Source organism: Scardinius erythrophthalmus, assembly GCF_964197995.2.
Source record: "Scardinius erythrophthalmus genome assembly, chromosome: 18".
Taxonomy (NCBI): domain Eukaryota; kingdom Metazoa; phylum Chordata; class Actinopteri; order Cypriniformes; family Leuciscidae; genus Scardinius; species Scardinius erythrophthalmus.
The window spans coordinates 32,253,767-32,358,827 of NC_138238.1; the positions used below are offsets into that span (position 1 = coordinate 32,253,767).

General features: G+C 37.4%; 3 protein-coding genes across 10 annotated transcripts; all 3 read left to right on the forward strand.

Moving 5' to 3' along the window:
* The first annotated feature begins 255 nt into the window (after positions 1-255).
* adam8b (ADAM metallopeptidase domain 8b) lies at positions 256-20,703 on the forward strand. Its single transcript, XM_081392523.1, has 23 exons — positions 256-419; positions 774-856; positions 1,003-1,109; positions 1,224-1,302; positions 1,754-1,830; positions 1,969-2,152; positions 2,240-2,302; positions 2,928-2,999; positions 3,607-3,776; positions 4,222-4,303; positions 4,468-4,601; positions 5,790-5,967; positions 6,120-6,209; positions 11,556-11,751; positions 13,910-14,012; positions 14,139-14,307; positions 14,402-14,482; positions 14,588-14,672; positions 14,784-14,895; positions 15,483-15,651; positions 16,359-16,394; positions 19,640-19,714; positions 20,096-20,703. Exons 1-23 carry the CDS (start codon positions 368-370, stop codon positions 20,150-20,152), a joined length of 2,454 nt encoding a protein of 817 aa, XP_081248649.1. The 5' UTR covers positions 256-367; the 3' UTR covers positions 20,153-20,703.
* A 3,660-nt stretch (positions 20,704-24,363) lies between these two features.
* On the forward strand, positions 24,364-77,521 carry exoc6 (exocyst complex component 6). Of its 8 annotated transcripts, none has more exons than XM_081393077.1 (23): positions 24,378-24,523; positions 37,750-37,921; positions 39,951-39,998; positions 40,129-40,219; positions 40,692-40,737; positions 42,738-42,942; positions 43,878-44,009; positions 45,021-45,089; positions 48,030-48,113; positions 48,195-48,241; positions 48,358-48,478; positions 52,747-52,818; positions 52,972-53,069; positions 53,173-53,278; positions 53,424-53,533; positions 59,135-59,246; positions 59,332-59,466; positions 61,251-61,430; positions 62,049-62,078; positions 65,009-65,150; positions 68,670-68,743; positions 73,354-73,466; positions 75,912-77,521. In XM_081393077.1, exons 1-23 carry the CDS (start codon positions 24,393-24,395, stop codon positions 76,042-76,044), a joined length of 2,451 nt encoding a protein of 816 aa, XP_081249203.1. In that variant the 5' UTR covers positions 24,378-24,392; the 3' UTR covers positions 76,045-77,521. The 8 variants fall into 8 exon arrangements, with proteins under 8 accessions (XP_081249205.1, XP_081249209.1, XP_081249203.1 ...); XM_081393081.1 differs by having other exon boundaries at positions 73,354-73,470; positions 75,912-77,516; XM_081393078.1 differs by lacking the exon at positions 24,378-24,523 and adding an exon at positions 25,777-25,975.
* A 5,603-nt stretch (positions 77,522-83,124) lies between these two features.
* Positions 83,125-86,739, forward strand: cyp26a1 (cytochrome P450, family 26, subfamily A, polypeptide 1). Its single transcript, XM_081393721.1, has 7 exons — positions 83,125-83,692; positions 83,842-84,066; positions 84,410-84,691; positions 84,770-84,925; positions 85,030-85,164; positions 85,263-85,415; positions 85,532-86,739. Exons 1-7 carry the CDS (start codon positions 83,504-83,506, stop codon positions 85,868-85,870), a joined length of 1,479 nt encoding a protein of 492 aa, XP_081249847.1. The 5' UTR covers positions 83,125-83,503; the 3' UTR covers positions 85,871-86,739.
* The last annotated feature ends 18,322 nt before the right edge of the window (positions 86,740-105,061 follow it).

Consider the following 105,061-nt stretch of genomic DNA (forward strand, 5'->3'; position numbering starts at 1 on the left):
TGGTCCACCAAGATCAGCGTCGAGAAAAGTATGATTTACCACGTGACAACGTTGTCAGGGATCTATTTCAGCAGCAGTATGGACAATAATCTACACCTCCATAATGACACTGAGAAATTGTTCATTGACATAGAATTAAAATAAGCATTTAAATTAGTCAAATTAAAATAATTATTATTTTGACCATTCATGACGTCTCTTAGCCCCGCCCCTTTCCAAACATCTGTGTCGTGCTAATGGCCATTCTACGTATTTATTCTGGTCCGTCCTGATAAAGTAAAAGTGCATTACACTTGGGCGGATCTAAAGTTTATCTTTTAGCATGTATTTCGCCTGACATGTCCCATTTCCATAACGCGCAGTAACCATGGAGTGTTTTACCTTCACAGCTCATGTGCTTTGCTGTCTTTGTCTTTGGGGTACGTAAGTTACGTGATATTCTTTTAATTAAGTAGAAATCTGTTTTACTTCTTAATTCATGTAATTATAAAGCATATTTGCGCGGAAATATTTAACCGGGCGTTTTAGTCTATTTTAATAATTTATTAATGTAAAGGTAATTTACATTCATGCGAATGGGATACTTATAGTAATATAGTGATGTAGGAACTTTTCTGTCCTTTAAGTTGATTTTAAAGAGTTTATTATCTTTATTCTGGTTGTTAGCAAATCCGTTAATATTTTAGTATTTTTATTAGAAACTCTCAACTTATTATTTATTTAACGTCATTTATCAAGGTAAAACATTGAAATATATTTTGATTCTTCATCAGGATGTGTTGCAGAGAGTATCCATACTTTACCTCACGTAGAGCAGTTTGATGTGGTGAGACCTAAAAGACTGAGCCTCAGTAAGGTACATTCGTTTACCACCGGGATCTTACAGTTACAGCAGCAAGAAATGCCTAAAAAAACAACAACCTGTTTAGTTATTAGATTTTTGGAAAAGCAACAGTGGAGTTGTGCTGTTTATGTGTGGATTAACATGTCAATCCTATGCAGGTACAGTCTGATAAAAGTCCACAAAGCCATGAAATGTATCCTGATAGACTTACATACAAATTATTCTTTGGAGGGGAAAATCACATGATTCATTTGGAAAAGAACAGGTGAGTGTTGCTTTTGGGTGTATTATATTTCACTTGAAGTTTCTCTCGAAGATGTCTGTACTTTTCATTTTGATGTTTAATAGTCGGCCTAAACATATGTTTATTGTGGTTTAGGCAACTCATTGGACATAATTATACTGAAATATACTATCAAGATGATGGATTGATTGTGAGCAGCAATCCAAATTTAAAGGTAACTTATTGTAATTGAACAATACCAGAACAGAATACTTTTCATACTATTTATGCAGTATACTGTAGTATTTTCTAGATCCATACTGTAAATAGACTACTACCTTTACCAACATCTGCACTCAACTCCATTTCCCACGTGCTAAAAGAATTGGAATTAATTATGTATAGGATTTTAAACATATCTGAATTTCTAAGATGATGATCAGAAATCGCTTGAAGAACTAAACATGCGAGGTCATGTTACAGCAATGTTGCAAAATTTTGTTCACATGCTATTTAAAATAGCATATACATTGCATAGTGTGTAGTTCCTGCTAGTATTCTATTCTAAACATGTATTAAAGTCACATATAGGATTGGTTAAAGTGCCCTGATATAAGCTTTAGATATACATATAAATATAAATAATATATAATTATATACATATAATTTTGTATCATTTGTATCAGGAAAATTGCTATTATCATGGCCATATTCAGGATTTGGAAGATTCCTCTGTCAGTGTGACAGTCTGTTCTGGTATCAGGTATCATGCACAATGCCATACTCATTACATCATGTTCATTACTAGATGCTTTTCATACATTTCCTAATGGATAAGCAGTAGTATTAGATGCCATGTTTGTATGCTCTTGAACAGCAGCATTCTGTCCTCTGTCCATAGAGGTTTTGTTAGGGTGAAAAAGCAAGTATACCTGATTGAACCCCTGACCAACCACACTGATGGAGATCATGCGCTCTATAAGCACCAACATCTGAGGTGGAAGAGAAGCTCTTGTGGTGAACCAAACACCGCCATTTATGACCATGAACCACCAGTGGCTGTCCCCTTAAAATCCAGCAGACAGGTAATAACATCTAGCACAATTCTAGCAAATGTTCTGCGTATGAAAGAAATTATATATAGATTCTAAAACATTGATATATCCTCTTAGAAAGTGAAGCGTTTTCACACTCCAAGATTTGTGGAATTGTTTCTTGTGGTCGATAACACTGAGGTAAGAATTTTACCTTTAATATTTCAGTTTTTAAGCATATATCAACTGTTATGAGTTTTTCAATGACTGATGGTGGTGCAAATATCCAGGCAATAAAATCTTGCTGATATTTAAAAAATGCTGAAATGAAATAAACACCTTTTTTTTACAATTTACTCAAAAAAAAAAAAAGTATAAGCTAAAGCCATTCATTTAAAAATGGTCAAATATTGTCTGTTTGATTGGCCCAGATATAATATATTAGTGAATCACTAATATTTATGCCATATAGATTTTGACATATTTCATACTGAAGTCAGTAGTGCTAGTCACGATACTTCAAGCAAAAGCTGAAAGTAAATTTTCCAAAAAAAGGCAAACAAATGATTGCTATTTTTAGCGCTTGTTAACTCATGATTTCTGTTCTGTGCGTCTGTGCGCACCAGTCTTGCACTTCTATCTACTCCTCAACCAGACCACCTAGAGACTTCGGGTTTTCGGCATTATGTTAAGGAAGGTCTAATCTCGGGAACGCACAAAAAACATCCAGGAAAAGATTTACTATCTCTTAGTGTTGTGATCCCATGAGGTGAGAAAATTGCGCTAAAACACTCACCGAGTTTTTATTACTTGTTTACTCTTATAGTACAAAGCCTATGATTCTAACATGGACATTATCAGAGCCAGGATGCTGGAGGTTGCAAATCACGTTGACAAGGTATATATTCATATATTTTATTCTAATATATATTCAAACCTACAAATATTTATTTTTTTATTTACAATATTTGAAAATCAGCTAAAAGTGTTTTTTCAACTTTCTGTATTGTGTAATGCTGCTGTTACAAAGTCACTCCAAAGAGAGTTATTTATTCTCTATATCAGTAAGCACTATTTCTGAATTTCCTGAAACGCCTCAATTGTAATCTTGAGTTTATTTCTGGAAATGTACAAGTCACAATATTCCTTATTTAAATAATTCCCACCCAAGGCATTCGCAAAAAAAGAGCCTGGTTGAGTTTCGTTAGTAGTGTGTTGAAACTCGCTGTTTAGGTAAGGGGCGTGACATTTCCCAAACACACTCAAAGAGATTGACCAATCATAACACACTGGTTCAGCCGTCCAATCAGAGCATATTGCGCTTTTCGGAATGAGGGGCTTTACAAATACGGGAACTAAACAGAGCGTTACTGACAGCCCGGGAAGAGAGGAGCTGCAACAATATGAAAAATAATGTGTTTTTTGAATATTTTGAAAAAGGGCATAATGGTCCCCTTTAATAAATGTCATAAAGAAATATAATTAGCACTTTATTCTTTTCTCAGTTGTATCGACCCCTTAATATCCGGGTTATGCTAGTGGGACTTGAGGTTTGGAAAACACGGGACCAGTTTGTAGTCAGTGTGAGTTCTGATGACACTCTTAGTCGGTTTATTAAGTGGAGAAAGAGCAATCTGCTTAAAAGGGTCAGGCATGACAACGCTCAGTTTGTGACGTGAGTATATGATCTAATTAACCATTTACTCAGCCGGATGACTAAGAACTTCACTACACTATAGCACAGCAGAACCTATAGCGTACTTTAAATATAACACTTACAATAAGGTTTCATTTGTTATCATTAGTTGATGACATTACATATCATGAATTAGCAATTAACAGTACTTCTAAATCATTTATTAATCATATGTAATGTTAATTTCAACATTTACAGATACATTAATATAATTATCTATTATTTGTATCTGTTAACATTAGTTAATACAATGTGAACTAACCTGAACAATTGTATTATTAAGTAATATTATTAACAAAGATTTATAAATGCTGTAAAAAATATATTGCTTAGCTCATGTTAGCTAATGCATTAACTAATGTTAAGAAACAAGATCATAATGTAAAGTGCTACTGTTTTAGTTGTTGGTTTTCTTTTCTTCCAGTGGAATTGATTTTTTGGGTGACACAGTTGGTCTGGCAAACAAATTTGCAATGTGTGCGGAAAGCTCAGCGGGAGTCAATCAGGTATTCATGATCTGAGTTAGTAAAGATTTTCTGGTAGTGAATTACTTTCTATATTTGACAAAAAAAAAATTATTTAAAGACTTATAAAGAAGACTATATAAAGACTATAAAGATATTATAATTACATATTATTCCTTAAATGGCTATATGCTGTTATTTTTCAGGATCATAATCTAAACTCACTGGGCTTGGCATCTACAATTGCCCATGAGATGGGTCATAACATGGGCATGTCTCACGATGTAGACAACTGCATGTGTGGTTCATCAATGTTCTGTATCATGACAGAGCGTGTGGGGTAAGCAGTGTGTGTGTAACAGATATTCAATGTACTGTTTATTTTTGCTTTATTTAGAAGTCAGATCTGTTTGTCTAGTAACTGCCTGCCATCTGTATACCTACCAAACACTCACTACATAAGCAACTACTGATCAATGCCTAAGATCAAGAATGCCCTTGCAACCACTCATAACATCTTAGCAACCACATAAAAGCAAACAAGCGACAACCTACTATGCCCAAGCAACCACTCGGCAAACCTTTGTGAAAAAGAAGTACGCTTTATAACACTTTTGAAAAAACGACTTATTATGGAAGTAATATAATATACTGATATATTTAGAATATACTTAAGTGTGAATTAAATGTAATATTTTACAATTTGAAGGTTATTTACAGTTAAATTAAAATCTTTAAGTGTTCTGCTGACAAGCAATTATGGTAAACCTAAATATACTTTAATGTAATTTCTTTTGAAACTTGTATGTCATGCATTTAAATATATTTGTAATTCCACATTTGTAATGGTGAAGTTTAGAACAGTTAAAGCACCATATTAACTTTAAATGTAACAGCAAACAACAAATTACTGTTTAATTTATAATCAAGTATTTTATACTGTATGTGTGTTAGTCAACGCGTAAAAAATAAGTGTACTTTTTTTCTTTTGGGGAGCTGCTGTAATAAGTGAATTTCCCCAGTGGGATTAATAAAGTTTACCTATCCTATCCTTAAAGCATGACAAAAGATTATTATTTAAAACACAATGATTTAAAATGTACTCTAAAGTAAAATATTTAATTTGACAATTACGAAGTACGCCTTTTAAAAGTGTACTTAAGTGTGTTAAGATACTTCATGAAAACGTGAAACGTCGTGTACTTCCTTTAAATACACTTAAGTGGCCTTTTATTTAATTAATATTATATTATATGCTAGTAAATAAAAAAAAACTTTTACACTACAACACTGTACACTATAAGCGCACATTCAGTACAGTTAAGCATACTTTTTACAAGGGTAGTACATGTACAAGTGCAAGAAACTCTTTAAACCTTTAAGTTTCACTATGCTGAAAACACAATGTGAGGCTTCTGTTGGAGATAGACTGTAGTAAAAAACAACAATGTATGTGGACTGCTCTGCCTTGTAGCAGTTTAAAATGTGCACTGTTTGAAAATGACATATTCTGAAATTGTCTATCTAGCACGCAGTTTCCGGAGATGTTTAGTGACTGTAGTCTAGAACAGCTGAGTGTGTTTCTTGACAACGCCAACCCCAGCTGCCTGCTGGACATCCCCAGCTCAGACAAACTCTACAGTGGGCCTGTCTGTGGTAATGCTTTCCTGGACCCTGGAGAGGAGTGTGACTGTGGAACAGTGGAGGTATTGCGCACACATCCTGTGTCTGTAGTGACTCAGTCAACCCTGGCTTTGAAATGATCCTTCTTAAATGACATCATTAATGCATTAATGTAGGTTCACGTTTTACCCACATCTGATATCTCATTGATGACTGTGATTTACCGTCTTCTAAGGAATGTGAAAATCCATGCTGTGATCCCAAGACCTGCCGACTCACTGAAGGCTCACATTGTGCTTACGGAGATTGCTGTGAGAATTGCCAGGTAATGTCCACAAGTGACTTTGTGTCTTTAATTTCACTGTAAAGCATTTTGGATAAAATGACTGGGATGAAGTAAGCTTGTGTGAGTAATGGAAGAAAATTATTCTGTGCTACATCTAGAAAAGTTCTTCAAGCCCTTTTTATTACAAAATATCACTATGAACTTACACTATAGAATGTCTTTATTAAAGGAATTATATGCACCTATGAAATTAGTCATGACTCTGATGAGACTGAAACCCACAACCTTTGAACTGCATCATTCTATACTCTAGAATGCTATCCATTGAGTCTCAGCAGAACAAAAGCCAGGTTCAAAACTGGCCTTCTTTCCTAGAGTAAACCAAGAGAGAAAAGTATTTGGTAGAGAAGCACTGTTGGGATTTAAACCCAGCATCCATAAATCAGACTTGTGTGCTGTCTTTGACTTGTCATATAGTGTGTGGGAGGCATAATAGAGTTTGCAAATGTCACACAAGCTTTTGTTCTAGATGTTTTTTTGTTTTTTTTTGGTGTGGGAGAAGGGGACAAAATGCATTTACCAAACTGCCAGAAGTTTAACTCCATAGCCTTTGAAGGGCCTCATTGAACATTCATAGAGCCCACCTAAAACCCCCTTCATAGGTACCAATGAACCTAGAATCTCATGTTTACAAGACACACACTCCAACCAACTGAGCAATGGCACCAACTGTTGCAAAAAAGGGTGACTCAGAAAAGCAAAGATCCAGTAAAGAGGTAAAGGTGTTGTTGAACAGTCGCCAGAGAGCTTAAAAGAGTTTGCAAATGTCAAACAAAACTCTTTACTAGATGTATTTTGGGTGGTGTAAGCGTGGTAAAATGCACTTACATTTTTTTCAAAGTGACTCGAATGGACAACCTATGAATAGCCGCGTTTCCACTGTCGGGCCAGGGCCGGGCCGTGCTAGTGTGTGCCAGGGCCAGTCGCGTTTCCACTGTCACTTCCGGGGCTTGATCGGGGCTTACTCGGGGCCAACGGCCAGGATTTCTGGCCTGTCGAATACCTTGGGCCAAAGCGGGCCAGCTCGGGCTAGAGGAGTGGTTACCAACAGAGGAGGAGTTTACCGTTGGGAGACGGCAGCGCCGGATGATTCTGTCAGCATTAAAGACTTAAAAATAAAATAATTTAAATCGCGTTCATGTTTGAATGCCTTCTGTTTGTGATGCAAAAGACTATGCGCGCTAGCCGTTACCATAGTAAACATAGTAAACGCTTGAAGATACGCATAGTAAAAAAAACAACAGCGAACGCTTGAAGAAATCAGACCAATATTAAAGGCTATCACAGTCATGTTTTTATTTTATCTGTCATAGCCTACGTCTCGTCTCTTTAAACCGGACTATCAAAAAATAAAGTAACTTTTTTTTTCGGGAGCTTCCTGTTTCTCTGACTGAAAATATCTGTATGGGAGTCGAGAGAGTGCTAAAGCTCCTCAGGTCGTATGGCGTATATTTGTAGAAATTATCATTTTTTCTAAATGTGATGTAAATATGTCCTGTAACTAAGTTACCAGATAGGCTAAAGAAACAGACGCGGCTGAAAAAGTAAGTGTGTCCTCTTTCTTTTGTGAAATAGACCTAACGGTAATTTATTTCTGAGTGACTAATGTGCAATTTTTACATAAATTAATTCATTATGATCAATGTATCACTTTTTATTGTAAACCTGTGGTAAAACATCGATGCTTGGGTTTTAAATATTCAAGTAGCTGCTAAACAAACAAACAAAAAAAAGCTAGCAAACGGCCGCTTTTATCGTGTTTGTTTTCAACGCTGTTTCCAGTGATTTCTGATTAGTTTTCTGATAAAACTTCCATTTGTTGGTGAAATGATGGGTTAGTGTGACGTTGTCCCAGAGAGGCGTGTTACGGGCGTGTTTTAGTGAAGCGCTGTGGAGCTTCTGGCCCGACAGTGGAAACGCATGCCCGGTGCTATTGGCCTGAGGCCATTAGCCCGGCACGGCCCGTTTAAAGCCCTGGCCCGGCCCTGGCCCGACAGTGGAAACGCGGCTAATGGCCTCTTTTTACAATCTAGGGAGCCAATGTGCTATACACAACTAAACACATAGCAAACCCACTCTAAACAGAAACAAACCCAGACAATCCCTTACATTTCCCCCACCATCAAGAAGGTCCAACGGATGAGGGCGGGAGGGGGCCTAGAAGGTGCTGGGCAAGCACAGGGGACAAATACAGGAGCCAGGGCGGAGCAAACGATAGGAGGAACCAGGACGGAGATGATGGTGGGAAGAGCCAGTGTGGAATCCCCAGGACGAAAGCCCAAGCCAGAGTCAAGGGAGGGAGGAGCCACGGTGGAGTACTGGCAGACGGAAACAGGGCAACGATCGTTCGCTACGAAGCCGATGGTGATGGAGACCCAGGGGTAGCCGAAGAGCCCGGTAACACTGACGGCCCTGGAGACCAAGGCAGAGTCGTGGAGACAAGTGACTGAGGTGAAGCCAGGCTGCCGGAGGACTGTGGTGGAGCCAGTGCACCTGAGGACTGAGGTGAAGCCAAAAGGAAGGTTGAGCCTGACGGAGCTGAAGGGGTGAAGGGGTGAAGGGACAAAGCACAGCTGAAGGCTCAAAAGTCTGTGACAAAGGCAGAGTGAAGACTGATCAAGGCGGAGTCGTAGGGATGAGGAAGCCCGGTGGAGCCGTAGGGACGATGATCCCAAGCGGAGCCGTAGGGGTTAGGAGCAACGGTTGAGCCAACTGGTTGACTGGCAGAGGTGGAGTGAAGGGGATGGAGGTTCTACAGTCGGGTCAACAGTCCAGGGCTGAGCTGGCGAACAAACAGTACAAGGCGGATCCACGATGCTCGCATCAGGCAAAGTAGGAGGAGACGAAGGGCTGGAGTAAGACAGTGAGGACAGGGCTGAAGGACTGGGCAGTACAGGCAGGGGTTCAACAGTCTGGACACACACATTTCTCAGGAATGGCATCCTTGGCCAAAGCAGAATGGACAGACTTCTCAGAGACGGACTTCTTGGCTGATACAATACGGATAGACGTGGAACAGGCAGACATTTCAGGAATGGCTCTCTTGGCCGACCAGGAACATAATAAAAGAGCTGGATCTAATAACATGCCGTGAACGTTTAATGCAAACAAACTCAAAATACACTTCTCAGGAAAACTAGATGCAAAAACACGGGAACAGAACAACCAAACTAATATTGACGAGATCACACAAAGAACAGAAGAAACACACAGCCTAAATAGACAGACAAACCAATCAATGAAATCCACAGGTGTAACTATGTATCATAGGCAAGATCATTGAAAAAGTTGTCTTCAATCAGCTGAACAAATTCTTGAGCTTGAATGGATACTTTGACGATTTTCAATCTGGTTTCCGACCGCACCACAGCACAGAGACAGCGCTCATAAAGATAATAAACGATATTCGCTTAAATACTGATTCAGGCAAATTATCAGTGCTGGTACTACTCGACCTCAGTGCTGCATTTGACACTGTCGATCATAACATACTTCTTGACAGGCTGGAAAACTGGGTGGGGCTTTCTGGGATAGTCCTAAAATGGTTCAGGTCATACTTAGATGGGAGAGGTTGTTATGTGAGTATAGCAGATCATAAGTCTGAGTGGACATCCATGACATGCGGAGTCCCTCAAGGCTCAATTCTTGCGCCACTCCTGTTCAACCTGTATATGCTCCCAATGAGCCAAATAATGAGAAAGAACCAAATTGCTTACCACAGCAGACGACACACAGATTTACTTAGCCCTATCGCCTAACGATTACAGCCCCATTGACTCCCTGTGCCAATGCATCGATGAAGTCAACAGTTGGATGTGTCAAAACTTTCTTCAGTTAAACAAAGACAAAACTGAAGTCATTGCGTTTGGAAACAAAGATGAAGTTCTCAAGGTGAATGCATACCTTCACTCTAGGGGTCAAACAACTAAAAATCAAGTCAGGAATCTTGGTGTGACAATAGAGTCAGACCTTAGTTTCAGTAGTCATGTCAAAGCAATAACTAAATCAGCATACTATCATCTGAAAAATATTGCAAGAATTAGATGCTTTGTTTCCAGACAAGACTTAGAGAAACTTGTGCATGCTTTCATCACCAGCAGGGTGGATTATTGTAATGGACTCCTCACTGGCCTTCCCAAAAAGACCATAAGACAGTTGCAGCTCATACAGAACGCAGCCGCCAGGATTCTGAGCAGAACTAGAAAATATGAACATATCACACCAGTCCTCAGGTCTTTACACTGGCACCCAGTTAGATTTAGGATTGATTTTAAAGTATTATTACTGGTATATAAATCATTCAATGGCCTAGGACCTCAATACATTGCAGATATGCTCACTGAATATAAACCCAACAGATCACTCAGATCACTAGGATCATATCAGCTAGAAATACCAAGGGTTCACTCTAAGCATGGCGAGTCCGCTTTTAGCTACTATGCCAGCCGCAGCTGGAACCAGCTTCCAGAGCAGATCAGACGTGCTCCTACAATAGTCACTTTCAAATCCAGACTCAAAACATCTCAATCTGTTTAGCTATGCATTTAATGAATGAGCACTGTGCCGCTGTTCGTCCCACTGTACTGTCCTGTATTTTATTTTTTATTTTTCTAAACTGTTTTAATTATTCTTATTTCTTTTTATTATTTTAATTTCTTCTATGTAAAGCACTTTGAATTGCCATTGTGTATGAAATGTGCTATATAAATAAACCTGCCTTGCCTTGCCTTGCCTAACTGATAATCAAAACAATGAATAATCACCAAGTTAACCAACTGAAAAGGAAACGGATCTAAACACATAGCAAACCCACCCTAAATGAAACAAACCCAGAGTATTGATTCTTCGATCGCTGAATTTAATGCAAAATGAAGCAAACTCAAAGCAATATTAAGTAACAAAAATCCATAAATCAGAGTTAAAGCAAATTAATCAATACGTGTAAAGTGTCTTGCAGTAAATTTGGAATTCGGAGCACCAGGACATCTGGTTAAATACAAGTGTTTTAAAAGGAAAGGCGAATTCCAGCCCGTTTGAGTGAGGTACAGGGTAATATTTAATATTTTCGATTATCTTTTATTGTAACTATTATTGTATTATTCTAACTTGTGCACTTTCAAAATGAGTGAGAGAGCAACGACTGCGCAAGTAATCCAATGCCTTTTTTATATTTTTTGTCAAGCGTGTGGGATGAAATGAAAATTTCTAGAAGTTAATGATATGTGTTGTGTTAACATTAACTCTAGACAATGTGATAGTAGGCTGTGGTTCAAAATTAATGTTATTTACAATTATTGTTATTTCTTTTCTCTCTTTCCATGCTAGATAAAAGATGCTGAAAGCTTGTGTCGAGCTGCTGTAAATGAGTGTGACGTTCCAGAGTATTGCACAGGGCTCTCAGAGCAGTGCCCAGAGAATGATTTTAAGATGAATGGCATACCTTGCAGCACTGGCAAGGGTTACTGCTACAATGGCCAATGCCCCACTCACCTCCAGCACTGCCAAAAACTTTGGGGAACAAGTAAGCATCCTAAACTTCTCCAACATCTATGTCATCTTTTAATAGACATTCCCTAGCACAGGGTTAGTGAACTAGGAAAATGCTGCTTACAGTTCACAGTAAATGCAGTAAATGCTGCTTCTCACAAACTCATGTGCATTGCGAGTTTAACATGCATTTGTGCACTAGGTTCATTTTATTTACTGTCACATTTGCATAATTGCCAACATTTTTGTGGACAGAAGTTTACAGCATTTCATCAATATTCTGCCAAAATAAAAGCTTGATAATTTAACGTTAAAAGCTCAAGGCTTTGAACTTTTAAAACTGAAGAAATTGAGAAATAAGTATTTGTATTGTAACTTGTAGTGTTTGTTGGTTCTTGTAAAGCGTAAACCCAAGTATGAATAGAAATTTCAAGAAAATGTCACAATTAATTACAAATAAATGGCAAGTAACACATTGGGCCCTATCTTGCACCCAGCGCAATTGACTTTGTACACCGACGCATGTATCATTCCTATTTTGCACCCGCGCAAAGCGCGCTTTTCCCTCCACAGAAGCACGTCGCTAAACTAGGGAATGAGCTTGCGCTCCCTGGGCGGTTCAGCGCAAAAAAGGAGGCGTGTTCCAGCGCAAACGTTCCTTCATGCTATTTTGCAGGTTTTGAAAACAATTGTGCCACTAACCAGGAAAAAATAGTTTAAAGTCAGTGGCGCGTTGCGCATGTTATTCATATGCTATTTTAAGGGCGCATGCTTGGCCATAATCAATGTAGCGTGTGCACAACGCGCACTTTGATTTCTCATCACACAGAAGCAGCAGTTTTCATTTTTGCAAATCATACATTATTACGATAGATAGATAGATAGATAGATAGATAGATAGATAGATAGATAGATAGATAGATAGATAGATAGATAGATAGATAGATAGATAGATAGATAGATAGATAGATAGATAGATAGACAATTTATTATAAAAGCATACATCTAGCTTACACATTTACCCAAATTATCATACGCCTTTTTAACCGAAGTTAATTTGGGTGGATTTCTCCATCCCCAACGTCCCTGACGAGAGCGTTGCTGTCCTTGGCTGTGAACCACTCCTGGCGGGCGCCTGGCAAATCCGCCGTTATAATAGGAATCCGCTTAGAACAAGCGCGCCTGCTCTCAAAGGGAATGTGAGATGACGCTCTGATTGGTTTATTTCACGTTATGCCCAAACCACACCTATGAATAATGAAGCTCTTCAGACCAACCCCTTTTAGATTTGCGCCTGGCGCAAGAGTCATTTACCCCGCCGGGAAAATAGCAACAGCGCCAAGACCCGCCCACAAAGTTACTTGCGCTTTGTGCTTTGACACTTGCGTTTCAGATCGTTAAAATAGGGCCCATTGAATTAAACATTGCATTTTAAAGGACAAAGACTGAAATAGTATTTTCTTGTAAAATGCACTTCATCGATCTTTATTTTATTCAGTACTTTGAAGAATAATTTTTAACACTGCAATTATGACATGTTTGATATGATGCAAATGTCATGTATGATATGTACTGTATGAAATGTCATATCGCAGCTCAAATCGCAATATATGACAAAATATTTACAATACTAATTTGTGGCCAAGTTGTGCAGCCCTATATATAATAAAAAAAAAACACTTGCTAAAAAGATTAGATATTATGTCTCCATGTCATATGACCATTCACCGACATCAGAAAACCGTGAACATGTAAATGTGTTGTAAAATTATTGAAGTAAAAACTTCTAGTAATTTTAATAACCTGCCCTAAAGTAACCTAGGCCTAGTAAGTACTTTGTTCAGAAGCACAATCAGGGTTCAAATCTGGGTTGTAGGGTTGGGAGCTTGGGAGATTCCCTGATATGATTGTAAAGCACTTTGGGTGTACAGTAGTACATATGAAAGCACTATATAAATGCCTCATTCATTTATTCATTCATTCATTCATTCAAAGTACTGTGCGCTGCACCACTGCTTCTTATTATCATAGCAAAATAAATGCTTTTACAGTCTGAATTGAATGTGACAATAGAAAGTTTGACTATAGTGAGCTGATTCTTTTACCAAATCTCCGAAAAGGACCAGTTATTCATTCTTCAAAACTAAAAGAATTGATATTTGCTTGAATGTTTTGTCTGATTCTTTCACTAGGTTCCAAAGTGGCTTCTGATGCATGCTTTTTTCGAAACACATTTGGAAAAAATGATTCTCACTGTGGAAAAACCAAAGATGGCTACAGAGCCTGTACAAAAGAGTATGTGATCTTTTATAATTTTCTATGTAAAATAGCTCACAAAATGACTTTTCCAGCATCAGTATTTGTAGCACCTGGTGTAGACCAAGCTAGATTTTGACATGATTAAATTTTTTCCTTATATAGAAGCATGCTTTGTGGAAAGATATTTTGTGATGGAGGAAACGAATATCCTGTTACCGGTCAGAAAGCTGTCATAATAACATTAAGGGGCATGTGCAACATAGCTGGGGACCAATCAGAGGAGGATGCCCTCAGCATGGTTCCAACTGGCACAAAATGTGAACATAATAAGGTAAGCTTGTAAAATTTTTATTTGTACTATCACAGCAGGTATTTCTGTCTTGTAGGAACAAATTCTATGAAATCACTCGGTTATGTTTCAACAGGTTTGCTATGATTATATGTGCCAAGACCTGAATGTTTACGGCAGTAATGAACACTGCTCACTGAAATGCAGTGGTAGAGGGGTGAGATAAAATCTCCATTTCATTGAAACCAACAAGAAAATGCCATATTTATGATTCATAATATAAAAAGCCATGCTTAGAGTGTTATTGTCTCTTATTTTACAGATATGTAATCATAAAAATAAATGCCACTGTGAGCCTGGTTGGGCACCTCCTTTCTGTGAAGTCAAATATTCTGAATTGCCATCCGGTAATCACACTCAAACTCACTCTTTTTTTCTGAAAAATTCATAAGTGCGTTTAAATGACCTGCAGTAATGTACCATTTTTACAAATTTTACTCTTGTTTGCAATTTCTTAGGACAAGGAAAGATCATTGGCATCTCAGTAGCAGTTGCAATTTCTCTGCTTCTACTAGTATGTGGAGTAGTGCTTTATCGTAAAAAAAGAAAAAGGAACATCAGCCACAAAACGTGAGATGTTTAATTTGACAATGTATCATGCTCATGGTCTTAAATGAACTCAAATTAACTTTTTTCCCCAACCATTCGTATTTTTTAGTGGTCATAAAACCGTTCTGTTTGAAAAAAAAATGCCATCAGGTGACAGTAGTGGAGAAAAAAAAACTTCAGTGAAACTAGGCTCAGTCAAGGAGCCATTACTCTTCAAGCCTAAATGACAAGCGGTTTTGATAATAAATGGTTGGATGGATTTTTTTTTGACCCTATGGCAGTGGGTATCATTTAGCTGTTTTTCTCTGAATATTTTAGACATCATCAAATGTGTGATAAAATAAGTATTGACTCATCATGATTATGTTCCTCAAAATGTGTTGCGCCAGAGTTCTTAAAAAACTCAGAAAGTAACTGGTGTCAGATAACATGCAAGTTGCTGATTACAAGATTACTGAGTGTATCTTTAAAACATGTTATGTTAGTGTTACATCCAGCTGATTTCCTGGAAGTGCCTTGGAAATGCATTGGTCAGAATGTGTGGCTTGCTGTGAGTTTATGTAATTATAATCTGTCTGTTTATTTTACGTCTCTCTGTTTGTTTACAGAAAAGCTCCATCTTCAGGGCAGTTGAGCCTTCTTATTGAGAACAACAGTGCCAAGAAGGACCACCCTCAGATCAGCCAGCCCATATTCATGGGGACCACCGTATCTCAACCCTGCACCCCTCTAACTGCTAGAGTGGGTCCGGCCCGTCCGGCCCGTCCTGCCCCCCTAGTTAGTACAACCTTCATTATTATGCTGCCCATTCATTATCATCTTAAAGTCAAAAAATCTATTCTCACTTCATGAAATGTAGAAGTTTTCCCCCCATTTAAGACATTTGAATGTGAAATTAATTTAGAACTGGAGTTAGGAGGTAGGGTCAAATTAGTAATGTTACCATACTTAATGGCTATTTGCATAATGTCTTGCATAAAGTGAGCCACATTGCAGCATATTCTGGTCAGGAACCACCCATCTAGTTGAAAATACACCTTCTGGCCAACATGTAATGCACCCAGTCACAGTTTTTACATGCCATTTAGGGCTGGGTAAATCTAAAATTATACATACAAGAATAATAGTCTGCTGAAAAAAACTCCCAAAATCAAAAATTGTGTAAATTGTGAATGGACTTAGTTTTAAAGTTTTAACTAGTAGGCTACTGATTAAATCTTGAACAAGTTGAATATAAGTTCTGCTCATGGATATCTAGTTAATCACTACTTAATCAAACATAACTCAAGTATTGTTCAAAGATTTGAGTCCACGATTTTTACAGCAATGCTTTCCAGTTTTATACAACAGGCATATGGACAGACTAAAGGGTTACATTTTTGTAGTTTCACATATCATGCCTTTCCGGGACAGGAAAGAGTCAAGCAGTCTTTTTGCTTTTCTCTAGAAAGATAAAAATAAATTTGTTCTCCTTCTGCTTGTAGCCTCCAGAAAAACCACAGCAGACTGCAGTTAAACAGGTAAGATGAACTGTTGATAGCAGAAATTCACCTTTCTGCTCTGTTGATAACTGTTGATAACTAACTGTTGATAGCAGAAGTTCTTGTGTAAAATATAAAATATATATAATTATTATATATTTTTAATTAATACATATTTTTTATATCTTAATTTTTAAGTTATAAAATTTTAAATTTACCCCAAAATAAAAATCCTGTCAACTGTAAGACTTTATGTCTTCTGTTGAACATGAAAGGAAATGGAATATTCCCATTTAAATCTACTGTATAAAAAAATTGATTGAAAATTGATTGATAATTTGGGTAAATACAATTTACCCAAATTGTATTTTATGATTAGAAATGCATTTTCTTGCAGATTTTGTAAATTATTTTTGCATTTTCCTGTTTACAGCATATATTTAGCATATATTTAAAACTATATTTTAAATATAGAAATCTCCAAAATCATCACATGCACTATAAATGTATCATGAAAGTAGTATAGTGCAGTTACAGTAGATTAGTACTTATTAAACACATTGTTAACATAGCAACATGCTATTTCCAAACTGTTGTAATCAGGGGTGTAAAATACTTGAGTGATTTTACTTCATTACTTAAGTATTATTGCAGGGAATTTGTACTTTACTCAAGTAAAATTGAAACTGAATACTTGTACTCTTGCACAATTACTTTTCAGAAGAATAATGGATACTACTTTTTACTCCTTTCATTTAGTCTTTCAAAGTAAAGTCCATTCAGCCCTGTCTGTAGCTATGTTTCCATCACCCTGTAATGCGCATTTTGAAGTATCGCATCAGAAATGAGTGATGGAAACGCCAAATTTCGGGGGGGGAAATCCCTTAATACACTCACTTGAGGTGGCTTTTGACTTGAGTTAATGCGGATAATGGGAGATGACTAATTGGCTGTGTCCGCTGTTGGTGTTTTATTGACTGTTGGTTACTAGGTTAATTAATACCACCGTCGTCCTGAACAACTTGATGGAAACACACCTAATTTGCATTTGTTTTTGTTTTTTTGCAAACTTCGCTTCACGTTTGGATGAAAACCCAGCTAATGTTACACCTGTTTTGGTAACTAGGTTTGAGTTTGGATCTTTTTGCACTATTCCCAGTTCAGTTTCCTTTGTCTTTGTTCATCAGTTGCCATGGTTTTTGATTTGCCCTCAGGTGTCACACCTGTGTCTAGTTAATTATCTTGTTTAGTCCCTAGTATGTCCCTGTTTATTTATAGCCTTGTGTTTTCTTCCGCCTTTGTCAGGTCTCGCCAGTTTTATGTGGTTGTTCTGTTCATCGTGTTTTGTTTCTTGAGCTCCTAAAAACGGTTAACCTGAATTTGTGTTTAGTAAAGATACTGCTTACAAATTGACCCAGTTCTTTTATTTTCCACCTTTTTGCAACCCCTTGCTGACAGAAGATCTGACCTAACAAATTTAGTGTAATGTGAATGTAGTTGCAGTTCAGAGCCTCCTCTCAAAGAGGGATCAGTCCCACAAGGTGTACGCACAGAGGTTTCTAGATCTGGTCCCCTTTGTGCAGCACAACAACATCAGCCTCTGCGTGTTTTTGGGAGATGGCCATAGAGGGACATTCCACCATTTCGTAGAGTGGGTGTTACATCAGTGTGGATTCCCCTACACAAAAGAGAGTGAGGAAGACCCAGCCCCACTTGTGCCCATCGCACATGACGCATCAGCAGCGGACTACACAACTGAGATCACTGCAGACTCAGACCCCGAGCTTGCCACGGATAAGTGAACGTCGTCTTGTGGTGCCATCTCAAAGAGGCACAAAATCTCTTTCTCGGACCTTTACCTTGACTGTTCCCTGCTGGTGGAATGATCTGCCTAACTCAGCCAGAGCTGCTAAGTCCGTAGCCATTTTCAAGAAACGGCTGAAGACGCATCTTTTTCGGCAACAATTGATCCCCTAATACTAACACTTTCTCTTCTATTCTATATCTATTTAATAAAAAAAGTACATGTACTGCGTTAGATTAAACTGGGAAGGGTCAGAGCACTTGCATATTGTTGTCCTATTGTTAGTTTAACTGCTTCTATTGTTCTAATTTGTAAGTCGCTTTGGATATAAGCGTCTGCTAATTGAATAAATGTAAGTGTAAATGGGTAAAGAGCCGAAACCCTGTGAGGAGCTGAAGTCAGAGCCCACCGTAAACCAAGAGCTTAAGAAAGCCTAGTCTGACAAGGTTTGTGAGCTGTGGTCATTTCCATAAAGGAGCATACTGCAGAGGCCATGTTCATCCCAGAGCCCGAGCCAAACTCACTGCCTGCTCTGTCATGGCCAAGGAGGCCGTCTTGTAACCCTCTGCCTGTGCTATTCAGTTCTTCGGCCCTGTCTCCACTGGCTTCCTTTAGCCCTTTGAAACTCCTTCGCTGGCTTCTATCAGAAGCTTGGATCCACCTTAGGTTTCCTGTTCGCCAGCTCCACCCTGGCATGTCATCCCTCTGGCTCCACCTCAAACCTCCAAGCCTGTCACTCCACCTCAATCCGTCGACCAGTCGGCTCCGCCTGGGACCACTGTCCTTACGGGCTCCTTGGGGCTTCCTCGGTGCTCCGGCTTTGTCTTGGTCAGTCGTCACTCTGTCTTTGCCATGAACTTCTGGGCCTTTGTCTACGCCTCTGCCCTCCAGCTCTTCGGTTTCGTCGGGCTCCTCCATCCCTATGGCTCCACCTCAGTCACACCGACTCTGCCTCAGTCCCCCGGCACCCTGGCTCCACTTCAGCTTCTCGTCACCCCGACTCTGCTTTTGTCTCCAGGTGTCACCCGGTCTCTTCTGCTTTGCCGTTGTATTTATAGCCTTGTGTTTTGTTTAGTCTTTGTCAGATATTTTTGTTTAATGTGGTTGTTCTGTTCATCATGTTCTGTTTCTTGAGATCCCGAGAGAAGCATTAGTTTGTGTTCATTAAAGATATTGCTTGCAAATAAATCAAGCTCTTTTATTTTCCACCTTTTTGCAACCCCTTTCCTGCATTCTGACATTGTTCAGACAAATGCATAGTCTTATCAATTACCACTGAAAAGAATGGACTCATTCCCCAGTTTGTATAAGCTTGTATTTTCGGTTTGATAATGTGACTTTTAATTGTGCAAAATTGACACATTATCCACTTTATGTAAAATTTCAGTTAGGATATAGGATTTGTAACATATGTATAATGTTTGTGTTGTACAATTGTTTATACGTTTTCTCAGCTCGAAAATCCTCTGTGTAATTGTAGGGAATCAAGCCGACTGCACCTCCTGTTCCACCATTTAAACCATCTTTAGCAACAGGATCCTGGAGAAAAGATCAAGTTAGTTACTTGCATTTACTCTGAAAGTGATTGTATTGTACACTCAGTTTGTCCTGTAATGTTAATATAAGCTACACTAAAAATAAAGGTTCTTTACTGGCATCTATGGTTCCATTAAAGAACCTTTAACACCCTGAATCTTTCCATTCCACAAAAAGGTTCTTTGTATTGGAAAAAGGTTCTTTAGATTATTAAAATGTTCTTCATACTAAGAAAAAAAAAATATTTCAAGAACTCGTCAATGAAAGGTTCTTTGGGGAACCAAAATTGGTTATTCTATGGTATCACTGTGAAAACTCCCTTTTGGGATCTTTATTTTTAAGAGTGTAAAAGAATTCTTGCATTTACCTATTAGTAAACTGTAGACCTTTTACATTGCAGGTCACAGGTGATACAGTGAAGGTTGTGTTGAGACCACCCACTATTCCAAGAAGATGACCAGACGTGAAATCATCATGTGACTCATTTAAACAAATTGCAGTCCTTCTTGTTCACTTTTATAGTGTGGGGGTGGCTGAATCACAAAGTGCTTTTTTAAACCATGCTTTAAAAAACACACATACACTGTTGTGCTTGGCCTTGAGTAAGAGCTGTTTTTTGTCTGTTAAAGTAGTATTTATGATGGTATATTTATGTAATACATGTGTGGTTGGAGAAATGATCAACAGGCCAAAATGTTTTATACAGTAATTAATTTAATTGAGCATTTACAGACTGTTTTCACATGTATGTTTTTAATTCTGAATAAAAGTTATTTAACATATCCTGATCTGCCTTAAACTCAACTAAAGTATGAAACCAAAACAAGAAATATGTTTCTACTGGTTTGGTCACTTGGGAACCTATAAGTTTCAAAAATTAATCAGACAAAACTTTGAACTAATATGGTGTTGTGTTTCTGGTGTGCCACATGTTATAGGCTACATTCCCTCTAGTTTGATTTGATTTTGTACACATTTAAATAAAAAAACTCTTTTTCAAAAAAGTCTATTTTTTGGCGTATTTTTTCTTGGCAAAATTGCAACAAAAAAAAAGGGTAATAATCATTGTTGAAAAGTTAGAAAAAACACACACACACACACACACACACACACAATGAACACCCATAATGCCCTCACAACCTTCTCTACAACTCCTGACCAGCCCAGATAATATTGTACATGACTGATCCTGTATTTAGTGCAAGAATGTTTCCCTAACCTTTGAGATACGGGCTGTACACTGAATCATGAGTGCCTTTTTGATTCTTTGTGAAATGTGATTCATTGTGATTCATAGGCGCAGTTGTTTAATTTTCCTGTGGGTGAAAATGGAAATACTGTACATCCCGTGCTCCTTTGGAAAGGATAAGTGATACACTTGCCTGTGCTTGTGCTTAGATGCTTGTTATCTGAGTAAAAGCAAACATTTTTAAAGTTCATAAAACAGAAGTGAACAATACTTAAAGAAAAACATGGTATTATTTGTGGTTGTTAACTGTGCTGTTATCACAACTCTATCCTCATGTGATGTGATTCAGCTATTCTCTAATTAACAAAGTCACTTTTTATGTCAGCACTCAGCACTGAATTATAATTATCAATACAAACACAGAAGATTTCATTATGACCAGTGACTCAAAAAAAAAAAAAGTTCTTCTGAACTTCTATTCATCAAAGAATCCTGAAAATGTTTTTTATCGTGTTTACACAAAAATATGAAGCAGCAAAACTGTTTTCAACATTGATAATAATAAGAAATGTTTCTTGAGCAGCAAATCAGCATATTGGAAATATTTCTGAAGGATCATGTGTCACTGAAGACTGAAGTAATAATGATTTTGCATCACAGGCTGAATCCGAAATCGCCCCCTATACCCTCAAATAGGGCATTATTTGAGGGGACAGCCATTTGTAGTGGTGTCGGAAACCGTAATGGACATTATCGAGTGCACTCATTCAATCCCACATTGCACCGCAATATCGAGTGTACAGCCGATGTACGCTCAGCGGCTGTCCGAATTCACTCACTTGTTTTCAAGTGAGCCGTGGAGGCCGTATCCAGATCAGATGGAGGACCTGCGCCTAGACCCGACCACAACACATGATGTAGTCAGCTGAATCTGGGCCGTATCCAGATCAGATGGAGGACCTGCGCCTAGACACGACCACAACACATGATGTAGTCAGCTGAATCTGGGCCGTATCCAGATCAGATGGAGGACCTGTGCCTAGACACAACCACAACACATGATGTAGTCAGCCGGATCCGGGCCGTATCCAGATCAGATGGAGGACCTGCGCCTAGACACGACCACAAAACATGATGTAGTCAGCCGGATCCGGGCCGTATCCAGATCAGATGGAGGACCTGCGCCTAGACACGACCACAACACATGATGTAGTCAGCTAAATCTGGGCTGTATCCAGATCAGATGGAGGACCTGCGCCTAGACACGACCACAACACATGATGTAGTCAGCCGGATCCGGGCCGTATCCAGATCAGATGGAGGACCTGCGCCTAGACATGACCACAACACATGATGTAGTCAGCCGGATCCGGGCCGTATCCAGATCAGATGGAGGACCTGCGCCTAGACACGACCACAACACATGATGTAGTCAGCCGGATCCGGGCCGTATCCAGATCAGATGGAGGACCTGCGCCTAGACACGACCACAACACATGATGTAGTCAGCCGGATCCGGGCCGTATCCAGATCAGATGGAGGACCTGCGCCTAGACACGACCACAACACATGATGTAGTCAGCCGGATCCGGGCCGTATCCAGATCAGATGGAGGACCTGCGCCTAGACATGACCACAACACATGATGTAGTCAGCCGGATCCGGGCCGTATCCAGATCAGATGGAGGACCTGCGCCTATCCTAACTGGATAGTATTCAGAATGTTCCTGTAATGCTGCCTGAATCATAATCATTCACTGTTCGTTCGTTGGCCAGAGGAGAACTGGCCCCCCCGACTGGTTTTGTCCCAAGGTTTTTTTTATCCATTCTGTCATCTGATGGAGTTTTGGCTCCTTGCCACTGGCGCCTTTTTTTCCTTTGGCTTTTGGCTTGCTTAGTTGGGGACATTTAACTTAATATTCAACAATATTATTGATCTGCCTGCATTGACACCTTAATATGAGACCTGAACTGAGCTGGACGATGACATCACAGACTTCTCCAGAGCGGCTATATAAATATATATAAATGAACTAAAATTACAACAAAAACGAACCATCACTGAATTTACTTAAGCTGGACTGTGACGCTATTTTCTTCTAGAAACAAACTTTGTTGCATTATTTTCCTTTTATCTATGTAAAGCTGCTTTGAAACAATCTGTATTATAAAAAGCGCTAAATAAATAAAGGTGACTTGACTTGACTTGTTCTCTACGATTACCTCGTGTTACTCTCCTTCGATCTCTAGTGTCTCCCTCGTGTTCTCCAGCATCTCCTTGGATCCTTCGCCAAGTTATAGTTGTTATTTAGCAATGGGGTAGGATTAATGGATGTAGAATATGGTCATGTAGAAGAAGGCATTAATATCTGCTTTATGCACAGCCAATATGCTAGTAATATGCAAGCTAATAAGCAAAGTTAATAGTGAGAATTGGTCCCCCAAACTAAAGTGTTACCCATTTAAAAATGTTATATATTAAATGTTAAATACTAACCATAATACAGAACCAGATAAGCCCATTAGAAACAATGTGCCTATTATTTAGGACAGGGTGACGAACAACAATTTACAGATTGCTTTTAGGCAGTGTGACTCTCCCCAGCCTGACCTTAAAAAATAAATTAAAAAAAAGGTTAATCTAGTTGTTTCCCAAGTTAGGTCACACACTTTTCTTGTTGTTGTGAAGCAGTGAGGAAACCATTTGTTGAGACATCATCAGCAAACAGAACAGTGTTTTGTAATCTGTGTAATTTGTAAGATGATGTAAAATTAACAACCGTACATTTAATCAAACACTGCTGTAATGCCGTAAATTATTTCATTATTTCTCTTTTCACTTTCAAGAGCAGAATCTGTGCTACTGGTCAAAAGTTTGGAATCATTACGATTTTTAAATGTTTTTTTAAAGTCTCTTATGCTCACCAAGGCTGCATTTATTTGATCAAAAATGCAATAAAAACAGTAATATTGTGAAATATTATTACAATTTAAAAAAATAACTGTTTTCTATGTGAATATATTTGAAATGTTATTTATTCCTCTAATTTGCTGAATAATGCAGTAAAAGAAATGCAGTCTTAGTGAGCATAAGATACTTTTTTTCATAAAAAAAAAAAAATCCAAACTTTTGAATGGTAGGTAAAGTAAATATATGCTGCACGATTTGAGTTTATTTTTACAAATAGTTTTAATACATTTATTTATATATAAATGAACTTGTCATAAACATTTGTAAAGCATTTTTACAATATTACATTCCTTTTCTGTGTCTTTTATGACTTTATGTACCATAAAATAAAGATCCCAGTCCAGCAGTGTGAAAAAATCTTGAAGCACAATTGGGAAATATTTAACAGCACAGCACTTAAGCCTGTTTTGTTGGATTCAAAGTACTAGGGATCACAAGGTCTGTCCCTTTTCCTTAGTTGCAGTTTTCTGCTGACTGTATTATGTGTATGTCCTGCCGGAGCACGGCTCTCCCAACACAACACACAGACTAACAGACATGTACGGCAGCAGCAGCAGTCTCAAGTCTCCCACAAGTCCCCAAGAAGAGGACAAAGGAGAAGGAAAGGTCTATGGGAATGTTTTTGCGGAACTGGAATCAGTAGACCTGCCCCTAGGAACGAGTTTAAGGTAAAGAGTGTTTTTTATGGATGCATTGCGTTACCATATGGAACGTTTATGATTTAACATTAATAGTGTTTTTTATGGATGCATTTTCAAATTGGGGAAACCAAATTGTGAAGGTTTAAAGGGATAGTTTACCCAAAAATGAAAATTAGCTCATGATTTACTCACCCTGAAGCCATCCTAGGTGTATATGACATTCTCCTTTCAGACGAATACAATCAGAGTTATATTAAAAAATGTCCAGGCTCTCCCAAGCTTTATAATGGCGGTGAATGGCCGTATTTTTTTTTTTTCATCAGTCCATCAAAGTTCATCCATCCATGATAAAAGTGCTCCACACAGCTCTGGAGGGTTAATAAAGGCCTCCTGAAGAAGCGATGCATTCGTGTATGAAAAATATCCATGTTTAAAACTTTATCGACTAAAATAACAAGCTTCCAGCAGACGGCCGTACGCATCGATTTCCATAAAAAATAACTAAGTAATGCAATTAGTTACTTTTTCTGAAGGAAATAGCACAGCAGTACTTTTAAAAGTAACTTTACCCAACACTAATGATGAGGCCTTAGCCAGTATGTTGATAAGGGAAATAAACAGAACCATTTGCTAATAGAGTTGTCGTAGCACAAAATGTAAAATTATTCAAAGAGGCAATGGTGTTCTGACAATTTAGTTGAATAACTGAATAAAGAATAACAGACACAGCAGAATCCCAGTAAAAGCGTACATTTATTCTACAGACCATTACTCCCGTATTCAATGTCACATGATCCTTCAGATATCATTCTAATATGCTGATTTGCTGCTCAAGAAATTTCTTATTATTATCAATGTTGATTTATTTGTTTATTTTTGCTTCAAATGTTTAGTTGAATTTTTTTTTTTAAATAATGATATTTTCATCAAGCAAGGATGAGGTCTAATTTTATCTTTTCATTTCAAAATATATATATTTTTCCCCCACAAATATAAAACCATCAATGTATCCACAAATCCCACATTAACAAAAATACACACAAAATTTTTGAATTTTGATTTCATACTTTAATGCCATATAACATTTTCCACAGACACTAAATTATACCAATTAAACTCAATCTTTTTGACTGACTAAATCTTACAAAAGTTGATATTCAGATGAAATGACAAAATTAATCCATTCATAAACTGTGTTGAGATTAGACTTTGTGACGTCTACGGTCAAGAGAAAAGATAGTTGCACACATTTTTATAAGGTTCCACTATTTTAGCTTGACCCTGCCAGACTGGCGCAGACTGGCTCCCCCTGTCGGCGGACTCTGTTACTGCATCTCTATCGGCATTGTCACATATGAACACTGTGACGATTAGAGCCAACATGGCGGAGAGCGAGAGCTTGGAGACTATCACCGAACATGAACGAATATTACAGGAGATCGAGAGCACGGACACGGCGTGTGTGGGGCCGACGCTACGGTGAGAGATGTGCATCATCTGCTCTTATTTAAGGTTCAGATGGTGATGTGATGTTTTCTCATGTCTAATGGATGGAAAGCAGGCCTTTGTTTGCTAAAGATGCAGCTCAGCAGGACTTTGCCATTGCTGATAAAGCTATCATCAAATAAAGTGATAACCGATTCGATATGATTTTGTGTTTTTCCACATGAATGATTTGAATGTTCGCTGTATGCTGTCCTGACACTAATTCAAACACACACACACACACACACGTTCAATGACACAGGCTGTTGACCGCCGTTTTCCTGTCATTCAGCTAGTAATGAAGATGTTATGTGTGAAATATTTGTCATAATGTACCATGACATGTCTATCTGTCTATCTATCTGGTGTTGTTGTGATTTAATAATATAAGATGTAAACATCTGAGGTGAAGCAGCACAGGCCCAGTGACGGTCTCGCTGCATTATGGATATGATGGAGCTGTTGACAGGTGGAAAGCTTGAAGCAAAATAGCTTTAGTTTTTCCAAATGGACAGCTGTCAGATTAAATACTCCAGTATACACTCTATTTCCTTTTTCCAAACACATTTCAAGTACGGAAGAATGAAAGCTGACGAAACATGGGTGGGTGTGGCGTTAGCAAATGAGTCTGGGTTGAGCTGGATATTAATATTCTGCTCTTAGCTCAGCTGTAGCTGGATCATTTCAGTAGAAATCATGATGTCACTCACAGTTTGATGATTTCTGCACAGTTGGATTTCATCATGAGATATTCAGCTTGACTATTTCAGTAGAAATCATGATTTCATGATGATGCTTTTTTTATTCCAGTAGACATTTGCTACATGCTGTCATGACATCTTTGGTTTCATGATTTCTCATGAAGTCTTGATTTCAGAAGCATTCAGCTACATCCCATAACGAGTTCTTTAGAGTTAAAATGATTTCTGATAAAATCTTGATTTTGTTTGCACTCAGATGTATCCCATTATGACATCTTTGGCTTTATGATTAAAAAAATAAAATAATAATAATTATGTTGGTAGCATTCAGCTATTTCCCATCATGAAGTGCTTAACTGTATCCTGTCATGACATTTTTGGCTTCATAATTTTTGATAATATCATGATTTCGGTAGCGCTCAGCTGGATCCCATCATGTCATCTTTGGCTTTATGATTTAAAAAACAACAACATGATTTCAGTAGCGCTCAGCTGCATTTCGTCATGACATCTTTGGCTTTATGATTTCTTATGAAATCATGATTTCTAATGAAATCATGATGTCAGTAGTGCTCAGCTGTGTTTCGTCTTGTCTTTGTCTTTATGATTTCTGATAAAATCATGATTTCTGTAGTGTTCAGCTGGATTCCATCATGACATAAGGCTTTATGAATTCTCAAAAAAAGTATTTCTTTATCGCTCAGCTGTTACCATTAATGAGATTTCTGATAAAATCATGATTTCGGTAGCACTTCAGTTGCTAAATCATGAATGATGACATCTGTGACTTTTTATTTCATTAGCCTAATATTTGTGATGTTGTGAATCATGATCTTGACATGACTTATTGTTAGTTTTTTTATTCCAGTGGAGCATGGCTGTATCCCATCATGAGATTGTTAGCTTTAGTCGTTATGATTTTTGATGCAAGTTTGGCTACATCACACCATGCATTTATGAAATTATAGATTTCAGTAGCACTCCGCTGCATCTCATTGTGAGGCCTTTGGCTTGATCATTACAGTAGAAATTTTGATTTCAGCAGAATTCAGCTGACCTTATTACACTATGACTGGAAGCTCTTATCTATATCTGAATATGAATGTGAATATTGTCAAAAAACTCAGTAGCCCTTTTGGCCATAACTTAAACTTCTGGAAGCCAGAATTCACTTTGCAATTTGTTGTGGCAACAGAAGGTAGATGGCTCATATTACACAGTTGTGACGATAGTGAGAGATTCATTCATTTGAATGTTAACCAAACCAGCTGTTGAAAAAGGCCTCCAGAATGCAGATCTTCAGGACATGCAAATTTGTCACCATTCCAGCTTGTTTATCATGTCCTGAGGCCACACGTTCTGTACTGACATTCACACTGATCATTACCAGTACGACAGCTGTATTTTCTCATTCCACAGATCTTATCAAGTCTTTGAAGGAAAGCTTCACCTGCTGTTAATAATTTCACCTTGCAAGCTCAAAGGTGTGCAGGGAAAGTGCTTTATCGTGATGTGCTTTTCCACTTGGTTGCAATTGTTTGGCAGTCAGTTTGATTAAAAAAAGGGGATTTTGGAGCAACTGATTTTCATATTAGATTAAAATGAATTTCATGACTAAAAAGGTCAAGTGCCGACCATAACTATCAAGTAAAAAGTTGTGTAAAGACATGTCATGTAAGTGATAATGTACATCCGTCCTGATCACCCTGTCAGGGTTTATTCTGAAATAACAACCGACTGAATGTACATTATCCCGCTTATTACACGGCTACTTGCCACATAAGTAAATAAAAACATGTCTCGAGACTTCGGCTTCAGCTCTTTGTATTAAACTATGCATAAATACATCATGATGCTGTTATGTTCATAATAATTGTTTATGTAATTTATGAAGTTATATTTTATTTATGAACATAAGTTTAAACGTTATGCACTTTTTTACAGACAGTTATTTCATTGAATAAACAAACAATTCAATGCAGTGCATTGCTATTTTGCTCATTGCGCCCTCTTGTGGCCTCAGGAGACAAACCAACAGCGCTTTTTTTTCCGCAAACTGAAATTATTCTATTTAAATTTTAATATAATTTGAATATTAACCATAAGTATACAATTCGAATTTAGATTTTCAGCCATGTTGACAGCCCTAATATACACTTACTATATGTATATGGATTAAGGTTTGTCGTAAAAGTTTTGGTTACATTGACGGATGGATAGAAACCTAGGTTTCATTTAAAATATCATAATCTGTGTTTTGAAGATTAATCAAAGTCTTGTGGATTTGAAATTTGGATTGACATGAGGGTGACTAAATGTATACAGAATTAAAAAATTTGGGTAAACTAGCCTATTCCTTTAACCCAAATATTTGTTTGCTGCCATAATCAAGCAGCTTTCTCCATACTTTTCCATTACTTCAGCCATTTAATTTAGATATTATCTATAGAAACCTGTAATAAATGTCACTTATGTGTTTTTATGACCACATGTGCTGTGTTCTCTGTCTAAAACCTGGGTGTGGTAAACCATTTAGTCTTAAAGCAACACCAAAGATTATTTTGTACCTTAAAATAATGTTTCCAAAATGGCTTCAGTGGTTCATCAACTCGTAACAGGGTGAACGGCACTTCTGCATTCGCTTTGCGACCCTCTATCGCCTATAACCGCACTATGCAAGTTTGCGAGATCGGGTAATGGATCTGTAGTTCGAATGAGACATAAGAAACTACAAATTTGACTTGCTTTACGGCAAGCGTTACAATAGCAAAAGCAAGCAATGTCATTATTTTGTTTTTCTTCGCTTCTGATGTCGCAATACATCATACATTACCTTCATAAAATCATGCAACATACTCTTAACTTGTCTGTGGACATCTATTTCCAAAGCCAGTGCTGTATAAACAAATAGCATGCGTGCGACGGTAGGCTGCGGTAGGCTAAATTATTTACGAGAGCAGTAATGGACAATTCCGCTTCCAACCTGTAGGGGGACCAAAGAGGAAAAGTGCTTTGATGTTGCTTTAAACGAGAGCACTGTTCACGTTTACATGATGTTTCAGAATGATGCTTTTTGCAAAAAACCTGGAATAACCTTATTTCCTAAGCCTATATTGTTAAATGTAAACACAGTGAATGACACTCATTCAAGCTTGTGTTACAATAGGGTTTAGTTTGGTTTCATTAACTACCCTCTGGCAGATGTATAATGTTCTATGTTTTGTGTTTGAGCCGTAAGTGAAGAGGCTTGACTTTTACTCGCTCTGTGTTTGTGTTTCCTTCAGTACCTCCTGGCAGTTGTCCGGAACTTGCCGCTCTTTGGTCTGTTGAATTCAATAACAGGAAGGAGGAAACTCATTGTGACCATGGTCCTGCTGATAGTAGTTCTGTGTGCGTGTGTGCAGATTCGCAGAAAGGATATCCCATTACGGGGTGCAATATGACCTTCTGAAAGGCAGTGGAAGAGGGTACCGATTTTAGAAAGCTTTGCGTGTTTTCAGTAGAAAATCGCCCTCAGCATTTTCCATCTGGGTGGCAGGCGACAAGGTAACCGCACAGGGCAGGGGATGCATGTAAAAATAAAAAATAGGGCAAACTGTTTTGTAAAGCTGAATACATCTTAGTTGGTCTACGCCTTACAATTCAAGCATCGTTTTCATTTCAGCGTTTGGGCCAGTAATTCCATTTAGTTAGGGTTGTCAAATGTTTGCTTGCTATGCTGTCGAAATACTTATATTTTATATATAATAGGGATGTAAGGGTACATCCTGAACTGTCACAGGACGCATACAGTCAGATGTCTGTATTCGTTGTCTGACTGTAGAGTTGTCAATAGTACCGACTCTGGTACCAAGTGACGCTCTTCACCAAGTGCTTACACCAAGTGGGAGCATTTAAAAGCAGACGTCTATCAACAGATCCCTAATATATCCGCTGATGGACGGATCCGCTGTTAGATGCTTAGATGCTTAGAAGCATTCGATGAAGAGCGTCAAAGACAACATGTTTTTGAAGCGTTGATCATTGTAACCAAACAGAGACATGTTGAGCGTGTCGACACAATGGCCAATCAGAGGTGTTTAAGAATCCGTTCAACAGAGCTCAAAATGCTAGAGGGAAATGCTGGGTTTGTCACGTTTTTTTAAAGGTGCACTAAGTAACTTTTTTACCTTAACCAAACAGCTTCGGAGTCATTGGAATAGTTATATGACTTTTTTCGGGTTGAATGGTGGTCGTCTCGCATCCCCCAAGCACCTGTGAGCGGAAAAACCACCCTTGCAACTTTGGGCCGGCGGGACGCCCAAAGTTACACGCCTAGCCGGGAAGTCTAGGAAAGCTTTGTCGGAGGACGAAAGAAAGAGGAAACGGCAGACTGACCGAGCAAGGAGTCAGACCTGAGTAAATATCGTTCTTGTTGATGGACTGGTAGACATCTTCAGAGGTTATCTGTCACCCGTTCTACCATCCACATCTTTACTTGATAAACAAAAGTAGGATAAGAATGAGCATCAAACTGAAATAACCCGCATACGGGTGTTCGAGGTGCACATACAACACAGACTGCCGACGACAGTTCAACAGGGCGCGCGCAGCTCTTAAAGGGGCCACACCTTATTTCCACTCATTACAGCTTCCATCCTATTGAACAGGTACCGGTATACAGGGAGGAGGGGATCAGGCCGTGAGTGCAGAGACGGCTCTGCGCGAGTGCTATTTACGACAGTAACATTAAGTACAAGTACTCCACAGCGACTCTAGGGGTCGCTGTTTGACAAAAACGGAAAGCTGCATAGTGTGCCTTTAAATTTCAGTGCTGACTCTACAGTCAGACAACGAATACAGTCAATCAGGCGATCCACACTCCAATCCAGAAGAAGCGCAAACGGTAATATAACGCTGTGTGCTAACCGCCACAACAGGAAAAAGAGCAGAAGACAAAGTGATGTGCTGTGTTCAAAATCACCCGCTATACCCTCATTCACTATTCCCTACCTACATTACTCCACTAATATAGTCCACTTGAAAGAGTGAATGAAAATAACTGAGAATGCCGGAAGGGCTGTCGCTTTTGCATAGTTTGTGCTAGATGTTTAATAATGAATTGAAACGTAGCAAACTGGCAGTTCTAGTAGTAATGAAAAGATTGATCAATTAAAAAGGAATTTATACCTGTATGATATTACGCTGGAGTTACAGCGTAGTTTGTTTGGTCAGTTTGGAAAATGGATGTATGATTGATTCGGCTGCGACCCCATATCCTGGCGAGACCCGGGAATTCATTCAGCGCTCGACTCTCACAGTTCATTATGGGTATTCTATATAGCCGATGGGCGTACATCAGTTGTACAATTGTTATAGGCTCTATATACGATCGCTTCCGTGTCTTGTCTCAGCCCGCCCAGTTACATCGCATGCTGCGTCGGAAGTCGTTTTTGCATTCGGTGGAGATAATGGTGAATTACACTCGCTGTTTACAAGAACTTCCAGAGGTTAACGTGAATGATGTTAACAATATTGTGAGGCTGTTAGCTGTCACACCTTAGAGTAAGAAAGAGAAGGGCTTTAAATTGAGCTACATCGACAACTTTGAGGGTGAGTATTCTCTCATATCATGCGAATTCTGACTAGCGAATCGGTTTCTAAAATCGTTGTCTCCGTTTCTGAGAAAATTAATTTTATGCAAGTTTTGCCACTAGTACATAGAACACTCTATGCGTAAGTAAAGACGCTGGCTGAGATTCTCCCGGAAATACGTCAGCAGCGTTCGTGCATAGAGCGTATTGCGGTGCATTGGGATTGAACGAGTGCACTCAATAACATCCACTATAGTTTCGGACACCACTACAAATGGCTGTCTCCTCAAATAGTGCCCTAAGGGTATATGGGGTGATTTCGGACACAGCCATGATCTATGCACCAACCCAAAACAAGAGTTCAGATGGCACGCAAGAGCTTGCTAGTAGCCTATACGCTGAGGTTCGATTCATTTTTGTGACGCGCTCCACAAACTTCATCGAAAGGAAACCGGAACGGCAGAAAGCCGGCATCCTGTTTGTTTTCTTCATTTTACAAAAGCACAATGTTTTGTTTTTACTTAGTTTTTTTCAGTTTCGAATGACGACTTAATCTTATCTGTATAACCATAAATGGAGTATTTTAAGTCATTTGAGATTGTGCCGATTTGTGTCGTCCAGTGATTTAAATATGTGATTTTCTCTGCTTGCAGTGCGTCAGTCACGCTTGCCAGGAAAGTGAATGAGAACAAACACACAGCTTTACTGAATCATATGTCATCAATTAGTTAATCGAACACGGGTGCGCACCAAAAGTGCTAGTGTGAAAGCACCCTATGTCATTCCCAATACTTCATGGGATTGTTGTTTTTTCCCTCATTAATCCATGAAGTACACAGTCTTTTATCTTTGTCTTTTTATCCCATTTTCAAATACTTTTTACCTAAAATTAAAGTTTATGTTAAAAGTCACCTCGTATCTGGTTGGTTTGGTTCATAACTTATAACGCTTTAACAAAGACTATTTTTAAATCTCAATGGGAAAAATGAATGGAAAAAGTTCTTAGTGGACGGGCTCTAATGCACTCTATTGACCAGTTTGAGCTGCATGAGCTGAAGCCGAAACAGTGAATGAACACCAGTAAACTAAAAGTAGGCCTACTTTACAGAAGGTTCATTGAGAACCAAACGCATCTTATATGAGATTAATCGGATATATGTACACAACCTAAACTTAATCTTAAAGAATTCAAATTGTTGAATATATTGTTCTCAACACAAAGATAGTTTTCATATTTTTGTTGGCAAATGTAAATGTGTGTGTTTGTACAGTATATGGAGTACAGCTGACTAAAAATGAATGAATATGACAACTTAATTTAAAAGGCTAATTTCATTAAACAACAAACATTGACAAAAACAGGAAATAAACACAATCTGTTTGGTTTAAATTCTTTGCCCCCTTGTGGACCACTGAAAAAACAAATCTGGTGTTCACTCAGCATATCCTCTATTCAAATAGATTATATAGATTTTTGGAAATATTTTGTGAACATGAAACTGGTTTCTCATCCCTGCTAGTAGCCACTCAGAACATCCGAGCAATTGCATCACATTGTGGTAAAATTCACTCAGAACTAGCAACATTGTGTAGTTGTGCCATTTTAAAGGTTGTTTAAACAGTCCATTCACAGTCTAGACGTTGAGCCTGTGTTGCCAATGGCAACCTGGATTTCATCCGAACCTTCTTCTTGGCATCAGATAGATAGAGCCAGCTGGCGGTTCTACTAGCCGTGAGCCGTCCAAGACTTAGCTAATTTGTTATTATGAATATCTTTATTTTTGTCTGTAGTTTTGGTTGAGATCATTTAATGCAGTTTGTTTCATATGACCCCATGCTAATTGCTGCCACTGTTCAGATGCGTCACTTCCAGTATGTCTCATGAAATAGTTTCAAAGCAAGTTCTACCTCTGACACAAACAAACCTGTGAACAGAGGAAGCACCTGCTTCTCCAGGCTGAGACTCACATCAGAGTCATAGAGAGACAAACCATTAGCTTGTCTGAATGGATCTTTGAACAAATGTTCAGTTTATTATTCTCATCATGATTCATAATGTTTTGTAATGAGTTCCTTTGTATTTTCAGCTACGGCAGTCACCTCTATAAAACAAGGAAGCAAATGAATAGCAGAACTTTGTTAGCCTCACACCATGTCACCACACTTTGTTCTTCTTATTTATCTTGTATTTTAAAGTGCCCCCATTTAGCTTTTTCGGATATTACCTGTCATGTCCTTTGTACTATAGCTCTTTATGAATGTAAAAGGTCTGCAAAGTTTAAAAAAATCAGAGAACTGCCTAATTCCAGTCTCACTTCCTGCACAAACCTATAGGTTTGCAACAAGTTTGCACAATACCAGCTAGGGCTGCTCGTTAATGGCAAATTATTTTTGGTATTGAAATATTGAAATCACATTTATTTAACACGATTATTGGTAGGCTATATGATCAAAGTCTCAGTGAAATTTCAAAATTATCAATACTTCAGCACAAATTAATACTGGGTTAACTAATGTAAGAAAAAGGTCCTCAGAATAATTACATTAGACAAGGTAACAGTCAGCAATACAATAAGAACAAAGAAAGTAATTACAAATAAATACAACAGAATGAAATGACATTAACAGGTATTAGGCTGTTGTCACTTTAAGAGCGAATGCACAGATTCAATATAATGTTACACACAACTGTGTACGCTTATTTAAGATTCAACCCATATTTCTACTCGCTTATACAAAGCCCATTTGCTTATCCGCATTCGGCTCCGTCTCAGAGCGTTCGCACAGAAAGCCGCCTGGGGAACAGTAGCAGTTTCCATCACAGATTTGCGTAAAACTATTGCGAAATGAACTATTGAGTTTTCCATTAAGCGCTGTTATGCGACTAAAGCATAATTTTTCATATTATTAAAGTCATAGGCCTACTAAAAATCATGGCAACGAATGTTAGTAGGTCTAAGTATATCGCAGACACTGCACTAGCCATTATTTTTAATCGAAGGAGACATAGGTGTGTTATTCAAGTGTTAATGACAAGGAAAGCACCTTATACTTGGGAGTGGCAAGGTATGAGGTGTTTCTCCTTCCTATCTGTTCGAGGTCTTGATAAATTGTGGCATTTCTTTGTTTTTTAGAATCCAGTAGAAAGAAAGATCGACTTTTACGTCGGCCAGGTGACCTGTAAATGCGGGGGAAACTTTTTTGCGATATATAATAGTTTTTACGAAATTGACGTGTTTCCGTTGGGCCTATTTTCAATTCGCAATTTCCGTTTGCGCAATTTGAAGGGTAATGGAAAAGGAGCTAGTGTCTCTTTTGTGGCTTAATGCGCTTTTAATATCAAACACGTTCCATAGTTTAGCAGCAGGAGACTGCATTTTACAACACTCACTTATTTGGCTGGGCTTTTAGGGAGGAACGAAAGCGCACCACTTTGAAGTTTCTTTGAAACAATGTGTATTGTGAAAAGCGCTATACTAATAAATGTGAATTAAAAATTAAATTGAATGGGCGTTTGATAAAGACAAGAAAACTAATGTATTTTATTTTATGCACACATGATAGGGATATAATTTTGTTGCTTAATTCAGTTATCCATTTAAACTGTCAAAAATTGACCGCAATGAGTTTGTGATATGGTGTATTATATGCTCCGAAGTATAAATATCACGTTCCCTTTCTGAATGTTGTTGGGACTGTCATATTGTTGGGTCTATTTAATGCATGGCAGTATATTAATTAATTTTAGTGTTTTAAGGTCATCTTAAACATTACATGTGCACATCACTTCTGTCACTTGTGATTAGTTACTGTGTCATGTTCAGTGCTGGTTTGTTTATGCATCGTTCCCTTGTTGCACACAGGGTGGCGCACTTGCAGAACTATTCATGCATCCACCATCCAGCCCAATCTCTAAAGGCAGCTACTTTTTCTCATGTATAAAGTATATGTTAAAATAAAAATAAAAAAACATTTAAATGGTGTTTAAAAAAAATGATTTATTGTAAAGACAAAATTAAAAGAATGTGTTATTTTAGGATGATTTAAATACTATTATAGTTTATATGTATATTTAAAATTATTTTTTAATTTTATGTTTTCCATTTTTAATTTTAGTTCAAGTTTTAGTAATTTTGTTGTCATTTTTTTATTAGTTTTTTTAGGTCTATAACTTTTATTGTTTTAGTTTATTTTAGTACATCAAGTTTAACTAAAAGAGAATGAGATGTTGCATTGGCAATTATCTAAAATAAATTAATTGTTGTTTTATTTTATATAACATTTATTTTATTTCAGGTAACAAATGTTTTTTTTTTATAGTTTTTTTTTTTAGTTAACTGTAATAAACCTGCAATGTATCAAAGGAATTTGTTAAAATATTTTCTTTAACATATTTAATTAATATCTTATATAGATAGAAGATCTGATCTCATTTTTTCTCTCTCTCAGATTTTTCATGGGTCCTCTAATAATGTGTTACAGCCCCCTTTGGGTTATGAATCATGGTAATACCATGGCATTTTATGCCACTTTTGTCACACAATCAATTATATTGTGTGAATATAATTATGCACGCAAATTATACCACACAATCAATCACTAATGGGTAATAAGTCCCAAAAAGGAGAGAACATTTTGAATGTGCATTTTGAACATTCTGTTTTGCTTTGAAACAAATAAATGGTCTGTTCACTGTCTCACATTAATTGTAAATGAGAATTCATGCAGCACTGCAATGTCAGATCCCTTCACACTTCCCGTCTGTGTCAGGAAGTGAGAAGACCCTGAATCATCTTGGAATATTCTGTTCTTCTTCGCTGAGAGAGACGGCTCTCTAGGCCATCTGGAGCAGTGAGGAGGGCAAAACACTCTGTGATCTCACAGCACACTGAAGAAGCGGCCCATCTGTTGGCCTCACTTCGCCAGCTCTCCCTGCTGTACACACACTACCACAGCTACTGATACACACATGCTCTGAGACTGAGAACACCACCTGCAGAGTACTGAAGAAGAAGTGTGTGTTATCTGAAGGGGAAACACAAGATATGGACATCAGCGCCATGTGTGTTTCTCCCCTTTAATCACATTAAAATAATAGGTGTTTTACATTTTCTGAAATGTGTGCTGCCATTATCTTTAAAATCCTCGTCAGGCATGGATATTTTTACCGTTTGATCAGGTCTGAGAACTGTGAGTGATTGGTTGTATGATTTTCTTGGTGTCATGTTTTGATGTTATTTTATGTTTCTATGTATTTTAGAGTTATTTACTATCTATGGACAGCACTTTGGTCCATTTTAATGGTTATGAAAGTGCTTTATAAATAAAAGTTGAGTTGAGAAGTTGAGTGCTTCTCCATGAAAAACTGTAAAAGTGTATTCATGTTGATGACACATCTCTCTTCATTCATGAAGAATTCTGGGACACTTCGGTGTATCTTTAATGAAGATTTCTTTGTTGTTTGAAATAGTTTAATTTGATGTTTGTTTTATAGATCCGTTTACGATGATCAGCCCAACGCACACAAAAGGTTTATGGAGAAACTTGATGCCAGAATACGCAACCATGACCGAGAGATTGAGAAAATGTGCAACTTCCATCATCAGGGATTCGTGGACGCCATCACAGAACTGCTGAAAGTCCGAGCGGATGCTGAGAAACTGATGGTTGGTGGAAATCATGATCAAAATTATTTCAGGGATTAGAAATTATAAGCTATTCATTATTATTGAGAAATAATACATTTTCCCCTGCTATATATTGTGACAGTACCATGGTATTATAATAGTTTCAGATGGTAAAATCATGGTACTGGAAAATATACCATTATACTAAACAGAGCTGGTGATAGCTAGAATAACCACAACTATTTAAATAGATTTTTCTGGCATGTGAATGTTGCTCTAATTTTAAATCCTGTTGAAAAGCTTTTTATTAAGTTTCATTGAATCAGTTCAAAATGCTTTGTTAGTCCTTGTGGCCTTGTGGCATTTTAATTGCTTATTATTACTTTGTATTTTTAAAGTGGTACATATACACCACCGTTCAAAAGTTTGGGGTCGGTAAGAATTTTTAAACGTTTTTTAAATAAGTCTCTAATGCTTAACAAGGATGCATTTTCTTTCATGAAAGATACAGTGAATATTTAGAAATAATACAATTTTAAATAAATGTATTTGAGGATATTTAGTATCATTACTCCAGTCTTGAGTGTCACATGATCCTTCAGAAATCATTCTAATATGTTAATTCACTGCGATTCTTTGATGAATATAGAGATCAAAAGAATAGCTTTTATTTGAAATAGAAATCTTTTGTAAAATTATAAATGTCTTTACTGTCACTTTTTAATCAATTTAACTTGTCTTTGCTGAATAAGACTAAAAATATATTTTTTAAAAGTCTTACTGACTCCAAACTGTTGAACGGTAGTGTACTAAAGAAAATAATAGGCTAATAAATGAAATATTATTCCTTATGTTCATTTAGTGAAAAACAGTGTAAAAAAAACAAACAATGATTTTTACTGACATAAGGCAATTATTTTGCAATATTGTTTGTGCATAATGTTGTTATAAAGTACTTTTGGGTATTTTGCCCATAGAGAGGGGTATTTCATTTCAAATCCATGTTTAGACCGTATTAGCCTTTAAAATGGCTGTTGCATAACAGAACATGTATTCTTCTACAGTAGAGTATACAGTAGACAATTATGTTGCCTTGAAATTGTATTAAGAAAGGTTAAGCACCATTCTCCAGAACAAAGTTTGTTGCACAATTGAATTTTTATATTTATTGTGCTGTTTTTTGTTGGTTTCCACAATCTCTCAGTGGATGCAGCATAGTGTCTAGCTTTCATCCACGACGGATCGGGCATTGCGCGTTCATGAGGTTCAGCAGCGCGCTCCAGACCTCGCACTGGAATCGCACGCCAATTCTCTTTAGCTCCCTTTCCACTTCCCAGAGTGAAATATGGTGACCAAACGGCACAGGAGTGGCTCACCAATCCTCGTAATTAGACCCAAATTATATAAAGCATATTCAGATAACAAGAGAGCACATACGGCATCAATGAGGTCGTTGGCTCCCTTTGTCCGCGAATAAAAGAGATTTTAAATAAACTCAAAAAGCGGTTCCTTATTACGATGACCTAATGAGACTTAATATGTGGGAAAGTCTGCGGCCGTGCGGTCCCTGCACCTGGGGCACTATACTGGCGCAGTGGTGTGGAGGTCTTCACATTTGATGTTAATCAGCCACCCAGCGTTTGTGTTCAGCCGAAAAAAAGAAGAAGAAAAAAATGAATGTTTAATTACCAGAAAATGCTATCCGCATTTTGTCCCGGACAATGAATGGCACATAGAGCTCATTGAAGTTACCAACAAGGGACCAATGGTCAATTGGGTCATTGATTTGAATTGTTTGACAGAGCCAGAGGAACAACCAAAGTTCAAAAATCCCAAGTAAAATTGAGAAGTTTGTCACAGAATCTGTTAGAAAGGGCTGTCAGAAGTGATTACCGGCCATAAAAGCTCCCTACCGACCAAAAGTTCAAGTTCCCGCTGCACATTTAATTTGAATTTGCATGGCTTTGTTCTTGACTCCTCATGAAGTATGATCTGATTACAAGGGTGAGCAGTTACAACAGGGAATTGTGGGCTTATTTGTCTAACAAAAGTGATATTATGTTTTAAGGGCCAAGTGAGTGACACCAATCGAAGACTTCAAGACGCCGGACGGGAGGTATGGCACAGTCTGGCTTTGTTAGCATGTCTGCCGTTAGAAAAGAATGTCGATTATCAGACAATAGAGCAGAGAGAACTGTCTCGTTAATTGAGAGGGCTTCACACTCTTTGACCTTCCCTTATGTAAGGTGACGGCCCAAACGGAGGAGGTCATCCGCTGCCGGGTTCAGCAGAGGAACATGGCCACCACGGTGGAAAAGCTGCAGCTCTGCATTCCCGGTGAGACGGCGCGTTCGCGTAACCGAAAGGCGCTCGTTAAAATCTCGCCGTATGGCTTGCGAACACTAGAGATTTCATCAAAAGACGAGTAAAAACAATCAAGAAACTGTAAATGTGAATGTTCCCAGGTTTCTTATTACAGTAACGAGTCCAGGTCCTCATTAAACAGTGCTCTGTGTTTATGTCTTATTGTCTCTCCGACTTGAACATTTATAGAATAAACTGTTAGGACCGACAGAAAGAGAATTTGATGCTCTGTTGTTACAGTGGTTTTATCAAACTAACCTGTTGGATGATGCTGTAGATAAATTAAGTTAGGTTGTGGTTTCTTTAGTCCGTTTCTTTCGAAAAGCAATAAAAGAAACTTAGGAAGTGGTTTCAATTCACTGAATGAACAAAATGTTTCAGTATGATTTCTTTTAATACAGTGTCTTTTCCTCTATATTATCCTCTTTTATTTACATTTCTACAGTCCTGGAAATGTACAGCAAATTGAAGGAGCAGCTTGAATCAAAAAGGTAACATGTTACTAATTAATTTTTATCTTTATTGCAAATCAGTCAGAGTCATTAATGGTGATGAAGTAGGTTTGAAACTCTTCAAAATGGAGTTTAGCAAAAGGTGCTGAACCTTCAGACAGTGTTTTTCACCCACCTCATGATGTCCAACTAAATATATGAGCTTTTAAGTTTGAGGTTTGCCGTTTAAAACTATTATTTGAATGATTTGATGTTCTAGCATTAATATTTATACTATATAATTATTCTCATGACCATTAAATATCTGTCATAATAACTGAATGAATAGTCAAAACTACAATTAGTGTAAAATTTTAGAAAAATACATAATTAGAAATAGGGTGAAAGTCATGTGATGGTAGCACCTAAAGCATTGAAATAATATGTGATTTGGCTATTAAAATAACTAAAAAATGATTTCTATAATGAATTGAGCAGACATTTAAACTTCATTCATTATTTAAGGTGATCTACTTTTCATGTTGTGTATATAATAAAAAACGTTATACATTTATGTAAAATAGTAATTGACCTAAGATTATCTAATAGTTTTCATTTCATAGAACATGATATTTGTACTTTTGCTTTAAAAAGTAAAGGAGTGTGTGGAAAGTGCCAGTGTTCTCATGAAAAAAAAAAAAAATCAATTGAACTATTATAATTCTGCTAAGAATGCATTCAAACCCCTTTCATGAGGAAGTGTTCGATCTTTTTTCCTGGAAAGAAGGGATGAATGTAAGGTCACATTGAACTTGAAAATAATGACCCTTTTTGTCCATTAATGTCTACTAAGTCAGTCATAACACATCATGAATAAATAAACTATTCAAACGCAAAGATAATTGACCTTGTGTGTGCCCTTCTTCACAGCACTGTCCTGTACCGGCAGGCCCATGACAGGCATCCTCCAAATTGAGGCAATTAGCGCACTGTTTTTTTCCATTAATCTGTGTGTCGCCACTGCGCGCTAATGACTAGGCTGGGACATGGTCTAATCAGGCAGGGATTCTTTCGCAGTTCACATGTAACACTCGCTGGGAAGGGCGCCACTTTGGCCTTCCACACGGACGCACGCGCACTTCAGAGCGGTGAGGTCAGGGAGCATTCAGAGGCACCGGCTGTACAAGTTAATAAACGTATTAATACGTTGAATATGGACAGGCACATTCATACATTGTGCAAAATTGTTAAATTTGAGTCCATGTTGCATATATTCTGAAAACATAAATAGTTTGGTGTAGATATAGATGGAAAAATACCTCCTAGATGGAATATTTGGCCTCCATGCTTAAAGGTGCTCTAAGCGATGTCACGCGTTTTTTAGGCCAATTTTTTTTTTGTCACATACAGCAAACATCTCCTCACTATCCGCTAGCTGCCTGTCCCCTGAACACACTGTAAAAAATGAGGTCTCTGCAGACAGCCCACGCACAAATGGCAACAAAAACAAACTGGACTAACCCGCACCACGAAACATAACAAACCGTTCTAGCCAATAACCGACAAGAAGGATTTGGGGGTGGGGTTTGGGGGGTTAGTGTGCGGATGAGGAGGAGGGAGGGTCTGGCTAGCCTCTGTTTTGTTTGACAATACTTCGAACGTCAACAAGAAGTGACGTCACCCAACATCACTTAGAGCACCTTTAATTAATAAAAGTAAAAAATAAAGAAATGCATGTGGAGAGCACAAGCTTTTAATAAAATTCTTTAGCATTTATAATCTTTTTTTCTGCAGCTATTTGATGCGACAGCTTCAGTTATTGGTCTAGTCTTCCCAAAGTGTTGTTGTGCAATGCTGATAAACGCCCACCTGTGATACTCAGACACTTTATATTAATACAGCAAAGTTGCAAAATGGCTTAATAGCCATTAATGGTCTGTAGTTAACTATAAAAACTTGACAAAAATAATATTAGCTGTTATCATATAGAAATATCATTGATTTGAAGGGGTTTTATGGACTAGTAAAGTGGTGACTGACATGAATCTTTTCCATTTCAGATACTACTCTGCATTGAAAACCATGGAGCAGCTAGAAAACATTTATATTCCCAGAGTGAGCAAGTACAGGTTCTGCCAAATTATGGCTGAGACACTTCCTAAACTCCGAGAGGAGATTAAGGACATCTCCATGTCCGACCTGAAAGACTTCTTGGAAAGTATCCGAAAACACTCGGACAAGATTGGTGAAACCGCAATGAGACAGGTGGGATTATTTTATTTGATTTGATTTGATTTTATTTGCCTACTCTATTAAAGCCGCACTATGTAACTTTTTTGTTCAAAATTAACAAAATTGAAATGATGAGTCAATACACCATCAACCTTTCTTCCAAAATGTGACTTGATTTCCCCTGATTCACTATGGTAAGCCTGTTATAAGTGTTAATATTTTAGACATAGCGGGATGCTTTTTGTGTGAAACTGCATACTTGCGTCACTTGTCTGTGCGTGTCTCGTCATATCCGTAAATAGAGAAAAGTTGCTCCGACTACTTTAACGCGTTTATATGTTAGTTGTCACAATGAGCGAGAAAAGTTGACATGGAGCATGCTAAATCTCAAACCTCTGGGGAATCACCTGTTTAAAAAAAAAAGAAGCCAATCGGAGCTTCTTCCTTGCAAAAAGAGAAAGCGATAGAGATCATAATAAAATGTACAAAATAAGTCTGCTTTTTGCTCATGTCTGACAAAAAAGAACAGAATGATCTGGTTCTGACTGAAGTTTTTCAAGGTTATCTGGATTTTTCGGTTCTTTTTGATCTGTTCATTTCGAACTGGTTCTCGACTGGTTACCGACTTAAGATTCTTTCAAGAATCTAACGTAACTGTACATCTACATATGTGCGTCTACATATCACGCAAAGTGCGTAGGAGATTAGACTTGATTGATTTCAGTAGAGCTTGACTTTAGCATGTTGATGCTGCCTACCTCAGGAACAGCCTGAGCAAAACCGTGATGCTTTAAAATGCTGTCTATGTAGACACCTAACTAGGTTTTGAAAGGTGTACTAAATTTGTCGCACATGTAGCTAATAGAAATCTAAAGTTGTGAGTCGCTAGTTCAATACATATGACGTGACTGGCATTGTAGGCTGTTGAAGTTACTGTTGGTCTTCTCTCCGTCACCCTGTTCTCACAGGCTCAGCAGCACCGTACGTTTAATAGTACGGCGCAGAAGCAGGACACTCTGAGCTGTGCCAAACCTCTGAACGGCCGAACACCCCTCCATCACAACGGCCTGAGCCCGGAGGAAGAGGAGATGGATGAGGAGGTATGATGTACAGTCACATTTTGAGGAAGAGTAGCGTCATTGTGTCCCAAATGAACGTTTTTTAAAGCACTATACTGTACCATGGCCCTGTTTAATATCTAGCATCAGCATCCAGATTTCAGGGGAAAATGTCCAAATTTCATCACAAAAATGATACACTGCACGGACAAAAAAGAGAAAATCGCTGTTTGGATTTAAATAGGCAAATGCTTAAGAGTCTATGGTTGGATCATTATTGCAGTGATTATTATGTTGCTAGCATGTTATATGTTTTGCAACAGTTCTTTTAAACCCTTATTGATGCTTTTCATTTCTTAAACAAGCATATAGGAAGAAACATCATGGCCATATTCCAGGATGGCAATGTCAAGATTCATCATGTTCAAATTGTGAAAGAATGGTTCAGAGGGAGCATGAAAAATCATTTTCACACATGAATTGGCACCTCTGAGTCCAGACCTTAAATTAAGGAATAGACTTTACAGAGTGCTTGACTCTTGCATTGTCAATACACGATCTTGACTAAAAACTGATGCACCTCTTGATGGAAACAATTGCTTTGATGTTTTTCCATCATGGGGTGCATCAATTTTTGGTCAAGATGTTGTATTGACAATGCAAGAGTCAATATATATTTGACTCTGCCTACATTTCCTACATTGTTGTTTAAGAAATGAAAAGATACACATCTTTTTTTGGGCCGGACAGTGTATTCGACATAAATAGTCTATGTGCGAGTATTAAAAATATTAGTAAAATACAAAAATATATAACCTTTCACTGGAGACACATTTATTTCAAGTTGTATGTTAATACAAGGTGTAAACTGCAATCTGTTTCATAAATGAACTGCTATGCCTTTAACAGGACCTGTTATTAAAGGAATATTTTGTTTTTGTGTATGTTGTTTGATCGATTTAAAACGTACTTGAACGTTTAGTGTTATCTATTGCCAGCAAAGCCACTCAGGTCAAGAAATGTTCCTTGAACCCTGTTCGTTTTCTTTTTAAGGTCTTGACGGCGCAGGATCTGGTGGATTTTTCACCAGTCTACCGATGTCTTCACATCTACACTGTTTTGGTGATTCCCAGAGTCTCCTTCACTACAGACACACAGTGAACAACCAATAAAAAAACAGCCCATCTCATAACATGTTATGAAATTTGTTTTATTGAGAAACATTCCTGTTGATCTTTTTCTAATAGGCGCTCAGCCTTTGAGTTGACAGTGCGTTTTCACTGAAATGCTTTCTCCCAAGTGGCTCCTCAAACATTAATGGCTTAAATAAGCAAAGGGATTTCCAGAGTTTTGACAGTCATGCCATCAATATTATTTTTGCCTTAAACCAAACGCAAACTATAGAGAGGTGAAATCGAGTTTGTTAGCGCTTGGTGCCATCGCTCATCTGGTCAGAACTAATCCAGAGTCCATCAGCACACCAACAAAAGGGGTCAGACTGCAGCATCTAATGGGATTGACCGAGCAGTAACCCCCTTTTCGCCATAAAAACAAAGCAGTGAAAAAGTTCTTCGCTTTGGCATTCAGATTGTGCACAAACTGTGGTGCATTCACTGGGCGTAGGATGAGTCGAGCGCTTTCCCCTCAATGGTTCAGTTAATGAGAACACGAGCGCTTTTGACCGCTGTGCTACCCGAGAGCTCACAAGTGCTGGCAGGGGCCGAGGGCCACTCTTCAGCCACACAGAGAGAGAAAGGGGGCACAGGTGCTTAACATTCAGAGGGATTGTATGTTTAAACCAACCCATGCTTGTTGGATATATATTTGACTTTGCCTGATAAATTTCTGATAAACCACAAAAACTTAACTTTACATACAATTCAATCCAGTTTCCAGACAAAATGGCCACTAGAGGCAGCAAAACAACTGTTCCTTTTTCGCACAATTGACCTATTGGTAAGCCCCTCCCCTGGAACGCAGATGAGCCAATGGCAGTTGAATATCATTTGCACAGGGACCAGAAATCGAAATCTTTAGGTTTCAGCACCATAGAGAAACATTGGAAGATCCGAAGCTCTCATCGGTTTTATGGTGTTTTTGCGACAAAAATGGTAAAACAATATGCCTGGGGTACTTGCAACACTGATTCCAGGTATCCTGAGAGGATGGGCATGGGTTGTATTGAATCACTGTGCTGGGTCCGCGTTCACCAGAACTTTTTAAAGGAGAACTCCGGTCAATTTTAACATTGAGCTCATTTTTTTGTAAATTTGGAGTGCTGTCAATACAGAGAACAACGACAAAAATCGGTGTTGCCTACACCGTGTTATCCTCTTTTTAAAATTTGCACCCTGTTGACTTCAATGGGGCAAGTTTTAAACCTGCTTTTAGCCTCTTAACATCCTTGATGTGTCATTACAAGTGCCCAGCCATTGTGAGTGATTCCTTCTGGGTGAACACGGGTGAGTCTGACTGCAGTAGATGTGAAAGATATTAATAAAAGTGATGTTATTTCAGCCAGCGCTCATACCTGTATTTACATCCTGTCTTCGGTCGAAGTCCATAGTAATCGATTGTCGAGTTCACACGCATAGGTTTAGTTACCTATGATCACGCGCGTGAACTCGACAATCGATTACTATGGACAACCGAAAACAGGAAGAAAATACAGGTATGTGCGCTGGCTGAATAAACATCATTTTTATTCATATCTTTCACATCTACTGCAGTCAGATTCACCCGTGTTAACTCTGAAGGAATCACTCACAATGGCTGGGCACTTGTAATGACACATCAAGGATGTTAAGAGGCTAAAAGCAGGTTTAAAACTTGCCCCATTGAAGTCAACAGGGTGCAAATTTTAAAAAGAGGATAACACGGTGTAGGCAACACCGATTTTTGTCGTTGTTCTCTGTATTGACAGCACTCCAAATTTACAAAAAAATGAGCTCAATGTTAAAATTGATCGGAGTTCTCCTTTAAAAAATGTGATAAGATTTGCGCGAATGGACCAATTATCTGCGCAATACGACTGAAACCCGGTTTATTTATAATATCAATGATGTGAGCGCAGTAACCTGGTTCCCTAAGGATTCAACCCCAATCCCAATCCCAATAAGGATGAAAACGTTAATTTTATGGTTGTCATACTCTCATTAAGTTATAATTAAAGTTAGTGAGTCAATGCTAAATCTAAATAGCTAACTGTTCTCACGTCATGTACAGTAGATCAAAAACAACCGATGGTTTAAAAACAGCCATCTGCGGTCGTGACATGAGGCTTCTCCAGCTTGCGTTGTGATCTGTAAACCCTCGCTTCCAAATTAATCTTGTTACCTACCATATTTATTTAAAAATCTTTTATATATCCTTCCATGGCATATTTAAGTCCCACTTGAATGCTCCTCGAAGAGAGATGGTCCTTCCGTGTCCAAAATTGATCAAAAACATCTTGGGACAAGGTTTTCACACTGACAGCTGTCATTGTAAGACAGTTAGAAACTCCATTTGTTTGTCCGAGATAGCAACAGTAACTAATGGGGGCGGTGGGCTTACCGATAAATCAATTATGATTACTGGACAAATAATCGATAAATAAAAACTGATTTCAATTCAACACTCGAGAAAAAGCTCAAAGCCTTGTAGAAGCAAGCTAAAGTGGCATGATTGGTTCAGCAAATGTGTTTTTCCGCCTCACGTTTGCTTTTGTTAACACTCTCGGTTAGGTTTAGAGTAGGAATTAGTGTACAGGGTATGTTAATTTCAAATATGATAAAGCACAATACATTTTTTTGCACCACTCTCTGGACATTTCATTTTCAAACTACCATGATATGTATAACAAACCAATGTTGCCGCAGTCACGTTTTAACTGTTTTTGAGAAAACTGAACTCACTGGACATTTCACTTAGAAAGTGCCGTGAAACATGCTACAAGTAACAGGGGTAAAATGCACAATTACATGCTGTGCAAGTCAAAAGTTAAATGCTCTTGTATAAATGAAGTTAGATGGATAATAATTTGTTATTTAAACCCACTTTAATGCCATATTCTTTTTTTAGGGAGACAGAGAAACGTTTGAAAATTACTATAGGAAGCAAAGAAAAAAACAAGCAAGACTAGTACTCCAGCCTCAATCTAACATGGTTAGTATTCTTTGCTCTTTAAACAATCCCGTCAATTTTATTTGTTTTTATATGTTTTAATTGTATGTTTTTCTTGTCCAGCATGAAACAGTGGAGGGCTACAGAAAGTACTTTAATCAGATTGTTGGGTAAGTAAAATCTGGATTTATTTGTTAAGTTATTTATGTGCAGGGCAGTGTGTTCATTTTCTTATGTACAAAGTTGATTTACACCATGTAATTCCCACTCCCATCATGCTTTGCAGGTTCTTTGTGGTGGAAGATCACATTTTACATGCCACACAAGGTCTGGTGACCAGAGCCTTCACAGATGAGCTGTGGAACATGGCCCTGTCCAAAATCATCGCAGTGCTCCGCACACACTCTGTGAGTCCCGCACACACACTGGTCTCGACTATTGTCACGATACCAAAATTTCAGTAGTCGGTACCAATACCAGTAAGTTATTGGTATAAATTTCGGTACCATAGCAAAAAATATCGCAACTAAATAAATACAAAATTACAAAATGAAATTATGAAATTATTAATACTAATAATTATAAGTAAATCATACATTATTGTAGCCTTCAAATATTGTTCAACTAAGACATCAAATGAAAAATTAATCAAATGAAAAATAAAGAGAAACACATTACAGGTAACAGAACACATGGCTGGTCTACTGCATTTACACTGCAAGTCTTAAAGGGATAGTTCACCCAAAAATGAAAATTCAGTCACATGTGAGACTTTCGTTCAACTTTAGAACACAAATGAAGATCTTTTTGATGAAATCTGACAGCTTTCTGTCCCTCTATTGACAGTCTGTGCAACTACCACTTTGACGCTTCAAAAAGTTCATAAAGACATTTGAGAACTGAGTAGTTTAGTCCAAATTTTCTGAAGAGATTGAATTTAGGCTTTTATTCACATATAAACATTGATCAGCGAACATAAACAGAAGCTCACCCGAAACGGTTTGACGCACGACAACAAACCTCATTAGTTCTTGCAGAAGCTCAAACATTACGCGTAACACGAGAATGAACCTCATTGGTTCTCGCACATCAAGCGAACATGCTTGAGCTTCCGTTTACCACAACTGATGTGTGAGTTGATGAATGTTTATATGTGAATAAAAGCCTAAAATTCAACCTGTTCATCATATAAAGCGATTGATTCTCTTCAGAAATTGATTCCTCAATTCATATGGATTGGTTTTACGTTCTCTTTATTAATTGTTTTAGGTGTCAAAGTAGTTGTTGCGTGGACTGTCAACGGAGGGACAAAAATCTCTACGATTTCATTAAAATAACTTCATTTGTGTTCAGAAGATGAACGAAACTCTAATGGGTTTGGAACAATATGAGTGTGAGTAATTGATTAATTTTAATTTTTGGGTAACAATCCCTTTAAGTATCAACTTGGTACCGAAGTACTGGTACTTCTGACAACACTAGTCTCGAATGAGTCTGAGTATGCGGGGGATGCACTAAGGAGTCTCATGTAAGGATTTGACCCCCCCTTCCCTCTCTCAATCTCTCTCTTTCTGCCGTACTCTGGCCTGAGTCTCTTTTTTTGTGATTGAAAGTTAGCTAGCAGTGGGAGAGAGCAGGCTTGACCCCTTTGTTCGGGCCACAGGACTCAGGCTGTGAGCTCCAGCCGCAGGGTATTTGCATAATCCCTCACTGATTTACAACTGACTGGCCCTCCAAACACACTCTCAGCCCCAGCAGTTTAGAATATTCACAGTTAATCTGCTGTTATTGTTGCAATCTGTCCTCATTAGGCCCAACTGACCTCTCCATTAGATCAGATTGAATGGATGGCCACTGAAAGGGCTCACCAGGAAATGCTTCCAATTATCATTCCAAATGCCTTGTTTTGAAAATAAACTTCACTGAAAGACACGACTAAAGCCCTCTTAGCTCCTGAGCTGCCTAAAAGAAAAAATAGATAGTTTTTGGAGACGCTTGTACAGTCATTTAAATCTATATCATTTAAGAATTGATTCCTGCCATGCAAAAATTAAAGCCCCAAAAACCTCTATAGAAATGTTTTAAAGTCATAATTAATGACTGGAAAGCTCTTAGAGTCATTGGTCAAAATGTGTGGGAACCTAGAGTGTGTAACTCACTGGTCAGGCTGCATTTATACAATCAAAAAGGCATTTTCTTTTTTTAAATTACAACAAAATTTGTAAGTTTAGAAAATATGGTTTCATGTTTAAAATATGTATGTCATGAGGAAATGCCTGAATATGGTTGTTTTCTTGAAGCAACATTGTGTGACAATGGAGAAGATATAACTCTCTATAAAACTATTTGCTTGACTTTGTCCATTTCTAAGGTCTTTGTTTAGTTCCTCTTTCAAGGACATATTTGCATGTGTGTGTTTTTGTGTTCATGTTCACATGCTTTGTCAATGAAGTACATCATGTCCTGAAGTGTGGAGTGACGCCGTGTGTTGCAGCTTGACCAGTGCTTATTTAACCGTGTGATTTACGCACTCACTCCCCACGTCTGAGAGGCAGGCCACTGCGCCCTATCTAAATGTTTAACAAGAGAATCACACTAGTGCAAGGGGCTGTAAATCAAACCTGCAGCTCCTGTACAACTACCCTCATTATCAAACCCCACCAACCTGGAAGAGGCTCGTCTGGCTCATGGTTAAAAGCTCTGGAGGTCTTTGCGAATGCTGAAGATGCCAGCCGTATAGTGTTTCTCATAGCGTTAGGACAAACTCACATCTGCAGTTTACTGTGAATCATTAACTACTTAAAAACACTCATCAGTAATTTATTGTATGGAAGCTTTTTTTCCACCACGGGATATAAACTTCTGAGAATAACTGTCAGAATTGCAACATAAGCTTGCAATTGCGAAAAAAAAACTCAGACTTCTGAGGAAGAAAGTGAGAATTGCAAAATGCAAACTTAGAATTCCAAGACAAAAAATCTAAATTGTGAGATGTAAACTTAGAAGTCTGAAGGAAAAAAGTCAGAATTGAGAGATGTAAACTCAAAATTCCAAGACAAAAAGTGAAAATTGCGAGACATAATTCTTAGGGGAATGTAAACTAAGACTTCTGAGGAAAAAAAGTGAGAATTGCAAGATGTAAACTTAGAATTCCAAGACAAGCCGTCAAAATTTCAAGACATAAACTGAGAATTTTGTGGGGGAAAAAAGTCAGTTGCAAGATGTAAACTCAGAATTCTGAGGAAAAAAAGTCAGGATTGTAAGATGTAAACTCAAAATTCCAAGACAAAAAGTCAAAATTGTGAGACGTAAACTCAGAATTCCACGACAAAATTGCGAGACAAACTCAGAAATCTGAGGGAAAAATGTCAGAATTGCAAGATGTAAACATAGAATTCCAAAACAAAAAGTCAGAGATGCAAACTCAGATTTCTGAGTAAAATGTCACAATTGCTACAAGTAACTTGCAGTTGTAACATATAAACTTGCAGTTGTGAGAAAAAAAGTCTGAATTGTGAGATATAAACTCATATTAATTTTTTATTGTGTGGTGGAATCAAACTTCCATGGACTGAGAACTGCGCCAGATTGCCAAAAACTGGGGCAGCAACACGTTTCTATAGTTATAGCTTGAATAGTTTTTTTTTAATGATAATGAAATGTGTTTCATGAGTGTGAACACATGGAAAAATCCAAAAGCAGGTTCTCAAGGATTTTTCCAGATCATCTGTGCTGCTGTTTTGGGGAATGGTGCTGCCCGGTGCCGTGTGGTTTCATACAGCAGTGGGTGGGCAGGTCTGTGTGCTCAGACATTCACTAACCCTGTCAGTCATCACTCCCCTGCCTGGGTCAAGTACTGCTCGCTCCTATTTAACCTCATGGACAGGCCTCCATCAGTGAGGGGGGGGAGGGTCGGACGGCCTCATTTAGATGCTAATGTAACCTAAAAACTCATTAAGACACAAGTGTATTTGATCAATAAGTGACTGGCTGTGAGTTACCCATTTAGAGTGAAATGCTGAACCTAAACTAATCTGGTCCACAGAAATGTGGTTCAGTGAGTATTGGTTCCTCTGTGAATCAATGGATAACACAAGTTTTATTGTGCATTTGCAGCGAATCAAATGAAAGAAATGGCTTAAATTTAATTTTAAAAAATGAAAAAGAAAGAAAGAAATTTAAGCTTTAATCTAAGACCATTAAGACATGTTGCCATTTTTAATGTCATTTTTATGATAAATTTATAATTCAGTATATATTTGAAATCGATTAATCGCGATTCTAACATAAAGTTTTGTTTATATAATATGCACGCTTGTATTCTGCTTGTGTGTATGTGTATGTATGTATGTATATATATATATATATACATACATACATACATACATACATATACATATACATGTACATATGTACATATACATATATTATTTATATATATATATATATATATATATATATACACACATTATATATAATTAATTATCAATTCATTAATTAATTGTCAATTAATTAAATAATTTATTATATATATTATAAGAATATGAGCTGCACATTTCTTTGAGAGATTCAGCCAGAGATGCTTTATGTTCTAAACATATTTGTGAAGAATGTTAATGTGAAGTTGTACCATTTTGTTGTCATTCCTATCATTATTACTTTTTTAACCCAACAGTCCTACTGCAGTGATCCCGACCTGGTCCTAGAACTGAAGAACCTGATAGTTATATTTGCAGACACTTTACAGGTACATGTATTGGTTAAAGCATATCCATGTTGCTTTCCAATTACATTTCATTTTATTTATATTTATATTAATCTTAAATGTATCTATAAATTCTGGTAATTTTTTTTCTAGATTTGGGTTGCTTACTCACTATTATTATTTTTGCTTTTGTAGGGTTATGGCTTCCCTGTGAACAGACTTTTTGACCTTTTGTTTGAGGTCCGAGATCAGTACAATGAAACATTGCTCAAGAAATGGGCCTTGGTGTTCAGGTGAGCTGAACTGAACTACAACTGCACTGTTTTTGATGTTAGTGAATCAATGTGGTTATATTTGTGTTATGCAATGACATCTGTGTTTCCTGTGCTGAAACAGGGATATTTTTGAGCAGGACAACTACAGCCCCATTCCAGTGGAGAATGAAGAAGAGTATAAGGCTGTGGTCAGTCGCTTCCCCTTCCATGATGCAGAGATAGAAAAGGTATGTCAAACACTCAAAAAAGCCATTTCAATTAATTGAAGTAATTAGTGCCTTGTATAGTGTCAGAATAGTCTCAGAATGAATATATTTACCAAAAAATGTTGATTCATAAAAGCACAAATGTATTTTCTTCTTCATTAAACAGCAACAATTTCCAAAGAAGCTGCCCATGTCTCAGTCAGTGCCTCAAATCTACTCTCAAGTAAAGGAGTTTATTTACGCCAGCTTGAAGTTCTCAGAGTCACTCCATCGCAGGTGAGCAGACTCCACAATCTTCATCAGCAGACATTCAACACTTTTCAGTCTCATTCCATCCCAGCATGCTTGAAATGAAGATACTGATGAAAATTCTGCTTTGGATGCAGAGTTGCTCTTGTTAGCCAAACATCCCAATAGAAAACACTTAGCAGCAGAGTTTCAGTCATTCAGTCCTTCACTCATCTCTTGTCAGTATGGGCTTGCAGAGCTGTTATCATGACATGACTGTCTTCATGGGAAGCCCTTATTTACGGGTCTGGACTGTCTTTAAAACCACCACCCTCCCTTCCACCTCCAGTCATCACTTCTGACAATATTTGTTCTCTTTAAGCTCTGTGGCATTCGGCTGGCTGTTGTGAGGGGTCTGTGTTGTGCTTGTCACTGGCACCTCAAATTCTTTCCCAGAGGGTTAGAAGTGCACATAGCCGGTGGGTTTTACCTCCCACCATCCCTTCCATGCGAGTAGCCCTGTTGCTCAGCAGCAGAGATTAAAGGAATAGTTCACTTAAAAATGAAAATACTGTCATCATTTACTCACTCTCAAATTGTTCCAAACCTGTATTAATTTCTTTCTTCTGCTGAACACAAAAGAAGATATTTTGAGGAATGTCGGTAACCAAACAGTTGATGGACCCCATTGACTTCTGTAGTATTTTTTTCCTATTATTTGTCCATCAACTGTCTGGTGAGTGGTGACCAACATTCTTCAAAATATCTCCCATTGTGTTCAGCAGAAGAAAGAAATTCATACAGGTTTGAACCAACTTGAGGGTGAGTAAATTATGACACAATTTTCATTTTGAAGTGAACTATTCCTTTAAGGCCCACTCGCGGCGCAGTTCTTTTCTTTCTTTGCTTAGGGGGTAAAAGAAAGTTTGAAATACGTTTGCAGTGGTATACAGTTAGCGAACATCCCGACTCAACACAATATGCACAATATGTGCTGCGCACTTTCCTCTCAATATCAAAATAAACACACAACAAAATGACAGTGGTGAGAAAACAGTAGTTCAGAAAGCATCTGATCATATAGACATGGATATGTCTTTACAAGCTCTGCAATTTCGCAATCCAGTCAAGTCACTTTTATTATAGCAAAGTTTATAGCAAAGTTTCCATCCAAAGTTGCGAATTTAACTTTGTTAACAAAAACAAAGCACCTTTTCCATCCAGTGAGCTGAAGAGAACAAAATCGTCACTTTCTGATAAACTGCCACTAAATATCACTAAGACAAACAAAGTTGGTGCAGTAGGAGAAGCCACTGTATATAATAATTTAGTATATAATAAATTGCTTGTGTCTCATAGCACTCAGACGAGAAGCAAAGTTATCTTGTTTTTGAAGGCGGATGCTGCTGTTTGGTAACAGTTGAGTTCTTGAAGGGAGTTATTAGTGCTGGGCGGTATACCGGTTCATACCGAATACCGTTTTTAATTTTTGTTATGATATTAATTTTTAATATACCACAATACCGGTGTATGCCGTTTTAACAACGATCGGAACGCGGCGCGACATTATTCGAGAGGGTCTGTTGCATAGCTACTACTTTTTTTACTGTCTATGGTTACTAGCGTGACGGTGAAGATGGATAGGTTAAACTATAATTGATAGCTGTCAAATTATATTGTTTCCTATACATTGGTTCACAATATCAACAGCCTTTTGGAAAATGTATTTGTGGTTGGCATTAACATCGTTGAGTAAACATGAGCACTGCACGTTTCAAAGTCAAAACGCGGTGCTGGTGTTTTTATATTAATGTATTTTTGAAGGGAGCTGACTGTCTATAGAAAAGTTTCGATGTAATTATCTTTCCTGATAAAGCCGCGCTTATGAGCGCTGCTCTGCGTTGTGTAGAGCCGTTACCGGGGAAACCTCTATTTCTGCCGCGCCTACAGCGCCTCCTGCTGGTACCTCTTTGGAAACAGCATCATTTTGTGCAAACCTGTATTAATACTAGTGTGGATTTTTCTACCTTATTCACTTATGACAGTAAAATAGGGCATTCTAAGTCAATCTAATGCAGTATTTCCTCTCTTAATTAGTAGAAAATGTGGTTAATACCCAGTCATGCTCGAAAATATAAAATACCGTCATATACCGTGAAACCGGTATCATTTTGAAAAATACCGTGGTATGGATTTTTGGTCATATTGCTCAGCACTAGGAGTTATACTGAACCACTTTGACGACAGACTTTGCTCAGGCATTTCAGAACAACCAAAAGAGCATTTCAGATGCTGTGCAACGAGATCGCTCCGTTGGTTAGTCCAGCTAAGCCGTCACATCGTAAAGTCGCATGACTCGTAGTTTATGAGCATGTTTTCTTATCGGATAAAAAGTTTATCCGACTTAATTGAATGCATACGTTTTTTTATGTGGATTTTTTTAATTTTTGTGCATTTTGCCATTTCCACCCAGCAGTTTTTTTATGCAATATCCCAAAATGCGCATACAAATAGGTGGATGGAAACATAGCTAGTGTCTCTTTCAATGAGAATTACAACTTCATTTTATAAAACAGCTCTCCGGTGTGTTCATGTTTTTACTCTCATCTGACCTCGACGGACTGAACAGAAGAAATTAACCCGAGAAGGTTTTCGCATCAAGAAAGGCGGAGACTCAGAGCCACACCTACCTATTACATAATCGCCACAGACCAATGGTAGTTAGAAGGTGTTTACTTGCTGGAGTAACTTCTGGAATGTGTGCTTTGGCAAGCTGTTCTGTTTTGAACTCCAGAAACAAACTTAGTTTGGCCTGATTTTGTTCATAATTACGTCACACCAGTTTGTTCTTCAATTTCATGCAAAGTACTAAATATTGGGGTCTTTAGTGGTTGACCAGTGCTTCGCCATGGCCAATATTTTGACCAATATTTGCACTAGGCATTTCCACAGACTATGATCCAACGGATGAATCTTCTTTTGCTTTGAGCAGTGAGAAGAGTGTGAGGAGACCCACACGAGGCTGTCAGAACACTTATGGATTGATCTAACACAGTCATTTTCCCTCCGCTAATCAATGCAAACGACTGCCGATTTCACACTCCTCTCTAATGGTTTCTTTGTTATTTAAGCAGGCGATAATGAGCGACCTCTGCACCTCTTCATGGAGCGTTTGCCACCTGATCACTCCTCCTAATCAACACCTCACACTGAGAGACAGTCCCCAACTGTAAAATCAACACCAACCAGCAGTGTCCTGTAAACACTCACACCTTACAAGCGTTCTGGGCAGCAGTAGGGCTAGTTGTGGACCCGGTCAACACTGATGGGTGCAGACGGCAAGCATACTCTGCTTGGTTAAAGAGATTTCTTCTGTAGAACAAAAAAAGAACAAACATTTTTTGTCCATGCAATGAAAGTGAAAGGGGTCCAATGTTCAAAAAAAAAATATATATATTTTGCTTTCCATAGAAGAAAGTCATTTTGGGGAGTAACTAACTCAAAGTAGCCATGCAAATAATTTTTCTTTTACATTTCTCAGTTGTTTTTAAAACAATATAGCTTTTAGTTAGCAAGATCATTTTTCTGGCAAGTAGCAGTGCAGCACAACAAAACACTACATTGCTACAACTCAATTTTTTTATTTTACTCTCTCTTGCTGAAGTACCATTGCGAAGCCATATTCCTTGTCTACTTACCAAATAAATAAAAAAATGAAATATAAACGATTTCATTAGGTCGGAAGAAAGAGTGTAAGTGTTGTGGTTGATTTAAAAACTAGCACAAGTTATGTAGGAAATCAGTGGCCTGGTAAAACATTCAATTTATTGTCATTATACAAAATTATTCGACAACAGAATGCAGCAACTGAACAATCTGAATAATTTATTCTAGAGAGCTGTAATAAATGAAATAATAGTCATTCTACAATTTATGGTACATTTTCATGTCCATTGATGATCATTTGATAATATTTTTAACAATTGTCTTCATAAAAATCTAATTTATCAATTAAGGGAAAGCATATTATCTCACACAAATATTAATATCAGTTTGCTTGAAATTGCCTTGATGTACGCTAAATTACAGTTTTTGCAGTGTCTCAAGTTTAAAATAGTGAATAAAAAAAGTTAGTCTACATTATCTATATTACATTTATTTCTAAAATCTATTTTTTTATTAAGTTTAAATTTAATTTTCTTTACATTAAGAAAATATTTTGCTCATTTTTTTTCAAAATTTTTATTGTTGTTTATATGTTTATGTAGTGTTTTTAATATGCTTTAAGACAAACCATGTGCAAATTCATAAGTCAAGGGGGTGGAAAGGCGTAGCGCCAAACGTTAGGCCCAAACTGATGAGTAATATCTTCTTGCGGTGCGTAGATCCAAAAGGAACTCATCAGAAAAAAGATCCGCACACGAATATAGGCCAATATTCCCCAGAAGGGGAAGAAAAAGTGGACACTCGACCCATGAGAAGGAAAAGGATGTACAAGACCAAAGTCTAGTGTTTAGGTACTGATGAGGAGCAATTGCTGAACAAAGGTCTTATGTTTCTCCTACACATACCGATCCCTTTCAACTTAAAATTGAGATGTTTCAATTTTATAGATCTATCAAACTTAAGCATTTTTTTCATAAGGACGGTTCTCAAAGACAATACACGTCAGCCAATACTAAACAACCTTTACGACCACGCAGTGTATTTTGTCTTGTGGTAACAACTTTATTCCTACGCCCCATGACGTTTTGCGCGAATTATGGGTGTAACTTCCATTAAGCAGCAAACAATCCGTGAAAAGGCTCGCTCTATGAGCGCAACAGTACTTTTTTTTTAATCTTGGTAAAATTATGACATTATTCTACTCCCCCTTAAACCATCGAACATTAAAAGGACATTTAAAAGTGTAAAAGCATTAACAAGTTAATTTCAACAGACCATAAATAACCCCAAAAGCGTGATTCTTTCCAATGAAATAACGGACAGGTTAAATATCTCTTTAGTAATAAATACTGTATTATGTAACAAATGTTGCTTACTTAATCAAAAATGTTCATTAACTTCAGCATTGCGTGATACTATTTCAAAGTGATTTTTGTCATTTTGACAGATAATTGTATTTACCTGTGAAAACAAAACTGGAAAGAGACACGAGGATTTGAGGAGAATAACGAGAGATTCTTTGTACATTCCAGTGAATTATTAATGGGGGATTTATCGTATATTAAATCGGGAGAACAGACCACAAATGTGCAGTATGTTGTCCTTTTTCATACTATTACAATGGAATGCAAAGGGAAAAAAGAAAATAATCATGATGAAAAGAATACAGCGACTTGCCAAAGATATTCTTGTTATAACATGTCACGTTAAAATACCAAGTGTTAGGTTATTCTGAATAATAAAAGACTCGTGATGTCTGAAAATAAAACATGGAGAATTGACGGCTCATTCAGTCAAACTGACGGATCAGCTTTATTTGTAGAACGGATCAGCTTTATGAATGGAAGTTCCCCAAAACGAAAGTGCCACCCATAATTCAAAACACTGTAGGCTCGTCAGGAATAAGGTGGATAGAAAGCTTGCCAAAACTATGGACTAACAGTGCAATGATTGAACATATTTCTTGGATAACTTGTGTTTCAGCTCAACCGAGATTGACGACATGCTCCGTAAATCCACCAATCTGTTGCTGACGAGGACGTTGAGCAGCTGCTTACAAAACCTCATCAAAAAGCCGCACATAGGATTAACGGAGGTAGTGTTGATGCAATGACTTAGTTTCTCTATGCAAAGCCCAGTGTGAAAATAACTTACGCCTTCCTTTCTGTTGTGTTTTGCAGCTAGTTCAAATTATCATCAACACCACGCACTTAGAGCACGCGTGTAAATACCTGGAGGATTTTATCACAAACATCACCAATGTTTCCCCAGAAACGGTTCACACCACAAGACTCTACGGGCTTTCCACCTTCAAGGTAAAGTCATTCACAGACATGTTCTTTAATTACACATTTCACTCACTCGTATTACCGCCATGGGCACACTCTGATCAGAGATCAGCCGTCTGGAGCAGTGCGCTCAAAGTAAAGCTGTCATCGACAGCATGGGACAGGAGCCGCCTTGGGCTTCATGAACTTAATAAAGAGCTTGTTTTGATGCCAGTGTGTTAAATGTATTTAAACGGAGGTGTTATCAGGTGACCTCTTTTTGAGTCATTGAGCACGCAGCAGCATGTTGGCATTGCTTAAGTTAATGTTTTGCATAAGTATTCACCCCCCCTGTTGTACATTTTGGAATTTTAATTTTTTTTTTTACCATTAAAGAGCCACAAAATGTTTACCATTTGATATGCGTGCAAAATATGTTGGTAACACTTTATTTTGATGGTCCTTTTTGAACATTCTGTTGACTATAAGTAACTTTGTCACTACATGTTAAAGGAGCTGTATGTAAGAAATGTATTTCAATTAATCATAAAATGGCCCTGATATGTCACTAGACATTAAGAAATCATGTTCATTTCAAATACTTACATCACTGACAACAGTAGTCCGGCCAGGATATTGTCATTTTAAAAGTGAAGTTGCAGCCCTCAACTGATGTTGATGTTGTCATGTTGTGTTTTGGCCTGATGCCCCACCCTCCACCTATCTACCAATCACGAAGTCAGTTGTGTTTCGGCATCCGGGTTGCCAGCTCTGCTCTAGTTACCACAGCTGCAGCTACAAACGTGTTAGCCTACTAGACTGTCTGCTTAATATCTGCAAAATCTTTATTGTGATGCTCCCCAACAGACATTCCACTGACTATAAGTAACTTTGCATCTATATTTAAACTTATTCTAACCCTAACCCTACCAGTCTACTAATACTCTACTAGCACTGTAATGAGAGTTAGTAGACATGTAGGTGCAACCTTACTTATAGTCAACAGAATGTGTTAAAGGGGTGGTGGATTATGATTTCACTTTTCTAACTTTAGTTAGTGTGTAATGTTGCTGTTTAAGGATAAACAACATCTGCAAAGTTACAATGCTCAACGTTCAAAGCAAAGGGAGATATTTTCTTTTAAAGAAATTGCTTTTTAAGGACTACAACAAACGGCTGGTAGGGACTACACAAGCTTCTTCCCAGGTTAGTGACGTCACAAACCCTAAAATTTACATAAACCCCACCCCCGGAACACGATTTACAGATGATCAAGACAGAATATGCTAATCAGTGACTAGAATATAACTACACATAAGCTACATAAATTCATCAACTAACCATTCAGAAACGTTGTCTACATGTTGTCACTTCTTAAGTCTCTCCATCTTTGTCTGACTCTGGTTTGAACATAAAAGGCTAAAAGTTTTTGAGATTTTCAGTGCATGTCTGTGTGAGGTAATCAAAGCTGCTAAGAAGTAGCTGTTGTAGCTCCGCCCTCTGTGCTGGGAGCAGCAGCTCATTTGCATTTAAAGGGACAGATACATAAATGGTGCATTTTTGCTCACCCTCAAAAAGTGACAATTTTAACATGCTATATAAAAATATCCGGGGGGGGGTTTTTAGCTAAAATTTCACATACACACTGGGGACATCAAAGACTTACTTTACATCTTGTGAAAAGGGCATTATTACCACCCCTTTAAACAAAAAAGCAAACATGTATTGGTTGCAAAATGAATCTTTCAATACTGTTTAAAATGAATTCAATTGGTTGTGCCAGTGTTTGTACACATCTGGATGAAGTTAAATGCATGGTTTCTTATTTTTAGGATGCCAGACACGCAGCTGAAGGAGAGATATACACTAAACTCAATCAGAAGATCGATGAGTTCATTCAGCTTGCTGATTACGAATGGGGCATGTCGGAGTCGGACGGCAGGGCCAGCGGATACCTCATGGACCTCATCAACTTCCTGCGCAGCACCTTCCAGGTCTTCACGCACCTTCCGGTGAGTTCCACGTCATCCTATTCACACGCAGTCTCATCATTGTTCTGTGATCATTCTCCACCTGTGGGTTCATGCAATGTGTGTTATTGCATGTGTGGCATCAAACAATGTTGCATTTTTAGCTTTTTAGATGGTCATAACTGGGCAGATGTTCTAGTAGCCCTCCAGAATAACACATTTTCTAGTTTCCACTGTTTGACATTAGGTGGAAATCTTAACATAAGCGCACAGGAATGTCGTGTTTGGTGTTATAGGTGTCATTACACAAATATAATATTCAAAAAGACATCCATTCCCAAAACCAGTCTAATCTCTGTATATTTCTTCACATAATCAGCACAGATAACTCCCAGCTCATCCATTAAAACAGAACGATACAGCTTGCTTGCGTTTCTCTTCAGCTGCACTGTCCTCTTAAACAAATTGCTTTAACCTCCAGTTTAAGTTGGTTATGCTTTGGTTTCTCAACAATGTAACATTTCCTGTAAGTGAATGTATCCTTTGATTTATTTTCTGCCAGGCATGCTTGGTATTTCTGATTTTCCTTTGTCTGTCCATTTATTATCGCTATACTTTCTTTCCCTGTCCGTGTTTTATTTTCTTGGGGTTTCCGCTCAGAATAACAACAATGATCATGCTGCAATGTCGGTAAGTAGACCTCTTCGAACTGTAGAGGAGGAACAGAAAAATTACAATTATTCAAAAGCAAAAAAAAAAAAAAAGACATTAAAACTGCATGTTCATGTCAGCTCTGTGGACTTGCTGCCAACCTTGTTTTGCTTCCCTTTTCACGTGTAATGCAGAATGTAAACCAGATCATTTGGCATGCTACCCCTGATCTGCTGCCCATGATTGTCTGAAGCTGATACCAGTATCTGCAGAACACACATGCTATTCTTACTTGAGATTCACTAGTACCAGTATTTAAGGAGACAGTTCACCCAAAAATTCTGTCACCATTTTCTTAGCCTCATGCTGTTCCAAACCTGACTTACTTTCTTTCTTCGGAACGCAAAGGAAAATATTTTGAATAACATTTTTCCCATAAAATTAATGTTAATGGGGTCCCGAACAACACTGGACCTCATTGACTTTCATTGTATGGACAAAAGCACATTTTTCTAAATATCTTCTATTGTGTTTCGCACTGTATTTTACTTTTGTCTGATCTGTCCCTTTAAGATGATAGTCTCAACAATGAGTGTGTCTCAAATCAGAATGCTGCTTTATTAATGCTGCATAATGAAACATTATAACCTACTACACTATCAAGACAGCTGTATGTCATTACCTTTAACAAGTATACTTAGATGTTACATAATCTGTATGTTAGCGTAGCTAACTTAATTCACTCTAATTCACTAATATAAGCAATCTTAGTATAAATGTAGGCCGTTAACGATTGCATTTGTGGTTGAAAGAGATGTGAGCACAGCATAAAGGGCTTTTAAAACAAGATAGCTGTTCAGCTCATGCTTACATAAAACCATTCGCATTTTTCTAACACAATGGGATGCGACAAATTACAAGATGTTTTGTTGATCACTTGGTTTTTATATCTTGTGTTGTGATTGGTCCCAACCACAGTTATATCTCATTGGTCCAAAGGTCCACTTCACAACAGTGTTATTCTAGTATTATTGAGGTACTTTTATTGTTTTTTTATATATATTTTGATATCATGGTGTGGTTTTTAGTTATCTATATTAACCCTGCTTCACAAAACTAAATATTAAACATAAAGTATGGTATGGCATTATGTCATTCTGGTTAGGACACAATGTTTTTTTGTTTGTCAAAAATGATCTTTTCAAGGGTGAAATGTTATGTTTTATAGGGCCGGCTTTTATAGCCTTGATTTTCATTGTTTATAAATCTCTGGAAATAAAGAGGAATGTACATGGATTTTTGAGGCTCGGAGCATTCTGAAGTTTTTTAGCTTTTTGTTTTTTAATTATGCATATGTTTGTTAATGGGATTGGTCGTTCAATGTGGTGCTACATTTTTGTATGTTGCTTACACACTAAATAATACATATTTAGTCTTGTTTATAGCGATCTGTGATGTGTCTAATGGATATTAACATGTGATAACATGATATTGACAGGCTTGTTTTTTGTGGAGAGCTTTGTTTGCATTTTTTGCTTTGGGTAGAATAACCAAATGGAATTGTTTATTCATTTCTTTGCTAGTTGTCAGCATGTACTGGTGGAGCAGCTGTTGCATGAGTTTTACGTGTGTTTGAGTGTTTGACGTCTGTTATTGCCGAGTTTGACTGGTCTTTCACCTCTTTCCTCTTTTCAACCCTGCTGATTATGAGCCGCGTCGGCCTGCATGAGCGACTGCTTCAGAAATGAGACTTGTTGTTACTGTGTGTTTTTGTGTGCGTTTCTGAATTGAAAATTGAGATTTTCAAGAGTTGGAAGGCCTGTGTCATCTCCATGTTGTGCCATTACGTCCACTGATTTTAGGTTGTTTAAGGATATTGTGGTATATAGTTGGAAATGAATCAACATACACTTATCGCTATGCTTACTTTCATACATTCACCCAAAAATAGTTCACCTTTTCTGTCAGTATTTACTCACCAAAATGTTGTTCCAAACCCAGATGATTGTCTGTCCTTAGTGGAACACAAAAGGTGAAAGTTTTCACAATATCCAGGCCGATCTTTTAAAAATTCAGTGAAAGAGAATGTGACTAGAGCCGCCAAGTTTTATGTGACACAAAATGACACAAAAAAACATGATCATAAAAAAAAAAAACATAAAGATAAAGGTTAAGGGCTTAAATCTGTTCATCATACAAAGCTATATTTTGACATAAGTCTTGAAACAGAGTATGAATCATTTGGACAGCTTTTATGTTCTTTTTTGTCTTTTTAGTTGTTGACAGACCCATTCCCCATTCACTTTCATTATATGGAAATGAGCAGTCTATATATACATACATATACATAAAATAATCATTTATTAATGTTTTTTTTGTAAGAAGTCCTGATCAGCAAGGTTGCATTTATTTCTCATTAATTAATTTATTTATTAATACAGTTAAAACAGCAATATTGTAAAATATTTTTAACAATTCAAAATAACTGTTTTCTATCTGGATTTATTTTAAAATGTAATTTATTCCTGTGATGGCAAAGCTGAATTTTTATTCATGTGATGGCAAAGACTAAACTAAAAAAACTATTCTGAAGCTGATCCTTCAAAAAATCATTCTCTAGAAACATTTCTTCTTATTATCAAAGTTGAAAAACAGCTGTGCTGCTTAGATATATTCAAACAGAAAACAGACAACATTATTGTTTTTAGTTTCTTTTTGATAAAAATCCAGCCGTGGTCAGCATAAGAGACTATTTTCAAAAACATAAAAAATCTTACCGACCACAAACTTCTGAACAGTAGTCTAAGAAAAAGAAGAATGCTTAAGAAAAAGGGTGAAACAGCTATTCAGAGACAGTTTCAAGTTCATACTATGAATTCATTAAGACATTGATCCCAACACTGTTGCCGTGTGTAGAAGAGGACACCTGTAGTAACGGTTTGTTGGTGTGTTTGTGTGCGGCTCCTCAGGGTAAGGTGGCGCAGACGGCGTGTATGTCTGCCTGTAAACACCTGGCCACATCGCTGATGCAGATGCTGCTGGATACTGAGCTCAAACAGATCAGCATGGGAGCCATTCAGCAGTTCAACCTGGACGTCATACAGTGCGAACGTGAGTAGTTAATAATTGCATATTTACATTGCCAGCGCCACGTCATTTCAACAGTTAGGCCAATAATGAAGTTTTGTCACTCCCAGCCCTTGTACACTATAAAAGAACCATAAAATATCTCCATATTAAATGTTCAGTCGTCTGAAGCCGTTTTGAATATATCTTCCCCTCTGCTGTAATTCATTAATTAATTATACAGCCCCCCTACAAAATGTGTCTATTCTGAAATTGAAAGTTTGTGCTTCACCAGAAACCATTTTCAAAGCAGAGTTATGAGTTATTAATGGCTTATACATTTACAGGCAGGCATGTCGGTTTCTTGCTCTGTGAAGCGCAGCATGGCGGTAGATGCACTCATGCAGCAGCTATTATTGATATTATCAGCTGTTCTCAGAAGTAGTTATCTTAGTTATAAACTTTCAAGAGACATTCCTGATTACCCACACTCCACCTGCTCTTAGAAATCCACACCTGTTCTGATACGAACTGATTAGGAACCATTTAGTGCAACATTAGTCACTTAGTCAACATTCATTCTTTTGCTGCATTTTCATGCAATACCCACCCATATTAGGAATAGTTGTCACAAAAAGAAAAAGAATTTACATCTTAATGCTGTTTCAAAGCCATATGACAAAACTGTAGTCTGTGGAACACAAAATGAGATGTTTTCTGAAAGAAATTAATACTTTAATTCAGCAAGGACGCATTAAATGTTTTTTTGTTTTTTTCAAAGTGACATTAAGATGTTACATTTCAACACTGATAATAAGAAATTTCTTGTTTTTCAAGAAGTTTCTTGAGCTGCAAATCATATTAGAATGATTTCTGAAGGATAATGTGACACTGAAGACTGGAGTAATGATGCTGAAAATTCAGCTTTGCATCACAGGAATAAATTACATTGTAAAATATACTGTAAAAATATATAATACCTTGCACACCCAAACCTGTAGCGGGTGCGTCGATTAAATGTACAACGTAAACCAAAAAATGTATAAAATCTCGCACACCACTTAAACTTGCTGAATCACTAAAGGCCCTTTCACACTGGATGCGTAACGAAAAAGCGAATAGTTCGTGTGCGAATAGTTCGCGTCAAAACCCATCACATGAGCCGTGTAAACACGGTCTCTATCTCTATCTTTGACGATTAGCTTTCTATCCCAAATGTAGTTTAGCCTGCTAGCCTACACAGCACAGGACTATACAACAACTAAAACTATCACACAACATACTCACAGTCGTGATAACCGAGTTGGTTGGCGATGCTACGCCACACAATCATTGTCCTTGTAGTATATGATTGGCTGAAGTCTTTTCTGTCGCCGCAAAAGGAAAAAAAATCGACATCGAAACGAAAAAAAAAAAGTCGTTTTTTCGCCGCAGCACATTCGCGTTCGGTGTGAAAGCACTCATTACACAAACAGCTGATCAAAAAATAAAACCATCGCGCGAATTATTCGTGCGTAAAAATCGCATCCAGTGTGAAAGGGCCTTAACACACGACGTTTCGCTACTGTTGATGGAAACCAGTTGATGATTTTGCAAGTTTGAGTGGTGTGCGAGATTTTTTTTTTCATTTATTGTAAAATGTAATAAAATAGAAAACGTTTATTTTAAATTTAGAAAATATTTCTCAATATTTCCGTTTTTTGATCCAGTAAATGCAGCCTTGGTGAGAATAAGACCATAGGCTATTTTGTAATGTAAATTCAGATGTATATTACAAATGTTAAATTTTTTGAGTACACTCGACCACTAGTGGGGTTGACCTTAAAATGACACTGTCCCGAGTCCAAAGTCTCTATGGTATTCTCAATTTTTTTGTGAAATGCAGAACCTGATCTTGTTGAGGTTTCATCTCTTAAATATCTCCCTGGGGAAGCACATAAGCCTTTAGTTCTAAACGGCACAATAGAGATGTCAGAGCAAAGTGTTCATCAATAATGTTAATATGTAGACAGCTCTTTGGTTCTAGCATCGCATCTTCTGCTCTTCGACCATTTAAGGTTTCAGTCACGCTACATCACTGTCAGCTGAAGTGAAAAGGCGGTGTGTGCGTGCTCGTACCTGTGGCCTCGGGTCACAGATGTCTCAGGGTGAAGTAGAGTTTGTGAGGGTTCAACTGCACAGGTACGCCAGGGATCGCCTGACCCTTCTCTAAGGTCTGAATGGTGTTCATCCCATTAGCGGCAGTTCATCTTACACTAGTCAAAGCACAAGAGTTGAGATGCACCTACAGAAATAATTTTCCCATGTTGTGAGTGTACAGTCTGATTTGTTAGATTTTATTTATTTATTTTACTATATAGTGACTCAGTGGATAGTTGATAGGAAAGTAGAGGAACAGAGAGGTGACTTGAGTTTTGAGATTACCTAAATCAGACTCAAATCTAGGTCCTCTTGAGCATGATTTCGCACAGTTTTGTATACTTGGATAGACAGGTGAAGACTGCAGCTCAACTATGCAAAAACTTACTGAAGCTCAAGTGCATATGAACATGCAATGATTGACTTGATTAATCTCAGTGCTCATAGTGGGTCTGTTTATATGTTACCATAAAAACTTCTGAGGAAATTATCTATGCTAGCTGTGTACCTGTGTCGATCACTGTCTGAACTGTTCATCTCATAATTTGATTGTTGATCCAGCATTCAGTGGTCAAAGATTCTTGCAGAAGTTCTCGTCTAATCTGAATAATTGAGGGATCTTCAACATAGTTGTGCTAGTTTTTTTCGGTTGTCTTTTTTCTCATATAATTTTAATTGCATAAAACAACTAGAGAGTAAAGCCTTTAAACAAACTTTGATGTTGGTTCAAAAAGATAGTCAGTCAGTTAGTTTTGATCAATTGGTAAACCATATTTGTATATGTAATGTTAGTTAGTTAGTTAGTTAGTTAGTTAGTTAGTTAGTTAGTTAGTTAGTTAGTTAGTTAGTTAGTTAGTTAGTTAGTTAGTTAGTTTTTTATCTTTGATCATCTGTTTTTGATCATCCATAGTTTTCCAAAAACAGATGATCAAAGATAACAAACAAACCAACTAACTAATATTGAAGAATTATGGTTTTCCAAAACCAGTTGATCAAATCTAACTGACTGACTAACTATCTTTTTGAACCAACATCAAAGTTTCCATCCATTCATCCATCCATCCATCCATCCATGGTTTTCCAAAAATTGATCATCATTCAAAACCTTAAGTCTGTTCAGTTACAAATAGATACAGCAGCACAAATCTAAAAACAAGCTCAGTCTGAAGGTTTTACCTGAGTTTGGTGGATATTTGGATGCTTTACGATGTTAGAAAATGTAATCTCAGAAGTAATAACAACTAGAAGACGTTTAAATATTAGATCAGTATGTTGGCTTTCTTTAGCCATATGGTTAACATTTTAGAGAAATAATAATGCTTTGTAAACATTGTTCAAGAGTTTGATTTGATGTATTTACATGATGCGCTCCAACTGTTTAAATAACCCATATTAATATGAACTATTTTCGTATTCCATTTGCAGTGTTTGCCAGTTCAGAGCCCGTGCCAGGATTCCAGGGCGACACGCTGCAGTTGGCCTTCATTGACCTCCGACAGGTACAGACCTCTCTGCAGACATGACTATTCTTGATCAACAGTCCAACAGTGGAGCTGAGGGGAAGGGCGGAGAATGTACAGCATTAACAGGCACTAATGGATTATCCCAACCTGAACACTCTTACCTTCAGGAGGGGAAATCACTTAGTCGCAGTGGGGTTCATTATGCTTTTTCAACGTTTGCTCCTGTTTTTGTGTGCTGCTTGGAGTTTGAACTTTTAATCTGGGCCTGAGGTGCTTAAGGTGTAAACTGAGGTCATGTCAAGGTTTCTTCTACAAAGGTATGTCATAGAAGGAAGTATTATTAGGGTGTGGCTTTACTAATTGGAAAATCCCCTCTGATTTCGAATACCTCTTTTGACGTTATACGGCTTCTGAAAGCTAAAGGCCAGTGTCTTCAAATCACACGCACAGTAGTCAAGAACATCCTGACCTACTCCATGTAGGACTGGGCGATATGGGCCAAAAATCTTTTCTCTTTGTATATTTTGGCTGTATGGTGATATACAATATATCTTGGTATTTTCCATGATTTTCTATTTGGATTTTATCTTCTGTTAGGGGTGTAATGATATACTCATGTCACGATTCGATACATATCACGTCACTGAACTCACGATACAATGTTATTGCGAGACTCCAAGACATGTTAACAAAAAATGTACTGTTGATTAAAATGTTAAATTTGGTATTACATTGGGTGTGGAAATGAATAGGCTTGGACTTGGTGCTGGTAACCCAATGCACAGGACAATAGTGACACCAGAATAAAAGAATTCATGATTCTGAAGCTGAAAATACAGAATTATTTCAGACGAATATGCTTGCACTGTCACTGACTGGATATTTTTTAAATAATGTGGTCACTTTTTACTGGTAACGTAAGACATTTGGCATTATCAGGACCCACAAATATTCACCCATTGCAATATTATACATTATATATTGTAGTTTAAAGGTATGGTTCGGAGTAATTTCAACCTAGGGTGCTTTGCACCATGACCTCGAGCCAAACACCCCTCCAAGAAACCTTTTTTCCCTTGGTCGAACATTATTAAAGTTAGAGCTTATTTAGAGATATCAGCCGAATGGCTGTGCAGGCACTAATGGATCCTATGATGTATCTCGTAAATTACCCCACTAATAATGCCCAGAATGGTACCAAACTTTTACGGTAGAACAAATAGGTTCTGTGGGGTAATTTACGATACATCATAGGATCCATTAGCGCCTGCACTAAGCCATCCGGCTGATTTCCCTAAATAAGCTCTAACTTTAATAATGTTCAGTAATGTTCAATGTTCAATAATGGGGGTGTTTGGCTCGAGATCATGGTGCAAAGGACCCTAGGTTGATTTTACTCCGAACCATACCTTTAATGTAGTACTGACTCTGAAATTCTGTAAACTTGAATTTTTTTCTCACACAGTATTTTTCATTTTGAGTGAACTACACCCAACACAGATTGTCACTATCCACGATACATATTGTTGCATTTTTGTATTGTGATATATTGTGACACGACATATTGTTACACCCTTATCTTCTGTATTTATTTAACAAAAATGTATTTCACATCCTGCCCACCATTGTCCTACAAACAATGTGTAAATTGAAGGCTATGAAAACAATCATAGTGAATATGATGTTTCATATAACGGTCCGAAAAACAGACCTCCTTTCAGAATGCCCTTCAGTTTCAAACCTCACTGTGAATCACATATACCACCTGTTCATGGGAAATGAAGAAACACGCAGCTCTGGTTTTATCTGCATCCCACGCTCTGGTCGGAGTGGCGTCTTTCAGCGTGTCACGACTGCGGCCACTCGCCAAGACCTCTCGATTACCATTAGCATGACGCCGCTTTGATCCTCGCCTGGTTTCTTGGAGGATTTGCTGACAGCTTCTCTCAAGTGCACTCAGTGAGCTCGGGCTCCAATTCGGACGGAGCGGAGCTCAAACGGGGTCAGAGATAAGGAGAGCAGAGCGCTGGCGATTTACCTATTCACCCCAACCCCCAGCGTAGATAACCTTCCCATCACACAATATGACGCAGATCTGCCCTAGAGCTCTTATCGCTGGCTGGCATGGCGTAGCTAAAGTTTTTTTTCCTTTGAGCATGTGCCGACACCGAATAGAGAGGTCACAGTGTCCCTGCCAATCACGCAGCGGCTAATGGAGACTCGTGTTTACTCTGTCATGTTTCCTTAAGTCCTTGTTGTCTGTAAGGTGATACTGTGCAGGGCTGCAGATGCTTATGCTAATACTGGTAAAAAATTCACTTGTTCACATCACTTAACAGAGACTGAAATGTCTTAAGGCACATTTTTGAACATGCCTAGTGTTCTTCACTTTCACCGGCGTCACGAATAAGTAACTAAAAGTAGCGACGCTGCTCTTTTTTTAGTAGTGTAACAATAGAGCAGTTGTTCTCTTAGTCCAGCTTTTCCAGTAACTAGGTACTTTTTGCAACAATTGGCAATCAAAACACAACATTGAATCATTACAAAATCACTGTAATAATAAATGCCCCCTTAATTATCTTCAACTAAAACTTTTCTCACACTCACTGTGAACTGTGTCAGATCATGTTGGGCTTGTGAATCTGTAGCGGTGAGATCTTTTGAAGAAATAGACTTTACTGGGATTATAATGGTGCTAAATAAGGACACAGAAGCAATGTTTAGAATATCCGTTTTTAAATCCTAAAGCTTTAAATTCGATTTTGCATCCCAGATTTTGAGCGTGTTCCTGGACTTTGGGATTCCACTGTTTATCGGATACTCTCAAAAGGCTGAAAAACATCAAGATCTAATTCATAACAGTCCAAGCTTGGTTTGATATCCAGGGAATGCATGAAATCATATCACGTATACCTTGATTGACGTATAAGTCTCCTTGGACAAAAGCGTCTACAAAAAAGTTTAAGTTCAATTGATTTAGCTATATCACCCAGCCCAAGGTCTGCATATATTGACGCTTACTAGCAGATAGTCTTGTTGCCCGTGATGCTCCACAGGGTCTTAGTGTGTTTAGCAGCAATATTGTCACAGCCCAGCAGGAGCAGCAAACAGCACTAAATAACGGTCCGAAAAACAGACCTCCTCAATACGGACCACATAGTAGGTGTGAAGTGCTATTAGCCCCCTGAACCCTCCTCTCCCAGCCCTCCATAATGAACGAGCCATCCAGGAATTGTCCCCCATTGATTGATATTGATTTGCATACATAGAGGTGAGTGATCTGGCCCTTCTCCAGCAAATTAAGTTCAATGTGTCCAGAGCCTTGCTTTGAATCCGAGTTGCAAAGTGGCAGGGAGCCCACTGACCAGAGCACCGTGGAGCCAGGATTAGCTCCTCTGTGGGTTATCTAGAGGTCACGGAGGGATTTCTCTTCCTTTTGCATTTAAAGTGCTCCCAGCTCCCCAATAAGTTCCCTAGTACTAACCCCCACCATTAGTGTATGACCTCACACATTTCTCTTTGGACAACTTCTGGCTCTTTTTTTAAGCACTGTATTAAAAGATGACTTAACTAAAAACAATTTAGGAAACTTCACAACTGAAAACGTAAAACTTTTTAGCAAGTAAAAGTCCTAGTATAATTGAAAAAAAAAAAGGTTGTCGTACATCAAAAATAAAAGTAAATGTAACAATAACTATATTGTTAGTAATATTTCAAGATGAACACTTATTGGACTGAAGCAACTTATCAACTTGATTCTTCATACAGATTTTTTTTAGAAAAAACAATAAAATGTAAGTATTAAGCATGATAAATTAGGCCATATAAATTAGGAACGTTTATTTGTTAATATCTCAATCATCACTATATTGCATTGCTTTATATTTTTTGCCCTCCCCGATTAAAACTTGATCATAAATCTAGACATTTGAATATCATCCTAATTAGACATTATTGGGAGAGTGACATCTTATATTTTATGTAAATAGTTGCTTTACTGTTAGAAAGTTTTCATTGATTTATATTACAAGCTATCAGAATAGCTATCTTTTTTTTTGCCGTTTAAATATCAGCAACTGCACCAAATTGCATATTTTTGCTCAGTTTGGGCCTCTGAATAAAGTTGAGAGGTGATTTTTTTTCTTCCTTAAATATGAACTCAATATTCTCATCCTATTATACTATATGATCCTAAACCTGATGCATCAAATATGTAATACTTAACAAAACAAAAGTACATGCAAAATTGTTAGCAAAATGTTTAGAGTATTCTTATTCAGAAAACACAAAATAATAGACTCATTTCAAGCTACTTTTTTATAAAAAAAAATTAGTTGTTGTTTTTGCACGTTTTTTTATTTTTATAGTGCATTTCTAATATTGTTAGTTTCTTTTGATCTGGCTTGAATTCTCTATGCAATCTCTATAAAATAATTAATCATTTTATAAATTCATTGGGCATAATGTGTGACAGCCATGATTATTAATATGCTTAATGAAAACAAATGCAAATGACATTTATTCATCTTCAGTATTGTTTTACAACCTATTCTATTGGTTCACGCTAAGTTCTGTTCTTGACTCTGTTGTTGATTTTTTTTTTTTTTATCATTGCTAATATGGAACATCTGTTTCCTGTGTTGAAGCTTCTAGATCTGTTTATGGTGTGGGATTGGTCCACGTACCTGGCAGACTACGGACAACCCACCTCAAAGTACCTGCGGGTTAACCCCTCCACTGCACTTGCACTTTTGGAGAAGTACGTATTGTTTTCTACTCTTTCCTTCAGCTCAGAGAAGAAATGCTAAAATCAAACTCCACTGAGCTTCACAGAGAACTTAACCATTATGGTTATCATGCTGCCATAGGGTGTGTTCACTTCTCTTGGTTCTTTTGATCCAAACCAAAAAAGATTTTAGGAGCGGTATGCTGGGATGTGTAGGTTGTGCGGTGACTCATGGAAATCTGTTATTTGTGTTTTTAAAGGAAAAGCGCATCTCCTTAGCTTTATCCTGGATTTGGTTCACCCTTTGCCTATGAAAATGATACATTTAGTTCTGGTTTGAAAAATGGCTTTTATGGCATAGTTTGCTACGGGACTGCTGCTATAAATGTGCTCATCCTTTTTAGGTCGCATCTTGTGACATCACGTCCTGTCTTTGGTCCATGTTGCCTTCATATTTCAGTCAAACCGCATCCAAACCGCATCATTTGGAACTGAAAAGATGAGTCTTGGTCCACTTATTTGTTGCAAACAAGGGCTTGGATTGCAGCGTTCACATTTATTCAAATGAAACGCACTAACAGAGCAATCACACCAGAGTTTGTTTTAAAAGAACCAAACATGCCAAGTGTGAACACACCCTTAGAAGGCAGCTGGCAGCTCACTAGTTTTGGAACATAACCTCATACATCAGTGAACAAAAGATGGAGTGATCTGAACAATGGAGCTCTGCTTTGTCCTTTCAATCTAAAATATAATCTTCGTCCTCTTTCTTTCTTTCTTTCTTTCTTTCTTTCTTTCTTTCTTTCTTTCTTTCTTTCTTTCTTTCTTTCTTTCTTTCTTTCTTTCTTTCTTTCTTTCTTTCTTTCTTTCTTTCTTTTTTACTAATCAATGCCAGAGTCAACAGGGGGTACGTAGATCCAACATGGATTTCTCTTTCTCTCCATAGTAATGTGATATGCTGCATGAATATCATTCTTAGAATAAAAATCATTTATTTCACCATCATTTATTCATCCCACACCCATTTCAGCATACATACTGTACAGAGTGGCTGAATAATAATATAATATGAATAAATCACACATAAGTCATGCATCACTATATCTTAACTAAATCATTACTAATGATTCTAACCGCTCTGAATATTCAGCATTTGATGTAGCATATATATCACAAAACATGCATTTACTCAGGATTTTTTTATCATTTACATATGACTGTATGTATGTATGTATATATATATACACAGTATCTCACGTAAGTGAGTAATCCCCTCACATTTCAGCAAACATTTTAGTATATCTTCACAAGGGACAAAACTATAGAAATGAAACTTGGATATATTTTAGAGTAGTCAATGTGCTGCTTGTATAGCAGTATATATTTACTGTCCTCTGAAAATAACTCGACACACAGCCATTATTGTCAAAATAGCTGGCAACAAAAGTGAGTACACCCTAAGTGAGCCTTCTCTTCAGCCTCTTCTGAAGCTGGCTCACAAGAAAGCCAGCAAACAGTTTGCTGAAGACAACCTGTCCATGAATTACTGAAACCATGACCTGTGGTCTGATGAGACTAAGATAAACTTGTTTGACTCAGATGGTGTCCAGCATGTGCGGCGACGCGCTGGTGAGGAGTACCAAGAAAATTGTGTATTGCCTACAGTCAAGCATGGTGGTGGTAGCATCATGGTCTGGGGCTGCATGAGAGCTGCTGGTCTTGGGGAGCTGCGCTTCATTGAGGGAAACATGGATTCCAACATGTACTGTGACATTTTGAAGCAGAACATGATGCCCTCCCTTCAGAAACTGGGCCAATCGGGATGATAACGACCCCAAACACACCGCCAAGATGAAAACTGCCTTGCTGAGGAAGCTGAAGGTGAAGGTGATGGAGTGGCCAAGTATTTCTCCAGACCTGAACCCTATTGAGCACCTGTGAGGCGTCCTCAAGCGGAAGGCGGAGACGCACCATGTTTCTAACATCCAGCAGCTCCGTGATGTCATTATGGAGGAGTGGAAGAGGGTCCCAGCATCAGCCTGTGCACTTCTGGTAAACTCCATGCCCAGGAGGATTAAGGCAGTGCTAGATAACAATGGTGCACACTCAACATATTGCCACTTTGGACACAGTTTTGACATGTTCACTTAGGGAGTACTCACTTTTGACAATAATGGCTGTGTGTCGAGTTATTTTCAGAGGACAGTAAATCTGTACTACTATACAAGCAGCACATTGACTACTCTAAAATATATCCAATTTTCATGTCTATAGTATTGTCCCTTCAGAAGGTATACTAAAATGTTTGATGAAATGTGAGGGGTGTACTTACTTTTGTGAGATACTGTGTGTGTATATATATTTATATATAGATTCATGTCTTAGGACAACTTTTTTGATTTTCTGAACTGTTCATGTCTTCAGAAGCTCGAATGCTGTTATAAACTGTCATATTTTTGTCTCATATTGCTTTTCTAGGATGAAAGACACAAGTAAAAAGAACAACATCTTCTCCCAGTTCAGAAAGAACGACCGTGACAAGCAGAAATTGATCGAGACGGTGGTGAAGCAGCTGAGAAGTCTGGTGAATGGAATGTCCCAGCATTCCTAGAGTCGTTCACATGAACTCCAAACACTGGGCTGGTTTTGACAACGTAACTTATAAACTATATTATTCTTCTTGCTTTGGCCCTTTTTTTAAGTCGCTGTAAGGTAACAACTCTCAAAGTACTGTGGTATATTTTGACTGCATCCTCCATGTCTTCTGCCAAAATATTCACCACTGTAGGCTAATAATGTAAATTGATGAAGAGAAAAAAACAGAAGTTATGCAGTAATTTTTTTGTAATGTATTTTTAAAGGTTGAGAATTATGTTTTGTACGTTGTGAAAGTGCAATGACTGTAACACTACACTTGAGAGAGCGGAGGTGTGTGTGACTGCTGATGCCGATGGTCATATTGCAACCTGTATGAAATTCTCCCTAGTGTAACAAGGATGAAGTTTTTATTGTAAATATTTTTAAATGTATTTAACACTGCAATGGAATCATGCTTCCCATCTGTTTGCCTTGAGTTGAATTTGACTCAGATTAGGTGACTTATAAATGATAAAAAACGTTTGCATGAGAATGCTTCTTTTTTTTTTTTTTCTTTATTGGCAGACTTTGTTCAAACTTGTGTGCACAAAAAGCACTTCATGTAAAAGAATCTAAAATCGTCAGCTACATTTCACTGAATGATGATGTACAGATGCGCCACAGAATTATATTTAATTTTTATTTTCTCAGGGTGAATAGAAAGCTTTGGGTTCAAATGCTTTACAATCTCATTTTAAGGTGAAAATAAATAAGCAATAATTGGTCCAGCTACAGACTCTGTGCAAAATTGCATTGGAAAAAAAAATCACAATATCTCGTTATCCACTTATTTTGTTTCTTAAAATTTATTTTTAACATGCATTTTGCACTGAAAATTATTTAAGTTTTAAAAAGCAACTGTATGCTTATGTATTTAGAGTATCATTGTATATACCACAATATTTTGTTAAAATTGGGGGATGGAATGTAGAGATAAAACATTTGTCATTAGCTCTGAGAGTGTTTCCATATTTCCATTTCATGGCTGTAACAACACTAATATTGGTTTCGCTTTAAAATAACTCTCATAATTTAAAAGACTTCCTTAACAAATCAGTAGTTCCATAATATTTAAATATCAAAACAGATGAATCATGGTTTCAAGACTTTGAATGTACATTAACCAATGATCCGTTGAGCATTATATAATGTTTGTTAATGAAAGTTATTATAAAGTGTCACCCTGATATTCAACATTTCAATAAGGCAGACAGAATCACAATATCCATAAATCTCTCTCTGGCATTACCTGGAGTCACACAAACCCAAGTGACTTCAGTTGTTTTCAAAGCCCACTCATTTTTATTTGTGTGCTTTAATAAAATATTATCACAAAAATACATTTGATCAATTTTTTTGCTTCTTAATATCTTAACTACAGTCTTGTCGCTCTGTACAGAGAAATGTAAACATACAGATTTCACGTCAAATAAATGTGTGTGTATATATATATATAAAGTGTATTTTAACTTTGATTATATTACAAGAATAGTTTTATTATATTTATTTTATTAATTTATTTGTTTTAGAAGAATGCATTTGAAGTAATATATATATACACAAATTATTAACCCCCTCATTGAAGCCACTATGGTTGCCTGATCCTAACCCCACCCCTAATCCTAAACCTACTGGGGACTTATGGGGGTAATAATGGGGCGGGGGTCAGAATTCGGCACAACACCGGCAGCTCTGGGCCCTGGGCTGGACCATCGCACGGGACTCACTCGAGCCGTCTGCCCTTCCCCAGGGGCTCTGTGGGCTGGCCGCTCAGTGGAGAGATGCTGCACTGGCTCTGATAGGTATAGGGTGAATTCAGGGGGATTGGGACACTTTTAGCTATTGAGATGACTGTCCTGAAAAGTGTCCTCCTTTCAGCAACTCATGCATCTTTGCTTTATTCAGTAGTCTACACCAGAAAATAATAGCTTGCTGAGCAGTGCTTTTATAAAAATTGTTTAGGGTATTTCATCAACAATTTTGGGTGTTTTTATTTAGGTTTAGGATTTTTTCAGCTCTCCATTTTTTCATTTTTGTTGTATGAAAGTTCCCATATAAGTGACTTGAAAACTTTTTTCCATGCCCTCATCCTGTATTTTCGCTTCTTTTCAAGTGCCTTTATATTTAGATGTTTTATTGTTGTACCCTTGTCACTCACCCAGACAATAAAGCTATAGCCTATTTGTAATATAAAAAAAATATTACGTACACTGTAAAAAGTGATCGGTTGACTTAACTTCAAAAAAGTGAGGAAACCTGTTGCCTTAAGATTAAGTAAATAAAAGTTATGTGAACTTGACAATTCCACATAACTTAATTTTTTCATTTACGCATCTAGTTTATAACATTTAGCCTACTTAATAATTTTAAGGCAACGGGTTTCCTCACTTTTTTAAGTTAATTCAATTTATCACTTTTTACAGTGTATAGGCCTGGTTTCACAAACAGGGCTCAGATTAAGACAGGATTAGGCTTTAGTTCAATTAGGACATTTAAATTGCTTTTATTAACATGCCTTTGGGAAAAAACAAGGAACTCCTGCACAATATCAGTATCAACATTTTATTAGCAATGTTTCGGTCTCACGACCTTCATCAGTAATAAAAAAAAAAGGTAATACATGGGTTAAGGTTAGGTTTAGGGGTATGTTCAGGGTTAGTAGTTATAGTGTTGTAATAAGTACATAGTATTTACATGTGAAACAGGGACTGTAACAAAAAGTACAGAATTACAACACTATTACAGAAGTTGGTCTTGCTTAAACTTAAATCAAAATGAACTTCAAGTTGACACCATAAAGTAAACTCTCTCACTGAGCAATTAGCAAGGCTAACTTCAGCTCAGCCCATTTTAGAATTGATCAAGGTATAGCTAATAATTACATTTTTAAGTGCCTATAATCTTGTCAGGAGCATATTTCTAAAGTTTTAATCCGCTATACTCTTTTATAGAAATAATTCTTTAAATTACACCTCAGTGACATTCTTTTTTTAAACAAAAGCAAGAGCATTCAAAGCCACTGCAGAACAGGAATTCCCATATAAGGTCTTTTCACCCATTAGTGACACAGTTAAGAACGTTTTATATATTCTGCCATCTAATCGTTTTGTTTTGTTTGGCAGGGAAAGAGCCTTTAATAGCAGCAGTATTTTTAAATGCAAATAAAAGACAGAATGAGGCTCCAGAGGCTGGAGGTTAGCTTAAAGTCAGTCTTCAGTCTGACCCTTTAGTGAACTGTTTGGCTGTGCTCTCGTGACCCCCTCCTGCGGTGCTCACGGTTCAAACAGCGTTCGCTGGTCTATATGTCATGTAAACTCATAAATCAAAGACAAATTCACTACCTATGCTGTGCCACGTGTCACTAATGCGAGTCATTTTATGCGAGGAAACAACAACAACAACAACCAGTAGCTCAAAAAAAAAAAAAAAAAAAAAAAAAACGAGGAAAAAAAAAAACAGTAGCTCCAGCAGGATGCGTACACGTCATCCAATGTAGAGAAATGGCGGTTGTAGCCTATCATATACTCTGAAATAGCTGACTGAATAATTTTATATGATTTAGGGTAGGCTATAAAAAGTAATTTCGACCGAGCGTGGACGTGGTAATAGAAAACGATTCATTTTCATCACGTTTTGAATTATGTGGGGATGGGGGAATCTGACGCCACTAATTAAAGGGATAGGTCACCCAAAAAGTAAAATTCTGTCATCATTTACTCACCCTCAAGTTGTTCCAAACCTGTATGAGTATGTCTGTTGAAGACAAAAGACGGTATTTTGAAGAATGTTTGCAACCAAATGGTTGTGGGGCACCATTGACTTCCATAGTATGGGGAGAACAAATAAAAATGGTGCCCCATATTCTTCAAAATATCTTCTGTTGTGTTCAGCTGAAGAAAGAAACTCATACAGGTTTGGAAAAACTTGAGGGTGAGTAAAATTATGACTGAATTTTACTTTTTGGGTGAACTTTCCCTTAAAGGCTTGGTACTACTTTTTGCATATGCAGCCAACATTTTCAGACATTTTTAGTCAACACAAAAGTTAGATTACAAGTCAGGGCGCACAAAAGTGTTTTGTTTAAAACTGCTCATTCTTTACGAACCCACATCTTGTGCCCCGAAAATTCCTGTCAGAAATTAATTTACAAAATTCTACCCCTTCTTAAAGTCATTATAGACTCATTTTCACCACCATTTTTTAAAACGGCCTATTCCTTGTGCTAAATATAGGCGGCGGACCTCTGTGATGAAGGGGGTGAAACTGTGATAAAGGCGACGACCAACATCCAAGGCTCCAATTAAAACTCTCTCTCGCACACCAGTGAAAGGCTGTTTATCTCTTGACCCAATTAGAACATTACTGTAAGTGGCTTTAATGATGCCCTTGATTTGATTTTTGTGATGGACAGCACAGAATAGATGGCAGTGTGGATAATTACTGCTGCTCAGGCTGCGTATCTCGTTATTTGATGGACAGTGAACTTGGCGAGCTTTGTGGCCAGAGTTCACAGAGATGTCAGGGTCCGCGCTGCAGGGTCACCGGCGGGTCACCAGCACCCGGGAAGGAGCACTGAGATCAACACACACTCAGTGTTGAAGATTACAGCTCATACGAGACACGTATCGATAGCGATGACTCGGATTACTCTCAAGATCGCTGAATAAACAACGAAATGAGAAATAAATAGAGGGGGGAAAAGCATTGAGGTAACTCCCTTTGGAGTCTTTTCAGTAATGAAAACTTATTCTGTGTGATTTAGCTTCAGTTTATATTGAAAACATCTGAATGCAAAATGAAAGTGATTTTTTTAGACTAAATTATTTTTACATTTGGCATGTAAAATACAATTCAGTTCACTGGATTGTCAGGACTCTTAGATAGTTAATAATCCCAAGTGTTTCCAACTATATCACATGAAAAAAAAAATTTGTTGTTGCCTTAAATTGTTAAGCACAATCACTTGAATTACATTAAACTGACTTAAAAAAAAAAAAAAAAAAGCTGAATATTGTGTAACATAAAAAAAGTTGAAAATTGCTTAACTTATTTTGATGACGTTATTTGTCATCAAAGTCTATTTGGGTCTTTGGATAGCTCAATGAAACACACACACACACACACACACATGTTGGGTTTTCATGTTTTGTGGGGACCGTAATGGTTAGATGTAATGGTTTTTATAATGTACTAACTGTATATTCTTTCCCCTACACTAACCCTACCCATCACAGGACACTTTATGCTATTTTGGATCTTCAAAATAGAGAATTCTGTATGATTTGTAAGCTTATTTCCTCATGGGGACCAAAACATTGTCCCCACAAGGTGAACATTTACTGGCATTAAAGCTTGTAATTGTATTGGGGCATTTGGTCCCCATAATGTAGGGAATACCAGGGCGCCACACACACACACACACACACACACACACACACACACACGTTGTGTTTTCATGTTTTATGACTTTCCATAGACATAAGGATTTACAAACTGTATATTATATCCCCTTACACTTACCCAACCCCTAAATCACACAAAACTTTCTGCATTTTTACATTTTCAAAAAAGAATCACTTAGTATGATTTATAAGCTGTTTTCCTCATGGGGACCTGAAAATGACATTTTGTCCCCATAATGTAGAGTTTACCAGGTTTACCAGGACACAGGATATGCATACATTTATGGATGCATTTATCTTCCCGAGGGCAAAAATGGAATTAAACAGCTTTATAAATTCATATAAAATCCATTTTCAAACTCAGTGGTAAAGTTTGGTTACAAATGTTACCGGTGGATTAAACGGGTTAAGCCCTTGAGAGTATATCACAGTTTACATATAGAATATAATTGTAATAGAAAGAAGCTATAGGAAGAATTTATACAAGCTTTCTTTAGGGAACTATCCTTGAACTTCAGGTTGCATTGCTCTTGGCGCCGGTTGAAAGAGTTTATTAGGTTCATCAAAGCATTTCACACACTTCTACGACTCTTACGAGGGACAACAGGACTCATAATTGCACAAATGCAAAAATAAGGCCAAGTTTGAAGGTTCGCTTAGGGCATTTGGCACGGTCGGGTCACGTCGAAGAATAAATATGGCAACGGTCGTGTAATGGGGTAACATATGAATGAGTTGCTTACATAGACACATGCCTAAAATACCGGCTTAACATAGATATGTCATGCGTGAGTTTTCCCCTTCCCATCACACAGGATGAAAGGTGAAATGCAGGGCAGACACACATCAAAGAATGAAGAGAGGGAAAAATTTGGAGCCATCCTGTCTCTTTAATTGACTGCCTTCCCAGCTTGTTTTTTCCACGTTATGGCTGTCGTAAAAACAGTAATTCAGACTGCTGTGGGTGTTTGCTCTTCATACCGTAACCTTGCTCTGCTCCGTCACTTTTTAAGCTGACCCGGGTTTGAACCCGCAATGAGAAAATGTTCATATTTATGATATTACTGCACACTCTGCTCCACATGAAAACACCATAACATCTATGGCACTGTTCCAGGTTAAAGTCTAATATGAGATCAGATCCTGTTCACCACAGTACTGACATATCTGTCATAACTTATTTCAAACACTGATCTCAGTGATGTCTAGATAAACAGACAGAAGTGCATTATTATATTGCAATGTATATTGATATTGTTATTAGATCTAGCAGCAAATACCAGAGAATAAGGACCTGAATCAGCTCTGTATCAAAGTTTTTTTTAGGTAAATCAACTGTACATGTTTATATTATTAGAAACAGGACATATTTTTGGGTAGAAATGTCACTAATATAAATAATCTTAATAAAAAAAAAATACCCCAGTGATTAAATGTTTTAATATGAAAAAAAAAATCTATATAATAAATAAATACAGATAAATACCACCATTTAACTTTACAGGTAAGCTGTCTAACCTGTGTAATGGCCTATTAAGGGCCCCCACGCCAAAGAAGGACAAAAAGAGGGCCATTTAAGGGATTTAAAATGTAAAAGTCGAGCTTCACAGTTTAAGCTCCTCAATTAAATCCTCTGCGGCATTTCTGATGGCACACAAGCCCAGAGTAATGAGTGTAAACGACGGGAATATTGGCAACAAAAGAGCCTCGGATGCTTCCTTTTGTGTCGGGGGAATTAACACCTTTTCAAAGTGAAATCTCAGGATTGTCTGCCTTCTACGGGAGGTGGTATTAAAATGCGCCTATAACAAATGGTTCAGAGTTTGGAGCAGCTTCTGCCCTGTGGGCGGGGCGAGATGACACCACAATTAAAGATGAACTTTGTGTGAACTAATTTATCTGAGGAAGGTAACAGGAGGAGACCTGCGCGCAATAGATATATAAGGGCGCACACGCGAGAACGCTCTCAGTCTGCGCGTAAAGACGCGTCTCCTCTCCAGAAGCTCTTTTGCGATTGTTGCGCGCTTCACCATGGGTCTGTACACTCTCATAGTCACCTTTCTCTGCACCATCGTGCTTCCCGTTTTGCTCTTTCTCGCCGCGGTTAAGTTGTGGGAGATGTTATTGATTCGACGGGTCGATCCGAGCTGTGGTAGACCACTGCCGCCAGGTACAATGGGCTTACCCTTCATTGGAGAAACGCTCCAGCTGATCCTCCAGGTACGCGTGCACTTTTATTGCAATTTGCACAAGTTCAGCTGATTGTACTTAATTGGTAAATGCGATGCTCACAAATGTTTTGTTGTGTTTAATATCGGACGCATGCGTTTGGAATCCTTGTGCCAATAACACGTTGTCCTTTTACACAGAGAAGGAAGTTCCTCCGGATGAAACGCCAGAAATACGGATGCATCTACAAAACGCACCTCTTTGGGAACCCGACTGTCAGGGTGATGGGAGCTGAGAACGTGAGGCAGATTCTGTTGGGCGAACACAAGCTGGTCTCTGTTCAGTGGCCAGCATCAGTGAGAACTATACTGGGTTCTGACACCCTCTCCAATGTTCATGGCACTCAACACAAAAACAAGAAAAAGGTAAGGATGTTAATCGGTGCTTTAAATCGTATTAATATTGGAAGTAGGCTACTTTACATCAAGTCTTTCTACTACACTGTTCTCTGGGGAACTGATGAGATCAAACTCTGCAAGAACTCTGTAGTATCTATCAGTTCCTGCTATATTTGAAAGGTTTTGAGGAACTTGATACATTCAATACTCCTTGTTTAAATAATATAGAATATTTAAGCCATCATCAAAAAGGAGCCTAGAAGCTCTGCAAGTTTTAATGTGCAATAATGTAAATCTTAACCCTCAATCTTTGTATTGAAAAGAAATGAAAAATGATGCATTGATTTTAAATTTTTAATGTCCTGTTTAGGCCATTATGAGAGCGTTCTCAAGAGATGCTCTAGAGCACTACATCCCAGTGATCCAGCAGGAGGTGAAGAGTGCCATACAAGACTGGCTGCAAAGAGATGCATGTGTGCTGGTTTACCCGGAGATGAAACGCCTCATGTTCCGCATAGCCATGAGAATCCTGCTTGGTTTCGAGCCGGAGCAAATCAAGACGGACGAGCAGGAACTGGTGGAAGCTTTTGAGGAGATGATCAAAAACTTGTTCTCCTTGCCTATTGATGTTCCCTTCAGTGGCTTGTACAGGGTAAGTTAACAGTCTAAACATGCATTTTAGTATGCAAAATAAATTTCATGTAATAACAATCTGTAATTTGTTTGGCAGGGTTTGAGAGCACGCAATTTCATTCATTCCAAAATTGAGGAGAACATCAGGAAGAAAATTCAAGACGATGACAATGAAAATGAGCAAAAACACAAAGATGCTCTTCAGCTGTTGATTGAGAACAGCAGGAGAAGTGAAGAGCCCTTCAGTCTGCAGGTAATGATTTCCCATTAGTATCTTAGTCAGATATTGTTTTATGCTCAAAAGTGAAGTAGGATCCAGTCTGCAAACCTCATTAATGAAGTGTTTTTATTCCTCAGGCAATGAAAGAAGCAGCCACTGAGCTTCTGTTTGGAGGTCATGAGACCACCGCCAGCACTGCAACCTCACTGGTGATGTTCCTCGGTCTGAATTCAGAGGTGGTGCAGAAAGTTAGAGAGGAGATTCATGAGAAGGTATGATCCAAAAAGTTCTTCTCAGTCTGATTGCATTACTTAACCAATGTGTGGGCTAACATACTTTTTTTTTTTTTTTTTTTTCCTATAATCAACAGGTTGAATTGGGCATTTACTCACCTGGAAACTCCTTAAGTATGGAGCTTTTGGAACAACTGAAGTACACTGGATGTGTGATTAAAGAAACTCTCAGAATCAACCCTCCTGTACCAGGAGGCTTCAGAGTGGCTCTCAAAACCTTTGAATTGAATGTGAGTTAAACTTCAGGGCTGGTGATTTTTAATATTACAGTTGACCGCTTTAAAATGTCCTCTATTTAAATACTCTCCCATTTGTTTAACACTGAATTCTTGTATTTTCTCTTCAGGGTTACCAGATACCTAAAGGATGGAATGTCATTTACAGCATCTGTGACACGCATGACGTCGCCGAGGTGTTTCCTAACAAAGATGAGTTCCAGCCAGAGAGATTCATGAGCAAAGGTCTGGAGGACGGCTCCAGGTTTAACTACATCCCCTTCGGAGGCGGTTCCAGGATGTGTGTCGGCAAAGAATTCGCCAAAGTGTTACTCAAGATCTTTTTAGTTGAGCTAACACAGCAGTGCAACTGGGTTCTTTCTAACGGACCCCCGACAATGAAAACGGGCCCAACGGTGTACCCTGTGGACAATCTCCCCACCAAGTTCAGTAGTTACGTCAGAAATTAGTCTGGAAATGAGTCCTGAACTAACATGAGCTTTGTACATATGTTTTTTAGATGAGCTGTGATGTATTGAATATTTTATATTTTGTTTATATAAAAGATGTGTATATAAGTCTATACAAGAAAGCAAAAACGAGGGCACTACTTTTCATGGATGGCTGTAATTCTACAGAGTGTCTGTGATGTATATTTATAATGTAGTTGTGTTATATAGCTTTTGTACTGTATGCAACTTATTTAACTTGCTCTTTATCATATGGGTTTTATTTAATAAAACAAGTTGTTTCAAGTTTTTCATTGCTGGTATATGTTTTTAGAATTGATCCACGTGGAAGCACATGCATATGCAAATTTCACGATAAAATGCGATTTCTCATGTAAAAAAATTAAGTTTTCTGAAAAGGCTTTAAATCTGCAAACAGGAACGTTGAGATCTCAGACATCTAAAGCATTATGAAATGCAAAGTACCTGGAGTTAAACCGTTAATATAAGGATAATGGTTTTGAATAGAACACGTAGTCAAACTGTTTGCATGCAGAGAACTTCATCACAGTAAATAATCAGTGATAATTAGATTAAACATCCAAACTGCTCTCTGTCTGGAAGTAGATGACGTGGAGCTATAACACCCCCTGTTTGTAATTGTACTTAACCCTATAAAGTCTACTGTTTCATATTTGATACGTGAATTTCTAATTTATAAAAAGAGTAACACTGGAATCCATACATCATTTATTAAAATCATGTAAAATATGTGTATCAAATATGATACATTAGACTTTTGAGTAATGTTTATTTGTTCATCTCTAAATGATCATTGTATTGCATTGCCTTTGTGTTCTGTCTCCACAATAAATTCTAAAATATCATTTAAATATCTTCTTAGATATATTATTGGGAGATATAGAGTGACAACTGATAAGTAAGTGGTCTGCTATACTTTAAAGATAAAGATCTGATTGATTTATGATACAAGCTATCAGAATTTCATTCATTTCTTTATTATTTTTTTTTTTTTTTTTTGGTAATAAAAAAATCAGCAACTGTATCAAATTGCAGGTTTTGCTCAGTTTGGGCCTCTGAATGATTTTTTTCAACTCATTGAGTATGAGCTGCATATTCTCATATATCATATAGGTGAGCCATAAAAGCCTGATCTATTAAATATGATACTCAACCTAAATATTTTTTATTTTATATATTAAAATATTTTGTCTAAAGGTTCAATAAACTCTTCCATTAAGAAAAAAATAGACTTTTCTGACTATTATTTCCTATGGCAGGCTTTACCAGGTTGACTCTTAAAACACTTACAAATATTCTTACCTTAACATTTTTACTATAAGTTTTGAAAAATAACTTAATTCTTAAATTTCAATCCAAATGTTTGTAGTTAAACAGAAATAATCAAGTCATGCAAGAGTTACTTTGGGAGAGTTACATTTTTTCTTTTCTTTTTTCTTTTTATTATTATTATTATTTTTTTTTTATTATTACTGTTACCGTGCTTTTCTGTCGCTTCTTTTTGAGTAATAATGTTTTAAGTATACTTGCAAAGGACAAACGTTACAGTACAGTCATCATCATTGCTCGTTTCAAAAGCTCATTACGCTGCCGTACGGTTATTCTAACGACCCCCAAATGCAAATTTGCACAAACGCATTACCCCCGGAGGGGGCGCGTCTCCCAGCGCACAGGGGTCATGTGGAAGGGACGTGTCCTTGTGTGACACGGCGAGGGAGACCGAGAAGGCGGTGAGATGCTGGCAGATGCCTCTCTCAGCCGTTTCTGGGCTTTTCTCTGCTGCTGATTTACACGCGTCCCGCCGCAGGGCTGACACCTTTATGTTCAGCCACCCTATCGCTGCAGGTCCAGGCCTGGGGAGAGATGCAGCTGAACTTTTCCTCCTATCACCTTGTAAAGAACGTCTGTCCGGCCTATTGTTTGACATCTAGGGGCGACAACAAAACTTTTTATTCCCAGAGCCATTTTTTCTCTAAATTTGTGAGTAAATACAGAATTTATAGCAAGCAAATGAAAGAGGCCTGTTTTTATTCACTCCCCTGAACTGGACACAGTGTAAATCAGTGTAATTGCAGGGTTCTTTTCCCCAGACACTGAATTGCTTGTTATTTAGCATAAGGGAAGGGGACAAAAGAAGTATTTTCAGCTGAAAAGCCTATCGTTGTTTTTTTTTTACATTTTCTGCACAAAATATAAGTGATGCCAGTGCAAAAGTCATGGTACTGCAGCCAGAGCTATTGCAATGAATTGCAATTCAGAAATATTGTCGAATTGATTGCACTCACACTATCGGAAATGAACCCTAACATCGACATTGTTACAGAACTGAATTGAACCAACATTGAACAGAGCTTAATGACACTATAGAGCTGAATTTTACAACATTAACACTTATTTTCCTATTTATTACCGTGAAGCTGTTTCGACAATACATGTGAATCGACTTCGCTTATTAGCACAACAAGCTGCATTATAACATATACTTAGGGTTAGTGATTCATTCAAAAACTTAAATGTCAGCTAAACTTACTCCACAGGGGAAGTGTTAAAGATGTCTGAGTGATGTGGCTCTCCAACACTGAAGTGAAAATGACTTTTTCATTAGCACAAGGGTCAATGAGAACGTTTCTAAAAGCATTTACACGTCTGCTGCCCTCTTGGCCTCCTGCTGAATCATATCAGACTTTTCCAGCTCTCAATCGGATTAACTATTAGCAGCCCATTGCTATTATTTATAATCAAGAGGGGGCTTTTCACGGGTTTGCAGGGTCAGGAAAAGTTCAGTCATTTACAAAAAGAGGCATGACCTCACGGAGACATTAATTTATCCATTTCTCGTGAGCTGGAAGTTTTGCAGGTCTGTTTTAGTACTATTGATGGGGAAAAGGAGTTTAAGAGAAAGAGTGAAATATGTGACCTACTTCATGTGTGATGAACACACCATTCAGACACATTATTTTTAGATCAGCAGTTTTGCAGTTTTTTTTATTGGTGTATTCTTTTGCTCATACTTTGGCTTAATGATTTGTGCAAACTTCTAACAATACTTATTAAACTTTAGTCAAGTCACGTTTATTTATATAGCACTTTATACAATACAGATGTTTCAAAGCAGCTTCACACTGATAAACAGAAAAATAACAATGCTAATATTGTAAAATTCATTAATTCAATATCAGCTGTAAGCAGTTGAAGATATTAGTGTCATTATTCCATTAAATTTTGCTCAATGTTGTTTCAATTCAGTTCAGTAACTGTGTCAATGTTGCAAAGATCATCAGTAATGAAACTAGTTCAATTCAGCTATAGCAGCTCTAGAGCCGACAACAGAGGCATTATTCAGCTTAAGTCAGTTCAATGTTGGTTCAATTCAGTTAAATAACAGTGTCTATGTTGCAATGTTAGAGTCATTAATCATCTTTTAAACCACAACTAAGCAAGCCAAAAGTAACAATGGCAAGAAGCCAAAAACCATCAGGTGACAGTAGTGGAGGGGGGGGGGGGGGGAAGCTTGGGAGAAGTTTTAGTGCAGGGGTGTCCAATCCTGCTACTGGAGTTCCCCTTACAAAAAAAAATAAGTATACTTAAATAAATTTTAGTAAGGATACTTGAGTAAATTTCTAGGTTGTGTCTGAAATCACCCCCTATACCCTTAAATAGTGTACTATTTGAGGGGACAGCCATTTGTAGTGTCCAAAACTATCGTGCATGTTTTCAATTCTACTCATTCAAACCCACAATGCACTGCAACAACGAGTATAAAACCAATGTACACTCAGAGCCTAAAGAATACCCATAATGCACTGTCAGAGTCACGCATCGAATTAACTCCCACGTCTCGTCAGAAGATCCATCCATCCATTTTCCAAATTGCCGATCCAATATGGCTACAGCGGAATATCATACAGGCATAAACTCCTTTTAAATGATTATTAGAGATAGATATTAATAGATATTATATTAGATAGTTTTCATGACAGAGTTCAAGATAAATCTTTTCATTACTATTGGAGCTGCCTTAGCTTCAAATAATTATTAAACATCAAGCACAAGCTATGCAAATGCGGCAGGCCTTCCGGCGCACTAAGTGTCCGAATTCACTCACTCGGTTTCATTCACTCCTTCAAGTGGACTATATTAGTGGAGTAATGTAGGGAAAAGTGAATGAGGGTATGGGGGTGATTTCGGACACAGCCCAAGCAAACCAGAACACCCTGTGCATAGCAGCAATTTCCCACCCTGTCATCTCGATGCAAACCCTATTCACATTTCCTCCAGCAATCATCAAAATCTGCTTAGTTATGATCAAATACAAAGTTCTGTCATGAACCTCTACATGGCGCAGGCTGATAGGCTCTTCACTCAATCTTCTTGCAATCACACCATTCTCTATAGGGCACCACCTGATTGGTTCCTGTTGTATCAGTAGCCAATGAGCTCACTGCTCAACCTTCAAATACTGGTCAACATTTTTCGTAGCAGTTGCAGTGTGCTTTCAGAAACCCTCCACCTTCCCCAGCTCCACCTGTATTGATCTACTGGGTAATCAACAGCAGCAAAAGCGTAGCAGGTCTATTCCCGCAAGACAGAACATATCAACATTGTCATATCCATTACCATGCCAAACACTGAGAGAGTTGCCGTGACAGAAATATATAATATAAGTTTTACACCACTTAACTCTCTCTTTGGTGAGGTCATTCTATCACGCGTGAGCTTTTGTCAAACAAGGTATCTGAGAACGTGTGGTCAAAGCTAATGATGAATGATTTCTCTGTTTGAGCGTATATACGTCCACACCCAACACAGCTCAAGAGGCGGCTTTACTCTGGTCGAGCGACACGGCTCAGGTTTCTGACTCGACCAGGAGCATAAGCAGTAAGCATGCACCATTTAGTCCTTAGAATAACAGCAATGCTAGCATCCAACAAGTGAAAACAAATTCCCCAAATCTCCTGGAAGACCTCGTTCCAGTCTAGGCAGATAAATATCAGGTGTCTATTGAAAGTGAAGATAATTTATTGCTTTTACCTGTGGCTTTCAGGTTAAGTTGCACGACTATAACCATTAGTAAGGTTGTTTTGATTCTATATCCAGTGGGGATATAATAGTAACTTCCCAAGACATGGTCCCACTTTATATTAAGTGTCTTTAACTATGTACAAACATTTAAATTAATCGTTTGATACAACCCACTTATTGTGTGAATACATGTTTTTACATTGTATTTATATTTAAAGAATACCGGCATGTATACAATTTTTAAAGCTGTAATTAATTTATGTAATTTCATCTTTAATTACAATGTTGACCCTTCCCTTACTCATTAAACCACCGTTAAAGGGATATTTCACCCAAAAATGAAGATTTTATCATCACTTACTCACTCTCAAGTTGTTCCAAACCTGTGGGTTTCTTTCTTCTGCTGAACATATTTTAAAGAATGTTGGTAATCAAACAGTTGACGGTAGCCATTGACTTCCATGGTAGGAAAATACTATGGAAGTCAATGGCTACTGTCAACTTTCTGGTTACCAACATTCTTTAAAATATGTTCTTTTGTGTTCAGCAGAAGAAATTAAACTCATACAGGTTTGGTTTGGTAAAAATATATATATTTTTGGGTGAACTATCCCTTTAAACCTTCCCATACCACTAAACTTGTCCCTAGCCTAACCCAGTCACCATGATTTTGCCAAGATGTTCCCGGATCAATATATTTAGTTGATCCTTGAACAACAATCCTGTCCAAAAATTTAGTCCCAACCCAATCACTACCCCTAAACCAAACTAGAGGGAAATGATAGGTGAATAACACTGATGTAGAAACACCTAACCCTGGTTGTAAGCCTAAACTTCACATAAACTGTAAACTTTAGTGTAAAACTGTAAAATCAAAACAAATCTGATTGGTTGCTTGAAATGTTGTTCCAGGATCAACAAAGATGTTGATGCAGGAACATGTTGTACGTGAAATCACGTTCGCCAACCTTAACCGTATCCCACATTAATAACAACAAATGTATTTTGCAATACAACATGAACACAATAATTGTACCTAACATTTTTTTTTTCTGATGTAAGTTATTAAAAAATTCCCGTAAAAAACGGTAATATTCCGGCAGCTGGGGTGCCAGAAAAAAAAGAAATTTACATGACATTTACATGTTTTTCATGTAATTTGTACTTTTTTACCACATTTCAAAAATACATGAAAAATCTGTAAAATAAAACAGTAAAATTCCGTAAAACTACGAGACGCTCAAAATTTTAAGTATAAGCTCTCTTGCAAAAAAGTAGTTTACTAAACTAAAAGTTATTAAGAAAAGGAAGCTACATGTATTTAAGGGGACTGTATTTCAAATTTCAAACATATAACCTTTAAATTATATCATTTATGTATGCAATCAGAGCAGTATTTATTGGAGTTAGGGTCACATTACACATGAATTACACTAAATTAGCAATCATTTAATCATTGATGACTGAATTTAATGAATTTGTTTAATTAATGATACTTCAATCATTCATAATGTTGAAAAGATAAACAATTATGCAAACATTATAAATGAAATAAAATAAACGAATGAATTATTAAATCAGTTGTGGACTTGTGAATCCTCGAAACAAGGCTTGAAAATTAGAATATTCAAATGTAATTTCCTTTATCAACTATAAGACGAAAACAGCAATTATCCTGACATCGAATCCACTTGCCTCCCAAGTACATTTGTTTTTGACACAACCTTAAAACACCTCAAGACATCCAGACAAGACGTAAGACAACCAATTACTGTGCGATCCGCTGAGGTGGGAACTAATGATTGACTTTCTGAGACAACATCTGCTATTATGGCCTTCTGACGCACTTTTAAGGCAAGTTCAAACAGTCCTCAGAGTTCAAGCCTCACAGTGGCCTCAAGCTGCTCATTCTGAGGTTTGCGGCGTCTCTGTGTCCTACACATAAACCTGAACAAACGTACATTAATGCCTTAGTTTCTCTTTACAACACATCTCAGTTACAGAAAAAACCCGTAAAAACATGAAAAGACTTCTTTTCCCTGCATTTTTTTGGTTAAAAAGCCGTTTAAAATGTCAGTTGCTGAAGAATTTGTAGCAAACAAATACAAAGAAGAATGTATGGAAGCCAAAGAATAAAAAAGATAATTAACTTTAATCTTACAATTCTGACTTTTTGTTGTTGTTGTTGTTGCAATCGCAAGATAATATCTCACAACTCTGAGAAATAAGAATTCTAAACTCAAAACTGTATGAAATAAAGTCAGAATTGTGAGATATAATCTTGCAATTGCTAGAAAAAACTGAATCTGAATTGTGAGATACATTTTTTTTAATTGCAAGTAATTCTAAGAAAAAAGTCAGAATTGTGAGATATAAACTCGGAATTGTAAGATTTAGGCCTGGTTTCAGAGACAGGGCTTAGATTAAGCCAGAATTAGGCCTTAGTTCAATTAGGACATTATAGCTTTTATAAACATGCCTTAGAAAAAAAAAACCATTATTGGTGTTCATGTAGAGACAAAACAGTGGCACTGAAATATTTTAAGATATGTCAGTGCAAGTTGCTTTCAGTTAAAACAGCTCAAACATGCATTTTAGTCTTGGATTGGTTTGAAACCGGGGAATAAATTTGGAATTGCGTAGTTCTGACTTTAAAACTTGCAATTGCGAGTTTTTCTCACAATTATGTCTTTTTTCTTGCAATTGTGAGATATAAACTCTGAAAAAAGTCAGAATTGTGAGATTAAGACGTGCCAATTATCTACTTTTTATTGGCGGAAACATATAGAAAACCTAGAAAAAAGATTCCGGACTTGAGAATTTGACTGGAAAATGTCCTTAATTATCATGAAAAAAAATGTATTGTAATCTAATGAATGGCTCAATAATTGGGTTTCGGGGTTCTAAGTAAAGGTTTATGTGTTGAGCTGAGCTCTGATGAATAACAGCAATAAATCTTTAGAGAGTTTTGTTGATGTTTAGCCCGGTGCACTTGACTTTCAGTGGCAAATCAAAGGCAGATAACCTGCGAGATCCATGTGAGACCTGAGCAAATCTACTACTGCATCTTTATGCTACATGTTCGATTTGGACTCCAGCACAAAGCCACATACCATCGAAAGTTCAAAAGTTCAGTCTAGCCATGAACTTTGTCAGGACTCAAGTTGTTCTGCAGTCGCAGTATTTTCACCCACGCTCTGTCCTGAGTAACACAGATTTCTGTGGACAACCGCAAAATAAAATTATTGTGAAAGTAATTAAGCGGCTTACATTCCATTTCATCTAAATGCCTATTTGCTTGCTTCTCTGAAAAAAAACAAACCCATTTGAGCACATTCTGTGAAGAATGGCCAAACAAACAGTAGGGAATTAAAAACAACAATAAATGTGTCATACTGTTTTATCTTCTGCTTTATTACTCTGCACACTTCAGAAGTGGATCAGGTAGGGTTGCTCCGAGGTCATACGAGCCATAACCGGCCGAACTTCATCCAGATAAGACGTGGAAACCTCTCCCTTGTCATATAGTTGTGAATGAATATGTGAAAATATCTTATTTATCATAAGAAGACTTCACAAGGTCAATGTGAGAAATGTGTCAACCGATAACAGCTTCCGTGTTCATGGTTATTTCAAATCACACGTGTATAGGATATATAAAATCATCTAAAACTAATCAGTGGACTCAAACAAGACATACTTTTTTGGGATCGCTTGTGAAATGGAGTAGAATTTTGTATACTTTTAAAAAGAGTATAATTATCATATTCTACTTAAAAAGAATATTCTTAAGTGCAAACTGAATTTAATATTTGAAGTCTTCAGATGCAAAAACCTCTACGTCCGCCTGACATTTTTCTTTTAAATTAGGATTTTTACTCTTATCAGTGACATTTTTTGAAAATAAGGCATTTCAATAATTGACTAATAACCTTTTCATTGCCATGAAAGTGAAATTACTGAACCTAAGCCCGTTCACACCAAGGATGGATAACGATAAAAATATAGTAAAAAAAAACGTTCTCAATATTAAAGAATAGCAAAGTTCGCACCAGCTATAACCATAACGCACAGAGAAACGATATCGTTGGAATCCCTTTCAGAACGATTTTATCCACCTGATGAACGATACAAACACTGACAGCCAATCAGAATCAATCCTGCTAATAGCGAGCTCGATCATTTAAAGTGACAGACAAGAACGCGCTAAGAATAAACTGAACGATATCGTCATGGTGTGGACGCTATTATCGTTCTTGAGGCCTTCCTTGTCATTTTTGAAAATAAGGCATTTCAATAACCTTTTCATTGCCATTAAAGTGAACCTAAACATATATGGAGCCTGATAAAATCCTCATTTAAAAGAAATCTCAATCAGACTTCATTTTCAGACACTTAATTGCATGTTATTTACATTTAAACAGAAATGTATTGTAGTTTAAACATATAAAATACAATTAGTTGAACTTGAGGGTGTTTTTGACCCACTTAAATTGGACTTGAGTATATCTTTATAATTTCATACTTACTTCAATTGTCTTTGAAATACGGTTAAATAATGTACTGACAAGCATTTATGGCAAACTAAAAATCTATTGAAACTTGATTGTCATATTTGTAATTATGATGCAGCAATTTAGTAGATTAACAATTTATTACCTTTAAATGTAATATCAAATAACTAAAATTATAATCAAGTAGGCCTACTTTACATGTGCATACTCACATCAAAATAAGTACAAAGGATTCTTAAAAGAATGATTTTGGTCATTATCACAAAGTGTACTTTTCAAAAGATGTTAAGAAACGTATAATCATGAAAGTATAGGCTACTCTCCTTTTATTTCATTGATAGGCTATGATGTTATCTGCATGTACTGTTGTTTTTTCAAAAGTACACTACAAGTGCATGCAACACTATAAAGCGCACTTCCTTTTAAATAAATGTAAATGTCAGATTTGTATATTTCTTTAGCCCTGCACTCTTCTACTCTGAATGACAAAAGCATTGCAGGTTCATTTACACATCAGTGTACACATCTCCACTTGCAAGCAGTGAGTCTGATCCCTTCAGGCCTCCTCTGAGAGCAGACGGAGAGCGTCTTCAACACTGCTGATAAAAACAGACTCTGTGTCGACTGTCATCTCACTCTGGATCTCGCCAACCCTCTGTCAGACTGAGTTTATTGAGCTGAGGTGAGCCAAACCATGTCAGTTCATGTATCTCCATAATGACATCATGCCTTTATCAAACATTTCTTAACACTATCAATAAAGAATTTAGAAATATGGGACATCAGATTAATATGTTTTGATGGTGATGCTTTTATATTCATATTTTACCACAACTAAGTAAATACAAATGTTGGTGTCTATTTAAGAAAGTTTACATTACATTAAGTCATTCACAATAGTGCAAGCAGTGAATGTGAATTATGGGAACCCATGGGAAAAATTCATATTGCTCAGTGCTTTCGTATCTCATATGAGATTTCATTGACCTTTCAACATTTGTCTCAGTACAGAACAAATAAAGATGACATTTAAGACAATTGAAAGACAGGAAAGAACTTGGAGTTGGAGGAAATGAATGTGGATCAAATGGCTCGGAACATTTGGTCTGGCAAGAATTCCATGGGAATTGTATCGAAAACTCAGACATACGATTGCAGACTTGGGATCTTGTCACATTGTGAGACGTTATGCAAATTTGCGTTCTCATGCACTATAGTGTAAGTGTCCACGGTCAAAATTCCAACAAGAAAAAGTGCACTTTAAAAATACTTGAATTGTGGGAAGTTCTTCAATTCCTGTATTAGACAGTTAGTATAATAGCATAGGTTATAGGACGTCATTTTGGACACAACTCTACTGAAACTCTTTTTCTCAGTAGAATCATCAGAGAAGCAAGAGTTTTTCTATTTAATCTGATTCCTTTTGCAGTTTCACTGAAATGCGAAACACCTGATGCTCATGGTTTCTACCTCTCTATTTTGTCATGTCATTCCCTCCCCCATCGGCACTCATTTGGCCTGTACATGAACCCTTGCTGACTTTTTACCCTTCACTCCCTGTACCTGCTCACACACAAGCAGCTGTTTTTCTCTGTCCTCATAGGGATTCCTTGAGATAAAGAACAACATTATAGCGTACTTTTAAAAAGAGTACTTGTTACAGAAATGATGTATCATTAAGGGTGAACTCTGTGTAATGTTTTTGGACACTTAATTGCATGTTATTTCAAATTAAATGAAAATGTATTACAGTTTAAATTGATATTAAATGCAATTAGTTAAACTTTATGTAATTTAATTTCATAATTCTGTTGTCTTTGAAATTATGGTAAACTAAAATAATGTAATTTCTATTGAAACTTGTATGTCATGTATTTAAATATATTTGTAATTACACACTGCAATGTTTGTTCAAGTTTAGTACATGCAAAAACTTTAAATGTAATATCAAATAACACAACAGTTAAAATTATAATCAAGTACTTTATATGTGCTTTTTTAGTCAACACATCACTTTTTAAGTCTACTTAAGTGTATTATGAAGCATTATGAAGATTTTTTTTTAAATGCACTTTTAAGATTTGAATGCACTTCTTATTCACAAGGGATGCACTGAAATGTTAAAATAACAATAAAATGTACAAAAGCGTTTACGTTTGTTTTGTGTAAAATGTACAGTTTGTTTCATTATCCCACTAGGTGCAAAATAAAAAATAAATGGCTGTTAAAGCTGAAATGATTTTATTATGTGAGAAGAAAGAGATGATTTAGAATAACTCTAACATGCAGTCAGTTACACACAAATGCTGACCAATCAAAATCAAGTGTTCATGGTGTAATTTGAATAAACATTATTATTATTATCATTCAGAAAGTGAATGACTTTTTAGTGCCATTAGACACACAATGCCCCATGAGCAAATAGTTTTCTGAAGGCTGAACATTGCTCAGTGTGGCTCGTAATGAGTTAAAGAGCACAACATCACAGGTAGAGGTATGTTAAGTCATTTCGGTATGAGGAAACAGATAACGGTGGAGTTAAAATGATTAATTTGCTGTTCCCATCAGAAGGACGGTCTATGAACAGCTGCTATGGACTCTGAAAGCAAGTGAGGAAGACTGGCCCAGTTCATTGGGAGGGCAGAGGCGATATGGAGTGGTGTGTCTGTGACATTTGTGCGCACACACACACACACACACACACACACACATGCTGAAAGAGTTACCTCTGTATCTCCCATTACCTCCTTCACGAGAGGAACGCTTTGCAACATTTCACCCTCATCCAACCTGCCATTATCTTCTCTTCGGGTTCATTCCCATGCCAGACCGAGCAAGCAGTGTCATTTATTTTCAACATCCGTCGTTTCAAAAAGAAAACACAGTTTGGCTCTTCTGGGGAGGCTTTCTAATGCCAGCTTCTGCCTCAATGATCAAAAACGATGAGCTATTACTTGAACGTGACACGAAGCTGGGGGGGCCAGCGAATGTTTTTGGAGCTGCTTTGGAAGTGTAACTTATCAGTTGGGAAAAACTCTAATGGTGGATAGCTTTAATGGCTCCTCCGCCACCTCATCCCTCATTCCAGCCATCCATCAAGAGCCACCTTTGTCTCTGCATTTCAGTCCTGTCTTTGATTCAGCAAAGTTCAGTGCTGAGTCTTTCTCTGCACTATCACTGCCTGGAGAACGTGTGTCAGCAGCTTGAGCCAGACTTTTAACCTCATGCTTCAAGTCATGACTTCCCCTACAGTCCCGATTATGCTGGAGTCAGATTAAGAACAAATAGATATTGGGTACTTAATATTTATGAAATCTGTATTTAAAGGGTTAATGCGTCAAGCATATCTGTCAAATTAGTTTTGGTTTCTTTATTTTGGGATTTGAAGGGAGAAAACTTCATCATGCTGACATCTTTGCAGTCTTTGAGAGGCCAAACATAAAGACATTTAAATCAGTCTCAGAAGAACCATAGATTTACAATATTGTGGCAATATCGTTTGTGTGCTGTTGTTATTTATAGTGTAGCTATTTTGCTATTTTGACTTGATTTACCTCCTCATATTTCCTCCATTTTCCTCCAGATTTTCGCTTAAAGTTTGTTCATAATATACCCTTTGGGGTCAGTAATAATATATATATGTTCAAGTGCTGTCAAATCAATTAATAGTGATTAATCACATCTTACACACACGCACACACACACACACACACACACACACACACACACAAACACACACACATATATATATATATATATATTTATATACATATCATATATGTATATATGATGTCAATAGTCAATATATACTGTAAAAGACTTGTTCTGAAAATATTAAAAAATATTTACCAACCCAATAGTGTACACTCAAACATACTTTTCTATTTTCTCCATATTTTCTGCAATTACTTCAGCTCATTTATTAGCATTTTTGTTCATGCCAACTTTATACTTTTAAAGAAATTAAGCTTTAATTAAAATGTTATTCCTATTTGAGAAATAAATTTTGAGATTTAAGTTACAATGCATACAATTCAACATGCATCAACAGCAATGATCTGCATAATGAATTCCAGTGGTCTTTTCTTTCTAATATCTAGTAAACCTTTTACTTGCCACATTATGTGTTGACTCTCATGCGCAGCTGACACAAAACAAGACGCACAATGAGTGTCATGACATGACATCCTAAAATTGACATTTTTAAAATGAGTAGATGTCACCTGTTCATGTTTACTCTCTCTCTCTCTGTGTGTGTCCTTACAAATCCCGTCTGCGGTGCAACTAAAGAATAATTGGCGTGTGGAGACAGCGGGGTAAGATGTGAACGGTGTGGACGTTGAGTGTGGTAGGTGAGGTGGGGAACATTGAGATGAGCTCCTGCTGAGACAGACAGGGACAGATGAGGGCCGCTGGCGTTCACAGCTGGGAATCCAGTCAGGGCCAGAGAGTCTATCAGTGAACTCCACAGCCCTGATCAGACCCTTGCTGACCTGAACATAACCCCACTGATGCTAATCCTTATTTATTGCCTATTAAAGAGCAATGCTTCATCCTCTCAAGCCATAGTGTGATTTAGCACTCCTCAAGTCCAGTGTCTCACCTTTCTGCTGCTTCATCATGTTAGCACTCTGCGAGCAGGCCAATGCTCACTTTGGGGGCTTTTCAACAACTCCTTTTGAAACATTTGGAAAATTTTACACATTAATGGTACAACAAACTGTACCTTTAGGTTTACTGGGGCAGCACGCTTCAAATTTGAACTTTGTCCACCCCTAAAAGGTGCATATTGGTACATAAGAGTAGTAATATGCACCCTTAAGAAAAAAAGTGCTTAATCGTATTGAATGCGCACCTCAAATCTTAAAAGCATATTTTTTAAAAACTGTACTTGCATATAACATATTAATGAAATAAATGGTCACTTTGATGACCGTAAGTAATACTAATAATGTCAAATTGAAAGTTTTACTTTACTACATTTTAAATGATTGTTTAATAACTTTTTGTAGTGGTTTACAGAAGTGTCGACTAACATACTAAAGCACATGTAAAGTACTTGATTGTAATTATTAACTGCACTGTTTTTAATATTACATTTAAAATTAAAATATTTGTATTCATATAAAACTGCAACTTCATCATTACAAATGTGTAATTAAAAAAAACATTTAAATACATGACATACAAGTTTCAACAGAGATGATATTAAAGTATATTTCAGTTTAACCTGAATGCGTGTCTGTATATTCGGCAGTACACTTTAACCATATTTCATAATTATGAAATTACGTATAAAGATGCACTTTAAGTCCTACTTAAGTGGGTGAATAACAATCTTAAGTTCAACTATTTGCTTTTAATATAAATTTGAACTATAATGCATTTTCATTCAATTGTAATTAACATGGAATTAAGAGTCCAAAACATTACATTCAGTTTGCACTTAAGTATATTATTTCCATAAGCTACAGTGTACTTCTTTTTCACAAGGGAAGGTATCGTTTAGGGTTAAATAGTGTTTCTTCTCAGGTCATAGTATGTGTTACAGCTACTGCAAAGAGAAATAGCTGGAAAAGTGGTATAAATGGAGGAATGCCTCTGTATGAAAAGAGTGTCGTTTGCAGCACTTGGCACAGGGCCGTCTGAAGAGGTACCTGCTAAGTGCCGTCATTAAAGCTGGAGTCAACGTGTCTGCAGGACTTCATTGTGCACCACGGCCCTTGTTTCCTGTCAGACCTGGAGATGTGAATTGTCCCGGGGCCCTCCAGGTTGAACCAGGGCTGGGGGCAGAGACGGGACAGAAGAACACAAAGGAATGAGAGAGGTGACGGTGCGAGTCTAGTCATCCAGTCTGACCCTCCCACCCGACCCTCTCTTATCTGGTTTGTGACTGGCATTAGGTCTACAGTAGCAAGCATTTCACACTTTTAGTTAGGGTTGCATTATGTCGCGTGACACCTCACCTGCTTGTGAAAAGCGGAGACACATTATCACGACGGGCCCCCGTTTCTTTGAACTGAGGCCCCCGCCCCGGTGAGTTCGTTTGCATTTTATACCTGTGTCAAAGCAGTCTGATACACGCTGACGTCGTAATGACGCTCTGAACGTGGTGTGAGACGCCGTCCTCAGATCTTCAGGAGCCTCGGGGACTATTTAGGTGGTGCAATCAAAGAGGTTCTCCTCCATAAATTGGCTTTCATACACAACTTTATAGGCCCTGATTTGTCAGAAGAAGGAGTGAAAGGAGCCGTGGTCAGGGGTTAACTACAGTCCACCTCGGGGAAGTGCTGGGACAGATACAGATTCTGTGGCACAGTTTCCGACAGCTCACAAATGTGTGTGATTGTCTCATTGAGGCCACAGCCCATACGTCATTTGTGCTTTTTTTTTTCTATGCTAAACTGTCACCTCTCCGAACTCCGAAGTTTCGGTCGTCATATTTGATATTACTTGATCTCAAATTAAATGGCCTCCGTTTGCATGCATTTATTATAGCCACTGCTTCACATGGTCTCTATGAAGTGTTTAGCTATGTAGAAGTTTGTTCATTTGGAATATGTCTTCAAACACAGGAACATGATGTAGGTTTGAGTATGATGACATGATATACTTATGCAAATATATACAAATATAATAACAATTAACATACATAATTAAATTATATATTTTGCCTATATATAAATTCCATTGAAATAATGATCAATTATTAATACAATTGTGCAAATAATGTTCTCAAATAAAATAAATAATATATATATTAATGTAATTGTATTTAACTTTATATAAATTACATAAAAATAAATTTTTAATACAATCAAGCAAATAAAAAACTATTTGTATAAAAAACTATTTATATTTCATATAATGTATATATCATGTGAATTTATATAAAATATATATTATCATATATATTAAAATGTAATAATATATTTAACTACATTACATTAAAATATTTAATGAATCTTAATGAATAATATGATTATGCAAATAAATAATCATCTATTAATACTTTCATATACCAGATATAATACATCCATTTATATAAAATATATATTACTATATATTTAAATTTAATTATATATTTAACTATTTAAAAAAAATTATAGATTATTAATAGTTGTACAAATAAAGAGAAAACTCAATTAACATACTTTCAAATTCTGTATATATCCATGAAATTATGAATAATTTATGAACAAATAAGTAAAAATACATACTTTTATATACTGTAAATAATACAACCTATGATTTATATATATATATATAAGTATATAAATTAATATTATTCATCATACTTAAAACAAATTACTGTACTGATAAATTGCTGCTGCCATGTTTATTACGAAAATAAATGTGATTTGGTTATAATGCATATGCTATGTGACTCATCATGATAATCCCTGTCTAACGGTCTCATATTGCATGCTCTATACCCATTAATAACTGTACAGAAACCATACCTTAGGTGAATTAGGCAGAGTAAAAATGCTGGGCCCTCCTTTTCACATCTTTTATTTAGCCAAATTTCAATTTCTTGTGAGGTCCAGTTTTCAGAGCACTGTTACAACTGGATCATTCCCCTGAACTGCATGAAGTACTTCCAAGTTTGTTGCCCTCATTATAGTTCAGTATTTCTCCATGTGCTCGTCACAATGGCTTGGGCAAATTCTAAGCAAGAAAATTAAAGGTGAAGTGTGTAATTTCTGTACCACTAGCATCAACAAACAGAATTGCAAAAACAATCATTTTCAAACAGGTTTCACGAACACTTCCACAGTCTATATGCTTAAATTTGTGATGAAACAGAAGTAGCAAAAGGTATTTTCTTCTGTATTGTGACACATCTGAGGGTAATTGATTATCAAAAAAGAAAAAATGTAGGACAGGTACTCGGCTCTATTCATCAGTTGTTTTTGAGATGTGGCCGTTCCACTCAAAAGTGAAGGGAGATGAATGCAGAAGACAATACTTCGACAGTGCAGTTAATCGGAAAAAAATCATTATCCCTAACCCTCTTTACATAAACTTGTGTAAATAACTATGCTAGTGTGCATTCAATTTTCAATAATCCAGCAGTTCATCATTAGGTATTTCTTATATTAATGGCACTTGCATATTGTCTCTGAGCATGTTTAATGATCCTTTCAGGCTGGCACACGTCTGTCTAGCAGCAGTTTGAGATGCTTTTACAAACACATTGCTTCAGTACTTCCATTAGCTTCTTCTTTTCACATGTAAGTCCTCTACCCCCGTGTGCTTGCTGGTGCATTTATCATCCATTTTCACTTTTGTCGAGGCCATGCATCAAATGATCAATCATAGCCGAGTGTTTTCCTTAGCATTGGCCATCTTTCATTGTCACCATCAAAGGACTGTCTCGTCTCCTTTGTGGGAGAGAGAAAGAAAGAGAGGGGGTTAAAGGACAGGAGCGCAGGGTCTCATCCTTACACGACACCAAGAGAAGCCGAGGTGTACAGTCGGTAGCAGTGAGGTATCTCTCTCTCCGTGCTCGCTTCGAGCAATGGGTTTTTCACTGGCCTGCCCTCCGATTCACCTTGAGCCGTTGCCGAGACCTCCATCCCTCTCCATCTGTCACCAGCAGAGAAGCTCTGTTTTACTGCGGCTGGAACCGCGAACAGCAGATCTGGGTTCAGCCAAGATTCACTAGGAATGCGTTTTAACCACATACACTGCATGTGACCCTTTAACACTTATGAGCTTTTATTTATAGACTAGTCAATCAGAGAGAGAAGGAGTTCAGAAGTTTATAACATTCACGGTGAGCACTGGAATAGTCCTACCCTGTGGAAGATCCGCCTTGATACCATTACAGCTGTCCTCTGGAGCTTTTACTGTGCATATTACCGAAACAACACAAATGTGGTCGTTTAGGTGACATGTTTAAACAAGCAAACTGAGTCACATTTAATATATTTCACATCTATGGGTTTAGTAAGGCTGCACGATTTGCAATCTAATTACAATTTTTCTGAAAATAAATATTAAATAAGAACAAAATAAAATTGTAATATCTGTAATATTTTACTATAAAAATAATCAAGTATTCAAGAAAATAATATGCTAATCATATTGCAATTTTAGTTAAATAATATTATAATAAAAATGATTATTATTTATTTTACATTACTGTAACTGTAAAATTGCAATACGACTCACCGGCACATTCTCCATCACCAGCAGCCATCTCTGCCTGTTCCAGACAGGACTTATCATCCCAGCCCAGAGTGTCCTGGAAGGCATGAGACATCTTCTGTTGTGGACCTGATTTTAATGCCTAAACCTACAACGGAAACAGAGCCAGAATCAATGCCCGCCACAGACCACGTGCTAGGGCCACCTAAGAGCCAACCAAGTAGCGAGACTGCCAACAAGTCCATCCCAGAGCTAGAGCCAAAAGCCATTTCCATCCCGAGGCCAGAACCCACCATCAGGTCCATCCTGGAGTCCGCACCACTGGGACAGTCCTCTCCTGAGGAGGGCTCATTAACTTCTCAATGGATCCAGCTCCGACCCTTATTCCTGCACCTGAACTGGCTTCAAGGAATCCGTTAGATGATCCAGTCCCACCCTGTCATCTGCTCAGCCCGATGTCTCCGTCATCACTGCTGGC

Coding starts and splice junctions, on each gene's coding strand:
- cyp26a1 (XM_081393721.1), top strand. CDS start 83,504: ATGGGTCTGTACACTCTCATAGTCACCTTTCTCTGCACCATCGTGCTT. Junction 84,067..84,409: donor AACACAAAAACAAGAAAAAG/GTAAGGATGTTA, acceptor TGTCCTGTTTAG/GCCATTATGAGAGCGTTCTC. Junction 84,926..85,029: donor AAGAGCCCTTCAGTCTGCAG/GTAATGATTTCC, acceptor TTTATTCCTCAG/GCAATGAAAGAAGCAGCCAC.
- exoc6 (XM_081393077.1), top strand. CDS start 24,393: ATGTACGGCAGCAGCAGCAGTCTCAAGTCTCCCACAAGTCCCCAAGAA. Junction 39,999..40,128: donor TTCAAGACGCCGGACGGGAG/GTATGGCACAGT, acceptor CCCTTATGTAAG/GTGACGGCCCAAACGGAGGA. Junction 48,479..52,746: donor CAGTGCTCCGCACACACTCT/GTGAGTCCCGCA, acceptor TTAACCCAACAG/TCCTACTGCAGTGATCCCGA.
- adam8b (XM_081392523.1), top strand. CDS start 368: ATGGAGTGTTTTACCTTCACAGCTCATGTGCTTTGCTGTCTTTGTCTT. Junction 14,673..14,783: donor ATATTCTGAATTGCCATCCG/GTAATCACACTC, acceptor GCAATTTCTTAG/GACAAGGAAAGATCATTGGC. Junction 16,395..19,639: donor AGCAGACTGCAGTTAAACAG/GTAAGATGAACT, acceptor GTGTAATTGTAG/GGAATCAAGCCGACTGCACC.